This window comes from Xenopus tropicalis, chromosome 4 (genome assembly GCF_000004195.4).
Source record: "Xenopus tropicalis strain Nigerian chromosome 4, UCB_Xtro_10.0, whole genome shotgun sequence".
Lineage (NCBI taxonomy): Eukaryota > Metazoa > Chordata > Amphibia > Anura > Pipidae > Xenopus > Xenopus tropicalis.
This window is the reverse complement of record NC_030680.2, coordinates 98,061,239-98,205,417: the sequence shown is the minus strand read 5'-3', so window position 1 is coordinate 98,205,417 and position 144,179 is coordinate 98,061,239. Positions and strand designations below refer to the sequence as shown.

General features: G+C 39.8%; 5 protein-coding genes, 1 long non-coding RNA gene and 9 other non-coding genes across 19 annotated transcripts; 2 read left to right on the top strand and 13 right to left on the bottom strand.

Annotated features, from left to right (window-relative positions):
• Window positions 1-9,675: 9,675 nt before the first annotated feature.
• Window positions 9,676-42,524, bottom strand: tnn (tenascin N). Its single transcript, XM_018093591.2, has 17 exons — window positions 42,454-42,524; window positions 36,811-37,172; window positions 33,465-34,025; window positions 30,841-31,215; window positions 30,199-30,462; window positions 28,440-28,625; window positions 27,882-27,971; window positions 25,357-25,620; window positions 24,153-24,280; window positions 22,551-22,683; window positions 20,004-20,134; window positions 15,952-16,084; window positions 14,610-14,761; window positions 14,118-14,214; window positions 13,369-13,536; window positions 11,462-11,625; window positions 9,676-10,282 (listed from the first exon to the last, which is right to left on the bottom strand). Exons 1-17 carry the CDS (start codon window positions 42,489-42,491, stop codon window positions 10,199-10,201), a joined length of 3,330 nt encoding a protein of 1,109 aa, XP_017949080.2. The 5' UTR covers window positions 42,492-42,524; the 3' UTR covers window positions 9,676-10,198.
• A 33,641-nt stretch (window positions 42,525-76,165) lies between these two features.
• On the top strand, window positions 76,166-79,413 carry mrps14 (mitochondrial ribosomal protein S14). The gene is made up of 3 exons (XM_002931438.5): window positions 76,166-76,585; window positions 77,947-78,114; window positions 79,012-79,413. Exons 1-3 carry the CDS (start codon window positions 76,541-76,543, stop codon window positions 79,192-79,194), a joined length of 396 nt encoding a protein of 131 aa, XP_002931484.1. The 5' UTR covers window positions 76,166-76,540; the 3' UTR covers window positions 79,195-79,413.
• Window positions 79,414-80,395: 982 nt separating this feature from the next.
• Window positions 80,396-97,165, bottom strand: cacybp (calcyclin binding protein). Its single transcript, NM_001011170.1, has 6 exons — window positions 97,056-97,165; window positions 94,947-95,157; window positions 88,109-88,205; window positions 85,015-85,114; window positions 83,399-83,493; window positions 80,396-81,021 (listed from the first exon to the last, which is right to left on the bottom strand). Exons 1-6 carry the CDS (start codon window positions 97,074-97,076, stop codon window positions 80,865-80,867), a joined length of 681 nt encoding a protein of 226 aa, NP_001011170.1. The 5' UTR covers window positions 97,077-97,165; the 3' UTR covers window positions 80,396-80,864.
• A 4,215-nt stretch (window positions 97,166-101,380) lies between these two features.
• Window positions 101,381-109,428, bottom strand: LOC116410428. Of its 2 annotated transcripts, none has more exons than XR_004222394.1 (15): window positions 109,354-109,428; window positions 108,476-108,511; window positions 107,683-107,727; window positions 107,146-107,193; window positions 106,703-106,761; window positions 105,968-105,994; window positions 105,495-105,520; window positions 104,429-104,466; window positions 104,188-104,212; window positions 103,944-104,003; window positions 103,660-103,681; window positions 103,168-103,215; window positions 102,685-102,707; window positions 101,724-101,748; window positions 101,381-101,551 (listed from the first exon to the last, which is right to left on the bottom strand). It is a non-coding gene; the product is annotated as an uncharacterized LOC116410428 (long non-coding RNA). The 2 variants fall into 2 exon arrangements; XR_004222395.1 differs by having other exon boundaries at window positions 103,944-103,997.
• On the bottom strand, window positions 102,011-102,093 carry LOC116410645. The gene has a single exon (XR_004222559.1). It is a non-coding gene; the product is annotated as a small nucleolar RNA SNORD47 (small nucleolar RNA).
• Window positions 103,537-103,612, bottom strand: LOC116410648. Its single transcript, XR_004222562.1, has one exon. It is a non-coding gene; the product is annotated as a small nucleolar RNA snR60/Z15/Z230/Z193/J17 (small nucleolar RNA).
• Window positions 103,821-103,895, bottom strand: LOC116410650. Its single transcript, XR_004222564.1, has one exon. It is a non-coding gene; the product is annotated as a small nucleolar RNA snR60/Z15/Z230/Z193/J17 (small nucleolar RNA).
• LOC116410666 lies at window positions 104,320-104,383 on the bottom strand. Its single transcript, XR_004222579.1, has one exon. It is a non-coding gene; the product is annotated as a small nucleolar RNA SNORD75 (small nucleolar RNA).
• On the bottom strand, window positions 104,745-104,815 carry LOC116410646. The gene has a single exon (XR_004222560.1). It is a non-coding gene; the product is annotated as a small nucleolar RNA SNORD47 (small nucleolar RNA).
• Window positions 105,605-105,668, bottom strand: LOC116410664. Its single transcript, XR_004222577.1, has one exon. It is a non-coding gene; the product is annotated as a small nucleolar RNA SNORD78 (small nucleolar RNA).
• LOC116410649 lies at window positions 106,868-106,944 on the bottom strand. The gene has a single exon (XR_004222563.1). It is a non-coding gene; the product is annotated as a small nucleolar RNA snR60/Z15/Z230/Z193/J17 (small nucleolar RNA).
• Window positions 107,259-107,337, bottom strand: LOC116410634. Its single transcript, XR_004222549.1, has one exon. It is a non-coding gene; the product is annotated as a small nucleolar RNA SNORD79 (small nucleolar RNA).
• Window positions 108,882-108,962, bottom strand: LOC116410647. Its single transcript, XR_004222561.1, has one exon. It is a non-coding gene; the product is annotated as a small nucleolar RNA SNORD74 (small nucleolar RNA).
• A 4,026-nt stretch (window positions 109,429-113,454) lies between the features above and the next one.
• Window positions 113,455-126,225, top strand: zbtb37 (zinc finger and BTB domain containing 37). 4 transcript variants are annotated; one of them, XM_004914025.4, is made up of 4 exons: window positions 113,455-113,715; window positions 118,436-119,390; window positions 120,014-120,113; window positions 121,377-126,225. In XM_004914025.4, exons 1-4 carry the CDS (start codon window positions 113,547-113,549, stop codon window positions 121,902-121,904), a joined length of 1,752 nt encoding a protein of 583 aa, XP_004914082.1. In that variant the 5' UTR covers window positions 113,455-113,546; the 3' UTR covers window positions 121,905-126,225. The 4 variants fall into 4 exon arrangements, with proteins under 4 accessions (XP_004914082.1, XP_002931482.1, XP_031756823.1 ...); XM_002931436.5 differs by lacking the exon at window positions 113,455-113,715 and adding an exon at window positions 113,723-113,812; XM_031900963.1 differs by lacking the exon at window positions 113,455-113,715 and adding an exon at window positions 113,959-114,301.
• A 2,732-nt stretch (window positions 126,226-128,957) lies between these two features.
• On the bottom strand, window positions 128,958-142,058 carry serpinc1 (serpin peptidase inhibitor, clade C (antithrombin), member 1). Its single transcript, NM_001008152.1, is given in 7 exon segments — window positions 128,958-129,386; window positions 130,929-130,993; window positions 131,632-132,025; window positions 135,753-135,890; window positions 136,271-136,486; window positions 137,600-137,982; window positions 141,951-142,058. Coding segments are annotated over 6 exon segments (1,371 nt in total). The 5' UTR covers window positions 137,981-137,982; window positions 141,951-142,058; the 3' UTR covers window positions 128,958-129,209.
• Between the last annotated feature and the right edge of the window lie 2,121 nt (window positions 142,059-144,179).

Genomic DNA, 144,179 nt, shown 5'->3' with positions numbered 1-144,179 from the left:
ATGAAACCTCTCTAAGGCAGAAGTGGTTCTCTTTAACCCATTCAACACCCACATTGTTCCTGAGGTATCTATCACAGTTAATAATTCTACTATCGTCCCATCTTCCTGGCCAAGTGCCTTGGGGTTATCCTTGATTCTGCCCTGTCCTTCACTCCTCATATCCAATCATTTATCAAATCATGTCACTTTCACCTAAGAAATATCTCCAAAATACGATCAGTTATCACCCAAGATGCTGCCAAAAACGCATTTATTTAGAGAAGCTTACCCTCATTTTGTTTACCATAACCTCAGTAGGCTGCTAAAAGCAATAACCTGTGCCACACCTCTCACATTGCTTAATTCTTGCCCATTCCAACACCTTGTATCTCAACCCTTTCTCCTTGTAGATTATAAGCTCTTTTAGGCAGGGCCTTAGTAACATAGTAACATAGTAAGTTAGGTTGAAAAAAGACATACAGTACATCCCGTTTAACCTTCTTCACCTCGGTTATTGGTTGCATTATATGTTACTCTGTATGTCCAATGTATGAAACCCACTTATTGTACAAAGCTGCGGAATATGTTGCCGCTTGATAAATACATGTTAATAATAATAAATAGTTTTAAGTGCAAGCTTGAAAGAAGATCTAAACCTTAAATACAAAAACAGGTATAAATGATATATTTTATATATTGAACTTACTGCGCCAACCTAAAGTTTCAGCATCTTTATAATAGTAAAGATTCTGTGCACAGAGGGTTACCATTTTGGATTTTGTTAGGAGTATGAGTGATACACACATGCTCATGGTCTGGGCAGCTGCTGAGAAGCTAAGTTTAGGGGTCGTTGCAAATTAACAAACAGAAAATGAGGTTGGCCTGTCATATAAGCTGATGCTACAGGGCTGATTGTTATGTTGGGTTCAAAAACTGTTCTTTGACTTCATCTTATTCTTCCAATTTTTCTTAATCTTAATATTTTGGGTGGAGCCAGCCACCACCAGCCAATCAGATTTAATCTATTGAATTTTTTTGGTTTGAATTAAAAATGCTGCCATTTACTATCTTTTTACTATTTATGCCAGGGCCCCTAAATTTTGCAGAGCTGGTCCTTAATTTTAAACATTTTTTAAATTCAGCTTTTCTAGTGCAGAGGGCACAGGTGAGAGCGGGCAGCTTTGGAACTGCTGCCTCAGGCCGCAGCAGACCCATAAACAAATTCACACAAAGGGATTTATTATAAGTTAATGTAAGGTATTCAGGTGCTCCTATAGGGCTTATGCACATGAATACTTGCCAAAAATTGAGGGAACACTCACTGGGTTACATGTGTTATTGAAACGCTGCTTAACTGAGAACATTTGTAGAAGACCCATAAAAAGTGGTTGTCAGTAAAGATCAATACACCCATCACTCACACATAATTTAATGCACTCAGAACTTTTTTAAGGTTAAATACTACGGTTATGGCTACTACATTGAGGTATAAATATATAGTCATGATGGCAACCTTTACTTCATGGGTACAGCCTATTTATATATGGTTGTGATGTATATGCTGACCTCTACTGTTGTTGCATTTTCAATATGAAACCCCAAAAGCAGAATATGGCTTTTATGAGCCAACTATATAATAGGGTATCTCCAGTCAAAGAAATAAATCACAGGGAGGAAAGTGATAAAATAGAAATTTGGCTCATATAAAAAAATACATGAACTGAAAGCACATGGCAGCAAGCAAAGACAAATACTTTGACAGCACACCATATCCATATGTTATATCACCTATTCTTTATCCACACATTCCCTGAGCCAACACAGTTGCTAAAATTTCACTTTAGCATTATTTGAAAACATTCCAGTTCTTGTGTATATTATTTTACTTAATGCACTGTCGTGATCACAGCTAAGTTTGTATATTTACCGTGTACTTCATATGTCTGCATTGTATAAGTGCTCCTACTATAGATACTAGCAAAATGGCTAAGACAATTATCATACCACATACTAGACTCTACACCTGATTTCCATTTGTAGGAGATTTTAAAACATCAGACACCTGTAAGTCTTTGTTTTGAGGTAGATGTTTTTAATATATTATCCAGATAGTGTTATTGCTTTTAAACATATGCATGACTGAGGCCATCTTGTGGACTCTGTATGTAGTGCAGCTTTTCAGCTCACATACACAATTTATTTTACTATTGGAATGCAGCACTTTTAATTCTCCACTGCAATGTTGTTTTTTTTACATGAAATGAAACAATTAGAAGTCCATCTTACATTGGCTATAATTAGAAAAGGGGTTTTGTGATAGGTGATAATGCAACTGGGGACAAAGAGAAGCCCTATGAATTTATAAAGAAAAGACACTGCGGGATGAGTGCTTTTAGACTTGTTTTGGGAACTCTAAGGTGACTTTTAATATGCTCATATTTTAGTACAGGGGCTACATAATTATTTTTTAATGCAATGAGTCATGTAACAAAAGATCAAATTTACTAAGCGCTATTGACAAGGATGTTTTTTCATAGTTTATATGTATTATATAGGGATAAAATAATAAAACTGTTAAGCAGTTATGAATTCATTCTGAGTAAGTTTGCTACTTTGATGCACTTCAGTTGTTTCCATCAGTGCTGAAATTGCCTATTTATAAGGAGTAAAGATTTTTCCATCAAAGTTGGAGGGATATTGAAATTGATGCCGATGCTGGAATGAAAGTTTAAAATGCTATAAAATGTTACTGAAATTTCATTCTTTCAATGAAAAAGGAAATATCTATGGCTTCTCTCTATGCACTTTCACTTTACCAAACAGAAGTTTTTCATCTTCCCATAGGAAATAATGTGGCTATGAGATGGCAAAGTTATTTTAGTGCTATTTTGGTAAGAGTTGTCATTCCATCTGAATATTGCAAACTGAGAAAAAATGGCATAAAGTCTAAGTTGCATTAAAGTCATATCAAAGTAAACAAACTTCCACCAAAGTTGAAATAGTCCCCTAAATTATTTTATTTTACTCCATTTTTGGCATGTCCCTCTCACAGTCAATGATGTTATATGCACTCATGCCAAAATAAAGGTAATGTAATAAGTTTTTATTAGGCCATGGGAGCCAAAAATAGGACCAAGATAAAATAAATGTATTACAATTATAGAAATAGAGAGGGAGTCAAAATGGGAGATGAAATGTTCTGAGGAATTGAATTATCAGAAAAAACACAATGTTCCGAGGCATGAAATGTTCAAAAGAAGGAAATGTTGAGTTGATAAAATGCTCAGAGAAATGTAGGCTTCTGCAAAATATAATATAGAGAGAATTAAATGATTCAAGGGAAAATAAAATGTTCTTGTAATAAGATTTAAGGAGGTGGAATCACCCAGGGCTATTATAGCTGAAAATGATATTACAAAAAGTCACGTGATTAAGTTCCTCCCAGCTATGAAAACATAGTAAAAGTGTATATGCTCATGACTTCATGCTTCTGGTAAGGTCCACTAGTAACTGGATTCAGTTACTTTTTGCCCATAACCTGAATAAAAGTCCTAACAAATGAAGGGACCTTGAGCCTATACTTACCATGGTTAACTGACTTGGTTAAACATTCTGTTGCTTCAGGCACAGAAAGATGCAGAAATAATGCACTTACCAAGTTCCTTTGAGTACATATGTCCGCCCCATGCAGCCAGGATGGCCCTGCATGCTATATAAATGAAAGAAGGAGATTCACTTTGTGTAGAAAAAGCCTGTGTGCACAGAGTATTTAGAAATGGAAATAAAAGAATTGCAAAGCTAACCTTACAATGCAAATAAGAAAAAAGCTGTAAAATCAATTTTTATTATGTGCACATACATTAGCTTAGCTCTGTGTTCCTTTAACTAACGGCGGGTCCTGCAATTTCTATCTTTATTATGTTAACAAGGTTTTATTTTTATGTTCCTAATCCTCTTCAATGAATCTCCCTTTCAGATGTAGCATTGCTGTAAAAACAATGTTGGCTGCTGGACTCAGCAATTTGCTTTTAATTGTGTTCTATGCAGGAGATTATATTAAGGTAGTTACAGTAACATCAATAAATGTCAGTAGCAGTGTGCATGTTGTTTCTTCGCTAAGCCTGCTAAACAAAAAATCTTATTAGTTTTATTAATAGAGGCTTGCACCTTCTGCAGCTCCATGCCTCATAATAACTACAGGCATTTCCACAGTTGCACTAAATTGCTTAACTGAATAGATCAAGAATTAAATGTAAGCTTTCAGGGCAACTTAAGTCTTTTTAAGGCATGGTATCATACAGAAACAAAATGCTATCAATGTATCTAGATTTCAGTTGTCAAGGACAACTTAGTAAAATATTCCATACATATAATTAGGGTTTGAAATAATTTTTTCTATATTAAAAACGTATACTTAAAAATAACTGTTTATTATTCACATTCCTGCCCCAGTGGAGTTTGGGTTCCTACCATCAGAAGCCAGTTAATCTTCCTGTGTGTTTTTGGATTGTGGTAGGAAACTGATACTTATATTCATAGAACATACAAACTCCTTGCTGATGGTGCTTTGGTCAGAACCAGGGTACAGAGAAGAAGTTACCAAACTTTTTTAATTCAAGCCCCCTTCCATTGGTTGATGAACTTATCTCAAAACACAGTATGTGAAAACCCTGCTGTATCATATATTTAGGCATAGTTCGAACAGTATACAGAAGTCCCATTTTATTTAACCTTCTAAGCTTTCAGGCGAATCTACTAAAGCAAATAGTAATCAGTGGTCTAACTACAATACAGCAGACCACACAGCCAAGGGGGGTGGGGGGGGGCTGGAGGGCAGGAGGGTCTGGACTGTGGGGTCTGCTGTACTGTAGTCCCCCTAAGCATTGCCATAAAATGCAGTGAGTGGACGGCAGAATATGGTTTCTTAATATGCTTGGTTTTAACAGCAGTATTTCTTTTTATCAGTAAAAACTGGTGATGGTTGGAATCCTAGAACAATCTATTAAAATTAACAAATTAACAAAATCCTTTATGTTTCTACAAACTCTTGAGCCAACAGGTAACCAGACCAAACAAGCATGAGAGAACTAAATTAATCTGGTCTCCTGATTTGAGACATTATAACAATTTATCTCTAAGGTCAAAAGAATGTTGCAACACACAGCCCAGGACTAATTAATAGGAGCAATTTGTGCTTTTCTGTGAGTACCATATGACTGGTCATTGTAGCTGTTACCTTTATTGGAACAGATTGGCTTTGGTTGTTTTTGTGGCAAATGGTTCAGAGTGGGGACAGGCGCTGATGTCCTTTTAATGAGTCAAGAGGAACCTTCACATTGAATATTGTATAAAATACCATTGTGAATATAGGGTTCTGTTTTTGCCATTATAAACATTCAGATTTCTCTGCACTGGTCAGCTACAGATTAATACAAATTAATAAATAAAAGCTAGTTATTTAATGGTCTGTGCCTAATCTGTTAATAGTGAAGTAAGAATGTTTCCATGAAAAATGCCAAAGAAAGCACTATGGAAGTTTCCAGGCTATATGTTTTAACTGTCTGTTACAGACAATACTCTGTGAATACGATTAACACCTCATGCCAATACAGGAAAGATTAAAACAGCTTTAAGCTCCTTTTCCCCTGCATTCATCATAGCAAGCTGTACGTATATTACAGAGGCAATATTGTACTGCGGAATTAAAGAACAGAGTCAGCATCTGCTTTATAAAAATATTTTACTTTATGCAGTTGTGTATATATATCTTTTATTTCCAGCCCCTGGTAAATTCATGGTCTATTTACTAACAAATAACAAAAGACTCTAGAGAATTTCAACACTGGACCTTGTGTTATCTCAAGGCCAAAATCAATATAACTGAAAAGAAGGAACCATCACGGGCTTATTATTTTACTTCTAAGTACACTAAAATAATTGAACAAAACATTGGTACCTAACAAATCAAGTGCACGCCTATAAGTGTCTTATTTAATTCCTGTGAGTGCTCATTATGTACTGTAAATCCATTTGACAAATGTGAGCAAGAAATTTGGAGCAAGAACTTTTAGCTGAAGGTTAAACTGAAAGACCAATAACAGCCTACAAACAATAAAGTATGGGTTTAGTGAATGCAATATGAAACTGTGAAGCCTTGAAGGCAAACAAGTGACAAAGACAGCAATGGGTTTATTGATACCCTGATGCCTATTCTCTTCCTGATTCCTGGGAAAATTACCATGAAATTCTATTTCCAGTCACACACAATACTACAGAGAGCTGTCTACATGACAGCAACTGCTCACAGAATTTCTTCTTTTCGCCTCTGTTACACAAGAGAATGGGAAAAGCTTCTGTTGTGACAGGTAATTGCAATTGCAGGAAGTGTGTAGATTGTAGCTATAACCATAGGACTGTCAACACTGTAAATGCCTTCCTGTGACAGAGAATTCTTTTCCAAGCTGGTTTGGCCTTCAACAACACTTAAGACTTTCAGAAAATTTTCTATTTGATAATAACAGAAATCTTTTGTAGTTTTGAACAGGGCTGGATGTCACTTTGCTCGGAATATCTTTTTTGCATATGTAAAGCAATCAAGTGCAATTATCTAGGTGTCTGGTGGTGGCAGTAAAATTGCAGATCATAATTTGGATGCAAATTAGTATTTTGCAGCTACAGGCTAATGGGCAGGTCTGAGAGCTAAAAAATATGTGAGTCCTATTTTTGTATGCATTTTGTTGATAGGAGTGCTCATACAAGCTAATACAGAACACTGGAAAATGAGGTTTGGAACAAAAAAGTGAATGTTACCTCAAGTATAAATGGTATCACTTATTAAATCAGTATAATGTTACTTTATAGCAAGGGAGCAAGGGATTGCTGCTATTTCCTTTAGCTATAGCCTGTCAGTTTGTGTACAAATACAACTGCTAATATTGATGAGACTGACAACACTTCTATCACAAGTTATTTTTACCACAGAAGAGTGCAAATTACAGCATGCGTATATACATGGATAGTGCTTTTTTTATTCCTGCTTATTCCGTCTTCTTTTATGCATGGTTGCCTCATAAAGGGGATATAATCCTCAAAAAAATTAATCAGTTTAAACCTATTTAGAGTGGATTTTGAGATATTAGCATAGTTTTGCATAGTGTTATACAGTTAGCAGACTTCAGCTCAACAGATTTTTGAAGACCCAGAGTGTCCAGGCCTGGATTTGTGGAGAGGCCACAAAGGCCCAGGCTTAGGGCGGCAAAAATGTAGGGGCGGAATGCCACTCCGCCGCAACGATATTTTTTTAAAATTTTGCTTCCATACGGAGCAATGGGGACCTCTCCCCACTCCTCCGTATGGGACTTTAAATGTATACACATGCGAGTTTGGGGGGGGGGGGGGCGATGGGGCGATCAACGGGGGCGGCCTAAGGGCGCCCGGAAGATAAATCCCTAACTGTCTATGCAATGTCTATGCACTCAATTTAGTTAAAGGTAATAACCTCTGAACATTGCAGGTCTCTGTATAATTATATTGCATAAAACAGCCCATATGTAAACACTACCTCATATAAATAAACCTTTTTCTTCAAAATATACTTTTCTATAAGTATGTACTATTGGATAATCTTAAATAGAAAATTGCCATTTAGGTACTAAGCTCTGTTCTTTACTCTTTACACCAGAGGTTCTCAAACTCTCAACATCATTTATCCAGCCCCCACTGCGTCCTCAATTCATTTCCACAAATGTCTGACATTTACTTAAAAGTCTGAATTAAAAAAAAGTCTGTGCAGGAAAAAGTCACAGAAAAATCACAAAACTTGTTGCACAAAAAAAACAGTATCAAAAATCTGAAACCTCTAAAGTTCAACACAAAAGAAGCACCCTTTGTGGAAGGGGAGGGATATATGCCTTTGACTTCTACATTATTTCGGCAGGTTTTAGCTGGTGAATTATTGGATTTGGATTTTCAGCTTCTTTTTTTTTCTGTGACTTGAAAAATTGAAGAAAAAAAAAATCCAATCACTTGTAAATGGCCCCTTTAGAATTTGAATTGTTAGCAGCTTGCTAATAGTTAATTACCCTAGCAACCACAAAATTCTGAAATCAAAATAGAAGATGAGTAGTAGAGAGCCTGGAAAAAAGCTAAGCAATAAAAAATAGGAAAAACAATAAAAGTGAAGGCATGCAGTCAATCTGTTCTTTGGTTGCCAGGATTGGTGACCCCTATCAGTTGGTCTGGAAATATCCAGGCTAATAAATAAAAAAAAATAATGAGAACCAAATGGAAAGTTGTTTAGAACAGGTTCACCTACATCATACTAAAAGTTAATGTAAAGGTGAACTTGTGGCTTTATTCATGTAGTTTAATAATTTTTGATAAGTTTACCAACCACCCCACAGTATTCTATATACTGGCAAGAGTTGTTCCTATAGGTTTATTGTAGGGATTTCTTCTGCTTATCAGGGTGCTTAAATGGGTGGGACTGATTGCTGTTACTTTGAAATTTTAACTCTAACTGGATTACTGGCAGGAGCTTAGCAGCAGTGGTTGCACAGACCCCTCACTAGAGAAGAAAGGCACTGTAGTATGGGGTTGTTTCACAGTGCTATGTATAGGGGTTGGCATATGGGTAAATAGGAAATTTAATTTTTAGGGGGGTTATGGGTGTTTAGGTACAGTATAGTGGGACATTACATAAAAAATTGCAATTGGGTGCATGGACATTAAGCTATGCCCCTAGCTACTGGGAAACTTGATATGCACAGGTACGCATCCCCCCATACCACTTGTTCCCTGTCAGGTTTTAGTAGATCAGCTGGGGAGGCGGGATTTATATACAATATGACCCCCACAGTCTAGGCCCTCACTAGGCGGAGTCTGCTTCTTCTATATTTACAACACTGACATTTATTGAATACATTTATATAGATTGTAAGCTCTACGGGGCAGGGACCTCCTTCCTCTTGTGTCCTCGACTCTTAACTTATTGCTGCTGTATTTATCTGTATTTATTATTATACTTTGTATTTATCTATTATCTTATTAACACCCTGTTTGTATTAATGTATTCTACTGTACAGCGCTGCATACATAAGTAGCACTTTATAAATAAAGATATACATACATACATACTCCTCATTAGCTGACTTTGGTTAAATACTGACAAGGTATTTTTACCAGAAACCCAGCGTGAGTTTCCTTTATGATTCCTCAAGCCAAATCTGCCCCTTAGTATGATGTAGACAGTTACGCTCTTTCCTCAGACAATCTGCTGTAGGTCATTTTTTATTTTTTGGTGGTTTTGTGGTAGCAGTTAGGAGAGGCCTGAATAGTAAGATGAATAATACAAAGCAATAACAATGAAATTCTAGCTTCACAGAGCAATAGATATTAGACTGCCAAGGATCATTGACTTTCATTTGAAAGCTGGAAATGGGCCGAAGATGAAGACAAATAACACAAAAACTCTAAAAAATAAAAAGTTAAGACCAGTTGAAAAGTTACAATAGAATATTTTATAACATATACAAAGGTAAACAACCCCTGTAAGGCAATCAAAAGGAAAGCCCTAAGCAGCAATTTCCTTCCAGCCTTTCCCAGCAGGTATCTTCTCCACCAGCTAATATAGTAATTCATTTTGTAACCAATGTTTGCTCATGTTCAGATCTTTTAGAATCTAAGTAAACTACAATATTTAATATCCATGTTTGATTTCTTTATTTTTAACACAGTTGATGCAGGCTTAAAAGAACTTGGAATATTTGGCATCACAAAGGTTTCTTTGCCACTAACTAAAGCACTTTATTTAATAAAAAAAAAATACTATTTACAAATGTTACACATAAAGAACTTGCTCATGGGAAACCCGTAGCTAAAGTTGCTGTAGAAGAAAGCAGTACCAGAATTCTGTTTCTATTGTCACATATACATGGAAGAATTAGTATTTGCTTCACTTAACAAATACATTTTATCTATGTGCATAATAAAAGCATCCAGGTGATTGCTTTTGTACAGCCGCACATTGGTATCTGGTACTAGCGATGAATGGCAGCATTTGGAACAATATAACGCTGGATGATATGCTTCAGGCCTACTACATATAAAGCTGATGAAGGTAAGTGTTTGAGAGAACAAAACTGGATATCACTCCTCATGTGTATGTTACATGTACAGTAAATGTCTGACGCTACTTCCATCACATTCTTTTATACTTTATCTAGGACTTTAGATTGGGACGCATCTTCATTTCAACAAAGGGGACAGAAAACTCATGTCCTTTCCATGGCTCCCAATTTACACCCTAAAAGTGTAAGAAGACACAAAAAACACAGTTTGTTAACAGAAAGAATATAACAAAACAGTAAATTACACATTATTGTTGTATATGTGCCTCCTGCATTTTCAGATGGGAATGTGCTGCTTAAGGCAGAGTGATTGCGAAAAAATTTTTTTTTTGCTTTTAGTATGTTCTAGAAAGGAAAGTAGTAATTCCACTTAAAGGAAAACTATATATAAAATAGCACATATGTAAAACCCTGCTTCATCTAAATAAACCATTTTCATAAAAATACATTTTTTAACTATTATGTGCCATTTGGTAATCCTAAATGGAAAATTGCCATTTTAAGTACTAAGGGCCGCCCCCTGGGATCATATGATTCACTGTGCACACAAACAAACCAAGGCACACATACATGTTAGGTCACATCAGCCAATGAATGGACAAAGTTCTGTCTTTTACTCCCACACGTCTTCCTGTTAAAGAGAGTCCACACGACAGCACCACACTCCAAAGATTGCTACCATGTAGCTGCCCCTGTGCACGGAATACCATATAGATACCGAACCAAACACAACCAGCACCAAGGGTCTTGTGGTTCAAATAAATATCAGTGTATTATAATTGCAATTATAATACACTAATATTTATTTGAACCACAAGACCCTTTGTGCTGGTTGTGTTTGATTTAGTATATATATATATATATGTATTCTAGTATAGTAAGATTCTTTAATAGTCCACTTAATATGATATAACTTATCTGCTGGTTAAGTATTTATTGAGGGTATAGTTTTCCTTTAATGCATGCTATGAACAGACCAATATTTAATACACAGGAAACCCAATGGTAATAATCAGAACTCTATGTCACAGCACTAGATTCATGACTTTTTATAGAAAATAAATTGCTTACATTACTCTTATAAACAAACAGCATTTGTTATCCACTCTGGATTCTCTAAAGTCAGCACACCATAATGGATAATCAGCACTTCACTTTCTCCAGCAGGCTTATATTTCATTGTTGCCCAACCGTTTATAATCTTTTATAAACATTTTTACAATCTGAGCCCTTTAATCCATCCTTTTCATTCTGCAAACCCTTGTTTGTTATTTAATGTCTACGGTTTTGTTATAGTACTATGGTAAATTACTGTTTACTTTGCCACTATATAAATAAGTTCTCTTTTTCCATACCTGGCTGTGACCAGTTTCTCCATACTGCCCATTCAGGTTGGCAAGGTGACAGTTTTTATACCAAAAGGCTCCACGATGTGAGAGGGCACAGTTAGTAAGTGCAATGTCATTATCTTTGTCCCATGTACTGAACTTCCAGCCGTTGTGATATGTAAGTCCATCACCTGCCACAAATAGCCATATAAAATGCATTTAGATCTTGCAGAAATACCAAATAACAGACACTATAATTAGCAATTTATTTTTTCCATTTGGGTAAGTATTTGTAGAAGTTACTTCCTGTGCCGAATTTGTACTAAGTGGATATTTTTTGTTTATTAGGGCAATCACCTAGTATCTTTGGCTCTATTTTTCCCTGTGTTTTGGAATCTTTTTAGACAAGTAGTGATGAGGGAATCTGCTGGGAAAATTAGCAAAATGGAAAAACATTCACGAAATGCAGGTACCGTGCAACTTGTTTGACTTTTTTTTACGTGTACGAACTTTTTTGACACGGCCACGCCTTTTTTTTTATGCCACCCGGCTTTTTTTTTATGCGACCACAAATTTTTCACTGGCAAAATGCGGAATTTCGCTGTGAATCCATGCCTGTCAAAAAAATTCCCTCATCAATATAGACAAGTAGTTGGAGAAGAGCATGGTTGTGTGACTGGATGCCCACATGCATCTCCCTGTGTCTACTGTAGGACATAACTGTTTAAATATGATCTTTCCAAAAAACATGTGGACAAAGAGAGGTGAGTTCACTGGGGTGGGTGAGCCAATATATTAGATGGTCCCCAAGTGAATTCAATTTTTCCATTGGGACAGTGCTACTATCTTACTTATCTATCCCAATGCAAAAGACTTATCTATCTCAAGGCAAAAGACCCTTCCAATATGCATGAGTGCGCAATGTGCCCACCATAACTGGAAAACTAGAGGAAGCTCCCAGTGTTGCGCCTTAGGCATGTGCCTCTTCTGCCTAATCCTTTTTCCAATTTTATGTTCTAGCTTGTTCTGATAATGTTCCCCCTATTTTTTTCTCAGCCATGTGCACAAGTAATTTCTTTTGTGCACTCATTTTAAACTTGTGTGTAAGTTTTAATTTTTTTTTTGTGTGTGTGCTGGCCTCAAACTTTGTGGGCACATCCATGAGTGCACAGCTTAGGGGGAACATTGCTGATGGAAGAATACAGAAGAGAGCAGATTGATTGATGCACATTACCTGCTTCCCTGTTTCATTCACAATTTAGTATCTGTTCAAGTTGCTATATTTCAAAAAACAGGGGATTTTAGTAGCAAGCTTATGTTCATACATTGTCAATACAATATTAAGACAAACCTTGGTGCTTATTATTTATCTGTCATATTTTTCACAGGCTAGAATCTTCCCATAACACAATCCGCCTATTATGTGCAACTCATGATGTTAGGCACCACCCAGTGAAATAGATAGCTAAGCTATTTTCTTGGGTCTGTACTCCTGCAGACTGCACCAACTAATGGAAAAACTACCGCTGCACCGGCATCTCCTTACCTTACAATTTTGTTCCTTTAGTGCTTGGTCATGTGCATTACAGTAGATTGTGTGGGTTTACCCTACTGCACATACATGAAAAGAGACTGTCACAAGGGACACCTGGGACTCTAGTAGGAAGGTGAGTAAAATGCCGGTGCAACACTTAGGGAGGATGTCCCACAGGTCAGTGCCCAGGAGAACTAGCCTGGGAAAAAATGTAGCAAGCTATTTCACAATTTACATGTCCTTTAAGATTCTACCATATGGTGGCATAATATCAATAACTGAAGCACATTTTTGCTACCTAGATAAAACTATAAATATACATAGGAATACACACATATATTAATTTCCATACAACCAGAATGGTCAATAGTCTTACTACTAACAAATATCACAGCCATACCTGCAGTGCCAGAGTAGTCACTGATGGACAGTTTATACCTGTCTTTTGAAGAGCCCACCCGGAAATTGCGGTAAAAAGCATAGACCGACTCATCCCCAGCACGCAGATCTACACGTATTTCATAGTTATTGCCTGGAGAAGAAGTCAGCTTATGTATCCACTCAAGACCTGCAAAAAATGGCAGATTGTGAGGTGCTATATATATACTGGGACAATTCGCTACAGTGCAGAAAAGATTTGTCCGAAACCTCAAGCCAAGTTTATAACTGGAAAATAAGCATATGGAGGAGTGTTACAGATCAGTACTGAGAGTCTAGAAAGTGTTTACAAATGTGCTAAAATGTGAGCTCCTATCATGTCAGTCTTAAATATTTAACATCATGTAGAACCTTAGTAACGGCAAAGCTATAAATGAATTTATTTGTAGACTAGGGGGCACATTTACTAATACACGAACGTCCAAAAAGCGTCCGAATGCGTTTTTTTCATAATGATCGGTATTTTGCGACTTTTTCAAGCGCTCAATACGAAAAACTTGCGACAATTCGCGAAAGTCGTAATGGCTATGAAAAAGTTGCGACAATTCACGAAAGTCATAATGGCTATGAAAAAGTCGAAACAATTCGACTTTTTTTCCCATTCAGATTTAGATTCGTGGATTAGTAAATCAGCCCCTAGGACTTGAGACCAAATTGCTGTATCTCATTGGAGCACTTGCCATCTTAATTTTTACTGTAGTTATAACCTACCAAGCCAGAATTCATCACTTGGATCACCAAATCCCTCCACATAAGTTCTCCATCGCTGGTAAAAGTCAAGCTTTCCACTGTTTCTTCTCTGAAAGACCTGTAGTATACACAGTGTACAACATATTGGGCACCGGGTTACTAGATACAGGAAGAAGCATTTGATATACCACCATGTTTGCTTATAATATAATATATTGTAAGACACTGGACGATATGGTGGGATAAGTTTAGTGGAAACTGATTTCTTTGGCAGACCACTATTAAATAAATCATCTGTCCTTTACCCTTAAAACAGGATCCAGTTAGATGTGATATAGAGTTCACCTAAAAGTTTCCATCTTTTTGGTGAGCTCTACATTATGTCATCTTGTATCCTGTTTTAAAGGTGTATAAGGCATTGGAAGGCTGCTGTAGGAATTTAAGCAAGGGTTGCACCATTTTCATTATGGGCTTCCTAAGATGAAATTGAAAAAAAGACTGTGTAAAACTTACAATCCATCCTCCACCATCAGTCTCTTGATCACAATAAACTCTGACTCCTTTTGCCGTATCACCACCTGGGTAGATAGTGTATACACCACTTTGTCTGTTTCCACTTAGTTGGATTTGAATGCAGTCAGATGGGTGGGTGATAATAAAGGCAACTAGAAAAATAATGAATAAGTCAAAAAGAGAAATATAATTCACCACAGTTCTATTTTAACATTTTGAAATCATATAAACATTCATTAGTAGTGAGACGTTTGACCTTCCACTACAATATGTTGAGCCAACACAGTGTGTAACTAATTACACCACAGGGCCTGCATCCCTGGAGAAAATAAAAGCACATGGTATAACAAACACCCAAGAACATGGCGAACTGATCTATCCAGCATTCAATGGAAAATTATATAGCAGATTATAATAAGATTTTAATACATATTTATAAAATTGAAACTAAGCAAGTACTCCTACTTAAAAGTATGTATCAGTGTATACAACAGGCAAAAAATTAAAAACCAAGAAAATGGCCATCATGCAAACTAAACTTTCTAAACTTTTTTTTTTTTGTCTAACTTTCAATAGACAATAGCATCAGTACACAATCAATAGTCTATTTTGGTCATCCCAGGGAACTGCGTCCTTGATTCCCTGGGATGACACCCTTTTGATGATTTGTATCCTAGCGTCCAGATATTTTAGGGCTCATTTAACAAGTGGAAGACATGGTGCAAAGTGCAGGGAGTGACAGGGCACAGAGTGTGGCTCAAGCTTAACATTTTTACCCTGACAAGTGATTCTACACACTATAGTGGGAAATTCAAGTTACCTGCTCTATTTCTCTGGCAGTTGCTCAGCAGGTAGGAGACATTTGTTCCACCAGCAAGGGACTACATGTGAGATAACTGCACAGAATATTCTTTGGGGGGATTTCTGATGCAACAAACAGAAGAACCTTGTGCCTACACCAATATACTCCACACATTACAATACACAATTTATTAGGGGTATGGCCTGACAAATTTAACCTGACAGACAACGTGAATGACACCCCCTTAGATTGTTCATAGCCTCTATAGAGAAATCATTTGTACCAAGTACCAAGGAGATTAATGGTTTAAAGCAACAATACGGACATCTTCACCAGGTGGTAAAATGTAAAAGCAAGTCACTTTTCAACTCATTCTATTACAATACCATTTGTCTGATTAATGTCGGAGAATATATTCTTGATAACTTATTAACTCATCTACTGAGATAAGGCAGTTTTCCACAAATCAGTCAAATTTTTGAGCAATTCTTGTTCATTTTAAAATATTTTATTGCTTTAACATAGGATAGACAGCCCCACCTGTACTGAATATGGTACTGGCCTGGCTGCTCCTACTGTCTCCTTTGAAAGCTGTCAAGTAAACTGTGTACTTTAATCCTTTCTTCAAGTTTTTCATGGCAAAACTTTTACTTGAAGAATCCAGCTGAATCTCCTATCAGAAGCAAATAAACATAAATAAAAATGGAGCACACCAAGTACATTTGCTCTTATATAGGCATTTCAGCATTAAGTGATAAATTAATCAACATCATTATCAGTTAGATACTAAGTGGTGAATTTACAAACATTCAAATTTTTTTCTGTGATTTCTTTGGCAGACCAATATAAAATAAATTATCTGTCCTTCACCTTCACTTTTAAAATAGGATCATGGATGATATAATATACAGTAGAGTTCAAAACTGCAAATTTTTCACCATTTATTATGAGACAAAACCACAAAAACAAGCATGTAAAAAAGATGTTGAGGTCCTGCAGAAGTCAATGCAAGTTGTCCTAGGCTAATTGTAACAATCTTTATTTAAAGGAACAGTAACACCAAAAAATGAAAGTGTATAAAAGTAATAACAATATAATATACTGTTGCCCTGCATTGCTACAACTGGTGTGTTTGCCACAGAAACAATACTATAGTTTATATAAGTAAGCTGCTGTGTAGCCATGGGGGCAGCCATTCAAAGGAGAAAAGGCACAGGTTACTTAGCAGATAACAGATAAACCCCCATTATATGGGGCTTATCTACTAGTATCTGCTATGTAACCTGTGCCTTTTCTCCTTTTTTCCAGCTTGAATGGCTGCCCCCATGGCTACACAGCAGCTTATTTATATAGTAGCTTTTCTGTAGCAAAAACACCAGTTTTTTGCAGAGCAACAGCACATTATATTTTAATTACTTTAAAACACTTTAATTTTTTGATGTTACTGTTCCTTTAATTTGTGATTTTAGAGGTTTCCCTTTGTAAGCACATGAAAATTCTTACAAACATGAAAAATTTGAGATGTTCATGTTTTTTTCGCATCTGTGTTTTTTAATACAGTTTCTAATAACTGAGTATAGATGCATGCTTTATTTGAGTTTAGTTATTGTAGAAAAAAACACAAAAATTACACAAACATGAAATTTAATAAATCTGACCCTAAATTTTGGCAAAGCCAATTTCAATTTGTCAAGAACAACACACAAAAAACACAGACTGTTTGAACGGATGTTGTTATTATAGGAATGGGTAGGTCATCTGGATACCCAGTATCAAGAAAACTCTGAATTATGGAAAGGACATTTCCCATAGACTCTATTTTTATAAAGTAATTGAAAGTTTTAAAAAGAATTTGCTTTTTCTCTGTAATAATAAAACGGTACCTGTACCTGATCCCAACTAAGATATAATTAATCCTTATTAGAGGCAAAACAATCCTATTGGGTTTAATTAATGTTTAAATGATTTTTTAGCTGACTTAAGCTACAAAGATCCAAATTATGGAAAGATCCCTGATCCGAAAACCCCTGAGCATTCCTGTACTAATTACAATAAATGCTGATTACCAAAAGAACAAATTCCAACCTAAAAGAAATACTTGCGTATACAAAGGCTACAGCTGAAAACACTGAAGGTGCTTAAAAATGTCAGTATATATAACAAAGCAATGTCTGAGAAATTGCTCTGTATACTGTACGTGTAGAAGTTTAATCACAAATATATTTCTTTGGTTGACACTAGACCCCAGAAATAAATCTGATTTAACCAAAGCTCTTGGGACACATGGAATACAACCAGTTCTCGGTTTTAGCTAGGCTTTCTTTTTTAATTTAGACTTTGTCTGGTAAGGTGGATTAGGGTAAGATCTACTTCTGTTGTCAGCTCTGAAATGATAAACTTGCAAATTTCATATCTACATAATGAAGATATTGAAGGAAGGTTGTTGAGGGCTATTGTTAAGAATATGCTCTATAATATATATTTAATATATAGATTTCTAAAAGCTGTATTCAGTAAGGGTAAAAATCAATGTAAAACACAAATTTACTAGCAGTCAATAATTAAACTTGTGTATATAAAAAGGTACGGAGACTAGTATAGAGTTGAGTATACAGCAGTTTTCATGAGTATAGAGTGATTTTCATTTAAACCCTCAATCAAATAAATAGAGAAAGCAATTTTGAGTATTGTTGACCCATGTATCATTGGTATGGTAACATGTTTGTATCTATTTTATAACAAAAACAAAAAATTGTTCTCTTGTGTTCCTGGTGTCAGTTAAGCAATAGAATATTTAGGCATTTGACAGGCTACTTGAATAAGGAAGAGAGTGTGGAGATGCACTGTGTTTTAATATGAGTTTGTTACAGTTGTGGGAATCTTCTGGATGGTTTATATGTTGCTTCTCTGCAAGTCCTCAAAAAGGGACAAGGAAAATAGGGATAGACAAGATATAAGACAAAGGTGTCTCAGTATCTCATAATTTCCTGTTTGTTTATGTTTACTTCATTTGTTTATGTTTTTAAATGATGATCTGTGCCCACTAAAGATGCCAACATTATTCCCCTGACTTCTTTTTTGCCAGTTCACACGCTCTGAACTGCTGTCACCTGGGACCAACTCCCAATATACAGTACAAGTAAAATTACACAAATACAAATTTTGATAAATAAGCCTCAATGTATATAAAGTGTATAGAAGGTCTAAGATATGAAGAAGCACAGATTGATGACACAGGAGGAAAAGTGTTTCATTGGATATGATACTGTAACTATTAGTGGACCATTCAATAAACTCTGTGATGCTTTGTTCGTCATTTTCAAAAAGGTGGGTTTCTATAGGTTTCAAAAAACTCATAGTACAGACTAATGCACAAACTTCCTGCCCTTTAGAGGGCAGATTTATCAAACTGTGAAATTAGAACTCATCACAGTAAAATTCTACTGCTCTCTGTTCTTCTCTATGGGATTTTTAGATGCTTAGAAAAAATAACAAAAAATCTTATAGAAATGATTAGAGACCTGTATAATTTCACTGTAGTGAGCTCAAATTTAACACTTTAATAAATGTGCCCCTAGTAGTCAGTAAATATTTCCCCAACTAAGTTAAATTAGATACAATTTCAGGGGGGTTTTTTTGGTTTTTTTTAACCTTTCTCTAGAACAAAAAGCAGTAAGTCAGGTTTCAGCTGGACATAATGGCTGAACTTGATAGATATTTGTCTTTATTTAACATAGGCTAATATGTGATGAACTAACAAGATTGGAGAGTGAGGTGCCTCTGTGGGCAACTTTGAATGTCTGCTCAACCTCCGGACTGGTATAGCAATTTTAGTCTATGGAAACCAGCATGTTTAGCAACATACATTTGTGGGCTTTAGTTCTCCTTTAATATTCAGTCTCCTCTAAACTATATTATATATTCAGTTTAATGAGACATACCCTTAGGGGCTGATTTACTAAGACACGAATTTGAATCCGAATTGGAAAAATTCCGATTGGAAAACGAACATTTTGCGACTTTTTCGTATTTTTTGAGATTTTTTCGGCGCCTGTACAACTTTTCGGAAATTGTCACGACTTTTTCGTTACCAATACGATTTGCGCGAAAAAACTCGAGTTTTTCGTAGCCATTACGATTCGCTCGTATCTTGTCGCAACTTTTTCGTATTGAGCGCTCGTAAGCGGCGGGCGAAACTTTCAGACTTAGCATGATTTTGGAAGCCGTCCCTTAGGACTCAATGGCACCCTGCAGCTCCAACCTGGCCCAAGAAAAGTCACCATACTGAAGCTTGAATGAATCTGAACGCTACGAAAAAATCGCAACATTTTGCGCAACTTTCGGAATGGCTACGAAAAAGGCGCGACTTTTCACGCAAGTTTTAACGCTATGAAAAAATCGCCAGATTTTGCGCAACATTCGGAATGGCAACGAAAAAGTCGCGATAATTTTCCGAAAAATCGCCAAATACCGATCATTACGAAAAAAACGCAATCGGACGCATTCGGCCCATTCATGGGTTAGTAAATGTGCCCCTTAGTGATACTGTCACTAGATATAAGCTGAACTAGAAAGTATTACTGTTACTGTACCTCTGTGCTGCCATCTGCATCCGTATAAGTGAGTATGTAGCCATCTATCTTTGCCCTTGGTGGAGTCCACGTGAGGGAGGCTTCAGTCTGCGTAACATCAAAAGATTGCAGGTTTGTTGGGGGGTCAATATCTAGAAAGAACAAATTTAAAATTCAGGAATCTGTTATTTTCAAAAACAAATCACATGTGAATCCTTTACAGACAAACATAAATAACACAAAGAACCTAATGATGAACTCATTTTCAGCCTTGCAGATGGCAACACAAGAACTCTCAAGCTATAAAAAATACTTTTGTATTTAGGGCTGTCTTGTCTCATTCCAGAAAGTGCTGTGTTTAATTGTAAACATAACTTGGCAATTAGCATCAGAATTTAACAAACAGACCTGTAGTATCAGCTTCTATTACAGACAAACCTCATTTTCTGCTTCATGATTTGCGACAACCCCTAAGCTTCGGTTCGCAGCTGCTGCCCAGATAACACTGAGCATGTGCGTGTCACTGACACTTCTAACATTATCCAAGATGGGAAGCTCCTGTGCACAACTTTGAAGACTGGGATCATTACTGTTATAGAGATGCTAAACCTTTAGACTGGTGCAATAAGTTCAGTATATAAAATATGGTATTTCTAGCCATATTCATTTTGTTGGTTTAGTTCTTTAAGGAAATCGTTATCAAACCACAATCCAGGAACTGAGTTCAGTTTTAAAACAACTTGTACTTTCATGGAACACAAAATTTTTATTTACAGGAAGATGCAATATAAAATATACTAACCCTTTAACTGATTCATTCTAGATAAACCTTAAGGAACATATTTTTTTCTTCAACTCTAGCTTATAGGGTGAATACACTGAGGTAATTGCCAATGTTGCTTTGTTATCTGAAGGGCTACTTTATTCCTATGTTTGCTAATAAACCCTCTAAATATTGTAACCTAAGATGGAAAACATATGGTACAATACTAAAAAGCTCAATAAACACAATTCAGTTAATAAACACAGTATACTTAAAAGCCTCGTAAAGGAAACCTTTTTGATGGTAAATTAAGTCATAAACTAAACTTATCTCAAGCCATAGTCCTAGATACTATGCTTTACAGGAAGCAATTGGAGACATATGGGGAACACACATGAAGCTACTAGGGACACTGGGACACTACTCAAAAAACAGTTGTAAAGCTATGGTTGGAGATTTCTGTCCTGAATAAATTAGGCCTGCACACTAGGAACACATTACAACATGGTTTGAACTTCTAGACATCCAACGCTAACAACTGTTCTTTACCATTATTTCCAGTGATAGCCCAGGGTTTAATCATTAAACAGTAAGGTAGAACCTCTGTATTTGCTATTCTATTTTTGCAATCGTTTACAGCAAGAAGCAGAATAACTTTGTCAAACTCTAGCACACAGAATGGGTTTCACTATATGACACATTTATGAGAGGTCAGGCATGCTTTCCTCTCAGCAATAAAGGCTCCAGGAACTCTATATAAACCCCATACAAATTTGCTTAATTAGGAAAATACTTAGTAACATAACTAACCTTCAGTGGGCCCAGATGCAGATGCTCGCACAGTGGAAAACTCCTCCATTTTGCTGCTCTGGCAGGCCCTTAGGGGGCATGGGCATGGTAGTTACTCCACAGACTTTACTAATTTTGTTATGAGGGCATCGTGATCAGCATACTTTAGGACAATGCCATTATGGGAAATTATAGGTGATTTAGTGACAAGTTTTTGAGCTACAATCTCCCAAACTTCCCAGTGTGCCATTAATTAAGGTTCTTTTGGCAGCATAGCTACAGGGTTTACCAAGGTCCACTGGGACATGAGGATACACATTATAAAATCTACAGTATGAAGTGGCACACAACCACAGGCAGAGATCTAGTGCATAATGGACTAATTATTGCTAATTAGAAACATTGATTTGGGGGAAGCAAAGAAAAAGGTCAAAATCTGCAACAGGTTATAATATATAATGACAATAATATTTTGTCAGTTAAAGAGATGTACCACATTTGTAATTTATCTAAATAAAGGAAACCAATTGCAAATTTCTCAAAATACCACTGTCTACGTCATACTAAAAGTTAATTAAAATGTGAATTGCCCACTTGGTTTCGATTCAACAAAACACTAAGGGGCACATTTACTAATCCACGAAATCGAATTCCGAATGGGCAAAAATCGGATTGGAAACGAAAATATTTTGCGCAACTTTTTCGTCGCCGTCACGACTTTATCGTATTTTGCGCAACGAAAAAAGTCGCAGAAAATATACGATAAAGTCGTAACGGCGATGAAAAAGTTGCGCAAAATATGAAAAATCGCGTCGGCAACGAAAAAGTTGCAAAAATACCGATCATTACGAAAAACACGCATTCGGATGCTTTCGGTCCGTTTGTGGATTAGTAAATGTGCCCCTAAGGATTTGGTCAAATGCTACAAAAAGTATATATTCTGATCTGACAACATTTTTCAGTTGTAGAATATTCTTGTGATTTTGTACACACTCGCGGAGTTTGAAAATGCCCACCTGTATAAAAGCTGGTGGTGACTTGTCTGCTCCGACGGTCTCCTCTATAAGCTAGCAGGTAGACTGTGTACTTTAGCCCTTTATTCAGGTCTTGTAGTTCAAAATTATTTACTGTAGAATCCAGCTGAATCTCCTGTTACAAAGAGACAAGCCTGATAAATTACTGATGAACACCATGTTCGCAGGTCTAGAATTACTAGAAGGTCACCATAACCTGTGCCTGTAGCAGTACATATTTATGCTCATATAAATAAAAGCTTTTATCCACAGTGGCATCTGTGTTTGGGGGGTTTCGGTTACATTTTCTAAACTGATGGGTAAAGGTAGAGTTGGGCCCATGGAGCCAAGTCTTTTTATTCCTTGAGTCAGGTACACAACCACTGATAATGCTGTAATAATGCAATCAATTGTTTGTAGGTGGTTCCTTTTAAGTAAACCACAATATATGTGAATGTAGATTGACAGGTCATGTGTACTCTTTCATTGTGTTGGGCACTTTCTTCTTTAGATAATTATTTGGTAACACATTTTCCTATACTGGTTATCAAACTCTTAAAGATATATTAGACTAGGGGGCACATTTACTAACCCACAAACGGGCCGAATGCGTCCGATTGCATTTTTTTCGTAATGATCGGTAATTTTGCGATTTTTTTAGGCGTCTTTACGATTTTTGCGTAAAAACGCGAGTTTTTCGGCATCTTTACGATTTTTGCGTAAAAACGTGAGTTTTTCGCAGCCATTCCAAAAGTTGCGCAAAGTCGCGATTTTTTCGTAGCGTTAAAACTTGCGCGAAACGTCGTGCCTTTTAAGTTTTAACGCTACGAAAAAGGCGCGACTTTGCGCGCAAGTGTTAACGCTACGAAAAAATCGCGACTTTGCGCAACTTTCGTAATGGCTACGAAAAACTCGCGTTTTTATGCAAAAATCGTAAAGATGCCGAAAAACTCCCGTTTTTACACAAAAATCGTAAAGACGCCAAAAAAAACGCAAAAAATACGAAAAAGTCGCAAAATGTTTGTTTCCAATCGGAATTTTTCCAATTCGGATTCGAAATTGTGTCTTAGTAAATCAGCCCCTAAGTATTATTATACTTGCTTTGTTATGTCACTTTTGAAATCCTCTTGCTGTGATCAACTGCAGTTTAAAGGTCTTAATCTTGATCATTGGAGGAGATGGAGTACAATAAAAATGGCCACTGTGCTGGTGTTAGGGCCAGATTAAGCACCTGGTTCTTAAAACATGAATGGGTCTAATAATGAGATTACAGCTCATTTGTTAAACATGTGTTAAAACAAATTAGGTACCATAAAGACATTTGCACCCTCAAGGAAGTTGCACTTTAAGAGAAATATGCAAATATTATGCTTATTACTTTTTATATTTTTACATTAAAGAGGTAATAAGATTCTAAAGAGGTAATATATATATGATTTGCATATTTTTTTAAAGCACACTTTCGTAATATACAATATTGTGAGGAATCAAATGTATTCATGGTACTTAATGCATTTTAACACATGCACATCACAAACACTTTAATCTGTTCCCTGTCGATTATACAGAACTATTATATTTTACTTAACATTATAGTTGTTATACCTGCTGGCCTCCATCAGAGTCTTCCAAGACTAAAACATAGCCATCAATTTGTGCAATAGGTTGATTCCAGGTAAGAGAGGCTTGCGGTTGTGATTTAGAATATTGCAGATTCTTTGGTGGGTCGATCTCTGAAGGAATATATAAAGCAATTTGTTATTTTTTTTTATAAAGCAAAAATTGGAATATGGTGTATAGATGGTGTAAGACTGGTTGGGATGCAGCAATTCACAGTTCTTGGATTTGGGCAAATACTATATATTCCACAAAATGCTTTATTCTATATTGTGCATTCAGTAAATCCAGAACTTGTATGTAACACGACAGATTTTGTTGAGCTGAACACTTGGGGGTTTATGGGGGATTATGAGAAAAAAGACTTGAATAATTGTGTTTTTTCCTTGATTCTCTTTTTTTACAATTGTTTTTTACCACATTTTTTTTATTATGGGCCAGATTCAATTTGATGATAAAGCATCTCTTAATTCAATTCCAGATTTTTCCAGATGCAATTAATTGAGAAAAACTCTACTGAAGTCTATGGGAAAAAAACAGACCAGAATTATGTGGCCCTTTATGAGGAAAATCTCAAATGGTTTATTCTCAATTGTAGAAACAACAACAAAAAACATAAAAAAAAATATAAATTTCTTTGAAAGCTAAAGATCCCTTTTCAATTGATTCTAATGGCAAGTTTGCAGGCAAGATCTTATATTTTTTACTAATTTGATTTGAAAATTCAAGGTAACATGAAAAAAATCAAGCGAATAATTAAAAAAAAACACGAACATGGTTTTCAATAATAGCTAATTTTTCACAACCATGTTTTTTGCACTCAGATATGTACTAATATATCTGCCCCAAGAATTCAGCCTAATGCGAATCCTTCAAATGTTGCTAGGATTTGCTGAATCCCTAGTGATTAGGCACATTGGTTTTTTTGAGGCAGCAGGGAGGGGATCAGAAGATAAACATTTTACAAAAGGTCATGATAAATAATGACAATAATATTGTGTCATGTTAAAGTGATGCACCAAATTCAAACCAAAAAATATGAACTCTATGGAGTATGGAACAACTCTATTTACTCAGTAAATCTTACATTCACACTTTCTTAACCCATAGTGTCAACCTTCCTTAAAGCACAATGTCTATAGAAACTATCTGACGCTATCCTTCTACAGAAATGTTATAATCCCCTTCTCACCAGTCACTGCTGTGACACTGGTTCTCTTGCTTTGTTGGGTGCCTTTTTCTGCCCACAGATGAAACATGTATTCTGTGCCAGGCGTTAGGTTACTCAGAGATGTTGAAATCTTCTCTTTGCCCAAGGATATCTCTTCAGCGATCCCATCATGTGCCGAATATCTCAGCATATATTTATCTATGTCTGCTTGGGATCCTTTCCAGGACAGGCTGGCTGTATCCTCACCCACCTCTGTGGTCACTAAATTTTTAGGACCATCAATCCCTGCAAGCACAGTATGAATAGGTTATTAAAATATGAAGGACAATATGAAAATAGTTGATTATTTTTATATTCAATATATATATTTTAAAATAAAACCAACCATATGTATTTGGAGCATTCATAAAGGTAAAATGCCAAGCGTTATTAAGTGGCTTATATATTAACTAGCAATATAGTACAGATGCAAAGGGGCTAGAATAAGTTCAGCTGAACTACTGGATTGTTGTTTATGTTCACTTTCATGTGTACCACTGAGCTACATAGGTTCCTCTGGAGAAGGAGAAAAGCAAGGTTTCTTAGTGCGCAATGCTGGGGGCACAAGCCACGTACCGCTTCTGTCTGTCAGATGGGCTTTTTGCAAATTGCACCCACACCCCCATCACTCTATTGCTGGCACTAGTGTGCAGGGGGGGGGGGCAGTTCTTGATCGCCAGCTTGTCTTGGGCACAACCTCTACCAAGCTCAGCACTGCAAGGTTCCAGAATTCAGTGACATACTGGCAAGGAATGCTGTTGCCCTGATCAACCTGCAGTAGGGAAGAGGCGGTACCTTACACTACACTAATGCAATTTAACACCTATATTAGTGAATTAACCCCAAAACAATATTATTGAATTGAATTCTAATTTTAGTCAGTAGGATAGAACTTCATTAGGTGTAAATCATCCTGTGTTCCTTCTACATTGATACCTTATACTAAATAATAACAGCATGGAATAATGGGCTGGATGAGATGGCATGGCAGACAGGCTGGAAACTTTAATACGGCAACGTAGCATCAAAAAGGATTATGATTAAAAGCTTTGATCATCATGAGAAAAATGGTGGTTTAGTCTTGAATGTTATTTATATATTCTTTGTGTGTTGAACTAGACCATATGCTGGCATAACAGCTAAATATTTCTGAAATATGCAAGGTGCAGGGACACCGATTATAGGATTATAAGATGTCAAATGCCCAGTTGTATGATAGCTAATATATTACTGATACAGAAGACCTCATATTATTAATGTGTGACACATAAGAGTAAGGTACAATTAACCAAATAGTGTACCTTCTATTGTGGATTTTGTATTATTTTAAAGGAACAGTAACACCAAAAAATAAAAGTGTATAAAAGTAATAACAATATAATGTACTGTTGCCCTGCACTGGTACAACTGGTGTGTTTGCCTCAGAAAGACTGCTATAGTTTATATAAGTAAGCTGCTGTGTAGCCATGGGGGCAGCCATTCAAAGGAGAAAAGGCACAGGTTACTTAGCAGGTAACGGACAAACCCCCATTATATGGGGCTTATCTACTAGTTATCTGCTATGTAACCTGTGCCTTTTCTCTTATTTATATAGTAGCTTTTCTGTAGCAAAAACACCAGTTTTTTGCAGAGCAACAGCACATTATATTTTAATTACTTTAAAACACTTTCATTTTTTGATGTTACTGTTCCTTTAATATGTAAATATGTACAGTGTGTTTTAGGATATTTACAGGGGAGCAGTACTTCCTGAGCAGCCACTAAGTAGCCATTATTCTTTGATCTAAGAATGCAACTTCAGTCTGAAGCTCTTCAATGCAAAAAAGAAGCAAAGAAAAATCAGCAGTGTATACGAGGCTTTGTATATGTGAATTGGGAATGAGTTTGTGAATCAAGGAGAATGGAAGGGAGATTAGTGTTTGGTTTATAACATTGCACCATTATCTGACAGTGAATTATGCAACTGACATATTTAGGGCTGCAGTTAAGGCTCTCTTTATTTGTGATTTATGAAAATTGAAGAAACAAGTAAAATACAAATAATGTGCAAGAAAGCACACGGAAATGTAAAATACAGGAGATTTACATTTAGATAAAGGCAGAGATTTAGAGTGTAATCTTGCAGTTTGTTTCTAATCATTCTCAGACAGATTTAATTAAGAGATGGCTGTGTAAATAGTGCTGTTTAATGGAAAATCCTAAAACAAGAAAACAACACTCTAAAGATATTTCAGCAGCCAATATGATCTGAAAACCACAGGGGAAAATACATTTGTATATTACACGCTGAAGGAAGAAACAGGTGGAGGATGCAGCAGGAAGGCCAAGACATATCCTTCTGCTGCAATACATGCAAAATGGATGCATTTATTTAGTTGGTGAGGTATGACCGCATGATTGTGTCTGTGACATTGGTCTTTTAATCACTTCAGTACTTACATTAATTGAGGAATAGAGTTATAAGCTATTACAATAATAGCTAAAGGAATAATTCTTTGATACTATACCTGTAACCCCAACTGCAGTAGATGGCTTTCCCTCTAGACCACTTCTGACAGTCTGGACACTTATCTGATAGGATGTGCTAGGCTGCAGACCTGAACATAAAATCAAAGATTTAATCATGTATGTTTTTTGTATGTTATGAGTTAATGGTTATCTGTCTATAGTTTATCCCAACAGGGAAGGAATACGTTCAGAAATCTGAGATATAATGATGACCCCCCCTGCATTATGATTTAATTGGCAGACCATTTACTGAACCAGGGCAACCTAAATTTAGCAAAGGTTTTACTAAAGGAAATTTATATCGTTTTCACCTTTCTGCTAGCAAATTATTTTTTTCACATTTTTCAAAGTAAAACTGTTCAGCAGCTTAAACCTGTCTATCGCCATTATTTTCTAGGGACCAAAACCTTGCAGATTCTTTAGCAAGTTTTCATAAATGTTTCACTGCTGACATCCGTACACTATTCTGCTAAATGTTTCTCTTCTGTTTAGATGGGAAAGGCTCTAGTAACAAGCTTGACTCTTGTTCAAAAAAGATAAAAGCATTACAAACTTACCTGTGATGGTGTACCTGCTCTTAGGGTCTTGGCTTTGTGACACTATAACTTCTCTCTCAGCCCCATTCAGCTGCTGAGCATACTTCAGTTTGTAATGATCCACATTTACAATGGGATTTTCCCATTCTACTTCCAAAGAGTCTTCTGTCTCTTCTGCAACCCACAGAGTCCCCAGTGAAATACTATCTAAAAAGCAAAGAGTCATTCATTCTCTAACCATTCCAAGGAACCATTAATATCACTGCATGCCAACACTGTAAAAGGCTTTTTGCATGAGGGGAGTATAAAAAAAACCCTCAAACACCGCTGTCCTTGAGGTGAGTGTAACAGGGCTGGATTAAATGGACTCTTTCTCTCCTGTACCTGTACCCACTGGGCAAGAATGTAGTTGTCCAAGGAAAGTAACTAGCAACCCCTAACACTTATCTCATGGGCAGTAAGGGTATGAATAAATACTTTGGAGAGAAATAACATTTACTTCTAATACTCCCAAACCTACTGATCTTCTCAATAACTATAATAATTCTTCATATCTCAATTCACGTGGATGCCATAATATATAAAATTAATCTGCAGAACATCACTGTCTTTTGTGGCTTTTGTGAACTTTATTTTTTAGGCAGGGAGAGGTGGGGGAGATAAATATTCATTTTTCTCAACCCAGCTAATTTTTTTCCATACTAGGAAAAAGAAATTTGTGATGGAAAAACCCTCAAGCACGTGAACTTCATTATAATATGGCAAGAAGCGAAGACATGGTCTGTGCTTACTTAAGTAGATATGATTACCAGGTGTGCTGCACTGCACCAATAGCAATGGGAGAAGATAAATAAGAAAATTTTGATTCAACAAGAAAAAAGCAAATAAATTAAAATAACCATTCTGTAGAGCTCTTCTACAGAATTAAAATACGGTGTTTGCCATATCTGCAGGAGGCTTCTGTCAAAAGTTATAGCAGATAAAATATCTGCTAGTGAGCCCCCTGTCCTTGTTGGCCCTGGCAAATACCCCTTTTGGTCATTTATAAAAAGGGCCATGCCTATGGTTAGAATTTATACTAAGCACTATATGTTAAGGACAAATATTTATATTACAACTATTCATATCATGATAAGTACCCTATTAAAGAATCTAAACCAATATATAACCAATATACAGTATTAGCATATGAGTATCAGTAAATATTGCCCTTTTACATCTCTCACCTTAAGACAAAATTTTGTGATGTTCCGTGTTTTATGCACTGATTAACTGACAGCTCTGTCCAATCACTGGCTGATATAGCCTAGCATGTACGCTTGCCCTTGGCTTGTGTTTGAGCACAGTGCCCCCAAGTCAGATGGAGGACTTTAGTAAATAGGATCATACAATGGCACGTACAACCAAAAAAGAATATTTTTACATGTGGGCTGCTTCATATGATATATTTTTGAAGAGAAATGTAATATGCAGCAGTATAGTTTCCCTTTTAATTGCCAATGAAAATAAATAACATTTTAAAAATGAAAAAGACTAGAGTTACTTAAATGGATGTTCTTGGAAATGTTTTTATTGTTATCTGTTGTTTTTGTTGTAATAAATACTGCCTTTTTGTTTTGTCCTACTTATGCAGAAAGATAAACTGAAGTGTAAAATGTCAGTTTTCCACAATGAATATATTAGAGAAACTATCCAAAACTGGATTATGATGTTTATTAAGCAAATATTTCCCTTTGGCTATGACCCCACTCCACACTGCCTTTTATCTCCCTGTTCTTACCTGTTTTGGCAAGCAGTTCTGCTGGCTGGCTGGTCACTCCATTCTTTGCATTGTACATGAGCACCTTATATTTGGTACCAGGATTCAAACCCATGATTTGGTATGTATCCTTGTCTACAGATACTTGTATTTCCTTTTTTAAGCCTTCATTGTCCAAGGGGTAATATACAAGCAAGTAATAATCCACTTCAAGCAACATATCCCAAGCGATGCTCAGTGAATCCTCTGTAGCACTGATCAAATGTAAATTCTGCACTGTAATCACTGAAGAGGAAAAGGATATGCACTAGTAATTAACTAATTAATAGTAATAGCAATAAATAAATGAATCTAAACTCTGAACAGCAAATATGTACTTTCTACCCATATATGGAATACTTTCGTTTTATAGTGCCCAACCCTTATTTTCTTTCTGCTCATTTTCCATATGCTTTTTTATAACTATGGAATGTGACGAGAATGGCTTGTAAAACACAGAACATTATATATAATAGGTCTCAAAAGTATTTAAATGAAGGATCTTAAGAAGTAATTCTGTTTCTAGTTCCTTTTTTTCTTTGATCTGGTCAGACTGGCATTCATACATAAATTTGGCAAACCTGAATCCAACACAAAAAACTATTGAAACCTATGGATTCTTACCTTCAGAACAATCTTCCCCAATAAATCCCTCCTCGCAGAAGCACTGGCCACCATCGCAGCGCCCATTTTCACCACAATTCACAAGGCAGTCTTCTTCTCTGCAAGTCAGCCCGGTGTATCCAACTGAGCACTTGCAAGCTCCATCAACACAACTGCCATGCTCTCCACAATCAAATGGACACTCCCTCTCACTGCAGTCTAGGCCAGTGTAACCACTGAAGCACTGGCATACTCCATCAACACATACCCCATTATTGTCACAATTATTTGGACAACTTCTCTGTGAACAGTCAGTTCCCTCCCAGCCATCATCACACTGACAACCACCAGTGTCCATTAGGTACTTGCCGTGTCCACTGCAGAGACTAGCGATTTCTAATAGAATTTAAAAAAAAATAGAAACAGGTATCAGTTAACAATCTGTATACACATTATTTTATTTCAGTACAGGGAAATCTATATTCCATTTCTAATAGGATTGGGTGAGAGGAGCTCAAAACTGCTCTACTATTATATGCCTTCCTTTCCAATGGTTCTAATACCTTTCCAAGGTTATCTCATATAAGCAAGCAGATTTTTAAAGTGGTAGAGGTATTGTTAAGAGTAATATTATAGATATATTATATATATATATATATATATATATATATATATATATATATATGTATATTATATATTATTATATATTATTATATATTAATATATTATAGATTAAATAGTTTCCAATTGGGTTAGCACTCCAATCACAATCATCAACTATTAAAATTCACCCCAAATTTTCAGCTTCACATAAAATGTTACATAAAGTTCTTAGAATAGGGTAATTGTTTTTCACATTCATTTATCCATTAAGATTTTACATTTTCATTTCTGTTGTGCTTGAGCAGAGCTGCTGGTTTGAAACACATAGATAAGGAAACAAAATAAAATATAAAAATAAATGGTTGCATTAGATTATAAACCCCAGTACATTAACAGATAAAACCAAAAAATAACACTTATTTTGAATTCGACATTTTTTTTTAACGTTTACTCACCTAATTAGAAAAAAAAGTCAATAGTAAATTGTTATATTTGTTAGTGTCTGTGTTGCTCAAAACATTTTTTACTCCTAGAAGTAAAACATAGATGGAAGACAGCAACTGCATGCATATTCTCATATTCCTCAGCTTTCTCATACATATTTTACTCTCTAAGGAGAGTAGGTGAATCATAGAATATTAAATATATCTGTTATCATTTAAAAATAAATTATAAATAGAACCCCGTTCTTTAAAGGAATACTATCATGGGAAAACATTTTTTTTTTCAAAATGCATTGTTAATAGAGCTTCTCCAGCAGAATCCTGCAAACACAAACAGATTTTTTTTTATTCAATTTAAAATGTAAAAAATTTCACTGTGCTCTGATAAAATTTAGTCATTCTTTACTGCTGCGCTACGACTTGGAGTGATAATACCCCCTTCTCTTTTCCACCCAGCAGCTGATCAGCAGAACAATGGGAAGGTAGCAAGATAGCAGCTCCCAGTAGATATCAGAATAGCATTTAATAGTAAGAAATCCAAGTCCCGCTTGGGACTCCTCCAGTTACATGGGAGTAGGAGAAACAATAGGTTATATGAAAGCAGTTCTAATGTGTAGCGCTGGCTCCTTCTGAAAGCTCAGACTCAGGCACAATGCACTGAGATGACTGCTAAAAAATACATTTGTTTACATATACAATTTTAAATGCCTCTAGAAAGCATTTCTTGCTAGCCAGTCCTTTCAGCTGTGTGTGCTCTTCCATTTTACTCATGTGAAGGGTGCAATTTTTCATCTATCAGTTTATTTACATTTAAATGCCAGTTAATGATGTTAATGCAGTACAATAATATGAATTATGTTAAAGGAATGTGATATTGGCTTTTGCGAATGGTAATTTTCCCACCATAATTTTACATTCTTCTAATGATCTGGAACAACATTATCAAATATTGATCATACTGATCTTTTCATACTATCGCATTATTCTACAATACTAAGTTTTTGGATTTGATAGAGTTAACACAACTGTTTATGTGCCTATAATATTCTGCTCTCGGGGTTTCTTCCCAATAAATTATATTTACCCACACAGTTCCCTAAGATGTATTATACTTGAAGTACTTTTGAGATTTAATGTTCTTATGCTGCTAGAAGCCCCTGAGAAATCAATGTTTTCATCCAGTACTGAAAAAAGTAAACTTGCCACCTTGCCATTGGATGACCCAGTGGAGGTGCTTAGATGAGATCGAGCACTGCTATTTCCTTGCAGAACTTTATGTGACTGCAACTGTGAATGCAGACACAGGAAGAACCAGAGGCAATTTTCTCAACTACATCATGCAATTTGCATCTGTTTGAAAAATTCAACAGAAAACATTAAAGAAAAACCCACACTTGCTACACTCCCCCTGTAGTCTTATTATGGAATAATAATAATAATAATAATAATAATAATAATAATAAAAAATGAGTTTCAGTTCAGTTTAGACTAAAGACCGTTGAAGAGCTTTCTGAAACAGTAGCTGCAATATGTAGCAATGGACTGTCCAACAATTTGAAGTTTTGGAAATTAATTTTTGAAGAATTAAGCAAATCTCACCTATTGAACAACTGCTTCCCATGAAACCATCGTTGCAAACACATTGTCCATCAACACATCGTCCATTGGGGCCACAGTCAACAGCACACTTCTTTTCTTTGCAGTCCACGCCCTTGTATCCCTCTGAACATTTGCAAGATCCATCAATACACTTTCCATGTTCACCACAGTCTAAAGGACACTTCTTTTTTCTGCATGCTGGCCCAGTGTACCCCTCTGAGCACTGGCAGGTACCATCAACACAAGTCCCAAATTCACCACAGTCGAAGGGACATTTTTTCTTTCTACATGCTGGGCCAGTGTACCCTTCTGCACATTTACAGGAGCCATCTTCACATGTTCCATACTTACCACAATCAAAGGGACACACCTTCTCACTGCAGTCTGGACCACTATAGCCTGGTGCGCACTGGCAAACACCATCAATACATTTCCCATTCCCTGCACAGTTGTTAGGGCAACTCTTTGTAGAACAGTCATCCCCCTCCCAGCCTTCATCACACTGGCAATGACCCAATTGTGGAAGAAACCTTCCATGTCCATTGCAGTTATGGCAGGCCCCTGAAAAAGACAAAATGTAGATATTAGAAAAATTCTTTGCTCAAAATAAAATTGTACACAGGGCAAATGTCTAATTTTCCTGCTAAATATTATGTAACAATAGAAAAGAAGCTTACTAGAAAGAGTTATCATTATTCATTATATTCTGGCCAAATCTGGGCATGGTCTGCTCTTGGGCAGCTACTGCATGACTTTTTGACGCACTTGACTTTTTTTTCCCTGTGCACAACTTTTTTTAACACAACTTATTTGACACAACTGTGACTTTTTTGCCACTGCCATGACTTATCTGAAGCAATTGTGACTTTTTTGATGCGACCATGACTTTTTTTACACAACCACAACTTTTTTGCAGCAGTTCTGTGAAACAATTTTCCAGTGGCGAAATGCAGAAATTTGCAGCCTGGTGAAAAAATTCACTCATGCAGAGCAACAACAGAGCAACAGAGCATGCAAAGAAACAACAGAAAATACAGTCCATTTATTAAAACTATAATAATATTTTTTTTTACTACTAAATAGCAATAAAAAAAATTTTCTCACTGAATTGATTGAGGCTAAATATCTGGAAAGGTTGAGGACTGAGAGGATAGGAGTTGCAGAGAGCCCTTCTCTCACCTATATCCCCAAAACTTATAAAGTTGATGATCTTTTGCATTTAACCATAAAGACATGTTATCTTGTATTCCAAAATGTTTCTAGAAAGGGGCTGTACCAGTTATAAATGTGTTAAATAATGGAGAAAAGGCTGTTGAAAGTCTATAAAGAAATATAATTCTAGATCCCTGGACCTGTCCATTCTGTTCTTTCTATGGCCTCCCAGTAGTGATAAGCGAATTTTTTCAACAAACGTATTCCCTACAATATTGCGCATTTTGGCATTGGCAATTTTTTTTCTCGAAACTGGCGCAATAATTTGCCACAACAAAAATTTGCAGAGTGAGGAACAAGTTGCAACTGTGTCAAAAAGTTGCATTCGCTTCAAATAAGTAGCAGTTGCATCAAGACCATTGCTGTCCATCAAAAAAGTACCGCACAGCAAAAAGTAGTGCAGTAGTCACATTTCTTAAATTTTCAACTGCCCTCAGCAATATCCAAAATACTGATTTTAGTCTCCTTTTTGATTTCACTTTTCTATTCTCCCATTTGCTCTCCTTATCTCACCCATAAACCACTAGATACTCCCAAATTAGCAACTGTAATTGTGTTGCATTGGTGTATTTTTTCCAACATAGCTGGCAGTGATTTTAACATTGCTTTTCCAACACAGCCCATGGCCAATGTGACAGAATGTGCTGTTATTGATAGATAAATCTTATAAAGAATTACAGAATGGCTGCTTTGCAAGAGAAATGAAAGTACATTAATCTGAATACCTATCCACATGTACACATTATTCTGAGGCAGGCCAGAAAAAAAAGCTAAGCAGTACTCCCATAAGCCTTGTACTCCCACAAGGTAACACAAAGTAAAGCAAATGATACATCAGCACTTTTGAACAGGGCCTCAGAACACACCAAGATTGGCATAGACATCTTTTCGACAACAGAAACATTAGCATAAGAACAGTGTAAAAATTCATGGCACTGCATAAATCTAATTCATCCTCACTGGTAATACAATCCATAGGTATGAAGCAAATGCTCATTCAAGAGTGTAATAAACACAGAACGGATACATCATGTTAATATAGATGTTAGAATATCTATATAGATAGAATATACAGGGTACTATATATATATATATATATATATATATATATATATAAAAAGCAGATGCAATCTAGATATCAAACCTATTTCTAAACCAGAACTTTGGGATTCTGTTTGGAGTATTCCTTTTGCACTTATAGGTAAAAACCCAATGTAGGTTTCTGTAGCGTCAGCTTATTTCACAGGCAAACTACTTGATGATTTGTAAAACCCCTAAGCTTAGCTTCTCAACAGTTTCCCAGAGCACACCAAGCATGTGAGTGGCACTGACACTTCTAAATTCAAGATAAGGAGCTCCTGACGGCCTGGGTCATTACTACTATAAAGATACTGAACTTTTAGGCTGGTGCAATAAGACTCAATATATAAATATGGACAATATATAAAATATGAAATATATTAATTTTTATTTGTTTGATTCTTCTTTAAGGATAGGAGAAGTGAAAAAACAAGCCCAAGCTGGGTCTCTAAAACCCTTTCTTATGGTCATGCTGTTGATTCTCCACTTCCCTTAACCCATGTCAAGTTCTAGACCACATTCTTCTAGCAGAGATAATTATGCCCTTTTCTCCTATCCCTGCTTTATGTGTGTTTGGGTAGGCATGATGATAAAATAATGATCTAGGCATGCCCTGTGCAAGAAAGTTGTGACTCTCAGAGGGGATCATCTAATCTTCTTTAAAATTCCTCCTAATTTCTATGCAGAACAAAACACAGAATATGTATACAAGGTGAATACTTTTCCTTAACCTCTCACACCCTCCACCCACCTGCCTGTGTCCCCACTCTTGGGCCGCTTGCACTAAGTAGGTAAGAGAGCAGCAAAGGAGGGAGGACTTATTAGACCTATAGAGGAAGTAGACCTCCCCCTATAGTTACGGCACTGATTTTGAGTCCATACAGAAAATGCTCAGGACACTAGGATGTAGTATTAAATGGGAATAATGCCAGGCAAACTGGGGCCTTACCAGTAATGTAAACCTGCAACCTTGTTCCTCTAAATAGCAATAGCACTCCCTTTTGTTTAAAACAGTCCATGCATAATGTTATGTATAATCTAAAAATATTTGTACCTGATCCTCCACAGCACCCATCACACTTCTCCTTTAATTCTTTCATCTCCACTTCTAAAGCTTGTAGTCTGGACAGCAGGTCATTAAGTAGCTTGTTTTTCTCACAGTCTGCTGCAGGGTTTTGGAGATGGATATAATGCCTAAAGACAAGATTCTGCTCATCTGAATGCACTGTTTGAAGCTTCTCATTCTCCTCGCCAGGGCTGCTATACACATGGGTAAATGTGAGGCCTTTCTCACTGCTACAATTATCAATTTGGGTAGTTTTTATAGCAGCAGCAGAAGTCAGCAGATAAGGGGGGGCACACAAGAGAAACACCAAAACCGCCCAGAAAGACATAATAATGTCCATTCCTGAATTCCTTAATTAAACAAGGAAAAAAACAGTAGTATTAATGAAACATACAATATCATCTTAAATATGAATGACAAGAAATTGCATCTATAAGACATTGAGAGTGAGAATGTATCAAGAACTCTGCATTTCATTCATTTATTCCCTAAATATATTTGGGTACCTATTTTTTACATTTTACTTTAATCTTTCTAATTAGAATTGTGCTTCAGTGTGATATACTTATGTTTGTGGTATAACCTACAATCTACATAAAGGCACATTTATTTTTTTAAATAACAAAATGGCATATAAACTAGCATGTACTAAAACATCACAGTATTTTCATTAAATGTGCAGTAGTAGGAGAAATATACTTTATTTATTTCTTATCACAATTGAGATGGTGAATGCTAGCTAGAATAAAGGTAGCCATAAAACCGCTGACTCAGGCCCCACCAGACCAATTTAGCAGCTTATGAACCCATGTATGGTGCCCTCCTGACAGCTTGCCTGACACATATCAGGTAGGCTAGAAAGTACTATTGTACAAGGACTGCAGAGAACATTAATACAATCCTCTTCCGACAGGTTACAATAGGCCCAAAGTATGATCCAATTTTTGGTCCATGGGCCAGATGATGAGATCTTTGGGCATAGAAATAATCAGATCTTTAAGTCTTTGTCCAGCTTTAGAGATGAATCCAATCTCCCAAAATTCAGTTTTGCCAAAACATGACAATATCACATTTGTTTTGACAATTATATGATCAACACCTTGTAACAAAAAACCAGAGGACCAGGGAATGTGCATTGATCCCATTTTGTATTTATGCCAAAACACTGGACCTGGCGGTTTCACTGAGAGAGTAATCTGAAATGCCAGGACTGTTTTATTTCTAAAAACATCCATTGTGGTGCTGGAAATGCTACTCAGCTCAAGTTGTTTATTCTTACCCTTGTTTCAAATATAGTGGCGTAACATTTGGGATCCCGGCCCGCATGTGTGCAGCTGGTGGGTACTTGGACATGGGAAAATGGTTGGAGCTAGAACCATACAGCAGACCCAGCAATCACCTAAGCCCCACTATCTCCTGCATTTGTGCTGTCTACTGATTGGTAGTTACGCCACTGGATCCTCATAACTTAAAATATTTAGAAACACTAAAACTGGCAAACATGGCACAATGCCAAATTGTATTAAATCATATCACTCACCTGTATCTAAGTCGAACGCTAAGCACTAATTTAAAACTTCAATACCACTAAGCCCACTTACCTGGAGACGTGGCCTCTCATGTTCCAGAGGGGCCACATATTGTGCAGGTAGTGCCTGAGTGTGAACCACACTGATCCACCTGCTATATCCTCTTATAGTGTATGGGTCGGGTTGTGGAAAGGACTCAAAACTGGTTTATATTATATTATTATCATTTAGACCTTTCTTTCATTTTACAAAATAATGTAAGTTCACACAATTAAAAAAGCCCATAGTACACAACTGTATACCCTCAAACATGGTACTCCATTCCCCTTGTACACCAGATATTGCGCCTGCAACTCATAAACATATATAATAGTAAAATATATATAACTTTATCCATACCAAACACCTGCAGTGCAGCTAGACAATAAAATATGTTTACAACATTCCACTTTTCATACTTAAGATAAATATATAACAAACTATAGTCCACCTGTTGTAATGTTGTATGTTATTTAAAGTCACAAAGAAGTACTGTAAGAGTAGTTTTGTGCATGTTATGTTTGAAAGCCGTCATTTACAACATCCCCAAACAGAAGTGCAAGAGCACTAAAGGGTGTATGAATGCAATCCTCGGTGGTAATGAAGAAAGCACTTCTGTCAAGGGTCTGGCTGCACTCTGGATCTTGTTCCAGATACATTGTTAAAAAAAATAGGGCAGGTGGTAAGTACAGGGCCCCCTGGCCACCAATACTTAATCTACATATCTAAATAACATACAAGTCAGGGGACAGGAGTAGAAACACCTATATGACTTGTCCATCCCTCATGAATATAGAACTGCTAAATGCAGGCAGCACTGTATTCATGGGGGTAGCCACATATCTCTGTACTACAAAACAGAGCACAGAAACCCATAGAGATTCATCCAGCATGGATGGCAGGGTGCAAAGTACAAAAACATGGGGATCATTTATAAACACTGGACAAATTTGCACCTGGGCAGTAACTCATAGCAACCATTAATTTTTATCTGGCTGCAAGTAGAACAATGAAGGCAAACATCTGATGGTTGCCATGTGTTATTGCTCAGGTGTAAATTTGCCCAGTGTCTGGTTGAGATGTTAATACAGAGAAATTACATACTGCAAACAAGGTATAAGTAGGGTACTTTGGGTTAATTCTTTGTGAGAATGACTGTTGTGTGTCACTGCTTGGTAAATATCTGCTACATCTGAGCTGGCTTTCATTTACACCTCTTGGTACCCTAGGAATTCTATTGCATTATTTGTATTTATCCCTGTCGGATATATTATTGCATTATTACTGTGAACACAGTTAGCACTATATAAATAAAAATATACAGTACATACATTCATTCCCCTGTCCTTCAGATGGTAAAGATTAAATTGTAAGTTCTCCAGGCACAGACCTCCACCTGTGTTCATTTAATTTTATTGGAGATATCAGATTTATTGTGACAGAGAGGCACATATTTGCACCAGAGCCAACCAAAGTCGGCCCGTGCTACTGAAAAAACCCAAGCTATGTGGGCAGATTTATTACTCTCAAAAAAGACAAGCAACATGTTCAACCTGTAATCCAGTTATAATAACAAAAGTATGGTGATGAGAAGAACAATATAATGCGACCTGACAATCAGGATGAGGCATTGTGCAACATTTACACAAGCAATGGGTCCAATAAAACACAGGAGGGAAACAGATTTTAGCAAAGAAGCTATGGAAAAATAAGCTCACGCACTAAATCAATCATGACAAAATTGGCTGCAATGTATAGAAAAAGCATTGGGCAGAAAGTGGAAAAGTTCCATGAATCAGACTTAAATCAGATTTACAGAGGAAATGTTAACAGGGGTCAGAAAAATGACCACAGGATGATCAAAAATACCATTATTTGGTCATTTGCATGAATTACATATATAAAGAGACAACATCAAGGTAAAAATAGTTGTACAGTAAGCAATAAACAACTGTTATACAGGTATGGGATCCCTTATCCGGAAACCCGTTATCCAGAAAGTTCTGAATTACGGAAAGGCCAACTCCCATAGACTCCATTATAAGCAAATAATTCTAATTTTTAAAAATGAATTCCTTTTTCTCTGTAATAATAAAACAGTACCTGTACTTTATCCCAACTAAGATATAATTAATCCTTATTGAAGGTAAAACAAGTCTATTGGGTTTATTCAATATTTGAATGATTTTTATCAGACTTAAGTTATGGAGATCCAAATTACAGAAAGATCCCTTATCTGGAAAACCCTAGGCCCTGAGCATTCTGGAAAACAGGTCCCATATCTGTACATGTATAGGACATATTATCTGGAATGCTTGGAACCTGGGGTTTTCTAAATAAGGGGTCTGCTCCATGGATCACCTTGAAATTGAAAGGAAATATATTCTAAGCTATTTTCAAATATTTGTTAGTTATGAAGTTATGTACAGGTACAGGCTCCATTTTCTGGAAACTCTTAATACATAAATCTCCAAACTACAGAAAGGCCATCTCCCATTTTATGCAAAAAAAAATAATAAAACAGTCCCAACTGAGATATAATTAATCCTTATTGGAGGCAAAACAATCCTCTTGTTTTTATTTCATGTTTAAATTATTTTTAATAGACTTAAGGTATGGAGATCTAAATTACTGAAAAATTCTGTATCCAGAAAACTCCAGGTCCTGAGCATTCTGGATAATAGATCTGATACCTGTATTTGGAAATGTAATTGCTGCTGAAAGCAGTGTTTGTTTACCCTATTCTCTCATCTGGGTCTGACTTAAAATAATGTGACAGGAATCGGTTCTCCTCTAGATCTTTAATTCAGCCCATTTGCAGCATTGTTTCAGGAGTCAAAACCAGTAGTGCAGAGAATATAAACAGTCAGACATATATTGCTTTTAATTTTAATGTATTTTGGAAAGTTGCTTAGAACTATATTTTCTTTCACTGTGCAAAAAAACAAGATGCAGTGATCTCTAAACATGGCCATATACATTACAATTAAGAAAGAACGCTCATATCCTCCACTAACGTTCAGAGAACGTTAGAGATTCTACCCCTTTGTGATGATTCAGCCCTAAATGCTTGTCTTTGCTTGGAGGCCTTCAACTGTGCCCAATCAACATTTTCTGTCCGGTCCGATTGACGAGACAACTGATATCCAAAGCTTTTGGGATATCGGTCACCTCATCAATCCACCATACATGCACCAAATATCGAACAAAACCTCATTTTGTACAATAACATTGGTGCATATATGGCCAGATTAAAGCAAAGAAGCCTTGTACCTAACACCTGCCTTCACCAGGAAGCAAGGACAGGGCTCTTTGATGCTGCACCACATTAATCATGTACAAGTGAATCATGAGTAAGTGCACATTTATATCCTATCTGTCAGAAAGCTCTTAATTATGGTGGGTAAAATAATCTACTAAACTGCACCACTTTGCACTCCTTTAATAAATGAGCCCCTTAGTTCCCAATATAGTACAGGTCTGTTATCTGGAAAACCTAATATCCAGAAAGTTCTGAATTAGGGAAAAGCCATCTCCCATAAGCTCCATTTTAATCAAATAATTCGAAATTTTCAAAATGATTTCCTTTTTCTCTATAATAATAAAACGGTATCTTGTAATTGAACCCATCTAAGATACAATTAGTGGAGCAAAACAGTTGTGTTTAATTTATATTTAAATGATGTTTTAGTAGACTTTAGGTATTGAGATCCAAATTACAGAAGGCCCCCTTATCCAGAAACCCCATGTTTCAAGCATTCTGGATAACAGGTCTCATACCTGTAACTCTATAATGCAGTAAACACTGTCACCAACTGAATTAGTCTAATATAAAAGAAAAGCTCGTTATCCAGGCTTAAATTTAAACATTAGCATTTTCAATATTTTAAACGACACAATATAAAACAAGTAACTGAATATTAACTTTGAGGCAAAACTTTTTATGAAAGTAACGTTTGATACTAAACCGGAATAACAAAATTCTACAATTTGTGCCAATATGTATTCTCTACCATACTGTACATATGAGCAGTGCATTGGGCACTGTGGGTGTTATACTTACCTCAGTCTGATGGCTTTAGTTCTGCTGGTTCCCTTCATCTGACAGAGGTTTAAGTGCCCCAGTCCCAGCACAGTAAACCAATCATCATTGTAGGGGGTGTTCCCTTTTTTCTATCTGTGGAAGTGTCACAAGGTTATTGTAACCCCTGTAAACTCTCCTTCCCCACCCCTCTCTGATCTTATTCTTCCCCATTCTCCTTCCTATCAGATACACATTTCTCCAGTATCACCTTCTGTGAATTATGGAGCAGAAATCTGATGTTAGAAATATTTAATAAGCAAGGTATTACAACTTTATCCCTCCAGCCTTGTTTAACTACAAGGCTCAGCATCCTGAAACTGCCTTTGTAGTTTAACAGTTGCTAGCCCTATAAGTTGCATGTTCCTGTAAAAAGACATATAAATGCACTTACTTGCAAAGAAAATTTCATTTTATCCCCTGATCATTTTAAAGCCTTGAAGGCATACTCTATAAAGGAGTGTGTAAAAAAAGAACATTTCCTTTGTGCTTGTGTATTTCTGTGCAAGTTATAGTTGTGGTGGCTATATATGTTTTTACTAGCCCGTTCTGTGTACTGCTTGTCTCTCAGTCCAATTTATCTAAGAACAGTCTTCCCTCTGCAGTCATCTGTTTCCTATTAGCACATAATGGGCATTATTCTGTTTATTGGATACACTCCTGTGCTGGTGTGTAAGGTCATTTGCTTGATGGTGACACAAATGGCCATTTACTGCATACTAATACATTCTGCTGCAAACTACTACATCCCAGCAGTAGTGCACACTACACAACACAATATATTTGCATTTCCTAATATGAAGCCAAATGGAGAGCTGCGCCAGTTGTGCCATCAGTTGCATTAAAACCAAGTATAATGCCAAACTGAGCCTTCTGTAGGCTGTCAGTCCAAATAGGGGCTATAAAGTAGTCAATTATAGCTCTTATTGGCACCCTAGGAACCTTTTTCATACTTGTGTTGCTCCCCAACACCTTTTTCATTTAATTGTGGCTCACTTGTATAAAAGGTTGGGGATCCCTGACAAATAGTGATGATAGATCCAGTGGCTTTGGGGTGGCCTAGAAATGGAAAAAGCTAGCAGGGTCCTATATTTCTGTATAGGTTGTAAAATAAGTCATCATAAGTCATGTAGATCATAAGTTATTGTAGTAACTTATGTCATTCCTCTGCCTTTCTTAAAGGAGAAGGAAAGGCAAAATCACTTGGGGGTGCCAAAATGTTAGGCACCCCCAAGTGATTTAATCGCTTACCTTGTACCCCAGGCTGGTGCCCCTGTTAGGAGAGAACAGCACCAGAACCTGTAGCGAGCGCTTCCTCCTTCCTGCTTCCTTTTCCGGCAAATGCCAGTGGTCGGTGCATGCACAGTAGAGTAAAAAGACGACTTTTCCGTTAAAGTTTGGCTTTTCACTCTACTGCGCATGCGCACGTGAGCGAAGCAGGAAGGAGGAAGTCCTGCAGCTACCCCGGGCTGGTGCTGTTCTCTCCGGGCTGGTGCTGTTCTAACATTTTGGCACCCCCAAGTGACTTTGCCTTTCCTTCTCCTTTAAAGGAAAACTAGTTAACCATTAGTTGGCAGAGAGAAATAAAGAGCTCTGAATATCAGTTAACTGCATCTACTTTATGTTACTAAACTGCTAACAAAATGCCCTCTGTTTAAACATATTTGCTCTTTCAAATAACAAATTGGAAAACCTGTAATGTTCTTTGGTCAATCTCCCCCATTTCTGTATGTAGGGGGCTGGGGCAGTAGGATGAGAGGGTTGTGGGTTCATCATCATTTTGCTTGTATCATGGGTAATGAGTGAGTCTGTGGAGGTGGGGGGAGCTCTGACATTTTTTTTGTGGGCCCCCTTATTTAAGCCCCTGAATACACAAAATTCCATTATACTTTACTTTTGTACTATTATCATCCTTGGAGTACTCCCACAACCCCCTTCTATTAATTAACTGTGGGCGTGTGGCAATTAGTAGGTGCAATAAAGAACATATGGAGACATTTAGTCACCAGGGTATCCAGCAAATCTGTAGCTAAAGACTGCCCTAAAAAGTTTTTCCAAGGGATAACACAGCAGTTGGACACTTAAGATAAAAGGCAGGTAATACATTACAGGGAGAGGAATTGGAGATGTTTTGGAAGTGTTAAACAGTGTGAAATTAGCTTGCCTGAAATGCAGTGTTTGTAATCTGTGCTTGGGTTTGGTGGTCAGCGCATCCTCCTATCAGATACAGCACTCGGCCTATGCTACAGAGTAAGTTCTCGTATTGACGAGCATTTTTATCTGAGCTTGCTTACAGATAAGGAAGAAGCACACTCCATTCTTCCATATGTGGCTGTAGTTACGCAGGTGATTGTAACCGCCAAATGCATGTGGAAAGCATCATGCTATGTTCCACCTGCATTCAGCATTTACATGCACCTGTATGACTACAGCCCCATGAGAAAGAATGGTATATGTGTTTCTTCCTGTGCTCCCCTGTGGTGGAACACAAGAGACCGCCACCACAGGGGAGCGTAGATAAAAACACTTATCAGTACGAGCCCTAGAGGTCGCCTGACAATTGGCAGCTTATTGACCCATGTATGGGGCCCTCCAATGGGCCTACCTGACCGATTTCTGGCTCATAATTGCCAGATGTCCATCAGTCAAGGACCACATTGGCTTGTTGATGCTGCCCTCACCCCAGTAGCCTGTATCCCTGTCATTGTGATCCAATTGGTTGGCCAATATTGGGGACACTTGGCCACACAAGCCTATGTTTTAGTGTATGGCCTCCTTAAGTCATACCATAACAACACAATACAGAATACATGCTGAAGTTTGAGAGAAAAACATTCCCAAAGATAACTAAAGGGCAGATTTATCAGTTTGCATTCACAAAAAAATATAGCGAAAAATGCGAACATGAATGTACCCAATAATAATTTGCACAACCTCAAATAATCATGTTTTACCAAAGAAAAAAACCTTGGCATGAGAAGTCAATGGGAATTGCCCCTAATAACTTTGTTTCCCAGTTTATTAAAACATTCAAGATTTTCAGCCTCAGTGAAAATAAATGGAGCAATGTTATTTTTATGTTGGTTTGAAAAACCCAAAATACTGTTCTTCTCCAGCTTATTCTTCTGATTCTTCTTTTTCTTCTTCTTAGCGCCCCCCATTTTCTAAACGTTACTCCTCCTACAGTTATAGGGGTACAGCACCCAGACTCTACACACTTCTCCGTTCTATAGTGGAGAAGGTTGCTTGTGCTTTTCTAAGTCGCTGGGTGACAATAATTCAAGGTTTTAAAAAAAGTGGGTGGAGCCACGGACAGCCATATCAGATTTATTTCATTGATTTTAATGGGTTAATATAAAGTGCTGCCATTCTCACACGTTTAACGCCAGTGCCGCCAAACTTGTCTTTTTTAACTAAGGTTAAAGGTTAGAAAAAGATGGTAGAACCACCAACAGCCAATCAGATTTCACCAATTGAATTTCATAGTTTTATATTTACGCTGCTGCCTTTCTCACACTATTTACACCAGGGTTCCCAAACTTTGCACAGTCAGTCACTGGGTATTTGCAGTCCAAAGTTACAGTCCACCAACAGCTAATCACATTTCACCTAATTACTTTCAATGGTAAAATGTAAAATACTGTCAATCCCACAATTTTTACTCTTGAGCCCCCAAACTTTGTAGAGTTGGTCACTGGGGGACTGCAGTTGAAAAAATAGGAAAAGTGGGTTGGGCCCCTTACAGCCAATCAGATTTCATCCATTGAATTTTATTGGTTTAAAATTAAAATGCTGTGATCCTCACACTATTTATGCCAGGGTGCCCACAGTTTGTCACTGGGTGACCTCGACTCAAGGTTAGAAAAAGGGGGCAGGGTCACCAACCAAAAATCACAATTCACAGCCAATCAGATTTCATTCAGTGACTTCATGTTTTTCAAATCAACATAAAGTATCAAATTTCCCTTTCTAGTTACTTTTCTTCTTCAACCACAAAAATATGAAAATTCACCTTCCTCTGTACAGTAGTTTCACAAGTATCTATAGCTCTCATCAATTTTACAGTATCAGATTCACTTAACCTTAATTGTTATTGACTAGCATTTAATCCAGTATTTGATTCTGCCAAAATTTGAATGCTCAGCTGAACTAAATCCTAAAAATCATGTGATGTTATAGTACTGCTCAAATGAACACTGCAATTTGACTATTGATCACAACATGGACATGTAATTTTCTTACAGTGCTGTCTGAATGTCTCCACAGAATAACCGTTCATGCCTGTTGTCATTTGGTATGTACACTGAACTCCAGCCAGGAATTCCCAGTTGCATAAAGCAAATCCATAAACTTTTTGTTTTGTTGCTGTGTTTACATTTTAATTACATCGTCAATTTCTTCTAAGGAGGGGACTTCTTAGGTAGCAACCCCCAACAGTTTATCTAGCTCCTCTATTTAGGACTCTTGCATGCTGCTGACTTTGCTGTGAATGAACATTTGAGACAGCCCAAGTCAATAAGCCAATGTGGCAAGGGTCCCTGCTCTGCCAGGATTTTATCTGAAAGGCTCATTAGCACTCATGAGCACCCACAACCAAACGAAAAGTTTATTCTAAAAGTGGATTTTATAGCCAGAGATGTTCCTTGCCAATTGATTCTGAGCTCACAAAAAATGCAATGGGCAGAAAAAAACCTTACAATTTCTATGTGTGCTATAGGTCACATACAGTTGGGCAACCATAATTTCTGACAAGCCAAGCTCATTTTACGACTTCAGTGAAAAGTGCTCTCTAGTGGCCATTAGAAAATAGTGGAATACTCTGCAACAGTGCTGTCCAACTTCTGTGGTACAAAGGGCCAGAATTTTTCTAGCCTATATGGTGGAGGGCCAATTATAGAAGCCAGTTATGACCATTCCTCTTTTTAAAACTGTACCCAATTCAAACCACACCCATGTTATCACAAGACCATACCTACATTAAAGATGGTAGTGCAACAAAAAAACAAATATTTGGTGTTCACTGCAGGGATATCACCCTTCATTCATATGTGAAAGAAGTTTATTATGTCATATTAAGATATACCCTTAAATCCATATGCCTCCCCTGTGGATAGCACAGCAACCCCCCGCATGTAATTACACACTTTATTACACCATATAATGACTATTTCCAAATGCTGACAAACTCCCAGAACAAACCCTGCCAGGTTTTCCTCCCACAGGCAACATAGGGCAGGCAGAGTATGGCACACTCAGGAAACTTAAGGCAGGCAAAATATGCCACGCAGAGGCAGCATAGGGCAGGCAGTGTATGGTACACACAGGCAGCATAGGGCAGACAGAGTATGGCACACACAGGCAGCATAGGGCAGGCAGAATATGGCACACACAGGGAGCATAGGGCAGGCACAGTATGGTACACACAAGAAGCATAGGGCTGGCAGCATCTGGCACACAAAGGCAGCATAGGGCAGGCAGAGTATTGCACACACAGGCAGTATAGGGCAGGCAGAGTATGGCACACAAAGGCAGGATAGGGCAGGCAGAGTATGGCACACACAGGCAGCACAGGCAGGCAGAGTATGGCACACACAGGCAGATTAGGGCAGGCAGAGTATGGCACACACAAGCAGCATATGGCAGGCAGGGTATGGCACACACAAGGAGCATAGGGAAGGCAGTACATACAGTGAAACAATGCCAGTGTAGCATGGGGCAGGCAGAGTATCACATACACAGGCAGTATAGGGCAGGCAGAGTATGGCACACACAGGGGACATAGGGCAGGCAGAGTATGGAACACACAGGCAGCTTAGGGTAGGCAGAGTATTGCACACACAGGGGACATAGGGCAGGCAGAGTATGGCACATGCAGGGAGCACAGTGCATACAGAGTATGGCACACACAGGCAGCACAGGCAGGCAGAGTATGGCACACACAGGCAGATTAGGGCAGGCAGAGTATGGCACACACAAGTAGCATAGGGCAGGCAGAGTATAGCACACACAACAGCATAGGGCAGGCAGTATATACAGTGAAACAATGCCAGTGATGCTCCTACAGAGGTGTGAACAGGTGAACAATGTGGGTGCTTATTTAAAGCTTACACAAAAGTAAACAGTCACAGCAGCCAGACAGGTGGGAGGGGGGCCTGCGGGCCGCCAGTTGAACAGTACTGCTCTACAACATTCCAATTTATTAAATGTAGTGGGACAATTGTTTCTCATACTGTTTGCGAGTGGCCCCAGCCCCCTTAGGTATGCGACTGCAAATAAATGCATACACATTTTGTATTGTTTTCCCAAAATTTATAAATAATTGCCCAGATTCAATTCAGTGCGAAAAAGTTATCTCATGATTTATCGCATGAAAATTTATGGATATTCAAGATATTCAAGATCAAGATTTTTATCCAGGAGAAAAACTTTTCTCCAAATTCAGTTCCATTTTTTTTTAGACTTCAACAGACTTTTGTGCTCCCATAAGTACTTTTACCACTGAATAAAAGTTACGCTTTTTTTCCTTCCTAATTTTCCTTCCATTGTGTGTATTTCTCTCTAATAGGTATCTTTATCGCCTCAGCCCAGTGAAATTTTTCTCCTCTCCATTCCCTGAATATGTTATTCACTCTTCTTCTACTGCATCCTGTCCTCTACCTTACCTCCATTTATTCCTACCTTGGCATCCCTAATGTTTTCCCTTAATCTTTTTCTATCTTTATCATTGCTAGGTTCCATTATCCTCCATCTTACTACTAAAGGGAAAATGGATGTTTACCCAACTTATAAATAGGTTTAATTAGTGATGCAAAACTAGCAAAACAAATGAACTTCTACATTGGCTTGTTCCAGAGATTGGGCAAACAAAGGATTAAAAAAAAGTACAGAGCAACAATATCTCTGCCGTTCTTTACCTAGCTTATATTCAGGTACACGTACCCTTTAAAGCATTGTGATTTGAAATGTCTAAATCAATGAGGTTTGAAAAAGACCCTAAAGGTAAACAGAAAGGAAAGCTGAAGCAGTTGATGGAAAGAGCATTAGAGGAAAAAGGAGAAAAGCTTTTAGAACAAAAGGATTGCTATAATAGACAGGAAAGGGAATAGAACATACCATCACTTTGAGACATGTGATGTCTATAAACCAAGTCGTTTATGAGGAACAGCTCTAAATAACACAAATACCACTTTTTATGAGAGTCTCTTTTCCCCAGAAGTAGAATTACCTCTTTTCATTAAAATAAATCATAGCAAATGCTTAGAAATATTGGTGGTTATGTACTTTACTTAGGGCTAAAGATTTATTTTGTTTCCAGCTTATGGTTGTGGTTATGTAATTTAGAGAGTCCATGCACGTTGTGTATCATTTAGAAATATTCTGTGTTTCTCTGCATAAAATAAGGGAATTTTGAGCCATCCATAGCACGTCCTACTGGATTATTCTAAAAATATCTGCATAAAAACACAATTATAGTTTTGACGATGGATTAACAATGAATCTTGTCATACCTTTACTAATATAACATAACCTAGTTGCGATATACTCTTTTAAAGAACTAGAATCTGAGGCATCCCCATTTACAAAGATAGAAAAAATTTTTATCTACTTATATACTGATGCACAACATAAGAGCCACTTTCTCCTTGAAGCTAAGTACTGGTTCTGATCCTATTTAACAAGCTTCTTGTATTCACAAACATTTATGGTAAATATGTTTCACATTCAGATTTCTGAATGACTTTCCTGGAACATCTATTGGCAGATTTTTTAAGCAAAGAATAGACCTCTGGGTGTGTTGTTTTTTTTATTATCTTAGCCATTGAGATACATCATTCAGCTTCTCAGAGCATATAATGTTAAAATGTTGTTATAAAATATTACTACAAGACTATTAGCTTTAGGAAAGATAATGAAAGTTAATGAATTTAAATTATGTCGAGTCTGTTGGTATGTGCAAGGTTTTCACAAATGTTGCGCTATATTATTTGTGTGTTACATGCTGTATAGGTTGCAATGAAGCACTGCATTCATCATCCTTTTGTTGTAATGGCAGATGATAAACATGCTTGTTTGTTCTATTTTATTGAGGGAAGTAGCACTGGCATGAGAATGACATTTTAAATGCAACTTTACTGCCCATATCTTACCACATCCTGAAAAGCCAGCACCTTTGCAATGTGATGCTGACCATTTGGAACTAAATCTAAACCGATTTAAAAGTGGATATATTGTTGTCTACCCAGACTGTGTAGCTGCCAAAAGAAGGTTTTTGTCAATGTTAGAAAGACCCAGATACTATAATGTCCTCTTTCCATTTCTGGTGATTACTCATGTCTCTAGTAGGAACAAATGAAGAATAATGCACTATACAGCTTTGTTAGCTCTATAGCACTCCAAGTCTTTGTACCCTATCAGATGTAATGCCTCTATAATTGTATTGATTTTTGTACTTTGCCTCCATAATCTTTATGGGAAGAATGTATGAAATCATGTTAACAGTGTGTTTTTAACTGGGGAAGTGGGAAGGATGGAGTTGCCCTAAGGTAGACAAAGAAGCTGTGTTTAGGTGATGAAAATGTTATAAGCAGAATAACAGTATCATTAGCTTAATAACATAAATGTAATAAAAGAGCCACAAAAACATTTGAGATTATATTGCACTTCATCTAAGCACCTGGGGATGTGGATCCTCAGGCAAAGAGAAAATATTGTCTGTCTTGTCTGTAGAACGGATCATAATATTCTTGTTATTCCTTCTCTTCTTTCAGTGCTGTCTTATATAACGGGATAAAAGGTTTCCAGATAACAGATCCCATACCTGTATCATCTAGCAAATAGATAAGTTTCCTAATATACAAGTTCCAGTTATCAGAAATTGCAAGGATTCCCCATATTTATTAGAGCAATCACAGTCAGCATTGTATTGTATTTCATTGTCATCATCTGTGCCATCATTTATGCAGATGTTTCCAGGCGCGCAGAAGACTTTCCTGGTGAAAGACCAAAATGCTAACCAAAACTCTATGCACAGAGATTCCCAGCCTTTGCCACTTGCCCCAGAACCAGAATATACTAAAGCCACCTGGATAGGCAATAGCACTACCAAAGAAACCCTGATTTCCAGAATCAAGTCTGACCACTCCATGCAGCCCACAAGCAAATAGAATGGGATTAGAGGTATAAAGTAGAAAGATATACATAGGAATATAGGAATAGGATATATTTACAATGGCAACTGTGTATTTATTGCCATATTTATTGGGTGTTTGTGGCCAAAAATGTTTCTTGCACTTCCTCATAGTTGCATTAAGCAAAATTGCATCTGCCCTGCCTCTTCTGATGAATCATACACAAACATGTCTATTGATGCAAGGGGAACAATGGAGCTCCCATCACCCTGAATGGTTGAAATAATCTGAAGGTTGCCATAGCAGGTAGCACCAACAGGCACTACTTAATTGCACCAATCAAATAGAACAGTATGTATGCTCTGGGGCCTGAAATAAAACCAGAATAAGCTCAAGAATAAAATTATACCAGAACAAGAATTCACAGAAAGGGCACAAGTAAATGAAGAGATCCACAATAATACCAATTACATTTAAAAGGTAAACCAATTTAACCAATTACCGAATTTATCTCTCATGACAGAGGACATAAGGTCCTACTGGAAGGTCAGGAGTCAAAAAAAAGGAGCAGTCTAATCTTAGGGGCTGATTTACTAAGACACGAATTCGAATCCGAATTGGAAAAATTCCGATTGGAAAACTAACATTTTGCGTCTTTTTCGTATTTTTTGCGAATTTTTTTCGGCGCCTTTACGACTTTCCGGAAATTGTCGCGACTTTTTCGTTACCAATACGAGTTTTTCGTAGCCATTACGATTCGCTCGTATCTTGTCGCAACTTTTTCGTATTGAGCGCTCGTAAGCGGCAGCCGAAACTTTCAGACTTAGCATAATTTTGGAAGCCTCCCATAGGACTCAATGGCACCCTGCAGCTCCAACCTGGCCCAAGAAAAGTCACCATACTGAAGCTTGAACGAATCCGAACACTACGAAAAAATCGCAACATTTTGCACAACTTTCGGAATGGCTACGAAAAAGGCGCGACTTTTCGCGCAAGTTTTAACGCTACGAAAAAATCACCAGATTTTGCGCAACATTCGGATGGCAACAAAAAAGTCGCGATAATTTTCCAAAAAAATCGCCAAATACCGATCATTACGAAAAAAACGCAATCGGACGCATTCAGCCGGTTCATGAGTAAGTAAATGGGCCCCTATGTGTCAGCACATAGAATAGGCTTGTCCTCCCTAAGAAGCCTATTGCCCCTATTTAAATTGTAATAATAGTGCTTTAGAAACACTGGAGAATTATATATGCATGATTGTTTTCTTCTTTTTACATCGGTGAAACTAGCTATTAGGTTTATGGAAAAGACCCCCTTGCTTTGGACCCAACCTTACAACATCTTTTTATCCTCAGAAGTTACATACATGATATACCTCAATGTAGCAATTAGCTTGTAAAGCCATATCTATTACTTTTTGACTATTTTACAAGAAGCAAAGGCATTTTTAAAGGTTTTAAGTAGATGACCGTATATACATATACAAGAATTTGTGGAAATAATACAATTGTTCACAGACTTACCATGCAAGCATTAAATGCACAATACACCTACTTTGTAATTGACAGAAAAAGCAATAAATCCTATGAGCATCTTGAGCATCTTGTGTAATTAGCCAAATATTGCATAGTAGTTATTGAGGAAGCATTTCTCATCCTGCTTTGATGTTCTGGACTTTGATATTTACCTACTACTATAAAACTGTCTTTCAACAACACTAACTAGTACACATGTTCTGTAGACCAAGTAGTTTATTGATCATGTGTACATAACAACATAATGACATACTGTGTGGATCACTAAAAAACACCAGCCATCTATTCCGCATTGCTTTTAACTACAGGCATATAAAGAAAAGAATATTTCAGAAGGGTGTAAGAATAAACATTCAGGGGAGAATATAATACAAACAATTTACTGTATATACTCAAGTATAAGCCGATCCGAATATAAGCCGAGGTACCTAATTTTACCTAAGAAAACTGGAAAAACTTATTGACTCGAGTATAAGCCTAGGCATCCATTTCTTTTAACACACCTGCACACTAGCTTGTGATGGGGTTGAACCCTTATTATTCAGTTAAAAGAAACTGCCGGATTACTTATCTAACCGGCCCATCCATAGTAATCCAACCAGCCCATCCTCTGCATGTAGTAAAGGCAGCACCAGATTACCTATCCAACCGGCTAGGGTCATCTAAAAGAGTTTAAAAGCTTGGCAGATGGCATGCTTGGAATTAACATCTTTGTTGGTAGAAGACTGTGGTCAACATTTACTGACTTGACAGGCTTTTACATGACAAAGGTGCGATCCACTTTTAGTAGGTACCTTATAGAGCACCATCCAAAAAGTAATACACACAATAATCACAGAAATAGCAGTAGTTATAATGAAAGTGAATTCTTACCCCAATAGGAGTGCGTCCAGGTGCTCATGCCCCAGACCTTCAGCTTAGTGAGCCATATAGAAGTTAACAAGAAAAGAGACAGCAGGCAGGCACTCAGGTATCCACAAATCATAAAAAGTTAGAAGAAGCAGCTTGTAGTATTCATAAAAAGTTTACATTTTATTTTAATCCATACATAAAATGACAGACATAAGCCTAGGCTTAAGCCTAAGGGCATCTGTCTGGTGCACGCCCGATGGCTGGAGAGGTAATATGGCGCTGCCTTTGCTACTTGCCTCGAGTATAAGCCGAGGGTTCCTTTTTTAGCACATTTTGAGTGCTGGAAAACTCGGCTTATACTCGAGTATATACAGTAGTTAAAATACAAATAGCCACTCAATGATCAACAGATTGTGCATTATATGACATTTGCACCAGCGCACAGTTTATGTAGTAAAACGTATTACTGGAAAAGAATTTATTTTGTGCTAGAAAATGGTGCCACCTTTAAACATTAAGGAAATGCAATTTACTGATAAAGGTTATTCCATTGGGAAGCAAATTTTTTTTATTGTTATTTTTTGAAGTATTTCTTTTACTTCTTTTACTAAACACCATGCCATAGGTGTGCTTAGCATCCTGTGCCCTCAGTCTCATGGGTGGTAGGGAAATGGCTCATTTGCCAAAAGGACTCAGAATGCAAAGCTTATAAACAACCATATCCATTATGCCTTTTGTAGGCCACTTACTAAATCTGGACTCACAAAGTTAAGTGCTTTGGCACAGGGTTAAAAAGACTCACTGTCTTTGCATCAGGCCCTTCTTGGTGATGAACAACTACACTGTACGGCCAAACAAACATAGGTGAGCAGAAACCTAGACCTTGGGGTTTCAATGGAAATGATCTGCTTAGATTTTTCTAAAGCATTTGATACAGTACCGCACAGAAGGTTACTCATTCATCACCCTGTATTACTCTTGAATGTATTTGTGTTAGGACAGAGAATAGACTGAAAGGTAGATAACAAAGAAAACATTGAATATTTTCTAGTTGGACCAGTATTATTGGCTGAGTGTATCTTGATTTTTTCCTTGACCCTTTGCGTTTTATTGTATGTGTTTGTTGCAATAGTTTTTATGCAGTATGTTTTTACTCTAGGGAGCAATAGATCCCTGGTAAGACCTTGCATTGCCCTTCTGTGCATCTGGTAAGACAAATAGAGGGTGGTGTTATTCACACATAAAGAAGAAAGCACAAGTGATCATGCACATTTAGACTTGAGGAATTTTTACCTAAAGCAACACAAACGGTTCTTCATCATAAAGGTGGTGGGGATGTGCAACACTCTGCTGGGTGAGACCAAGGCTACAGTTAGTTTTTAGGAATTATGTGAATGTTTAGAATGTCTTTGTATTTATAAAAAGATTCATACATATGGAAATGGTATTTCCTAATGCAGGTTATGGTTCCTTGAGGTCCAACATAAGGTACAATGATCTTCTTGCTCATCTCTCTGATAGGTATATTACTTTGCTTCTTAAACTACAGACCAAATAACCTGCTCTACTTTAGTGCTCATAAAATGTTCAAAAACATTTTTAAAAATAAACCTTTATTAAACATCTGTAAATGTATAGCATACCAGAAATAATGTGTATGGACCTTTCTGTTTTAAAATAAAGTTCTGACTTTACCGGTATGCTGGATCCCACAAAAAACGGAGAATCTAAAATTGCTGTAAGGTCGAGGGCTCTGTGAGCTAGAGGGACGTAGCATTTCTGTCTTGGCTCCAGGATGGTGCACACTCAAGTATAATAGCCTTTTACTATGTTATCTGTCATTGTAACATTATCTACTGAAATTTGCAATTATTAAAGCCAGATGTATATAGCAGGGTTGTGGCCCTAAATCTGTTCTTAATCTGCCAATCCCAGCATCCTCAGCCAGTTAGATCATGTTTTGATCTTTATGCAAGTATTTGTGTCTCTAATCACATTGTTGGTTTTAACATTTGGATCTGTATTTCATTCAAGCTCTTTCATTTTACACTGTTCTATAAAATGAAGAAAGCTTGTCGTTAAGGTCTCCAAACAAAAATTCACTTAACAACAATAAGACAAGTGATAATTAGATATCATAATATAAGTGTAAGGTAGTGACCAATAAATTGAACTATATCCATGCTCCCCAATACTCACTGCTTTTCATTATCACAGGATTGGCGGCTACCCAGCTATGGGCATGTATACCAAATCAAATTGTTAGTGCCCGGACAGTTGGAGCTTGTCGCTCAATTTCAATGAGAAAACAGAGGCTCTGTAGCAGTTTGAACTCTTGGCTGTGCAGCAGGCTGAGGCAGTTTTCTTTTACTGACTCTTTGACAGGAGGTGGGAGATTTTCAACTTTGAAATGTCTGATTTGTACAGTTTTTCCTCCTCTTGTCAAATTTATGTGCTGTTCAGTGCATCCAATATTAAGCACTTATGGTAAGCATTAGTACTAGCAGGGAGCCAGGATTTTAGGCAGCAGAAGGAGCCTGTATTGAGGAATAATTGCACAGTAAGTAAAAAATGCCTCAGTTTGCCCCAAAGCTGCTAAGTCTGAAATTTGAGCAACCTATGCCACTGTCTAAACCTGATGAATTCATTAGTGACTGGTAGGTGGAGGCTCATAGAAAGCAGAAAAGGGGCCAGAAAGAAGTTGAGAAATGAAAAATGGGGTTGAGAAAGAGAAAAGGTTGATTGGAAGAACAGAAGATAAATTAAAGTGTAAAAATTGCATGACAAATAGCAGACAGATTAGCAAAGCAGATTGTAAAGAAAAGAAAATGAAGAAAGCAAAAGGAAATAGGTAGGAAATAATAGGTGTAGAGATAATGTGAATATAAAAAATTAGAGTAAAGGTGAGAAGGCAGCATGGTAAAGGGTAGGAGAAAAACACTGGGAAAGTGTAAATGCAAGGGGTGAAGTAAAGTTATTATAAGGAAGAAGAAACAGGAGAGAAGGGGAGAAGAAAAAGGAATGGCTGCAAAAAAACTTAAGAACAGAAGGAGTAGAACAGAAGATGAGAATGGAAGTGGAAGGATTCGGGGGGGGGGAAGAGGGGATAACAGTAGTTTAAAATTGGATAGAAAAAGTGATGGGCAGAAAGATCTGTAACAGGTATAGATAAGAGGGAATAGGCTAGCAGAGTCAAGTGTGCAAGAGTGAGAAAAGGGCAGACCAGAAGAGATAGTAGAAAAGAATGTAAAGATGAAAGGGGGAATGAGTAAAAGAGGCACATAAATGGAGAACATGGTAGAAGAAAACAATGATATAGGGTTAGGAAGAACACAAAACTTATGGAAAAGGGACAGGAAAAAAAAGAAAAGAAAAAACAAAAGATAACAGGAGTAAAGTAGAGAACATAGAACAATATATAGGGGCCAATTCACAAAAGGTAAAAAGAACGAGTTATTTTTAGCATGTGTTAAAAATATCACTTCTTATATTTTAAGAAATAACAATTGATTTACAAAAAGACCACTTGTCTGAATTAAGAAGTTATTTTATTGGCGTTATTTATCTTGAGATGACATATTTTTAAGCAATATTTTAAAGCATGCAATATGTTTATGCGTTATTTTATAGTACGTATTAGCGCACGCTATTACGCGCATAAACATTACGTTCTGAAAACTAGCATTCTGAAAATTACAGGTTCCCAAAAAACTCAAGGATGCATCACTCTAGGGCGATCACATACTTGATTCTCTTCTTCACAATCCAACAAAAATCCGACTGCAAACTCCATCTTGTCTTCACAAGAACCGCAATGTGTTTTTTAGTAATGCCCACTCCTAGGAGGTGTTAAGTTTCACAGTAATTATCGCAACATTTTATGCTTTTAACGCTTAAAATATGTCTGTCAATTATGCGTTAGTATTATTTCTATTAGATAATTATTGAAATGCGATAAATGAGATTTTTGTATTTGCGATATGAGTAGTAACGCATGTGAAATTATCTTAATTTAAGATCACTTTTTAATGCATAAAACTAAGTGTTAAGTGTTAATGACCTTTTGTGACTCAGCCCCATAGTGAATAATGTACCCTCTATTGTAAAATATATGGTTATCACCTTGTATATGTCGCTGAGGAGTTTCATGACCCTAATAAGGCATTAGGACAAAGGCAAAGTCTTTTATACAGTTCATGGAACTCCATGGTAACTTCTGATATCCTCAGGGGGTATAAGGGCTCTTGTGTATTATAGAACTGTATATGATCACGAACCTCTGCCCCTGGTCACTTATATTCCTAACAATGCCACAGACTAGATGAATTATGGAAATGAATGCTATTAATACAAGCTATACCAGCAATAACCTTTTCCATGTAGTAAGCTAGTTAACCAACATAGCAAAGGTTCACAGCAGGATTATAACAATATGATGATGCTGACGAGTCCTGTTCCAATGCTGCATGCATGATATTATTATGTAATAAGGCTCTCCATTTGTAACAGTAATCAGTGCTTATGCTGTCATTTAGACAGAAAATCAAATAGTGGTCTACTTCTTTAATTGGTTTTGAGGTCAATTTATTCTTTAAAATTGTCTTTTATTAATTGTTATTTTAAGGGTGCACACAGAACTCAGACTATGCAACAATATGAGTTCAGATAAGTCTGCATCAAACCTAGCAGAGAACAAGTTTAATTCCCAATATGGATAGGAAAAAGCTGCTCTAGTAACCAATTCATCCTCTCTATACTACAGTTTTATTAATATGGGGGACCCACCCTAATAAGTACAGGGACCTGTTTTTGGATCCTGGGACAAAGGGTAAGTATCACTGCTTTACTCCTCAGAAGATTAATTCACATTTGCAAGGTGTCTGTGTATTTGTTTTGGCACTGAAATACACATAGGTAGCAGCCTTGAAAACACAAACTTTTTCTTACATATCTCAAGAAGACTGCAGCTCTTCCTCCAGCTGTGCCCTCTAACTCCCACTGTGTGGTTAGAAGCCTTGATCTTATGCCAACTCTAGCCTTTCTCCCCCAGTGGTTGAAAGGGTTGGAGATTGAAATCTCTCCTCATGCTGAACTGATTTAGAGTCAAAAGGAGCAAGTTATTGTCTATTCGCTTTCCTCTCTGCATTATTACCCGCAGGGCAGATAATAGGCCACTTTGAAAGACCTTGTCGGTGGTTCTAAGCACTGCAATTTTATGCCTGTCACAGATGGAGCTTTATAGAAGAAGTTCCTGAGCGTGCTATGTACCACTCTGGCAGCAAATAGATTAGGTTTGTAATTGTTCTGTTTTGCATCAAACACAGCAAACTGCAATGGGAAACTAAAATGGTTAACATGGGCAGATTTCAATTCTATTTTCATATATGAATGCTTTACTTGTCATTTTGCATTTCTTCCCCTAGTGCTCCTTAGCTCAAACAAACAAACATAAGAAGGTTTAAAATGTAAAAATGTTTATGTATCACAGAAACAATAAGATGCACCCTGTAAGACCTGTATGTTTATGTACCATAGAGATTCCTTCCATCAGCCATTAATATTTGCACACAATGTGCAGCACCAGACATATGTTTACAGTGTATAGACTTAATTTATTTAAATTCTCCCTCAATTGAGGCATACAGTATACTATAAGAATTATATAGTGTGTACAGTATGTTTTTACCAAATTGCCTTAATTCATACCAGTACATTCTGCCATATTGCTTATCTGTAGCTATCTATAGCATTAGCCGCAGGCAGCTGAAAAAACAACATCATCTTTTCATGATTCTGAAGCATTCCTTGGTAAATGCAACATTCAAAGTTGCAAGCAATATAGAAAGTCACAAGAGTGACTATTAGCATAGTAATCAACAGACTAAATTTACATAGTGTGGGCCCCTAGGCCCCTGTCAACACTCGTCATATCTGTCACCCTCCCCTTCACACATGCACGCGCTAGATGTGACTGGGTGTCATGCCGCCCTGGGTCCAGGCCTTTGTGGCCTTCCCACAAATCCGATCCTGGTAATGAAACAATAAAAACTCGATAACATTAATTTAAAGTTTGCCAGGGCTGTAATCACCCACATTGTTGTGTTCACACCTCAGACGCAGAACAGTGCCAGCATTGTGTCACTGTATGTACTGTGTTTGGCAAACACAGTCAGCTAAGGGTAGGCAGAGTATGGCACACACAGGTGGGGTAGGGCAGGCAGAGTATGGCACACACTGGCAGCTAAGGGCAGGCAGAGTATGGCACACACAGGTGGGGTAGGGCAGGCAGAGTATGGCACATACAGGCAGCATAGAACAGGCAGAGTATGGCACACACAGGCAGAGTAGGGCAGGCAGATTATGACACACACAGGCAGGGTAGGGCAGGTAGATTATGGCACACACAAGCAGCATAGGACAGGCAGAGTATGGCACACACAGGAAGCATAGGGCAGGCTGAGTACTGCATGTGTGTGCCATACTTTGCCTGCCCTATGCTGCCTGTGTGTGCCATACTCTGCCTGCCCTATGCTGCCTGTGTGTGCCATACTCTGCCTGTCCTATGCTGCCTGTGTGTGCCATATTCTGCCTGGGTAGGTGAACCTTGCAGGGGTTTGTTCTGGGAGTTTGTTAGCAGGGTAGGAGGAGGCATAAGGATTTAAGGGTGTCACTGACTCTTAGCACTGGTGCCCCCCAGGGATGTGTGCTCAGCCCCCTGCTGTACACCCTGTGGTGAGATCAGCACAGCACATCACCAGGACTGAACTGCTGGCCATGGAGGACCTCTACAGACAGTCTATTCACGCTCTTACCATCAGGCAGGCGGTACAGGAGCATCCAGACCCGCACCAGCAGATTCAGAGACAGTTTCTACCCACAAGCCATCAGGCTTCTGAACTGCTGATATTCTGCACACACCAACACACACTCACCACAACTACTGGACTCTTCACAATGTCACTTTAAGCAAAGCCACTTAAAATCCTCACTGCACAATTTCAAATACTTCATTGCATTTTTTTTATTGTAAATACTTGTACCTTTTTGCACACTTTTATTATATTTAATATTTGTATTTATTTTTTTGTCTATGTAAAGTTTGGAGGAACACACAAATTTCATTACGGTAATGATGCCTCATTGTTATTTGTATATGACAATAAAACTTGAAACTTGTGTGTCTTAATATGACATAATATAATTCTTTCACATATGAATGAAGGTTGATATCCCCGTAGTGAGCACCAAGCATTTGGGTTTATGCTGCACTATTACCATTAATATGGGCATCGTCTTAAAAGCTCTTGTGATAACATGGGTGTGGTTTGAAGTGGGTGCGGTCAAAATGGCTTCCATTAGCGGCCCTCCACTACATATGCTAGAGAAATTCCGGCCCTCGTCATTCAGCCCCATAAAGTTTTAGGCCCCTTATATCATGAAAGCAGGGGTGGGGGAAGTTATGTTCTTGCTCTTGAATCATTTTCATGGAGGGGTATAATTGTGTGCCTAATTGTGAGCCTAGCAAAAAATGAACCCCAGTATTTTGTGACATTTGAATTAAACTTTAGTTGTGTGTTGGCACACATTTGGGTGATTTTGCACCACCATGAACATGCATATCATATTAAGCAACACCCCATCCTTCAGTGTACATGATGAAACCACAGTTGAGACCTGGGTTCTACCAAACATCAGATATATTTATTAGATGTTTATTATATCAGTTCTGAGAGTACAATATGTTATAAAAGTCACCATCCAATTGAGAAAATGTATAATCAGAACAGACAACAAAAACTGGAAGTTAGTTGTAAATGATAGAACCGAAAACTATTTTTCTCCTTTATTATATGTTCCTCAAGCATTGCTTTCCCTCTGTGCGCTGAGGTGCTGTCAGATACTGAAGAGGAAGATGCATTGCTGATGTTTCATTGTATTTGTTTTGTTCATGAAAGTCAGCTTTGTAGTTTTTCAGGCATGAACTATGGCTTGTTACTTTTGCCAGATTAGAAAATATATTTTATGTATATATCTATATATTTCTAACATATAAATAAAGATTAAGAGCAATGAAGCAAGCTTGGTACCCTACCAACCTAAATAAAAGGTCTGTTCAGCCTGTGCCCCTCCAACTCCACAACTGTTGCTAAACTACAGCTGCCAGTACAGTTGTCAGAGGTATTGGAAGTTGTGTCTATCATAAAACTTGCATTAAATTAATTTTAAATAGCAGTAACCAAAATCTGAGACTCCATATAAGTTACGCATTTTAGCATGACGCAGGAGTTCTCCGTCACAGTGCTCAGAATTCAAGGATGTCTTCTCTGGATCTCTCATCAGCACAGATTAATTAGAAAAATGATATTTTAAAGAAGGGAATGAATAGGCAAGGACACTGTGATCAGCTGAGTGGCTAGAGAGTGAGTTTCCGTGTGTACACCTTGGCCTGCAGACAGGGTTTGGGTTTTCAGGCTAGTTTTGCAAAACACGATCAATACCATTTTCCACCTCTTTCTTATTATCCATGAAAGATATTGTCAGTCTCAAAGTAGAGATACAGGTTGTTTTTCTAGCTACTTTGGTTAGTATATAATGCACGGGAACGCTAGCCATGATGAAACAGTCTCCATGATGCATGGGTGATTAGCATAATTAAAAAACAAAAAACTGCCATTACCAATGTTACTTGGAAAATTAAAAACTATTTCCCAATGCTAACACTGAATTGTTTCACATTAAATTCAATGGCAGGAAGCAATTCAGAAAAATCTGTGTGTTGTCCTGTACTTCTAATATACAGGTTTCTGATGGACAAGGCACCCTACTCCCTATGTGCAAATGATGGTAACTTATTATTAGCAAGGGAAAGAGGAGGGGCTTGGGATTTAAGTGATATCCGCATAGGTTCAAAAACCTTTGAAGCTAAAAAGTCTGTTAGTACTGATATCCAGCTGTCCACACTTTTTAACTGAATGCAGGCACTTTCGAAGAGAACCCTCATAAATACATTATACAAAATTTTACTGGATCTCAGAGTTGCCTGCAACTACATATGTCAAAATAATTGTACTAGCAGCTGGTGCCTATACTTGAAACTGATTGGATGCATTTGCCTCCTTTGAGATCTAACTCTGCATTGACATAATTTGTTAAACTGTTGGTAATTGGATGTAGATCATGCTAAAGAGAAAATACATATATGCCAACAATCTATCCTCTTATCTTCCAGCTTTTCTGACTGCATCATTTTTCTTGCTTTGGGTCTTTCTTTTGGCTAATGTAAATAGGAACCAAACCTTGAATCGATATTTCTGAAACAATTCTTCACCCCCTTCAATTGAATCATTATGCCGTGCACTAATTTCTTAAATTAGTCACTACAGTCCATTCGTTAAAGTACTCGTAAATAAGAGAAGAGTTTGTCTAAGATTTGTTTAGCATGGACATGCTCTGAAAATGTACATACCTGTCCAGGTAGAGGCCTTTTGCTAGCATGTAGCCCTCCAAATGGACCTCTGTCCTGACCTCTGGGAGGGGTAAGCAAAAGAAGCCATTGCAACAAGGGGAGCCTGTTGGTTTAGGAAGTGGTGGGAGTTGCTAAGGGTCAGAGGTGGGTGGCTTAGGGGAGAGGGAAGGGAAAGGTCACAGGAGCCACAGAGCTGTGGCCATTTTCACTATGCAGCTGACCTGAAAGGATCTCCCTCTCTCCCTAAGGTAGGTTACAGTGCAGAGAAGGATAAAAGTTGGGGGTCGAGTTTGAGGTTGGGGGGTTGGCAGAGCAAATGAGTTGGCAGTGACTCATAAGAACAGTTGATAATAATGGGCAAGGTTTTCCACAGTTTGGGAACTCCAACAGGTATTGGTGCATCCATCCATGGCAGTGGTCTCGGGTGGGGCAGGGATGAGAGAAAGGTTGGCAGGGGCGCTTCTTAAGTCGGTGTGGTGGCCTTTGGCCTGGTGCTTCCAATGGGTGATCCGCCAAGTGGGGAAATAAGGAGTTGTTAGTTAGGAAGCTCTCTGTTAGTTAACAGAGTTTTTAGCTGTTAATATATGAACACATAACTTAAAATAAACGTGTGACCTTTTATAATCCAAGTCAAGTGTTGTGTCTTTTACTACATGAAAGTAGTACAGTGGTAAGTATCAATGGGTTATGTCAGCAAAAGGGCAAGTATCAACACTCTTTTTGCAATGACCAAAGTCTCCATAAACATCTTTGCAAGGCATTATAAATATAATCAATACCATCCACCCCATGAATATGAGGATTACTAAATTGCTGAACCTCTACATGAAAAAGGTTGGACTGCACTGATGAAGGGAGTGGGGGCTTACAGTGTGGACTGTTCCTTTAGCCTTTAAGTCTTTATAAGCATTCCTGTGAAAGCTACAGATATATTTTCAAGTGCAATACCTCACATATTTTTCTGTTTTAAAGAACACACAAAACAATAGAAAATGGTATCAGTACTGACCATGGTGTTGAACCAACTTTGATTTCTCTCAGTTTATAAACATTTCTAGATTTGAAGGTTTAAACCCAGGACATTGAAAAAGAGAGTCTGCAGGAACTCCCAGCTCTCAGTAATTGAGTCTGCTATGAATACACTTGCCAGAGCCATCCACCCTCTAATACTACAGTGCAATCACTCCTCAGTTGTTATTTAACTTGGACAGCCCACACATTCCCAACCCAGCACAATCTCATTTGAGATAGATGTATTGATAGAGGGATTTGTGCATTATTTTACCATCTGACATGCCATAATTCAGCGCATGACATAAGCAGTGTGCATTATTTGATCCATAAAAAAGTCAGTGTGTATTACTTAAGATTGTATGAAAGGTAGTAAACAGAAGAAGAGATGGGGTTTCGGTATCGTATTATCCCAGACAGATTAACATACAGTACATAAAATACATACTTGAACATTGCACAACTTAAGTCTGAATCCCGTTTTCCTTTGAGACCGTATGATCTTTTGAGAGGCAGAATTCAATAAATTAAACTGGTGTACGATATAACCTACCAAATAAATAAGCGCGTACTTGAGATGGATTCCTTACTTGATATACCTAAAGCAGGCACTGTAAGTGATAGTTCCTCCTGAAGTAGAATACAATAATGCCCTGAAGTGAGATATATTGAGCACATAAAGTGAGTTGTATACATATTATATTATCGATGAGATGAGATCAAAGTGAGTCACACCATAGTACAGTTGGTCTTAAAATGAACATGCCGCCTAAAAACAAATATATCTGTACACAGTATAAAAAATATGGCTGTGCATTGTTACGGAACTTATTTTGACCTTTTCATGCTGTACCCTAAGGCTGGCAATCCAAGCAGTAAAAATATCAGCCAGAAGATCAGTATAATAATTCTTAGTATAAATACTCTTGTGTATAACTAAAGGCATAGGATGCCTAATTCCAGATTGTGCTATGGGTATCTCTAATGTCTAGTTATGTCTGGATTAATATTGCATAATATTTTGTTTTAAGTGAATCATTTGGTTTCCAGGGTAAGTTTTTAATGGTACTGCATTCCAGGCTGTATCCTGCATATGTTGTTTTTATGAAGCCCATTTTTACTTTATCTGCACAGTGGAAACTTATGGTATGCAGTGATGTGCTACTGAAATGGTTTCAGGATCTCCTGTGGATTAGAGCATCTCCAGTTTCACACTGGATATATCTACTTTTTGTGTAACAGTAGTGCATGGAAATACTGGATTCTTAGTATGGAATCTAATGATTCCAATGGGAATACTTTATGATTTTGGCAAGTTACCATTATTCATCTATTGCTACAAAATTTATTAACACGCGTACACACATATGGAAAACAAACTTAGCCATTTTTATCCTGTTATTTTATCTTAAATAGATAACAGAATATAGGGGCATAGTTGAGCATGTGATTAAAACATTACAGGGCTCAGCGCTAGGTGAAAACACTGGCACAGAATTGCACCAGTCATAATGCCATTCAGTAACATACTCCTAGCTGTCTATACTATGCTGATTGTGCCTGCTAAACAGAATCGGGTCAGAGGCATTTCGCACTAAGTATGAGAAAGGGCCTGTCCTACACATAACTACACAATTAAGCACTTGTAACTGTGACTCTGTGTGTGTTGTTGATTTACACATTTTGGAGCAGTTTGTCTCCCTCAGTAGCAGAGATCTATTACAGGCAACAAACTCGCTCCATGGGACATAAACCTTAGGAAAGATTTCGAGAGAACATGGGGGAGATTTATCAACATTCATGTTTGATTTTTTAAAGGATCCAAGTATTTTGGCGCTAAAAAAACTTGACTTCGAACTATGGTTCAAAATAGAGAAATTTGAGATTTTCAAGTTTTTTTTCCAGTGTGTAAACTCAAAAATTCAAGGTATTCCAGTTTTTTTTTTTATCCTCAATAATTTTCCTTATTAATAAATGTGAGCATTCAATATAAGAGTTTATTCAATTTAGAAAAACAAACTCAAACTCACAAACTCAAAAATTGATAAATAAGCCAATTTGTGTCATTTGCTGTCTCAGAGGCTTGTGCTTCTATTATATGTTGTCTGTCATAACACTCTTCATACAAATAATAATACTGTTAATGGGATTGCATTCAGTTTTGCATGCTGAAATCTAAAAACATTTAGAACATAAACACATGACAAAGGTTTTTGCAAAAAACTTCAGACCATTTGATAAATTGGAATCCATTCCCAGCAGTTATTTTTATTTTAATTGCTAGATGCCCTGGTATACATATATCTTACTACAAATAAAATGTTAATATATAGTATTAAGAGGACACTGCGCACTTAAGGCTAATAATATGAACGTGACCAGCTAAATACAGTATATAGAGGACCAATGTACCTAGTTTTACACCCATTCTATACCTTGGTACAGAGAGGGGCAAACTGTTTTGCCCTTACGGTGGCTCAAAAAATTATAAGAGATTTAAGGGAGGGCCCTGTCACACCCCTCAAACTATGATAATTGGTATCAATAATAAATGGTTGCCAATTCAGAGACAGAAAGTAATTTTTACCTGAAAGCATTTTGGAAACTTCAGAAAGGAATGAGTTCAGATGTGGGTACATCGCAAGATCAGAAAAGATATACAGATCAGTTTTAGGAAAATCTAGTATCATGTTAATTTCAAAATAAATAGCAGAAAAATGTTACTTTATTATTATGTTTGTGACAAACAATTGTAATTCAGAATTGAAACTAATGGAATAACATGTGAGGACAAAAAAGAAGAAAGTACAGTAAGTAAAAAAAAAAATCATGCCATGTTTCCTGTCTTTGAGCCAAGGATATTATATCTCCCATGCTGTTAGATATACTGATTCTGTCCTAAATTTTGATGCCTAAAACGTGACACAACAGCACCCTCTAGTGTGATCATAAGTATAATAATACTAATAAATCTAAAGTGTATAGGGGACTCAGTGTGTAAGGTGTAAAACCTTTTCCACAATTAAAATAAGTAATGTAATTAACGTAATTTCAGAGTAAACATATTACATTTATTTGCATGGTTTAGTGAATAAGATATTCTTATTACCTTTTCCTTGCTGATTGGTGTCAGGGATTCATAACAAAGTGTTTGCTAAATGTGTGAATTCTTTAAAACATTCCTGAGAAATAAAAAATCTAACTTCTGGTAGTGCTTCTGGATTCCCCAGTCTAAACAAGGAAAGGCCTATTCACCAAAGCGTGCCAAAATGTTAGGCACCACCCCAGCGGATAGAATGGTTAGGTTTGTTCCTGTGACCAGTGCTCCTGCTAGAAAAAGCTGCACTTGCCCAGGAGGTTTGAATTGCAGCGCTGCTGCACCATCCTATCTTGCATGCCTGCATCTCAAGCAGACTTGAGACTGAGTGGTCTATTTATGGTCAGGCCCGGATTTGTTGAAAGGCCACAAAGGCCCGGGCCTAGGGCGGCACAAATTTGGGGGAGAGGGGGGCTTGGGGTGCCAGGATTACAAATCCGGCACTGTTTATGGTCTACTAAGAAATCATTTAAACTTTATATAAATAATAAATTAGGATTGTTTTGCCATTAGTAAGGATTAATAATGTTCTAGTTGGGATCATATACAAGCGGCTGTTTTATTAGTACTGAAAAAAAGGAAATCAATTTTAAAAACTTGAATTAGTTAATTAAAACAGAGTCTATGGGAGGTGACCTTTCTTTAATTTAGAGTGTTTAAAATAAAGGGTTTCCAGATAATAGATCCGATAATTGTACACGCTGTAAGCACTGTGCGTACGTGTGCCTGCAGGCATTTTTTTTTAAATGCTCCACAAATTCTTTCTCTGTAGAACATTTGTGCCTAGCACAAGTCTTCATTTTTCTTTGCTCTGTGTGTAATATTGTCCACATGTGCATACAGGATGGAGTGGAATATGGACCTGCACTTTATTATGTGTTTTATCTGATGTGTATATCCACATCCATCTTTCAGTTCTTCGGCTTTTTGACAATTACACAGTTCCTCGAACCAGGCATAGCCAAGTTGTAGCTTCCTTTTCAGACATTCTTTTCTATTACTGTTTTGAATACATATTATTTAGATCTGCTTCCAACTAGCAGATGAGGGCAATAAGGAATCAAATGTCCCTAAAACCATACATTTGCTAGCAGCACTTAGTGAGCAGTACTTGCAGTTCTGGAGATACAGTATATGCCACAAGCATGTAACTAAGCTAAGCTAAAAAAAATGCACTGAAGAGATGAATAAAAATGGATTAAGGAAAACTACATAACTTCAGAAATATATTGGGAATCCACTGGTATTTAGCACAATCCCCAAACTGAATCAGGTAAATGGGGCACTAACTGCAAAGCTCATAAATTCCCTGAAGCCTGCTTTTTTTAATCCAACAAATCAAGTTGTCACTCAGAAAACTGGTATTAACACCACCTAGCAATCAGGTAAAAAGCAGTCAGACAGTGATGCCAGCATGGAAAGTGCAGACCCCTTTGACATGGATACAATATATCGCTATGCTGCAAAATGTGACCAAAATTAAGCACAGTTTACATTTATGTTTCAACATTTTTATTCACCTTGATGTCAAAGAAATGAAAATGAACTAGGGCACAAAAGCATCAAGCAGCACATAACATTCCTAAAAACGGGCAAATGGCAAAAGGGAAGTTCTCTCTCAGAAAATGTATTGTTTTAAAATAGTAAAACCCCAAATAATGACTTTATTCAATTCTCTCTCTCTTTTTTTAGACTGTTTTGTCTAAGGTGTCTGGGCCTGGTCTCCAACATAGGGCAGGCAACATAGAAAAGGGCAAACAGAGTAGAGAAGGAGAACAGTTTATACTACATGTACAGTGAAAAAATGCCAGAACTGTTCCTACTTTCTGAGGTGTGAACAGCTGAATTTAAGAATTAGTTATATTAAAATAAGATGCAGCCATCCATTCAGCATAGGCAATTCAGGTTCATGTGAATCCTTTGGCAGAGTATGGCACACAGGGGAGCATTGGGCAGGCAGAGTATGACACACACAGGCAGCATAGGGCAGGCAGAGTATGGACACTAAATCATTTAGTCCACAGCAACCAATTTAAGGATTAGTTATATTAAAATAAGATGCAGGCATCCGTTCAGCATAGGCAATTCAGGTTCATGTGAATCCTTAGGCAGAGAATGGTACACAAGGGCAGCATTGGGCAGGTAGACTGCACTGTGCTTTCTGTGGCACACACAGAAAGCACAGTGCATACAGAGTATGGAACACACAGGTAGCGCAGTCAGGCAGAGTATGGCACACAGGGGAGCATTGGGCAGGCAGGGTATGGCACCCACAGGCGGAATAGGGCAGGCAGAGTATGGACACTAAATCATTTAGTCCACAGCAACCAATTTAAGGATTAGTTATATTAAAATAAGGCATCCGTTCAGCATAGGCAATTCAGGTTCATGTGCAGAATATGACACAAACGCAGCATAGACCAGGCAGAGTATGGCACACACAGGCAGGCAGAGTATGGCACACACAGGCAGGTAGAGTATGGCACAGATGGGCAGCATAGGGCAGGCAGAGTATGGCACACAAGGGTAGCATAGGGAAGGCCAGAGTATGGCACACACAGGCAGCTCAGGCAGGCAGAGTATGGCACACACACGGAGCATAGGGCCGGCAGAATATGACACACACACAGCATATACCAGGCAGAGTATGGCACAAACATGGAGCATAGGGCAGGCAGAGTATGGAATAGATGGGCAGCATAGGGCAGGCAGAGTATGGCAAACAATGGTAGCATACGGCAGGCCAGAGTATGGCACACACAGGCAGTGTAAGGCAATACATGTGCTTACAGGTGTCACCAAATACAGGGGCTTACAGGCTAAATCTTAGCTGTGAACAGCGCAGGGACCAGTTAATTTCAATACTGATACCATTTAAAGCTTACACAGAGTCAAGCACTCACAGCAGACAAGATAAGGGGCCACACAAGGGGGAGACCATAGGCCCACTCTCCAAACTATTAGATTGAATCGCATAAGTAAGTGTAGGACTGACCAGACCAGGAATGACTTTGACGTAGTTGGCTAGCTTGAAGTATATTGCAATCTATGGACAAACAATCCCTGTTTTGCTTAACGGGGAGGGCATTTCTTGGTAGTTTAACGCACAGAATGTCTTAATGTCCTATATATATATATATATATTGATAATAGGTTAGTGCAGAGGATCTCTCATTGTTGTCAATACTGGGCAGTTTGGCAAATGAAATAAATTGGCATATGGTGTGTAAGGATTTTTGTGGACTGAATTAAACGTTCTCATATTCATACTGTATAAACTTCCTATGTGATTTTTTTTTTATGTCAAGTCTTTGCATAACCCAGCAACAGTTTTTTTGTGTTTACATCACATGCTGTGGCTCATAGATATGAAGTCACACTGGTGTAACGGCTGCAATGTTGGCTTTGCTTTAAATCTTTTAGACCAAAATCATAATTGATGACCTGGGGGATGCAAGTGCAAGAGCCCGCCCATTTGTGCTCATTTCCTAGGACAGGCAGTAAGGACAGTGCAGGCTGCTTATCCTGCCGCTCCATACCTTATGCCTTTGAATGACACACAAGCTAAGGGGCAGGAAGGGAGGTGCCTATGTGCCTCCCCCCACCTGCCTTTATTGAACAGGCAGCATTCCATTCAGGGTGCAGTCCACAGTCACCAGACCTGCCTAAATTACTTTTTGAAACAAATGAATTGGTGTTTTTGATAAATGTTTTGATTAAAATATCAGGAAATTAAAAAAAAAATAATATTGATGTGTTCAGATAACTTTAGCAACCTTAAAAAATAAGAGTGAAACAGCCATCTCGACTTTTTCTCCTTCTGCTGTCACACGACATAAACCAAACTTCATAACTTTCCAGTACACTTCATTTCATGCACAACAGCCCTATCTACAAACTTGGAATTTGCTGCCACCTTCTACACATCCATTTCACGCTACATCAGCTAACTATAATTTTCCTATCCCATTATAACTATTCCATAAGCCATAATATTTCCGTGACAGTTTCTGAACATGAATGCATGCTTAACAAAAAGCGCCAGAAATTGTGCACTGCCTGTGGATACAGCCAGTCTATTACTCATTTGCATCAACACATGTAACTTTGACATTGTAGATAGATAGGGTTTCCAAACTTTTTTTCAGGGAAAAAAATAGCAGCCTTCTTGTATTTTTTTTTTTTCCTGTTAATAACATTGGCATCAAGCAACACTTTTACTGGCCAGGTGGTAACCCTATCAATAGGTAGGACTATTATTCAGTAATCTTCAATCTGCTGTGCATTGTAGACAGATTTCACAGATGGAGCCAGCTGTTACGGCTTTGGATTTTTTATAAAAATCAGGACACAGTATGCCTTTTAAATATAATAGTGCCATAACTCCGGATTTACATTTAAGACTATTATACTTTATATCGTGCCTCATACGAGCCAGAGGGTGGAGTTGTACTTCAAATGGAAGTTTGGAATACTATTTGGAATTATACAGTGGCACATACTACTAAAAAAGTATATTTTTCAGGAAAAACTTCACTTTTAGATATGGACTTTTTAGGTGATTTATTTACCTTTGGTAACATTGTAGACCAGAGGCATGGTAACTGCCCCAGCCCAGAATGACAAATCTGACTTTTCGTGGCCTGCATAGCTTAACTGGTCAGAATGTCATATCCAGCTATAATACTTGGCTAAAGGGCAATTTGTGAAAAAACACATTGATTGGAACAAGTCAGCAACACTTTAACGCAGTATTCCAGGATAACTGATAGAGGTGTGGATCATAAATATATATTGCTATATTGTTTATCAAAATTTAACTGGGTGTGTAAATAACAATCATCATTTTTGACTGAAAAGACCTATTGAGTGCTGTAATCCGTGGGATTATATATATAGGCACCCGAGGGCCTATATGCCCCAACCACCACAGAAGACTTCCATAAGAAATCCATCGATGGAGATGGGGGGATGAGGGGTAGGGGGGTCAGGTCACACTGTGGAAGTGATGTCAAGTGCAAGCTGTGACGTCACTTTCATGATGTAGGGGCATGTGACATCATGCGCACACTGTGTGTGACATCACATAAGTGCCGTAGGGGGCAAATTTAGGTCAGGGAGGAGCAAGGAGTAGAAGACTGCCCACTGACCAAAACTCATTTTTTAAAGGCATAAGAGTAGACCACCATTTAAAGGATGGTGTGGGGTGCTACAACCACATGGAAGTTTGGCCATTCTTCCTGCAGAGTTACTCTGTTAAAGTACATAAATACAAAAAAATGGGGGTTATGGGAGCACTCCAAGGCTAAGTAAGATATACAATTACACTGGAAGTACAACTGAATTGGCCATATTAGCTACAAGCTTACAAAAGAGAGGGGAGGAATGATCAATGCGCATTCCCTGGTCCCCTGTTTCATAAGTAATTTAGTGTCTATGCAAGTGCATGCATTTTAAGAAAACAGGGTAAACAGGTAAGCCAAGCAATAAGAAATGTTGTGTTTAAATTCTGAGCCAATAAATGGTTGTATATTTCACTGAACAATGTGTTAAATTAAACAGGTAAGCCACCATACCATGACAAGGTAAACCCCATATGGTGGTCCATATGTATATGCAGGGAGGTTCAGGAAGGTAAACAGTTAGGACAACCTTGACGTGGTATGATGGCTTGCCAATTTTATGATCATACTGAGTAGCTCATACTGTTCCCTCCATCCCCTGTTGTGTCCAGAAACAGGGCCGGTCTTATAAACTGTGAGGCCCAATTGGCAGAGCCCCGCACCAGTGGGAATAAGCACATAAAAGCTGTCCTGTGCCAGCTGGCAACACCATTTGTAGGGGGCCCTGCCAAATTGTCCCAATTAAGGCCCAATTGGGCCCAATAGATCCAAATGGCCTAAGGCCGGCCCTGCATTCAGAAAGTTTGCACCGGATCTACTAACTTATAGCAAAAAAGCAGAATTTGCTGCTCACCTGTTTGAACACAAACAATCTAACTGCTTATAGGTTGCTATTGGTTATTATACCTGGGGCGAGTGCTGCCGCTATTATTACATTCCCCCCACTGAGTTATCAGGCACACATTTAGGGAAGTTGGTAATACAAGGGAGATATGCTGTTTGCAGGAGCACACTATTTGCCTGGAATTCTGGGAAGACATGCTGCACCTCTTTTAGCCCTGTACTTTTGGGTTCAGGAACACAATTATGTTCATTCATGACCGCAAGTGTCTGGTGAAAAAGTGTAATTTCGGATGCAATTTGACATTTTTTCACACAGAATGCAGAGAAGAGTTTTTTCCCTAAAATTCTAGCATAATTGCGGCCACAAAGGGGTGTCATGAACAGTGGAATACATGCACTTGTGTCAGATACAACTACCATTAGTTAATGACACCAATTCAAGCAACAATTGTGTCCATTTCTCCATGGCCGCATCTGTGGTTGCAGTTGTAAATGAGCCCTATTGTCTCTCTTTGTATATAATGTGAACAGGGTGCCACTGCTTCACACTATATAATGTGCCTGATCTGTCAGTACCCACTGCTTAATACACTCGAGGTGCCAGTGCTGTATCTTAATGTAAATAATATGGCTAACGTGTTAGAACGCAAGGTTTCTCAAAGTGTAATGTGTTTAGGGTGCCAGAACCTCTTACTTTACAATGTTTTTGTTTCTGACTACTGTATAGTCTTCTTGCTGGGGATAGCACCAGTTCCTTCTCTAACTGTTTATTCGCTGCTGTGTTAGCTTTATTGTACCATAACCAAACAGAAACAAAGTTTTGGGGGCTAAACAGGTCTCTTGGCATACCTCCCAACATTTGAAAACCAGAAAGAGAGACAAAAATATCTGGCGTGCGTAGCACGGCAAAAAACAAATAGGCCACGCCCACATTATGGTCACGCCCCCCCAAGCAGGCCCAGTTTACAAAACCACACCTGAAAAGCGCACCAGAAGACAGACACGGTAGCCCCAATAATTTTTTTTATATATTGTGGACCTAAGGATTTCATTATGCCCTGTGGCACCTGTATATCATGACTCATGACAGACATAGGTAGCCAGGGCCCCCTAAAACATTGGTTATCAGGACCCCCCTAAAACATTGGTTGTCAGGGCCCCCCTAAAACATTGGTAGCCAGGTGTTATGTTTTGCATTGGTGCCAGAGCAGGGACCCCCTAAAATATTGCCAGCCAAGCCAGCCCAGGGCCCCCTAAAACATTGCTGGTCCTCCCCCAGTATCCCCATACTATGGGCCACTCCCCACTGCAGCATCCTCCCCAACATCCTCCAGTTCCCCCCAGCATCCTCCCAACATCCTTCAGCTCCCCCCAGCATCCTCCCAACATCCTCTAGACCCCCAGCATCCACCCAACATCCTCCAGCTCCCCCCAGCATCCTCCCCAACATCCTCCAGCTCCCCCCAGTGTCCTCCCCAACATCCTTCAGCTCCCCCCAGCATCCACCCAACATCCTCCAGCTCCCCCCAGCATCCTCCTGCTCCCCACAGCATCCACCCAACATTCTCCAGCTCCCCCCAGTATCCACCCAACATTCTCCAGCACCCCCCAGTGTCCTCCCCAACATCCTCCAGCTCCCCCCAGCGTCCTCCCCAACATCCTTCAGCTCCCCCCAGCATGCACCCAACATCCTCCAGCTCCCCCCAGCATCCTCCTGCTCACCACAGCATCCACCCAACATCCTCCAGCTCCCCCCAGCATCCTCCTGCTCCCCACAGCATCCACCCAACATTCTCCAGCTCCCCCCAGTATCCACCCAACATTCTCCAGCTCCCCCCAGTGTCCTCCCCAACACCCTCCAGCTCCCCCCTGCGTCCTCCCCAGCATCCTTCAGCTCCCCCCAGCATCCACCCAACATCCTCCAGCTCCCCCCTAGCATCCTCCTGCTCACCACAGCATCCACCCAACATCCTCCAGCTCCCCCCAGCATCCTCCCCAAAATCCTTCAGCTGCCCCTTACCTTTCTCCAGCTCCTCCCAGCGTCCCCCCCACCATCCTTCAGCTCCCCCAAAACGTCCTCCCCAGCATCCCCCAGCTGCCCCTTACCTTCCTCCAGCTGCCTCCTAGCGTCCTCCAGCTGCCCCTTACCTTCCTCCAGTGTCCTCCCCAGCGTCCCCCTGCTTTCTGTGGCTCCCCCTGCTCCTACCACCCCCGCCCGCTTGCTCCAGCTGCGCCACCCGGCTCTTCTTCTCCTCCCCGTGACGTCACACGCATGTCTCTCGGGAGCACCACAGCTTCTGCGCAGTGAATCTCTAAATGTTAGAACTGAACTGAGCGGCGCAGAAGCTGCGGTGCTAATGAAAGACGTGATGTGACGTCACGGGAGCAGAGAACTTTAAAACCGGGACAAATCTGCGGCAATCAGGGACTGCGGGACAGAGTGGCAAAATCGGGACAGTTGGGAGGTATGCTCTTGGGGTAACTGAGACTTACAGCTTAAAGGGAAATTTCACCTTTTTCATCAAAACTATAATAACACATAAAACAGGACCCCAAAACTCACCAGAAATGTGTTCAAACTTTAAATAACCTGCCAAATTTAGTCAAATGGGAGTGGTATTTAGGGGGTGTGGTCACAGAAATGGACATGGTCAAAAAATCGCACCACAGGCTGCAGCATTTATTTTTGTCCCTCTTTCCATTTGCAAAATGCTACACAATTGTTTTAACTGTGCATTTTGCACTTACTAGAATAAATATAATAACATTCAGACTGTGCCAGCCTTATAATCTACGAGGCCCAAATTGGGTCAAAATGCTTCAAGCTCCAACTTCTAACGCCTCATATATAAATTCGAATGCGGATGACCTTCAGCGGATTTTTTTACAATCTTAAAGCTTGCTGCCATCTACTGGCGCAATGGCATAGTTCACACCATTGTAAGTCTATACAAGCCACGCCGCTTGTAAGTAACAAAGTTGCTTGATTTTGAATAGCGTCTAAAAACAAGATGGCGGCTTCCATGCTGGGGAGTGTGTTTCGAAGCGCTCGGCAGGTAAATGGGACGATGACATTGACAACAGGCTGGTGGGCATAAAGGGCTGCGGGGAGGAAGACAATGAGTAAATCAGTAGAGCTAAATAAAGGGTGTAGTGATACCAGCGGCACTCACACGCAATAGGGTCCCTGCCCTTGGAAGTCCGGCAGCGGAAGAATCTCAGGGATAACTGAAGAAAATAAGAGTCCTCTAGTATTGTTTATTTGAATTATGGAAGGTAGTGCTACTCTCCGTGCAGCCTAGCATTGGGGTATTTCACCAATGTTATATATTCACAAGTTATATGGAGCCTTTTGTTTTTGCCAAATAAACACTTTGAATGGGGGGCAGCTAAATACTTATAATTAAAAAAAATGTATTTCCTATAATCAAGTGAATAAAAGTCCCATGTCTGGGAACCTATGCCAGATACTAAGCGCCCCAATAAGGCCTGTTTACATGTAAAATAGGAGTAGCGGGGCCTCTCAAATAGCATCAGTGATGACATGTGGCTTATATTTTCTTCACTGGAGGTTTATACGCCTTTATCTTGCTAATTAACATTACAACTTTTTCAAGAGCGTGGCCAGGTACTATATTATAAATATATAGAAGAGTAGTAATATGTTTGGTTTGGCCAACATGTGCGTTTGATCATTTTTAAATGGTACATATGCAGCAGCCATTTATGTTTAGGGTATTGGAAAACTTTGAAATAAATGCATTTTTGGGGAGGAATGTTTGTTCCAAATGCTGTAGACTTTGTTTTATTATTAATTACATCCCTCACCACCCACGCTAGGGACTCATTACAGTAGCTTATAGGGATGAACATTTTTTCCTTTCCAAGAGAAAACACGCGTAAAGGTACCAGTAGCAGGCCCAGAGTGACAATCTGGAATTGGCTTACACTTCAGTGGCCAAAATGCAGAAGTATCCATTTTTTTTTGTTATCAGAATGGCCAAACAAGTAGATTATGATATGTATGGCCCCAGAAATACTTTACAATATTAATCGATAATTCTAACCCCTTATCCGGAAACCCGTTACCCAGAAAGTTCCGAATTACGGAGAGGCCATCTTCCATAGTCTCCATTATAAGCAAATAATTCTAATTTTTAAAAATGATTTCCTTTTTCTCTATGATTCCTGTAATTATAAAACAGAACCTTGTACTTGGTCCTAACTATAATTAATCCTTACTGGAGACAAAACAACCCTATTGGGTTTAGTCAATATTTAAATGATTTTAAGCAGATTCAAGTTATGGAGATCCAAATTACAGAAAGATCCCTTATCCGGAATACCCTGGGTCACAAGCATTCTGGATAACAGGTTCCATACCTGTACTGTTAAAAAAAATCTTTTTTTTTTTCAGTTGTTTCCTTGGCCTTCTGCAACTTGTACAAATCAAGTCCGAAATTACTACGTTGACTGGAGGATGTTTCGGGATGTTAAAAGGAGGAAAATGGCATATGAATACGCTGATGAGAGATTGAGAGTCAATGCTTTGCGGAAAAACATTATTCTCCCTAAAGAACTGCGGGTATTTTATTTAAGCAATTCAGTACATCGGAGCAAATGCCCCATATTTACTATAGATACTATAGTTGGTAGTTTGATTTTGAAAAATACGGTTACCAAGATGCTACAAACCACCTGTTCTAACCATCTGAAGGTTGTTCCTCTCCTCTGGTTTGGACTACTGGGTGATCACAAACAACAACTTTATATCCTACTCCTTAAAATGATTATAGTGATCACACACATGCTTTAGAGGTTGCATATGCCAATTAATTGAAGGGGTTATGCAGTAAAATGCACTAAGTTTACCTAGGAGCAGTAACCCATAGCGATAAATCAGCAGGTAGAATTTTCTGGTTACCTGTATAAAAGGAAACATCTTATTGGTTACTGCTCCTGGGCAAACTTAGTGCCTTTAATTACATGTGGGGGTTAATGCTCTCAAGCTGTTACAATAACAATCCCACAACATTATGCACACAATAATTCAATGCTAAGTACGCATTAATCTATCTGCTCTCACTCCCTGTAACTTTTTTTTATATGGTGTACATTTGTCGTTCTTATGCTTTTGTAAGGCAAGAAATTGTAATTATTAACATGTTCTTAAGTTTGGGTGCATGTTTATAACTTATTCTGTTTCAAAGCACAGCCAAGATAGTAAATGAAGAAGCTGGTCATTATACAAGTTGATAAATAAAGCTTAATGTGATACTACAGCAGCCAATTGTCTCACCAAGGATCAGTCTAAAAGTGGCCACACATGGATCTGATTGGGCAGGTTTGATCAAGAACCCCTTGGGCTCATTGGCCAAAAATTACACATAGTATATGGCCAGCTTACCTCTGATGTTTGTGTCTTTTTGAACATTTATTAAACTGGGGAAAAATAAATCATCTGTTTCTCTTTTTTTCACAGGAAGTGGCAGATAAAGAAATTGCTGCATTTCCAGTAGATAGCTGCCCTGTAAGAATCCGTAATCGCTGTGTCCTGACTTCTCGACCACGGGGTGTAAAAAGACGTTGGCGGCTAAGTCGAATTGTGTTCCGTCATCTAGCCGATAACAACCAAATGTCTGGCATTCAGAGAGCCATGTGGTAGGAACAGGATTTGAGGGCCAACTGTCGAAGCTACTGGGCTACCATTTACTAAGGACATTTTTTTAATTAAAGTATCATAAGAGCATTCTTTGTTGACAATTCTTGACAAAACCTGGCTTATTTATATGTATTTAAAAAAAATCTGTATTAAAAGCAACAATTACATTGCAGAGAATCCTTTTGAATGGAAATTTATGCTATAAAGACCTTTTTTTTTTTTTTTTTTAGTAGTTTATATTTCTCCATTTTGAATTTGCTTCAGTGAAACAGTATGGGATCAGTTATCTGGAAACCTGTTATCCAGAAAGCTCCAAATTAAGGCAAGGCCATCTTCCATAGAATCCATAACTTTAGAGTTGCTAAAACTATTGCTAATTAAATTCATTAACACTGAAACTGCCAGAACACAAGAAGAGTGTTGAGACATCTGGGGGAGGTGAAAATACGGGAGAATCTATGCTGAAAGACAAAACAAGACTAAATACCATTTTCTTTTATTGCAAACATAAGAAACTTTGTACTTTTTATTTTAGTACTTGTACCAAACATCTCCAAAATTATTGAAGGGTTACATATCCACTACCAATGAGTAAAAAGTGTCAAAACAATCTTCCATTTTTCACATCCCCTGATCCACATGAGGGAGAGAAAGAAAAGTTAGGATTCTTATAGAGAATTGCAGATAATTGAGGTAGAATTTTTAACATTTTAATATTGTAATTTGTTGAATTTATCACAAGTCATTCTCCCTTAAGATTGGTGAATGGCACATAAAGATGGAAACTAAACAGTGGCAGTGGGAAAGTATGGGGCAGAATTGTATGGTCTATCCTCCCTAGAGGGGATCTAAAGCCAAAAAATGAATTGATGTAAACTTTGCTTCTTTGAGCACTTCTGAAACTTACAAATCATTTAAGTGGTGAGAGTTCTGCCTCTTAAACTTATATAGTTATATCTAGTTTTTTTTTTTTAATGTTTTTAAGTTTAACCTTATTTGTCCTTTCACGATTTCTAATGTTTTAAAGCTCAACACTTTTGGGGATGTAGGGGTAGGGATTCCCATAAACATTCTTGATGCTTTCTTTCATTCTTAATGGTATGTACTAGTGCACCACTAATTTTCTTTGTCTGATCTAGAAAAGCTATACAGTGTACAAGTAAGGTACATTAGTTTGTAAAACAAAGACCCGCACACCTGTTTGAAATGGGTCTCTTTAATAAACAATTTGTAACCTGATATTTTAACAGATTTTCACATTTAACCTTTCAATGACAGCAGGCTGAGGCCAAATTTACTCTGCATATAAGTTCATGCAAAGTGAGCGGCGTCCCTGGTGCATAAATACACCTGTAGCTGTAAGCAGCCTCTTATGAGAGATGTATACATATTCCCTACGCATATGCCTGTTAAGTGTTAAAGACAGAAGGACAGACATTCAAAACTTTTACTAGGAAAGGAAGATAGAGGTATACAAATGAATGTTTCAGGCATATGAACCATGCAGTTTCTAATCTTAATTGGCATGAAATGCAACAGCAGCGAATTCCATGTCAGGAAAGCGAATTGTAAACAATAGACTTGTAAGAAGAGATAATTTCTCCAGGCATTAAAACGAGGACTGTTCCTGGACGTAGGCATCATTTAAGGCGTAAGCACTGAGAAGTCTATGTTCAGAATTCAGGATCGCCTTTCATTTGTTTTTCTCGTGATTCTACCCAAGCTTTATTAAGTGTTCTCTTCATGTCATCATCTCCATCATCATATATCTTCTTTAAGACATTCATTAATCCTGCACTTGGGTCTCCATCTGTGTCTAGTGCTGGTTTCCTAAAAAAAAAAAAAAAAGATTTAAATTATGTTACACTGAACTTAAAATACAAAAACATGACAATGAACACCAAATATAAAAAATAAGTGATCAAAATAATCTTCAAAATAACTTAGATCCATTGTACAATAAAAATCAGAGCTGTGGAGTTGGAAGCAAATTTGGGTAACTGGTTTTGGAGTCAGAAAAAAAATTGTAATGGAAAAAAATACAGTATGTTACAATATCCTATTTCACAGATAAGTCATAATACAGTACGTCTGTGCATAGTTGTTTCACTAGTGTGAAGTCCAGCTGAGCTATTATAACATTACTGTTTTAATTTTTTGTGTTTTGTTTAAACTTTAGGTTTAAGGAATGTTTGTAGTTTCTTTAATAAATAAAATAAAAAGCTACATTCAGATTTTAGTCTTCTACTGCCGAATGATATTGATCATACGCTTAAATGCAACTATCAAAAACTAATATTCAGTATGAAATTGTAGGATAAAGTCCTAAAAATAACAAATCGGAGGATGTTCTGCACATGAAATAGTTGGCAGACACAAATCGTGCAAAAGTGACTTCCTGCAAATGCACATAATACATGCGCAGATATTATCTGCCTGAAATTTTCTAACCTGTCCAACCACACACAGTCCAAAAATTGTATGAAACTATAGGGTTGATTTACTAAAGTGCGATAACGCTTATTGGATGGTTTTTTGCGTTAAAATTGACGGTCAAAAAAACGCGCATTATCGCATGCGTTAAGTTGCATATCGCGTGCGTTAAATAGTGCACAACCAAACGCGTTAATTTTACCGCATTGCATTAATTAGCGCGCAGAAATAATACTAATGCATGATTCACAAACACTTAGGGGCTGATTTACTTACCCACGAACGGGTCGAATGGAGTCCGATTGCGTTTTTTTCGTAATGATCGGTATTTTGCGATTTTTTTGTATGTTTTGCGATTTTTTCGGATTCTTTACGAATTTTTCGTTACCAATACGATTTTTGCGTAAAAACGCGAGTTTTCCTATCCATTACGAAAGTTGCGTAAAAAGTTGCGCATTTTTCGTAGCGTTAAAACTTACGCGAAAAGTTGCGCATTTTTCGTAGCGTTAAGTTTTAACGCTACGAAAAATGCGCAACTTTCCACGTAAGTTTTAACGCTACGAAAAATGCGCAACTTTTTACGCAACTTTCGTAATGGATACGAAAAACTCGCGTTTTTACGCAAAAATCGTATTGGTAACGAAAAATTCGTACAGAATCCGAAAAAATCGCAAAACATACGAAAAAGTCGCAAAATGTTCGTTTTCAAGTCGGAACTTTTCCAATTCGGGTCGGATTCGTGGGTTAGTAAATCAGCCCCTTAGGGGCAGATTTACTAATCCACAAATTCGAATCCCGAATGGGAAAAATTTGGATTGGAAATGAAAATTTAGTCACGATAATATCGTATTGGCGATCCGAAAGTCACAAAATTTACGCACCGAACCATTGTAAACAGCGGTAAAGCCTGTTTATTTCGCGCAAGCGTACGAAAAAGTTGTGCGGACGCCCGAAAAATTCGGCAAAAATATGCTCGGAGCGTTTGAATGAACGCTCCGAGCGTTCATGCTTTTGTAAATGTGCCCCTTAGACGCGCTAAATATCGCATTAGTCTATGGGAAAATTAACACCTACTTGGGGCAGGCGGTAATTATGTGTTGGCCCTAGAGTGATGCAGCCTCCAGTTTGCAGGGAAATGGTCATTTTCTAAAAAGTAGTTTTACGAAAGTAATGGCGTGTATGGCTAGCGTTTTTTCGCACGATGACAATTTGTGCGTGTTGCGTCAAATACCGCACAAAAATAGTCTTCGTGACTTAACGCAAACAGCATCACGTCTAAATTAACGCAAGTATCCTTTTAGTGAATCATGCGTTAAGACGCGACAAAATTTTTAACGCATGCTATAAATAGCGCTCGTTTTAACGCACCTTAGTCAGCCCTTATGTTTCTTAAAATTATTTTGGTGCATGTATAGCCAGCTTTATAGATTTATACCTAAACTTGAACAGCAACCTCAATTATGTTGGCAGTGACAAGCTTGGATGGCCAATAGGATAGTGAGGCAGCTTCCTAGCCAGTAGTTCTTTGGTTTGTTCCCAAAAGCAGACACCATTTTCATATAGCTTTAATTGCTGACCTTTCACAGAGATGAAAATGCCTTATATGTTATGTATTTTCCATGCTGATTGAAAGAACATGAGTATATTAAAAACAGAGTCGTCGGAGGTACCATCATTTGAGGAGTGCTAGTTGAAGGAAATTAGCTTCCAGCATGAACACGTGATAAAAACTGAATTTATCTGTAAACGATCCAAGAATCGTAAAGATACTTACTCTCTTTCCTTTGTTTGTTTCTCGACTTGTGTTAGGAATTCCCATTTATTCTCAGATTTCTTTCTGCACATTATCAGCACTGTGTCTGTCTTCACCTATATGAGAAGAATATTAAACAGTAGGAATTTTTTGAATGTATTCAGAACATATTTTGCATCCAATGAGATTACTGCACTGCAAGGCATTATGTAGGGACTCATTTTGCAGCTTCTGTATGCCCACAAGATGTGTTTGGGATTAAAACTGATTACAGGAGACTACAACACACACTTTCATATGAGCCACAAACTTGTATATACTTGGTGATATGCTTCAATGCACCAGATCAGATGTTGGCCTGATGGGTCTACAAAAGTGCTCAGGCCATACCAATGAAAATCCACAAAGGGGCTATTTTAAAAGCTTTTTTTTGAAAATGTACCTTTTTAGTTAGTGATAAGCCTAGTTTCTGGATGACAAATCTATTCTGTCATTAATTAGGTCTCCTCTCAATACCTAACCTTGAAACAGCCAATATAAATAATAGGGCACCCATACTTAAGCAGATAATGAGGGCATTAACCATCCCATGTGTGGGTGTGAAATAGTAAAAAATAGATAGGGGTCAAAACCAACTTCTACACCATAGCCTAGCCTATGGCCACAGCCCACTGATGAAGTGGAGGTAGTAACATTCTCCATTACCTACCCAAGAGCACCATCCTTTTTACTTTTAATGGGAAAGGCACTGTTTACAAACAAGTGTTAATATAACTAATTAATTAATTCATGGAGACCTATTTATTTTAACATATGATGTTATAAGGCAGTGCTGTCCAAGGTCTGTGGTACAGATAATGGAAGCCAGTTTTGACCACTCCCCCTTTTTAAACCACACCCATGTTATCAAGACCATACCCACATTAATGGTAGTAGCACAGCAAAAACCCAAATGGTTGGTGCTCACTGTAGGGATATTACCCTTTATTCATATGTGAAATAATTATGTAATGTTATATTAAGTAACACACTTAAATCCATATGCCTCCTCCTCCCGTGTGGATAGCACAGCACCCCCCGGCATATAATTATTATCAAACGCTAATAAACTTTCAGAACAAACCCCTGCCAGGTTCACCACTCACAGGCAGCATGGGGCAGGCAGAGTATGGCATGCACATTCAGCATAGGGCAGGCAGAGTATGGCACATGCATGCAGCATAGGGCAGGCAGAGTACTGCCTGTGTGCCATATTCTGCCTGCCCTATGCTGCCTGTGTGTGTGGCGCACACACAGCATAAATTAGACAGAGTATGGGACACACAGGCAACATACAGTGACACAATGCTGGCACTGCTCCTACAGGTGTGAACAGGTGAACAATGCGGGTGATTACAGTCTGAGCCTGAGGTGTGAAGAATGCAGGGATTAAAAAGTGAACAGTACAGATGGTGCAAAGTGCTAAAAACACTGTACATTGCACCCTGCCTTCCTTCTTGTAAATAAGCCCTCTTATTTCAAGGCATCATGGAATTTGTAATTTTGTTTCTGGCATTTATAATTGTCTCAAAATTTCATATACGCATGCATTTAAGAGCATAATATTTACAGTGCAAGTACAGCTGTGAAAGACTTACTTTCTTTGTGCTACCCTCTGGAGAAATTGGCTTTAGTAAATTGTTCACAGTCATGGTGTGATTTTTTCCATCAAGATCCTTCACTAACAATTCAAATGACCTGCAAAATAAGAGATTGGCATCAGTTAACTCTGCTTTGGGAGCAGAGCTGTATCTACCATATACAGGTCCTTTTCAAAAAATTAGCATATTGTGATAAAGTTCATTATTTTCTGTAATGTACTGATAAACATTAGACTTTCATATATTTTAGATTCATTACACACAACTGAAGTAGTTCAAGCCTTTTCTTGTTTTAATATTGATGATTGTGGCATACAGCTCATGAAAACCCAAAATTCCTATCTCAAAAAATTAGCATATTTCATCCGCCCAATAAAAAAAAAGTGTTTTTAATACAAAAAAAGTCAACCTTCAAATAATTATGTTCAGTTATGCACTCAATACTTGGTCGGGAATCCTTTTGCAGAAATGACTGCTTCAATGTGGCGTGGCATGGAGGCAATCAGCCTGTGGCACTGCTCAGGTGTTATGGAGGCCCAGGATGCTTCAATAGCGGCCTTAAGCTCATCCAGAGTGTTGGCTCTTGTGTCTCTCAACTTTCTCTTCACAATATCCCACAGATTCTCTATGGGGTTCAGGTCAGGAGAGTTGGCAGGCCAATTGAGCACAGTAATACCATGGTCAGTAAACCATTTACCAGTGGTTTTGGCACTGTGAGCAGGTGCCAGGTCATGCTGAAAAATGAAATCTTCATCTCCATAAAGCTTTTCAGCAGATGGAAGCATGAAGTGCTCCAAAATCTCCTGATAGCTAGCTGCATTGACCCTGCCCTTGATAAAACACAGTGGACCAACACCAGCAGCTGACATGGCACCCCAGACCATCACTGACTGTGGGTACTTGACACCGGACTTCAGGCATTTTGGCATTTCCCTCTCCCCAGTCTTCCTCCAGACTCTGGCACCTTGATTTCCGAATGACATACTTTGGACCACTGAGCAACAGTCCAGTGCTGCTTCTCTGTAGCCCAGGTCAGGCGCTTCTGCCGCTGTTTCTGGTTCAAAAGTGGCTTGACCTGGGGAATGCGGCACCTGTAGCCCATTTCCTGCACGCGCCTGTACACGGTGGCTCTGGATGTTTCTACTCCAGACTCAGTCCACTGCTTCCGCAGGTCCCCCAAGGTCAGGAATCGGTCCTTCTCCACAATCTTCCTCAGGGCCCAGTCACCTCTTCTCGTTGTGCAGCATTTTCTGCCACACTTTTTCCTTCCCACAGACTTCCCACTGAGGTGCCTTGATACAGCACTCTGGGAACAGCCTATTTGTTCAGAAATTTCTTTCTGTGTCTTACCCTCTTGCTTGAGGGTGTCAATGATGGCCTTCTGGACAGCAGTCAGGTCGGCAGTCTTACCCATGATTGCGGTTTTGAGTAATGAACCAGGCTGGGAGTTTTTAAAAGCCTCAGGAATCTTTTGCAGGTTTTTAGAGTTAATTAGTTGATTCAGATGATTAGGTTAATAGCTCATTTAGAGAACCTTTTCATGATATGCTAATTTTTTGAGATAGGAATTTGGGGTTTTCATGAGCTGTATGCCACAATCATCAATATTAAAACAAGAAAAGGCTTGAACTACTTCAGTTGTGTGTAATGAATCTAAAATATATGAAAGTCTAATGTTTATCAGTACATTACAGAAAATAATGAACTTTATCACAATATGCTAATTTTTTGAAAAGGACCTGTATTCTTTTTCTTTCCAATCCTGTGGAGAAAAAATGCACTCTGCATGAACATGGCCCTTCTTCCTCCAGTTTCCATTTGCATTTATAGATAAGACGGATTTCATGAAACAGGGATATGACACATACATGCTCACTAAAAATGGAGGGGGCACTAGGCCCACACAAACTTTGTGACTAAAACCCAAATATGTAACTGTTTTGGTCTCAGAATCTAATACAGACAGGTATTTCTATTTCATGGCACTTTTTATGGGCCTCGCTTTTGCTTCAATCTGGCCATACATGCACCAATTTTTGTATGATATTTGGTACGTGTATGGTGGATTGAAGAGGCGACCAATATTGCAAAAGTTCTTATCGATCAGGTGGGACAACAGATTTTGATCAGGTGCCCTAGCAAAAGCGGAGTTTAGGGTTGAATTGTTAGGGGTAGAATTCCTTTGCTTCTATCTCCACATCTGATGATTCAGCCCTGTGGAGGGTATAAATGGTACGAATGAACCAATGGTCGCAGGAAAGATCATAGTTGCTTCATGTATGGCCACCTTAATCCAGAACTGAACAGATAAAAAGCCCTGTACTTACTACTAGGTGCAAGTCCCTTTGTGTATGGGGCTCTAACAGCCATAAGAATAGCTCTCTTGCACATTGCAGAACCTGAAGTTTGATGGTTCCTCGTTTCATGGAGAAAGCTGCTGCCTGGGGTCAGTGAAATGGACTGGCTTGAACTAAATGATACATTTGCTTACTAGAGGAACATGCTTATTTATAAGGGGGGTACTGTCTAATCTATAAACAAAAGTCTAAAAATTTCTAATTGTAGTGCTCTAGAACATTCAACTTTATACAATCTCTAAGGGGCCGTGTTCATTAAAACACAAGTTCGAATCCCGAATAGGAAAAATTCAGATTGGATACAATAATTTCTGAAGATCGCAAATATCATGAAAATGCTTACGAAAAAAACGTATAAGTCACGATAATATCGTATTGGCAATCCGAAAGTCACTAAATTTTTGTACCAAGCGATTGTAAACAGCGGCAGAACCTTCCCGAATTTTTCGCGCAATCGTACGAAAAAGTTATCCGGGCGTACGAAAAAGTCGCGCATGCGCAAAAAAAATCGGTGGAAATACGCTCAGAATGTTCGTGTCTTAATAAATCTCCCCCCTTGTGTGGACATGGCTCATACTTTTCTCCTTGCAACCCTATAACCAAGTGATTAGCACAGTCAAATTTAATCAATTACAATACTACTCTGCACACAAATCAAAGTTAACCTACAATCAATTAAAGGTACATGTTATAAACCAGGGAGTTTCAGCTATAACACAAGCATATCTGCCTACCTTTCTGAGAAATGAACTTGCACATTAGCAGCAGGAATATTCTGCACTCCATTTAGAGTAATATAGATTTTAACAAACTTTTCAGATTGATCCCACCCTGCAGAAAGAAAAGGTAAGACACAATAATTAACAATTTTGTGTTTAGTAACACCAACCTCATATAGTGTGTTGTCACAGTATAACAGATATTGGGCAGATTCTTGAGGGCAAATTTTTATTTAACTTATGATCACATGATCCATTCAACTATAGAACACTGAACAGGCTAAGGGCTACATTTTTTCTGTTACCAAAATTGACTTGTTGGTTTCAAGATAGACAGATGGCTCACTGGGCACAGGCAATTGAAAAGGAGATTTTGTGATAACTCACCGTTAAATCCTTTTCTCTTAGGACGTCTGTGGGACACAGGGACCATGGGTATAGTATCTACCAGCAGGAGGCAGGACACTAGAGAGGAAGAAGAGGAAGAAGCCCCTCCTCCCTGGTACTATACCCCCCTTCACTTCCTTAGCAAGCCAGTTTTGTCAAACATATAACAGATTAACAGATAACAGAATAACTTCAAACTTAGTCATAAGGTAAGCAGAAAAACCTTTCCAGAAGGACCGCTTCCGGGGGGGAAGCCCTGTGTCCCACAGACGTCCTAAGAGAAAAGGATTTAACGGTGAGTTATCACAAAATCTCCTTTTCTCTTACAGGTGTCTGTGGGACACAGGGACCATGGGGACATACCAAAGCTGTCCCATTAAAGAAGGGTGGGAGAAGCGAGTTCAGGCAACTGCGGCTTGCAGTACCTTTCTCCCGAAATGAGCGTCAGATGCCGCAAAGACCTCAAATCTGTAAGATTTGGTAAAGGAATGGATAGAGGCCCATGTAGCGGCCTTGCAGACTTGTTCGGCTGAGGCCCTGTTCCTAAAGGCCTAGGAGGTGCTGATTCCCCGAGTGGAGTGAGCTCTAATGTGGAGAGGTGGAGGTCTACCCTTGGCGATGTATGCTCTGCGAATGGCCTCTTTGATCCAACAACAGGGTGGCCTTGGAGGCCGGAGAACCCTTCTGTGAGCCGGTTGGCAAGATAAAGAGGGATGAGGACTGGCGAATGTCCTGAGTTCGGTGGAGGTAGAATTTGAGTGCCCGGACCGGATCTAGCGCGTGCAAGGCCACTTCCCTGGGGGAGGATGGCTGAGGGCAGAAGGACGGAATGGTGATGTCCTGGTTGATGTGAAAGGAGGTACCAACCTTAGGCACGAAGGAAGGCACGGTTCTAAGGACTGCTCGGTCCGAGTGGAAAACGAGGTAAGGCTGAAGGTGAGGTAAGGCTGAAGGTGAGATAAGGCCGAGATCTCAGACACTCTGCGTGCCGAGGAGATGGCCAGCAGAAAAACCGTCTTCCAGGTAAGCCACATCAGGGGAATGCTGCCCAGGGGCTCAAAGGGAGGGCCCTGCAGGACAGTAAGGACCAGGTTGAGGTCCCAGGGGGGAACGGGATCACGGAAGGGAGGGTGGAGCCTCGAGACCCCCTGTAGGAAGGTGGCTATGTCCGGAATGGTAGCCAGACGACGCTGGAAGAGGACCGATAGAGCCGATATCTGAGACTTGAGGGATCCCAGGGAGAGACCCTTGGAAAGTCCCGACTGGAGAAAGGACAAAAGTCGGGGGAGGGAGAAGGCCCGAAAGGGGTGACCAGCATTGTCACACCAATCTTTGAAAGTCTTCCAAACGCGGTGGTAGGTCTTGGAGGAGATTGGCCTCCGGGCAGCCATCATGGTGCGGATGACCAAGGAGAACCCCTTGCGCTGGAGAATTAGGGTTTCAATAGCCAGGCCGTCAAACTGAGGAAGGCTGGGTCCGGGTGGCGGATTGGGCCTTGCGTCAGAAGGTCGGAGTCCAGGGGGAGGCGCCAGGGATCTGCTCTGCTGAGATGGACCAGATCGGAGAACCAGGCCCTTTTGGGCCAGAAGGGGGCCACTAGGATCACTGGGCCGGACCCGGCCTTGATTTTCCGGATGACTCTGGGCAGGAGGGGGAGGGGAGGGAAGATGTACGCCAGGGGAAAGTCCCAGCTGGCCGTGGGAGCGTCTGCTGCTAAGGCTAGGGGGTCTCTGCACCTGGCCATGAATAGGGGAACCTGTCGGTTCAGGCGAGAGGCCATGAGGTCCACGGTTGGGAGACCCCATCGTGCAACGATGTCCTGGAAAATCCTTGGGCTGAGGGCCCACTCTCCTGGATCGAGTTGTTGACGACTTAGGTAGTCGGCCTGCCAATTGTCGAGTCCGGGGATGTAGACAGCTGTCAATCGGGACTCCTGGGTTTCTGCCCAGGTCAGGATAAGACTGACCTCCTTGAGAGCCTGGCGACTTCGGGTTCCGCCCTGGTGATTCAGATAGGCGACAGTGGTTGCGTTGTCGGACTGCACCTTGATGGCTTGGCCCCTGAGGAGGTGCTGCCAGTGTAGAAGCGCAAGGCGGACTGCCCTGATCTCCAGAATGTTGATGGGGAGAAGGGCTTCGGTCTTCGACCAGGTCCCCTGGGCTGAAAGGTGGCCCAGAACTGCTCCCCAGCCCTTGAGACTGGCGTCCGTGGTCAGGAGGCGCCAGAGTGGTTCCTGCAGAGAACGTCCTTTGGCCAGGTGGGAAGAGTTGAGCCACCATGCCAGGGAGGCCTGAGTCTTGGGAAGAATACGGAATCGTTGGGACAGGCTGGTGCGGGTCCACTGATCCAGAATGTTCCACTGGAGGTCGCGCAGGTGGAACTGAGCGAAGGGCACCGCCTCTATGGAGGACACCATGGATCCTAGCACCTGCATCGCAAACCGGATGGACGGGGATGGAGATTGGATCAGACGGCTGATCAGGTTCTGGATTTTGGCGGTCTTTTCCGGAGGAAGGAACACTCTCTGTTGAGCCGTGTCGAATATCATGCCCAGGAAGGGCATCCGACGGGAAGGAGTGAGTCGTGACTTTTCCAGGTTGATCTTCCAACCCAGAGAAGTTAGGGTTGAGGTGACCAGTTCTAGCTGGGATGTCGCTGTGGAGGGAGATGGCGCCTTGAGGAGAAGGTCGTCCAGATAAGGGGTAATAGAAACCCCCTGTGACCTGAGGGAGGCCGCCGCCGCCGCCATGATCTTGGTGAAGATGCGTGGCGCTGAAGTGAGCCCGAAAGGGAGGGCTGTGAACTGAAAGTGGAGGTTTTGGACGGCAAATCTTAAGTATTTCCAGTGGGGAGGGAAAATGGGGACATGGAGGTAGGCGTCCTTTATGTCCAAGGCCACGAGGTACTCGTTGTGGCCCATGGCTGCAATCACCGACCTGAGCGATTCCATTTTGAAGCGAGAGAAACGAAGGTGGGTGTTGAGTTTCTTGAGGTCTAGAATGGGCCGAAAGGAACCGTCTCGCTTTGGAACGAGAAAGAGGTTGGAGTAGAATCCCCGGAACCTCTCCCCCGGAGGGACCGGAGTGATAACTCTCTCGTCCAAGAGGTCTTGGACGATGGAGAGGAAGGCGGACTGTCTGAGAGGATCTTGAGACAGTCGGGACAGAAAGAACCTGCTTGGCGGGTTGGAGAGAAACTCGAGGCGATAGCCTGAAGAGACGACCCTGTGTACCCATGGGTCGGAGGTGAGACGGAGCCAGGCCTCGTGGAAAAAACGAAGTCTGCCTCCTACTGGAGGGGGACTTCCTGCCTGGGGGTAGTCATGCGGAGGGTTTGTCAGCAGGCTTGGCTTGAGGGCGTCTGCCCTGCCAGGAGTACCTGGAACGGGTCTGAAACTTGGGCTTTCCTGAAGGATTGTGGAACCTATCTCCCGAGGATGTGGAATCCCTGTGGGAGGAGAACTTGGACCCCTTGGAGCGAAAGAAGCGACCCCTGCGAAAGGAAGGACGGTTCCTGGGCTGTGGGAGGAAGGTGCTCTTTCCTCCAGTAGCCTGGCTGATTATCTTGTCGAGTTCTGGCCCGAAAAGAAGTTTGCCCTTAAAGGGAAGAGTGGTGAGAGATTTTTTGGAGGACATGTCGGCGGACCAAAGTTTGAGCCACAACGAGCGGCGCGCCGCTACGGCAAGCGCAGAGGTGCGGCTGATGGCCTGTGCAGAGTCCAGAGAAGCTTCACAGAGAAATTCGTTAGCGTCGCGGATCTTGGATGCTAGGAGGGCTAGTTCCTGTCTGGAAGAGCCCGAGGAGATGCCTTCAAGGAGAGAACTGGACCAGGTTTGGATCGCCCGGGAAACCCAGGCGGATGCCAGAGCCGGGCGCAGGCTCTCCCCGGCGGAAGAGAACGTGGCTCTAAGGAACCCCTCCATCTTTTTGTCCATAGGATCCTTAAAGGAGGAGGAATCCGGAACAGGGAGAGCCGTGTTTTTGGACAGACGGGATACCGGAGCGTCCATGGAGGGAGGAGTAGTCCATTTTTCCAAAGTCTCCTGTGGGAATGGATAACAGCGTTGAAAACGCCGAGAGGTCTGAAAACGCCTTTCAGGGTGGTCCCACTCTGACTGGATGAGAGAATCCAGCTGATCGTGGGAAGGAAAAACGGTGGAGGTCCTCTTCTGACGCTTGAAAAGAGAGGAGGAGGAGGAGGCCTCAGCAGACTCTGTAGTCTTGAGGTCAAGACAAGAAATGACTGACGCGATAAGATCATCAATGGCCTCGGACGAGGACTTGGTTGTATCGTCCGGATCATCCGGCCCGTCAGATGAAATTTCTCCTTCACTTAGGGAATTATCATCCCAATTGGCTGAGGCGTGTAGTGACTCGGAATCACTGTAATCTTCCAGCCGAAGTAGCGCTTGTCGCTTAAGAGACCTGGTGGGCTGCGGATCCTCCCTATCTAGTCTGTCTAGTAGTTTGTCAAGACAGGCAGCTAACTTGGGAATACCTGAGGAAAGTTGGGCCGCCCACGGAGGCGGTTCCTGGTTGGAGGAAGAGGCCTGCGCTTGAGCATCCAAAGCCGGTACGGGAGTAGGGTCCTCCCCTGCTATATCTGTAGAGGGGGGAAGAGGCACAACCGGGGCCTGGGATGGAGTCTCAGCCGGAAGCTTGGAGCATGAGGAACAAAGAGGTTCCTTTCTGCCAGATGGGAGACGTTTGCAGCACCTAGCGCATGCTAAATATTTCACTTTTGATGAACTGGAAGCCCCCCTGGAAAAGGGGCCCTCTGGAATGCCCTCTGCCATGACAGAAACAACAACAGCAATACAGTGCAGTTCTTATCAAAACAGTCAGCAGGAATTAAGCAAAAAAGATAGGAAGACTTTAATGCAATAGGCAATGAATGCAGAGAAAAAGGGGTTGAAAGTTCACCCTTTTTTTTTTTTTTTTTTTTTGACAGAGAATAATGATAATAATAATTATTAATATATCTCTATAAACCTTCCCAGCCGGAAAGGTAATCTCACAGTGCCCAGCAGTTACGCAGACAAAAAAAACAGCCCAGAAGGGGTTAAGCCCTTCAGAAAAACCCCCCGCTGCCGTACCAGCCCTGCCCTGCCTTTCCTGAGTTCTCCCCAGAAGTGCCCCCCCTCCTGCCAGCAATACCGTCCTTGTCTGGAAGAGGTCCCTTGGAGCAGCGTGAGAGAGCAGCCGATCAGGATGGAGAGCTGGAGAGAATGGCGCGAAGCCGGAGCGCGCGAAGTAAAGGCGCACACAAAATGGCGCCGTGACGTCACTGGAACGCATGAAGAAGGTGGAACGCATGGAGGTGGAACGCATGGCGCTGGAACGCATGGCGCTGGAACGCATGGCGCTGGGAGGCGAGGGAGCCGGAGAGCACCTGGAGAAAAAGAAGAAGTGCTGCTGGCAGACAGGGCAGGCTGGAGAGGCAGGCTAGGAGCTGATAGACTGACCTGGGACTGGAACGCTGGGGCACTGGAGCAACAGGACCGGACAGCTTCTGCACTAAGGTTAGGCAGGGATGTCTGTGTGGCTCGCTCCGTAGGAGTCTTACTAGCCCCGGTACCTGGATCCCACGTAGGGGGAAGCCTGTGGAGGGAACTCTAGAAAGTCCCTATAGGACAACCCCTGGTGCCAGATTCTGGCCGTAGAAATCAGAATGGAGCTGTGAAGATCCTGTCTCCTGAGGACACTAGAAAAAACTGGCTTGCTAAGGAAGTGAAGGGGGGTATAGTACCAGGGAGGAGGGGCTTCTTCCTCTTCTTCCTCTCTAGTGTCCTGCCTCCTGCTGGTAGATACTATACCCATGGTCCCTGTGTCCCACAGACACCTGTAAGAGAAAATATTATATATCAATGACATAAGAGAAAATAGTCTTGTGTGTTATGATACTGGATGGGGGTGGCAACTGTGTTAGAAGAGCCCAAACCTGTGCATATGCAGTACAGAACTTTTCCCAATTTCTGTACTGCACATGTAAGCTCTACGGGGCAAGGACCTCCTTCCTACTGTGTCTCATACCACACAGCACTTATTCCCTGTGGATTACAACCTGGGTGCAAATCAGATAAACAATGTAAATGTGTAAAAAATGCTGATGCACACCAGGAAAATTTAATCAAAAAAAGATACTTCATACCCTTGTGGCGCTTTATAAATAAAGTTATACATACATACATACATACATACATACATGAGCCTAGCTTCAATATTACAAGGGATGCCTGAAACACAAAAAACAAGACGGTGGCATAGGTGTCTAGCAACTACAATAACTGGGGGGGGCATCCCAAACAACCTGACAGCCCCAGTGATTTTTTTTTTTTAAATGCCAGATTGTAAGTAAAAGAAGTAGTATTGGGGAAATGTTTTTCTTAAAGGCCTTAAACAGTGTCACATATCTATTAGCCCTACAAAAAATGTGTTATTTCTTTCAGATCAGCTCTTTTCTCACCATAGTTGTTTATTTTGACTGTGTACGTGCTTGTCATTGGAGGAACAATTGCTGATGGTTTTTGGGTTTCCATAGATTCCCCTGCTTGTTGCTGCTGTTTGGTAGATATTTCTGTCTCCAGCTTACGCTGCTCAACAAATAACACATCCCGCACACGTTTCCTTGTGGCTTTCTCAAGCAGCTGTTTCACCTCTTCCAAGTCTTTCTGAAGCTGAATAATAAATTGCTTTGGTTAATACATAGCGTTATAAATAGACAGCATACAGTCTTATTACTTAATTAAGAATATTGGGAAAACATCAAAATGCCAGTAATCAACAAGAGCCAACATGCTCTGGGAAAATAAAACAGTCATACCTATATCAGTCTTGGGGATATGGCACGTACACTTAGATTGTAAGCTCTACAGGACAGGGACCCCCTTCTGCTTGCACTTAATCTTTAATAAACCTTTACTATGTATTTATAAATGACACATTTGTTCTATTTATGTATTGTTCTGCTGTACAATGCTGCATGCAAAAGTAGTGCTATATAAATAAAAATATCCCATAGTGTTGGTGACATGGACTCCTTAAATGAGCTTAATTTCAGATACATTTGCTTAAATGGTTGCTGTAGGTAAGAGAAAAGTTTACAACAGTTTCCATTAAGGTGGCCATACACGCACCGATATTATCGTACGAAACCTCGTTTCGTACGATAATCGGTGCGTGTATGGCATGTCGGCGAGTCGACCGATATCGCCATAGAAGGCGCCTGACCAAAATTCTCCCTTCAGAGCTGAATCGGCAGAAGGAGGTAGAAATCCTATTGTTTCTACCTCCTTACCTGCCGATTCAGCCCTGAATGGTGTGTGGCGGATCTTACGATGTTTCGTGCGACCGATGGTCGTACGAAACATCGTCAGATCGCCACGTGTATGGCCACCTTTAGTTTTGCTTTCACTTTTATATCCGTAAGACTGCAAAGCAGAGGGAAGACAGGAAAGGCACAGATACATTTATATTTGCCAGACTTAAGATCTTTCCTACATCGTCAATACACTACAAACTGCAATAAAATTCAGCCAAAGAAGGCATTAAAACTAATCTGTTCTATGTGATAAGGTGGCACAGCAGCATATATACAAACAAATACAGGCTTGTGCAGCCCTAATCATTTTTTCAAGCCCCACAACATGAACAAATTGAGCAGCAGCTTGGCACATTTCATGCAATTTTCATGTGAGCAATTCACAAAACAAAAAGTGTTAAAGGTACAGTATACCCCCTTTATCAACATTGCTGCAATAAATAGGACTTGTGCAAAACATTTTGCCTTTCAGTTAGGCAAAACTTTTAAAATTACAATAAAGCCACATTTTACTTTCTGATTCTAAGAATCAATTCCAAACAAACCAGCAGTCCACCGAGGAGCCTTTGTATAATGAGCTGCTTTTTATCCAAAAAAATAACAGGCTGTTTCTGGGGGACAGGAGGGGTTTGTTTATACAGAATCTTCTCAGTGGGCTGCTGGTTATTTGATTTGATCCTTGGGATCGGAGAGTAGAATGTGGCTTCAGTTTCATTTTCTAATTTTTCTGTTTTAAGAGCAAGAAATAACAAAATCTATATATATATATTATCTAATGAAAAGGACAAGACAAATGTTCAGTACAAAACCTATTTATTTAACCAATGTGGAAAAAGAGGGGTATTCTATCCCAATAGTGCAGAGTTTAGATGGGGGGGGGAGAAAGAAGTTAACAAACTGCGCCCACCCCAAGGGTTTGTCATAAGAATCAATAACTGTGTGCCCAGAGACCCTACTGATTTTTTTGCAACTAATAACCTAATGGGAAAAATAAGCATAACTGTAACTGGTGCCCCCTATTATTTATTCCTTATTTTATAGGAACAGGAAATCTGGGGGCCCTGCTGGTACTATGAAACGTATTACCCATGATTAACCCAATCGCTGCCCCAAGAGAACACTATACATAAACACAGCGTTTTAGCCAAGCAGAACTTAGTGACATCCACAGAGCCACGCAGAACAATGCTCTCATTAACATGTTGCGGACAGTAAGTCAGTTGCTCATTAGGTGCGACCATCGAGCCCTCTCACCTCCTGTAGAACGGATTCCATTTCTGGACCAGACGCACAGATACTACGATGCACACACCTTGCTCCCAGGCACTACTAGGCACACACCTTACTCACAGCATGGATTCTCTGGAACCTTCCGCAGCGACTCGTGACGTTAGCAACACGCCCCTTTCCCGGCCCCAGCCTTCCCCCTAGCCAATGCCCAGCCTTCCCCCTAGCCAATGCTCAGCCTTTCCTCTAGCCAATGCCCAGCCTTCCCCCTAGCCAATGCTCAGCCTTTCCCCCAGCCAATGCCCAGCCTTTCCCCTAGCCAATGCCCAGCCCACCTATATTGCGTAAGACAAAGCTCTATGCCTACGAGCGACAACCGTCTGTTCTTGCGTAGTTGGCCCGTTCAGCAGAGAGAAAGCAATGCTGGCATATATCTGTGACCTGTCATAGTCATGACTCCGGCATCTAGCTTTATAAATTCTTTTTATAAGGAGGTAACTTAAGATAAATTGAGGATTTCTGCAGTAAATAGAAGCTTTGTGGAAGTCTGGTGTTATTATTATTGCAAGTGTCCGACTGAGATGCCAGGGGCCCACCAGAAAACCTTGGACTATAGGCCCCCTTTTTTTTAAAGATTACTGCTCCTCTGCTGGCTTAACCTATTTATTATACAAGTTTCTTTGCTGTAGCCTTCCATCTCTTTTTCCCATACAGAAATAGGGAATGACCATGCAATTGGCTAAATAGAAGCAAGAAGGCCCACTGACACCTGGACCCACTGGGAGTTTTCCTAGTATCCTTGTGGACCAGTCCAACACTGATTATTGCAGCCAGACATTTTTGAGTAATCTGTTTTGTAGCAAGAACTCCTGTCAGAATGGCTTGAAATGTCTTTGTGGGTACCTAGAGTATATAGGTTGCAGTGCTGAGAATGATGGGATGAAACTAATGGCAGCAGACCCTGTGGTTGCAAGGGGGCCAGAACCACAGGGTCTGCAGTACTATAGTCTCCCCAGCCCATCTCCTACCTTAAAATATTGTGGGAGTGGGGCAATGTGAGAGGGTCAGGAGGTGGTGGAGGGACTGGTCTCCCTGGGCCCCTTTAGAAGATTTTTTTTTGCAGGGGGGCCTGGAGCAGCCAAGTTATGCCACTGGATGGAACTAGAAATGATTTGTATAGGTTAATCTGAAACCCTAATTCAACCAACAGGGAAATACTGTAATATCACCTTTTATTTTGATGAGAAACTACCTGTCTTGGTGTACAACAAACAGTATCTCTAGAATATGCCCTTGAGACAGGAGTGACTCATGATGTCAAGATTTTTTTCTGAGAACCTCCAGCAAAACACAGTACAGAAACCTTAAAGGAACAGTAACATCAAAAAATTAAAGTGTTTTAAAGTAATTCAAATATAATGTGCTGTTGCTCTGCAAAAAACTGGTGTTTTTGCTACAGAAAAGCTACAATATAAATAAGCTGCTGTGTAGCCATGGGGGCAGCCATTTAAGCTGGAAAAAGGAGAAAAGGCACAGGTTACATAGCAGATAACTAGTAGATAAGCCCCATATAATGGGGGGTTCTGTTATCTGCTAAGTAACCTGTGCCTTTTCTCCTTTGAATGGCTGCCCCCATGGCTACACAGCAGCTAACTTATATAAACTATAGTAGTCTTTCTGAGGCAAACACACCAGTTGTAGCAATGCAGGGCAACAGTACATTATATTGTAATTACTTTTATACACTTTCATTTTTTGGTGTTACTGTTCCTTTAAGAGAACATGTCAGTTTTTAGTTGACAATAGGAATGTCATTAGAGTGTAGCAGTAGCTAAGGCCATAGAGCTGGCCAGTTTTACTCAGCCTCAGCAAGCAATGCTCCATATGTGCATATGCCTGTTTGGCCACCTTACAGCTCCATTCCCCGAGCGGATGGTGGGACTGCAGCTGCCTGGGGGGTAGGTAACTGTTTAAGCACTACCAGCATTTTACCAAACATCCCTTGCATAAATTTGTTCACAGATGCACAGCATATTAAGCCTGGCAAGACATTCTACTGTGCATGAGTGCATCCCAAATAAGGTAAGGCAATGTCAGCAGTGTTAGTTTTCCCATGGCCACTGCATGCTATTTTCTGCTAATAGCATATAGTATTAATTTTCCTTTATGCTGCCCACATTTAACCTCATTGGCTTGCACTTATAGCTGCACATGGAAACCCATGGTAAGTTCCAAGCCTGAGAGAAAAGCTGCCCACACAGATTAGTTTGGGAGTGAAGCCATCAGCAAACCCAATAACTGGGGCACAATGCAGTAAAACCACTAAGGTAGTGTAACCTTTATTAACAGGATGTCTTGAAGGCAGAAATCCAGTTACAAAACAGTTTCCTGCATCATTTGAAACCCTGGCAGGGGAGAAGGGACTAAAACCCTGATGTTAAACTTCACCACAACTTAGAATGCATAAACTACATAACCCACAACACATTGTACTGTGATGTTCCTTTCCTTATTGACATCATGTCAGAATGATGCAGGCTGAGGACAGTTTGACTGCTGGGTTTTGTTTTCAGCAGAACAGGGGCCAGGCTTCGGTAACTGTTCCAAAACCATATTACTACATGAATCATGAAAAGGCTGCATATTTTAGTTGATGAATATTGCAAAGATGCTTGAAATTATGTTCTTATAAAACATTAAGTTGAGTTTGGGTGGAATTCCCCTTTTAAATGTCATAAGATAATCTCTTGTAAGCAGCCTCTATTAATGGAAGTAAGGTGCACTTATCCCTTTACAAATTTATCATGTCAGTCCTTTCCAAAGTGAAGCTAATCTAAGGTGCCCATCACATTTGCACACAGGACAATTTAGTTGAGCAAAGTGACCTTGCCTGTATTTCCCCCAACTGTGAAAGCAGAGGCAAGTAATCTTTGACCTTGGTGGAATCCTTTGGTCTCACAATCTGAAAGGATAGTCTGGTAGTCCTCCTAGTGTCTCCTTGCCCACACTTTATATTGGCTCCCATTAAACCCTACATTTTCCTACACCATGTATAGAGGTTGGGCACAACTCTCCCCACCACCATTTGTACTGCATATATCCCTTCACCAGCACATTTTCCAAAAAACAGCAGCTTTCACCTGGCAGCTATTTCCCCTCACATGCCTTAATTCAGTGTTTTTCAACCTTTTTTGGGCAAAGGCACACTTGTTTCATGAAAAAAATCACTAGGCACACACCATTAGAAAATGTTAAAAAATTTAACTCTGCCCAGCAGCAGTGCCCCCCTAGTACACTGGTGCCCAGCAGCAGTGCCCCCCTAGTACACTGGTGCCAAGAGCAGTGCCCCCCTAGTACATTGGTGCCAAGAGCAGTGCCCCCCTAGTACATTGGTGCCCAGCAGCAGTGCCCCCCTAGTACATTGGTGCCAAGAGCCAGCCCCCCTAGTACATTGGTGCCCAGCAGCAGTGCCCCCATAAGTCAGTGCGCCCCATGGCCCCCCCTAATACATTGGTGCCCAGCAGCATTTTACTTCTGCTCTTCGGCGGCTTCAGCAGCATCTTCCCCCCGCCTCTGCACTTCTGCCTACACGCGACCGCACACAGGCCCTTTTATAACATTGCGCCCCATGCGTACTGACGTCACCTGTACACGCGGGGCGCAACCAATGACAGGGCCAGGATTTTATTAAAGGGGGCCCGAGCTACTAAGAAAAACTGTAGCATCGCCGGGCCCCCTTTGAAAGTAAAAATTGCGGCCCTGCCTACGGCACACCAGGCAACATCTCGCGTCACGGTTGAAAAACGCTGCCTTAATTGATATTTACATCTCCAAAGAGTGCATGTGCTCTGTAAAGTTCAATGAAGAATGCAGTATTACACAGGCAGAACTTACTTTGATAAAAAGCCCTTGGATTGAGCACTGTAATGGTTAAGCTGTGCTCAGAACAGGTAAGGAGGAGAAAAAAAAAATGCACGCTTCTCTAGCAGTGTACTGCCATCTCTTTATTGGCTGCTAGACTGGAGGGCATGTTTGGTAACCAGAGTTAAGAACCGAGCATGTTCACTAGCAAACATCCAATGTAAATTCCCGAGGGTGAGAGTCAAGTGGATTAGAGAAGGCATCCTACAGTGATTAAGGGGATGCTGTAGCCCAACTATTAAAGAATTCAAGAGGCTGTTTAGATTTTTTTGGGGGGGTTCCCTTAACCCCAATGTCATTTGCAAATGTAATAAGGGGACAGGAGACCAGGTACCACTGCAGCAAGTAATAACCAATACAGATGTAATTAAAGTGTAGTAAAGAATCCCAAGTCAGACAGCCAAGGGTTTTTGAATAAGACAATCTAGGAGTAAATTAAAAGCTCAAAAATTTTTTTTTTACTTGTTAAAAATGCTCTGCAAGATGGATGCTTTATTTGCAAACTCATGGGTTTTAAAGCAGTGCTATAGCTAGTTTTTAGCAGTACAGTCCCCAAGTTGCTCGATAGTGGTGCAGGATCATCAAGTGCAGAACTGCAAAGCCTGTAAGAAGGAAAGGTCTATAAATATTGGAAATTTACTAGTTATGTCCAGCATTTAGACTATGGAATCAGTGCTTTGTCTGTCATCTCAAGTTTCAGTGAGAGAGTTCAAAGTGATTGTCATCATTTACCAAAAATCAAAATCCCACTGCAAAAACAAAACAATGACTTACCCATTAAATAGTGGTTTTGCCTCACCTGGAGAGAGAAAATATGAATTAAAACACCAAAGTAAACCACCAATATGTGAAAAAGCCTGCAACTCAAGATACTTTATGAACTCCACTTAAAGGTTTGGATCAAACTGCTAGATGGTATGCTTTTACACCTACAAGTTAAAATTGAGCCAAGGAAACTACTCAGAAACAGGTTCCTGCCACAATAACTGTATAGGAATCTGAGTGACCTGAAATTGCCCACCTATATCTGTTAATGCAGGCTAAAAAGCTAAAAGTAGTATAACCTCAGAAAATGTGGAACGGTAAAATAAGTGTAATCAGTGTTTCAGTGTTTCATATGGCAGAATCATTTTCATCATTGGTTACAGCATTCACGGTTTTGAACTAGTATGGCTCATTGCAGAGCTACCTGCCGCATATGCAGTCAATAAGGGCCTCTAATACAAGGGTTAACTTCTTGAACATTCCCAATCCTCACACTGTAAGCCCTATAGGGCCAGGTACCTCCTTCCTCTTATCTCTAAGACTTGGCACTTTAAAGGTGGCCATACATAGGCAGGTTTAAAGTTGGCAGTTTGGGTCCTCTAGACAGATTCTGCAGCTTATCTGCCCGTGTATGGGGCCCTCCAACATGTCTCCCTGACCAATATCAGGGAAAAACTGCAATGCAATAATTTGGCCCTAGTGAAAAACTATTGCATTACCATGATAATGCCACCCAAGGCAAGCTCCAACTGCTAAGGAAATGCCACCCCCCAAAAAAAATTGGACCCGTCAATCAAAAAAACACATCTGACTGTACAGAAGTACAGAATTTGATCGTATTGAAGTTCAGTGTGACGCTTATTTAACATTTTTGAAATTGTACCCCTTTAAGCAATCATGGGGCACCAACTCAATTTGTACACTTGGTTTCCTTGGTGTATAAAAAAAAAAAAATTATAAAGTCACTTACTTTCCATATCCTCCAGAAGATGCCTGTTAAAATAGATTTATAGAATTAGTGGTCTCTCCAAAACATCAAGGTAACATTACATTTCTACCGTCTGTATCAGTGTGGGGTCAGGTTATCCTCAGAGGAGTCAGAGACCTGATTCAATAAATCATCCTTTACAGAACAGTTTTGCTATTACATCATTTAGGAACTAAGCATATAACAATTGATACAAGTTCTCAAAGTATCCCAATCTGACTTATCCTAGACATAGAAAACAGGCATTCAGACAGCATGTCACAGTTGTCAGGATCTAGCATAATTTATAAATGCAGAGGCCAGGCAGCTACTACTAGGCATGGTATGACGGCCCAACCAAGTGATCCGATGGGCAGAAGCAATAAAAGATTCAAATGACTGCCTGACATGCATTCCTTTAAATTTACAATAATTTGTAAATTTTAAACACAAACAGAAGACTACCAAGTTTGTCAAGAATTTTACCTCTAATAGTTGCCAGATATATGCCAAATACTCTGAAGACACCAATGCCTAAAAAAAAAAAAAAAAAAAAAAAAAAAAGGTATAAGATACTGCCATGTGCCAGAGTGTTTAGTACAACCGGTAACAGGTTAAAAGGAACAGTAACAATGGAAAAAAGTGCCATTTAGCCCTGTTTAGTTGAAGAGCTTCCCCCCCCCCCCACATGTCTACCAAAGCAGCTTTGTTCATATAAACTACAACATTGTGAGGCAAACATGTTTTTAAACAGTGCAGGCAAAAGTACGTATTGTAATTACTTTAATAGACTGGTGTTAATGTTCCTTCCTATTCACCGTCAAGGTAGCACTTAATGGCTATACAGGAGCAATGAAGATACATCAGATAGGAGCGAAAGACTGATCTTCACAAAAGGTCAGCTGAACTATGTTTTCATCACATGCATCTTGCTTTAGAGGCGTCCAGAGCATATTATGGAATTAGCATGCCACTTACCAGTGTCTTAGCTGCACCGCACCTATAAAAAAAAATAAAAAATCATTTGTAACTTACCACAGTTTATAAGTCAAGCAAAAGGCTGGTAGAGATTACTTTTCACCGGTTTCCTTCAAGTCTTAAGTCATACTTTGACTATCTGAATATGGAAGGCTAGCCATTTGATATATCAGATAGGAGCGAAAGATTGTTCACCATTGCTAGTCTGATGAACTATGCAGTCATCATTGTATTCAAAGTTCTAGCCTTCTAATTTCCACAAAAACCTATGTTTATAGGCTTACCTTTTTGCCAAGGCGTAATGTTCTGAACCAGAAGTCCACATCATAGTACATTCTCTGTAACTAAACAAAAAGGATGTCAAGATGAAATTACAAGCCAGCTTCATCGTTTACTTTTTCAGAGGAGACATGCATTGTATCAGTTTTAGCTTTTCTATCATGGGGTTCAGAGAGATTCCCATTGCAAAAACAAAAAATCATCACATACTGCAATGAAGGTATTCATGTTCTATAAAGTGTTACTTACATAGCAAGTGATTCCTTTATGCAATCTGGAGGAGAAAAAAAAAAAAAGGTAGTTTATAGAAAGATACTTTGTGCATATTTGCATTACATAGCATTCTTTGTCAGGAACTGCACCAAATTAAGAGTACATTTAAGCCTCAGTTTTACAAGCTGTCAGAAATCACACCTGTCCACTACTCTTTGAAGCATCACTGGCTTAAGTACTTTTACAAAGCAAGCTCAGTACATGTCTTGATACTTACTTAATAGGCTGTGACTGAAGCTGAACTGTAGCCACTCACTAAAGGAAAAAAATGCAGCATTAGGACATACAAGTGAGAAGGAAAACCTGGGTCAGAAGAAGTCTCAAGAGGCAGGTTTAAGCAGAGGTTCATGACTAAAGGTGCACTGCCAACCTTGACCCATTTTATTGAGCAGTAGTCAAAGATACCCATGCACTACAAAGAGCACAGCCTAATGTGTTGTGCCAGAAACCCAATGTTGCCCATTAGTAATTAGTTTTACCAGCCACATCATGGAGCTAGGAAACTACTAGAGACAGACAAATTTTTAGCTGGCTACCTCAGAAATGGAACGGTTAAGGATAATATCATCCTAATCATATGGCAGAATCATTTTCATCACAGGTCACCAACAGTCTTGTCTTTGTTTAAGAAAATGCCTAGGCTGCAATAGTAATTTGATCTTAAAGGAAAAGTAACACTAAAAAAAATTTAAGTATAAAAACCTATTCTACCCTGCACCAACTGCCCTATCCTGCAAACCACTTAGTATTTTAAATGCTTTAGTAGAAAAACCTACTAAAACTTGGCTTCCTGTCAATTGAACTACAGCGATACGGCAAAGGAAGGAGCAGCATCCACTATGCAATGATCAATTGATTGAGCCTAGCCCTACTCTTTCCTATACAGAAAGAAGGCTAGGCTTGATCAATCGATCGTCACAGTGGATGCTGCTACTTCCTTTGCCGTAGTTCAATTGACAGGAAGCAAAGTTTTAGCAGGTATTTTCTATTAAAGCATTTAAAATACTAAGTGGTTTGCAGGATAGGGCAGTTATTGGTGCAGGATAGAATAGCTTTTTTACTTAAAAAATGTTTTGTTACTTCTCCTTTAAGATGCAGGTTGCTTCTGTTCAGGCCACTGCAGATATTGACATGCATTTTCAGAAAGCAAAATTGGCATTGCTTTAGTAAGACAGATGGCTTTGCTTACAACACAAAAGCTTTACAAAAAGGTGCCAAGTTACTGCTTTGTTCAGATTAGTATTTACTATATTTGCATATTGCTGTTCTTAAAATACACTCACCAATATATCTAGGATAATGTATGGCCCTAGAATACAAAAAAAAAAAAAAGTCATAAGTTAGACTTCAACAGTGCAGATGTCCACTGCAATTTCAAATCTATTCACAGGGTCGAGTCAGTGTTTATACTCTGTCCACACATTGACTTCAGGTCAGACATTTGAGACATCATACAAACCCTGATCAGACCATTAGAGTTACAGGAAAACCAAACTCACTACAAATTCCATTACCCATAATTAGCTACTTCCTATTCACTATAGCAGGAAATTTGCCAATGCACTTAGGTCGCTAGGTAAATATCCCTTAGGAAAGCAAGCTACAATTACTGGAGATAACATAAGCATACTGTATATAAAACTTATGCAGTTGAGTAAAAATTAAAGCTGCTTGTTTTGATCAGCACAGGTTCATAAGAACCATCAAAACATCTTTTGCCATAGGACTTAAGATCTTAAGCCTTGAAAGTCATTACCTCTTCCAGTCCAACACTGCAGTGCTTCTGAGAAAAAAAAAAAAAAAAAAAGTCACATAACAATTCTCTGCCAGCAAGTTATAATATTTATAAAAACCCCAGCATCAGATAGAGCTAATTACAGACCTCCATGGAAATGTCAAGCCTGTTTATTTCATCATATTAAGAGGTTAGAACACTGATCTTTAGTAAATATTGCAAACATTTATTTGCACAAATTTGTCAAAAACTTGGCAGAAACAGGGGCCATAAGTGGGTATTTAGAAAAGATTCCATTTATGAATTTGTTTGCTGCTTTAAAGTTTGTTACACAAAGCAGTGTTGAATGCATCCATAATCACTTTAGTTTTATATTCATAGGAAGAATACAAATTTTTATCTTTGGATAGAAACCCCACAAATACCTGATGTGAAATAAGATTACTTATATTCTTGAATTTTCTTTAATGACTGGAAGTTGCCTAAAAACTAGTATTCTGTCAGCATGATAATGGTTAATGGTAATGCGGACTCAAGTCTTCAGCCATCTCAGTGTGGCTTGCAAGATCCGCTGCCACACTGTTGCTGACCAATGAAGATAAACCTATAGGTTAATTCTAAGTACTTACTACCTCCCAACAGCAGAAAAGTCCAGATGCCCAGTTAGTTATATTGTCAGTAGGCACCTGCCAATGACTGGCAATCAGTGTTTTCACCGTTTGTAACCATATGCTGCTTGGTGTTAAAGTTACTTACAAGGAAGCTTAACTTGTTCAAGCCTTCACATCTTTTCCACAGCTTTCTCCATGCACTGGCTGTAAAAAAAAAAAAAAAAAAAAAATTATATATATATATATATATATATATCTCATCTATTATCTAGATATATTAAGATTATTTCTGAGATACCCTTGAGAAAATCTGACACATCAGATAGGAGCGAAAGACAAGTTCATCAGGGTTCATCTGCTGAACTATGTGTTCATCATTTGTGTCAAACAATACCACAACTGGATAAAATATGCAAACTTCTCATATCCCTACAGTTATAAACTCTTGTTTAAGCCCCCCCAAGTAGGTCACGGTCACATAGGTTTATGAGGCACAATATGGACACTGCATTTAATAGGTTTCTTATTAAAATGTGGCAAAATGCTGAACTTTATTTTTTGTAACTAGAATTGCAGATTAAGACAAACCTGTTCACTGGGCTGCTGGTCTGCTTGTGTAGTATATCCCAATGCATTCTAAGAAAAGGAGAGAAGTGTTAGAACCAAGAACTCTAAGACAAACGGTTATATATTCTCAGCTGTACTGATTCAGTGTAAAGAGTTCCCTCATTATTGTTCAGAGAGATTCCCATTGATATTTCCAAATCATCATACACAGCACAGGAAGAAAACAAGCACAACTGCAAGTACCAGCACTAATCACAAAAATCCGAGATAGTGGCTTCAATAACTAAACAAAACACTGCAATATTTAGCATCTATCCTAACATCAGCCCTATAACCATTTTACCTGCAGAGACTATCCTAGGCCCGCAAAATTATATTTTAGAAACTAAGATTTTATCAAGGGCCCTCTATTGATTGTATTTTTGCATGTACATAATCTATGTTCAGTGATTACACCCACTTACTTTACAGCACTGCAAAATATGTTGCAGCTTTATAAATGTTAGTAGCCCAAATCCAATCTGAACTGACAAAGTAACCCTGCAATCAGTTACATACCTTAGAGTCGTCTCATGACACCGCAGTTACTAAGCATGTCAGCACCTGAGGGAAAGAAGTAATGTTTAAGACAATGCTACAGTAACCAAAATTAACACTATAATAAATAGACTACTAATGCCTCAGATACATAAAAGGTGGTTTGCACTCTCATCACTCCTGCAGTCAAGAGTAGCAAATAAGAATCATCATTGTGGCATGTACTTGTGCTGTAGTGATTAGTGGTATCTAAGGGGCCTATCATTTTCAGGTATGGTGCAAATTCCCACCTAGATTGCTTAGCCAAATGTATTGCTTAATAAGCACACACTTCTCCATACAGTTGCATGAACTGTGATTTTTCACATTTAGTGTACATTTGTTAATCACACTATTAAGCTACCCAGCCACAAATATTAATGATATTTTACTCTGTTATACAGTTGGGACATTTAATCAGTTTCTTCCTGCATAAGAACAAAACCCATTGTGCCAGTTTTCAAACAAGTCTTGTACATCTAATTGAGAAGAATCCCACTATTATTTTACCATTAAATGAAGAAAGGTCAGCAATCTAAAGGCATAACACTTTGATGTTTGGGTGGTCAACTTTATAAGCTACATAAAAAGCTCTTAGCACTTAAGATTTAGTTCCACACACACAGGCTATACACCACCACTTCATGAACAGAAAAACAATGTGTTTTCATCCTCTCATCCCAGTGGTATGGGCAGTGGAAGATAATAATTACTGGCTGAGAATATACCCGCCATGTGTATGAGCTACAAATCTCAAATTTCCAGGAGAACTTACATTTTCTGACAGGCATTCTGTTGTGGCCCGACAAGCCTAGAAATCAAAGAGAGAAGAGTTATACCACATAAATATATTCAGCGACAGGGTGCAAAGTAAATAGTTAAAAGCAAGATGGAGTTGTTGGTATGGGCATGAAGAGTGCAGCAAAATATAGAGCAAAGCACTAAAAAGGGACGGGATTTAAAGAAATACAAGGAATGCACCCAACCCAGGGTTCTGCCTTTCAGCAGGATTTGGCTGCAATTAATCAGAAGCATTACAATCGTGCGACTTTTCAACATATTAAGATACAGAAATTTATTTATTTATTTTTTATCAGCGCACTACAGGTGCGTTTCTCTTTGCGCCTTCAATGAGCAGGGAAAGCCGCCAGTAACCCAGGGCACAAGGCTCTGCCAGAGGACATGGCCTGATCAGAGACGTTGGTAATCATCACTGCTCTCAGATGTCCCTACCAACATAATTTTCATCATTCTCAGGCATGCCGACACGCTGGAGCATGTTGCAAAAATACACCCTGCTGCTGGGATTCACGTCAGGGAAAGACGGAAAGCCACACACCCAAATGGAGCCCCCAGGCACACTTTAAAGCAATAGCGCATAGATATAATACAGTTATAGAGCCTAAAGCTTTCCGTAATGGAAGCCGCAGCACGTTATCGTAGGCCAAGTAGACAGTACAAGGCTCCATACAAGCGTATGAGAGCGCAGGCTTAGAAAGGCACGTCTGCACAATCCTGCTCCATCCGCTACCTAGCACGGCCGCACAAGCACAAACACATAAAACATCGAAACACTACTGCTTTATGTCTGTAAGCAGCTAAATATGGAGCAGAACATGAGATGCGAAAGGCCTAAACCAAATACTAACTCACCGTACTCCCATGGAACCCCATCTGCGACGGCGCACAAAGAGAAGCAAGAAGGCGACAGTCCGAACATTATATACCCTAATCACCGGAAATCGCTTTGCAACTATGGCTCGCCCACAGGAAACTATTCTCTTGCAACGCACTCATCCTCACGCATGCGCATGTTTAGCTATGGGAAGCCAGTGCTGTAGTAGCGCAAGTATTAGGTGTCATGGAAGGCGATAGCTGCTGTTCCCTGACTTAACGAAGTGCTGTTACTCATAACAAAAATATACAAGCGAGAGGCGCTTCTGCATAAACGCAGTTTATTGGCATTATTTCAGATTTTTGGAATAAAAAAAATAAAAAATCGCATTATACAAGGGGGGTTTGTGAAATGCTTCTATTAGAGCTGAGGTATTATCAGTATCATTCGCCATAGCGTTTCTGTAGAATTATAGGACGTGTTTTAAGTGTAGGTACTCTCCCCAAAAATCGCACCATAGCTGGTGTTTAGGCTGGCCCCCTAAGGAGGTTTGCAAACTACTGGGTTAAATAAAAATCTGTGTTTGGCTTTATACATAGAGGGTTCTGCCCCTCTGCTGTAATGTAAAGCTCAAATAAATAAAGCTGGCCATACATGTTCTGATAAAATCAGAGGAAACCTAGTTTTGTCCGATTTTCAGACCGTGTGCGGGCTCCGAATTATAGTCCAGATAGACGAGGTAGGTGGGCGGGCGGCCTCGGGCGCCCTATTCTGAAATCCGGCCCTCTGTGGCCTCACAGAGCGATAGTTATTTGGCTGCTGGGGTTAGTGACAGCCACTCGAAAACTGCACATAGTTAGAAAAGGAAGGCAAATAATTCAAAAACTGTAAAAAAAAAAAAAAAAAAAGACCAATTGAAAAGTTGCTATGAATAGGCCATTCTATACCATACTAAAAGTTAACCTGAAAGGAAAAGGAAAGGTACAATCACTGTGGGGTGCCAAAAATTGTTTTCAAACAAATTGTATCCTCATTGATAATATAGTCTTTTTATTTTAGTTTATTCAGGTCCCTCAGGGTTGGACTGGCCTCCTGGACACCGGGAAAAATCCCAGTGGGCCCCGGCGGCCCAGACCCGACCCTTGGCAGCGCTCCCCCTGCCCGACCGTTCCTCCCCGGAAGGGGTAAACTTATGTGCGCTCAGGGGGGTGGGGAGGTGACGGGTGGGGGACCCTGTGGGGGGATGTAGGGGATGCAGCCGATGGGGATACCTGCAGAGCCCCAGTGGGCCCTGCACCCCCCAGTTCGACCCTGAGGGTCCCACATTCACATTAAATCCTGGTTACTAGGGTAATTTGGACCAATTGGCTGATTGCTTCTGAACTGCCAAACTAGAGAGCTGCTGAACAAAAAGCTAAAAAAAGAAGACAAATTGCAAATTGTCTAGGAATATCTCTCTACCAGTGGCGTAGAGAGGGGGGTGCCGAGGGGGCCGTGGCCCCGGGCGGCGTATCAGAAGGGGCGGCGGCGGCTCCTTCTCTCTTACAGGCAACAGGCGCTTTTATAAGGTTGCGCCCGTGCGTATGACGTCACACGTCAGCGACGAGGCGCAACCTTATAGAAGCGCCTGTTGCCTGTAAGAGAGAAGGAGCCGCCGCCGATGGTCTGTTGGGGGTATGTACTATGGGGGAAATTGGGGGCACTGTGTGGGGGCTAATGTCTATGGGGAAATTGGGGCACTTTCCATGGGGGGGGCCAGGTCTTTGTGGGGTATTGTGTATGGGGGCACTTCCTATTGGGGGCACTGTGTATGGGGCAATTGGGGCTCTGTGTATGAGGGCACTTTCTATTGGGGGGCAAGGTCTTTGGGGGGTATTGTCTATGGGGACACTGTGTATGGGGCATTTGGGGCACTGTGTATGGGGGCACTTCCTATTGGGGGCACTTTGTATGGGGCAATTGGGGGCACTGTTTATGGGGGCACTGTGTATGGGGGAACTTTCTATTGGGGGAACTGTGTATGGGGCAATTGGGGCACTGTGTATGGGAGCACTTTCTGTGGGGGGGCAAGGTCTTTGGGGGGTACTGTCTATGGGGGAACTGTGTATGGGGAAATTGGGGCACTGTGTATGGGGGCACTTCCTATTGGGGGCACTGTCTAAGGGCAATTGGGGGCACTGTGTGGAGGGGGCTGTCTATGGGGACACTGTGTATGGGGAAATTGGGGCACTGTGTATGGGGGCACTTCCTATTGGGGGCACTGTCTAAGGGCAATTGGGGGCACTGTGTGGAGGGGGCTGTCTATGGGGACACTGTGTATGGGGAAATTGGGGCACTGTGTATGGGGGCACTTCCTATTGGGGGCACTGTCTAAGGGCAATTGGGGGCACTGTGTGGAGGGGGCTGTCTATGGGGACACTGTGTATGGGGAAATTGGGGCACTGTGTATGGGGGCACTTCCTATTGGGGGCACTGTGTGGAGGGGGCTGTCTATGGGGACACTGTGTATGGGGCAATTGGAGGCACTGTCTATGGGGAAATTGGGGCACTTTCTATGGGCAATTGGAGGCAATGTGTGTGGGGGGCACTGTGTATGGGGCAATTGGGGGCACTGTGTATGGGGGTACTGTCTATGGGGCAGTTGTATGGGGGGACCGTGGCCAGAATAGCGTTAGGGGGGCCTGGCCAGCATAGTGTTAGGGGGCACTGTGGTAGGGTGACCCTAATACTTTTTATGTCTGTGTGTCCTGTACTGATGGGAGGGGCCCCGTGATTTCTGATGGCGGCCCTGCCACCATGGGCAGCCACGGACGCACAGCTGAATCCACTTTTGACAATTATGACATGCGCACCGCATTTCAAATTCAATCAAAAAAAATTTAATGCTGCTTTTTTTATTTTGTCTATTTTTTTTAAGAATAACTAAATAGAGGGGCGGCAAATTTCCGGTCGGCCCCAGGCGACGAAAGCCCACGCTACGCCACTGCTCTCTACATCAGGGGTCCCCAACCTTTCTTACTCGTGAGCCACAAATTGTAAGCTCTACGGGACAGGGACCTCCTTCCTACTGTGTCTCATACCACATGGCACTTATATATATATATTTATTGTATTTATTTATTATACCACTTGTCCTCCCTGTGTGTAATTTTGTATTCTGTAAGATTGTACAGTGTTGCGTACCCTTGTGGCGCTTTATAAATAAAGTTCTACATACATACATACATACACAGTCAAATGTCAAAAGACTTGGAGGGCAACACAAGCATCATAACAGTTCATAGAGGTGCCGAATAAGGGCTAAGATTGGCTGTTAGGCAGCCTCTATGCACACTATCAGCTTACAGGATGGTAGTAAGTATTGTTTTTATTCAAACAAAACTTGCCACCAAGTCAGGAATTCAATAACTACCTGGTTTGGGGCACTGGTTGGGGATCATTGCTCTACATCAGAGGTGGGCAAACTATGGCCCATTGGTCTTTTTAATCCGGCCCGCTGACTCCTGATTGGTTGCGCCCCGTGCGTGCGCATGACGTCAGTACGCACGGGGCACCACCATATAAAACTGTTCTGATGCAGCGGGGGGCCGGGGGACAGACGGAAAAAGCAGGAGGTCACTGGAGGATGGAGCTGGGGGGAGCCGCAGGAAGCTGTAGGTCGCTGGGGGGAGCCACAGGAAGCTGTAGGTCGCTGGGGGGGAGCTGGTGGTAGGATGCTGGGAGGAGCTGGAGGATTCTGAGGGGGAGAGCTGGAGGATGTTGGGTAGGATGCTGGGTGGGAGCTGAGAGGCCCTGTGATTTCTGATGGTGGCCCTGGGCATAACGCTGGCCCGGCCCGTCTGTAAGTCAATGTTGCCCATGAGTCAGAAAGTTTGCCCACCCCTACTCTACATCACTCTAAAATTCAAACTGAACAAACTCTCTCCAACTCCCACGGTTTTCGGAGCTGTGTGCCGCAAATAGTAGCGCATATAATTATCATGAATAGAGGGAAGCATATGAGACACAGAACTAGCTGGCAAGCACCAAGCTGGAGAATCAAACGGAGCAGCTTTAGGCAAAGAATATGGCCAGCTCATGCTCCAACACTTGACTAAACTTCGGTGGATATTAGAAATTGCAGTGTTTTATTAAATGAAACCACTGTACAAAATACAAAAGGGCCTCACATCTAACACACCAGCCCATCCTAGCTAGCCTAACAGCCATACCAGGAGGTCTGGTATGAAAAATGAAGATAAGCATCCCAAGCCTCGATCTAGTGTCAGTCATAGGAAATACGCTACGTGTGGCGCTGATTTGTACGATTCCCCATCTAAGATGGCGACCAAACATTCTACTGTACATTACTACCAGGGGGCGCAACGAGAGGTGGGGAGAGGACCCTCGTTCGTTTCCGGGTAAGTAGAAAGGCCGAGTGAAGGTATGTTGACATATCACTTCCGGAGCGTAGTGTTCCGGCGGTGGCCCCGTCCCGGCCAGCCTGCAGCCCCGGAGGTAGGTAGCAGTATCAAGGGGGGAGGAGAAAATGCGGAGGGGGGGGGGGGATGGATGTCAGGGCGCGGTTTGGTCACTCACACCCTTTCTCCCGTAAGAGGGTGGGGCTACTCTTATTCCTTCCCGCCCCCTGACAGTCACTATAGATTTGGCTTTCATATCGATGTTATCCCGTGTAAAGATGGCTTGCTGCAATTGGAAAACGTGCTTCTGTCCGCTCTTTGCAGCAACATTTCTAATGGAAGAGCTTAATGGTTCCTTCAGGCACTATCATTTATGATGACATTTTATTTGGTCATATTCGTTTCAATCTCTGTTTTGCCAAAGAGGGCAGCTTAATGCACGAATATGCTTTGAACTTAATAACGTTTTCTGTGCAGGAATGAGCTGTTTTGGAGATTATGTAGTTGGTTTTTTAAAGATAATTTAAACCCAAAAATACAGTTTTGCCTATTGAAGAAATTACTGTTCTAAGCAGCTTTTTATTATGTATGTATGTATATCTTTATTTATAAAGCGCTACTTATGTACGCAGCGCTGTACAGTAGAATAGATTAATACAAACGGGGTTATTAAGATAATAGATAAATACAAAGTATAACCATTAATACAAGATATAGTCGCAATAAGTTAGGAGTCAAACACACAAGAGGATGGAGGTCCCAGCCCCGTAGAGCTTACAATCTAGATGGGAGGGTAATTTACAGACACAAACAGGCAAAGATAAGTACTGTAGGTCAGATCAGGTGCTGTGCGAGAGCTCCAAGAGGTAGTCTTTAAGTTTAGTTTTAAAGAGCCTGAGGGAGGATTCTCTCTGGAGGAATATCTTAATAAAATCTTATTTTCCATAATCTTAGGGGCACATTTATCAATGTACGATTGAGTCCGAATACTAAAAATTTGTATTTTTTCTAAGTTTTAGAACTGTGTATTTTCTGCAATTTTTTTGTTCATTTGCACGATTTTGTGCGTACTTTGCGACAATTTGTGCAACGAGTCGCAACGAGTAAGAAAGTTTCGGATTCATTCAAGCTTCGTTATCGTGACTTTCCTTGGGCCAGGTTGGAGCTACAGAGTGCCATTGAGTCCTATGGGAGACTTTCCTTGGGCCAGGTTGGAGCTGCAGAGTGCCATTGAGCCCTATGGGAGACTTTCCTTGGGCCAGGTTGGAGCTGCAGAGTGCCATTGAGCCCTATGGGAGACTTTCCTTGGGCCGGGTTGGAGCTGCAGAGTGCCATTGAGCCCTATGGGAGACTTTCCTTGGGCCAGGTTGGAGCTGCAGAGTGCCATTGAGTCCTATGGGAGACTTTCCTTGGGCCAGGTTGGAGCTGCAGAGTGCCAGTGAGCCCTATGGGAGACTTTCCTTGGGCCAGGTTGGAGCTGCAGAGTGCCATTGAGTCCTATGGGGGAGGCTTCCAAAATCATGCACAGAAGGATCAAAGTCAGAAAGGTTTTTGTGCCTTTTACGATCGTTTGGATACAAACATTTCGTAACTTTCGGATAGTACCACGATATTTTCTTATCGTAACGTTTGTAATATTTCCGCACATCAGAAATTATCATTAAGTATACAAATTTTTGCAAATCGTACTTTAACGCAAGTGAAATTCCTACATTGATAAATGTGCCCCCTTGAGTTAATTGCAGTATTTTCTGACCCTTTCTGCACAACAGGTTCTGAAACAATGTAGCACAACTCAGCCTGCAGCGTTACATAGAATTATAATTTCCATAACTGTATACATTTATTTTTCATTATTGTAGTGCTTGTTGCCTCTGGCTGTACAGGTACTAAAATTGTACTGTAAAGTTGTGCTATATTTAAATATATTCATACATAGTTGAGTAACTGGTTTTTTTTTATATACTTTATGCCAATAATATTATTATTAATAGAGGGTTCTCTGGCTCCTTTAAATCTGTCTCATCCTAACCAGTAAGGTTCTTCTGTTTCACTACTTACCAAGTCCCACCCCCACAAAAGCCATGTTCCAATATGTTGCACTGATGAGACCTAACAAGGTCAAAACAGGCCATCTACAAGTTTACTCTCAGTTGTTAGGCTGTCTCTATGCTGTTAAACCAGCTGGTCTGGATGCATAGTTTGCCACAGGGATATTAAGTCATTTGCATGTCCCCACCCATAATTAAATAAGCGATGGTTAAAGCCACTAATTTTTGGTTTTAAGATAGTGTTATTTGTGTAGCACGAGGCATATCAACACATTCCGATTTAAGAAGACTCTTGATGCATGTCTTGCATTTAAAAAAGGTTTTTTGGCTCCTTTGAGTCCTTCATACCCTAAAATAAATGTTTGTAAGGTGTGGCAACAGTTTAAGGTCTGCAGGACCGAAGTCTTGGTTTTTATGTAGTGACTGCTAATTAATGTTTCCAGTACAGTACAATCAGTATTGTGTATGCGGGTTAAAATTTCCATGAATTGTAAAAGTTATAGTCAGTGTTCCCTCTAGTTGTTCCAATTCTCCAAATATATCATTTGTGCTCAGTCATTAATAAATAGAGCAGTAGGTGAATAAAAGCAAATGTTGGGTTATGTGTGACTATGGAAGGGTTAATCTTGCTGATGTCTGTTCTTTGCATTCATATTTAAATCCTGAACATGGAAAGTGACCCAGTATTATGTTTTCCTTTTTAGGCAAGTGACTGTGAAGTAGCTCTGACTTTTTTTTGCTTGAACACCTTGTCCTTGTAGCCAGGGTTGCTACGTTGCCAACCTGTTTAACAGTGGCAGGACAGTGAAGGGCAGCCTGATATTGCTGAAACTTACTGCACAGAGAGACTCGCTTATAATAAATTCATAGGCAACTGTGTTATTAATAGGTCCCTCCCCCTTATTCCCCACACTTCCTCCTTTTTTATCACTATATAATACCCTTTTGTAAGAGCCACACTTAGGCTGAAACACAAGCAATCAATATGTGTGTTACAGTGGACTTTGCATCTACTATACGGATTAACCTGTAGCAGGTGGATTATACACTGTTTAAGCACCAAGCACCTACAAAGGTTTTTTTCCAGGTTGAACGTTCTTGAGTTATATTGCAAAGCGACAGGCCAGTGAAACAAAGGGGCATGGTAATGTGTGAAGAGGTGAAGAGGGACAGATCGGCCACCAATCCAGAAGAAATTGGGTGAATAGGGTGGACAGGAAGGCAAAGGGGAGAAGGCCCACCTACAAGCAGGGATCAGGGGCAGAAAACAGGTCATTACAAATTTACTGGGAACTACATTGTTAATATATTTATAATATTAGCCTAGGCGATGGCTGGTATTTTACCAGCTAGGCCAGTGAAATATTGGCCAGGTGGCAAGCCAACGTGTAGCAGAGAGGCACTTTTTTTTCTACACTATAATCATATTTTCTATGCTGTAATGAATAACCTGTGAAAGACTCATGGAGTTTTGATCATCATGGCCCTCTCAGAATAACGGAGGTTATAATATCCATCTTTTTTGGCAGCCCCTTTCGATCGACTGAGTTAGGAAAATGCATTATTGGGTGACTCAAGTTACTTTCCCATTCCTAAGCAAAACTCAAATTGGTTTACAGGCCCAGACTTACAATCTGTGGATTTGGGCAAATGCCAGAGGGGCTGATGTAAGATGCCATGGGCAGTCACTATATAGTGGGCTAGTGTACAGAGTCTGTGGATTTGAAATGCAGAGGACTATTTTGTATCCCAGTTCAGACCTGTTGGTATAGCTGCAGATAAATCACATGCACCATGTAGAAAAACACATTAATTCCATACAGGGGACTGAAAAACATAACTAATTGGAACAAGTGACAGAAATTGCATTAAAAAACAGTCTACATAGTAGTCCATCAAGTTCAACCCTTCCAAGTAAACCCAGCACACACAAACCTATACTGACCCATCTATACCACTCACATACATAAACCATACATCAATACTAACTGTTGATTTTAGTATCACAATAGCCTTGGATACTATGCTTGTTTAAGAACTCATCCAAGCCCCTCATCACATCACTAGGAAGGGCATTCCACAACATCACTACCCTCACCATAAAAAAATCACATACGCTGTTTCAAATGAAAGCTCCGTTCCTCTGGTGCGCTGACCGTTTTTATGGGAAGTAAAGAACATACCCTATCTGCCTATAATCCCCTCTAATGTACTTGTAAAGAGTAATCATGTCCCCTCGCACCTTTTTTCCAGACAAAACAACCCCAACCTCGACAGTCTAACCTAAAAGTTTAACCCTTCCATCCCCTTAACCAGTTTAGTTGCACGTCTCTCCACTCTCTCCAGCTCATTAATATCCTTCTTAAGGACTGGAACCCAAAACTGCACTGCATACTCAAGGTGAGGCCTTACCAGGGACCTATAAAGAAGCAAAATTATGTTTTCATCTTGAGTCAATGCCCTTTTTTTTATACAAGGCAGCAACTTTATTTGCTTTAGTAGCCACAGAATGCTTGGAATTAGACAACTTGTTATCTACAAAAATCCCCAGATCCTTCTCAATTAAGGATATCCCCAACACTACCATTTAGTATATAACTCACTTGTCAACACTGAACCTCATTTTCCATTTTGCTGCTGTTATTCTTATCCAGTTTTTCTTTCTGCAGGGTTGAGTACCAGAAGGAGGGCAGCCATGGAGAAGGGAGGTAATATACAGCTAGAAATCCCAGAGTACAGCAACTCTGTCCTGAGCCACCTAAACCAGCTGCGAATGCAAGGCAGACTGTGTGACATTGTTGTCAATGTACAGGGACAGTCATTCCGAGCCCACAAAGTTGTGCTAGCTGCTAGCTCCCCCTATTTCCGTGACCACATGTCCCTCAATGAGATGAGCGCAGTCTCACTTTCGGTAATCAAGAATCCTGGTGTGTTCGAGCAGTTGCTTTCATTTTGTTATACAGGACGGATCTGTTTGCAGATTGCTGATATTATTAGTTATTTGACAGCTGCCAGCTTCTTGCAGATGCAACACATCATAGACAAGTGCACTCAAATTCTGGAGGGCATCCACTTGAAAATTAGTTCACCGGAATCTGAGGAAGAATTAAGCCAGAGTCGACCGAAACATGCAGAGAGGGTACAAGATGCTCACCGTGTTAGCCAGAGCCTGAGCCGTTCTTTAAGTCCTAGACACAGCACTCCTCGTAGTTCAGGGAGTAGAAGGGGTCAGGTAAGCACTGTGTTGGACATTCGGGAGTTGAGCCCAGCTGAAGAATCCACAAGCCCTCAGATGGTCGAGCAGGGATCTGATGTGGAAAGCAGAGAGCCTATCCTGAGAATCAACCGAGCGGGTCAGTGGTATGTGGAGACAGGGTCAGCAGACCGTGGAGAACGCAGTGATGATGAAGTCAGGGTGATGGGGGCAATGCGAATTAAGACTGAGAACCTTGAGGAGTGGTTGGGGCCAGAGAACCAGCCCTCTTGTGAAGACGGAAGCAGTGCAGAAGAAGTGACTGCCATGGTGATCGATACCACAGGACATAGTGCTACTACACAGGAAAGCTACAGTTTGGGGTCATCTGGAACTAAAGTATCCAGACCAACAAGCAGTGAAATAGACAGGTAAGTTGTTATCCTGCCTTCTCTCCATTTCATGACCTTCTGATGCACTGTGGATATGCCAGTATTATTACATTTTTATATAAAGCGCCAACATATTTCACAGCAGTGTACACAACAGGCACATATCCAGTAACTTGCAGGCAAACTGTAGGCTTTCAGTCTCGCTTACAATCTATGGGGTTGGGATAAGTGAGACACAATGTATGCAAATATGTAACTGTATGGTGAAGATTATATTGGAGAAATGTTAATGTCAGTGCTATAACTGTTAGTTATATGGAGAATATGGATCGGCAGGATGTGGTGTCTGAAGGCTGAGGTACCATAATCAAAGCATGTATGGCCAGCTTGACACTCCTGGTGTGCACATTTGTAATAACATGCAAGCTAGGGAAATGCCCATATGTATACCCCATGTAGGCAGAGCTGCAAACCCTGAGTAAAACCTAACTTTTTGGATTCTTTTTAAAGAGCAATAAAAGTAAATTTCATGCAGGCATTTCATAACTGTATTTAATATGAATTTGAGGTTAGCTGACCAATGAAAAAAATGTTTAAAATAAAAAAATGCAAAAATCACTATTTCTATGTCTAACCTGTACACTTTCTTTTATCTAAACAAGGTTCAGCCCCTCTGGCAGTGTAGTTACTATGACAGAGAGACACAGAGCAAAGAGTGAGTCTCCAAGGAGGATGGAGGAACCAAAGCAGAACAGCTCACAGGTCTGTTAAGTAAATATCTAAACCAGCAGTAACAAACTAACTACCTATATTCATTAATACAAACAAGATGTAGCTCCTGCTGTAAGCTAATATAAGTTGCAGAGAGATTTGAGGTTTTATTATATACCATTTGACACTTACTAATTAGACAATTTTTAAAGTGAGTACTAGGAGAATGTTTATTTTCTGTGTGTAGATATATATAGCAGTGATTGATGCACACATTTTGGCACCCTGCCCCAGTGAAATAGGCTTTCCTTGACCTTATGCTTGTTAGGTCCATGATTACTGTATAGAGAGAAAGCAGCCTCAAACCAAGACCAACAGCCAGTCCTGTTTTGCTTGCAGTGAAAGCCTGCAGATCATCTCTGGCCCAGATTTAGTGAATATATATTTGTATTGATTGTCAGCAGATAATTATCATTTATTATTATTATTATTTAACTAATGCTGACTTATTCCAGAGTGTTTTACAGAGTTTATACATCATTTATATCAGTCCCAGTCTCAATGAAATTCCAATCTAAATTGAATTCACACACACTACAGTCAGATTTCACAGGAGCCAATTAACCTGCCTGTCTGGGAAGGAATTAGGAGGAAATCCATGGGAGCACAGAGAGAAAATACAATCATTTTTGCAGATAGTTCTTTGGCTAGAATCAAGGCATAAGTAAACAGCAGGAAAACAGTAATGGTCATCAGTATTTAAATATGATGAGAGCACGGCTTCCTGCTATGCATGCATGATGTTGTGGTTGAAGGGGAGCTGCTTTAGGTCCCTGGAGAATATGCAATGAAAAACAGAGTCTTGGTGTGCTTACAGTAAATTTCATTTGAAAGGCTTAAGCATAGTGTTACTGTAACCTTTGGCAAAGTATTGCACAAACCTTGTCTCTATTAATAGTCCATTAATAGTGCACCCATACACATGTATAAACAAGTAGAGAAATTAAGAAGAAAAGAGGGGTTTTTTACTGCTGAATGTTAAATGATTGTCATTTAATCAGAATCTAAAAACCGTTGCCTATTCCTAGTGTAAAATGTAGATGATTCAGCTGCATGAAAGGTTTTTAACCAATATAGCTCTTCTTTTAGGCAGCACCACTTGTATCTAAAGGTATTGTTATTCTTTCATTCACTTTAATTTTAAATGTCAAGTACATTCAATGTAAGGTCTTGTCTATCGCTCATGAGGAAATCTTTTGTTTGGTAAGGTGTAACATACCTTGTTTCTCTAAGTCTTTTCTGTTTCCTGCGCAGGGAGATGATGCAGGCGTTATTGGAGTGAGTGGATATGTAGAATATCTCCGTGAGCAAGAGGTGTCAGAACGGTGGTTCCGCTACAACCCACGGCTGACGTGCATCTACTGTGCAAAGTCTTTTAACCAAAAGGGCAGTTTAGATCGTCATATGAGATTGCACATGGGCATCACTCCATTTGTTTGTCGGATGTGCGGGAAGAAGTATACACGAAAAGATCAGCTGGAGTATCATATCCGAAAGCATACTGGAAATAAGCCTTTTCACTGTCATGTGTGCGGAAAAAGCTTCCCTTTTCAGGCCATACTTAATCAGCACTTTCGCAAAAACCATCCTGGCTGTGTTCCATTTGAAGGGCCACATAGCATTTCCCCTGAAACCACCACTGTTGTCACTTCCAGGGGTCCAACAGGAGAAGAATCCCCCTGTCATGAGGAAGCTGTGGGCGTGGCCCCATCAGCAACAGTTGAGGTTGCATATGGAGGAGAGTCAGCTCACGGCTCTGTTTCTACAACAGGACCAGATTGAAAAACAGCATTTTATATTTAAGGTTGACCTTTAAAAACAAATTTCCTCCCTTTTACCTCAGCAGCCCCAAACATCACTTATTTTCTACTGTTCATTCATACTCCACATATGAGGCGTCATGAGTTGGCAGCAGAAGAATGTCAAAATACTGAAAATTGTATTGCCAAAATCAAACACAAGGAAAAATCTTTATCAGCATCCGCTGGGCTCTCATCCATGTTTCCAAGAGCAACCGCATTTTTGTTGAAAAGACGGCTGTAGGAGGAGAAGTATCTTTTTAGTGACTAATCACTGCATTTTTACATTTACAGGTTTCAGCTAATAGATATGGGAGTGTAAATGGTGATACTAAGAGTTTTTATATAACATTAACTAGTGATGCATCTATTCCTGGAAATGACAGGGTAGAAGCAGCACATATTTATTGCAAAGGCTTCCTTTTAAACAAGGTGTAAAGCTAGTGTCCCATGCAAACGTTAAGGGAAAGAAGTTAATATTAAGGTGCTTTTAACTGCTGAGTAGCAGATTTGTGGATTTTATAACACACACACACACACACACATACATATTAAGATGGAAGTAGATATATTCTAGCTGGTTCTTTAGGGATTTACATGTAGAAATTTGCTCAACACACAAGCCAGCACACTCTCACTAGATGCACATAAAGAGCCCAGTCACAACATGTTGTCTGCTAGTTTGTGTTTCCTTTTCTTCCATCAACCCTTTGTAGCTCTTACTGTAAAATTCAAACACATACTGTACACATTATGTTCACCACTATAAAACAAGACTCCTTAATAAATTATAGTTAAAGGTAACAGTTTGTACTAAGCATAAGAATGAGGTGCATGATGTATACATCTTCAGTTTATTTCAACAACCGCTCATAGATTTTCCTCTTCTGGTTCCAGTGATGTTTAGAGATTCACCAATAACCCTGAAGTTGGATCTCCTTTAAAACGTTCCATATGTATGTGAGGTGGAATTTTTGGTTTTCAAAAGCGACAGAGATTCCTTTCATGATACAAGTTGGAACTGAAAATGAATGGCACTTATTGATTTAATTAAACACTGCGATGGAGACAAAAGACTTTGCTACCCTGGGGTGGGTGCCTGCCTTCCCCAACATTTTGACTGTGTGATTCTCTTTATGAAACAATCTGCAGAAACACTGCTTTTTACACAACCTAGTTTATTTAATATGCATTTCATTAACCCCAAACCACCGAAAATGTATTGTGCTGTATGCCTCTCAGGAATGGGATAACAGCAGTATTTCAGATAATATGGCGTGGCTTATTTCTTACCAGACACAAACAGCATGTGTGATTATTAATACTTATTCTTTTCTTTTGAAGCTTCTCTCTATAATATGGCACAGCATTAATTCTGCTTGCTTCTTTCAGTTGTACATTACTTTGATTTAATTTTTCTGGTGTCTCATTTTGATTACTCTGTGGAGCTTGTGTAGACTAAAGAACAGACCCAGTTCTCTTTACAACTCAGGGTATTTAACTCATACTATACAATGTACCTCTTGAGCTTAGAATTTAGTATTGTGCAATGGGGAGAAGTGTTACAGAAGTTGAAATTTTCTTCCATCTGATACCTGCATGCAACATTCTGACTAGCTGGGAATTAGCATCCCACTCTTTAAAAAAAAAAAATGAACTTTTAAGAAAGTTATTAAATCATCAGAATTTTAGAAAATTGTTGGGAAAAGGGACTTAATGGGCAATCATTAGTTTCATGTTATGAAACTAATGGTTAATATTGTCATAGTGAAAGCTAATACTGTATTCATGACACTGGGCAGAGTACTTTAACCACTTGCCCTTTGATGGAAAAAGCATCTTTGCTTACAATGTTTTAAACCATATTCTTACAGGAGTGAAGAAACAGGAGGTTTTATAACTGTAAAATAGCACTTTAAATACAAGCTAGCCTGTTCAATTAAGGCAATAAACTCACCTCATTGAATTAGGTTGATACATTCGGTGCTACCATTTTAGCACTGCAATAATATACATGTGTTTGGGGAGTAGAATTACTGTAATAGTCCTGAAACATTTCAGTATTTTATACAAGGAGAACGTAAAATCATACATTTCATTTGAATTTGGCAGATGACTGCCCTTTCAACCATAGTGGTTGTTATAATTGAGATGTATGGACCAGGTAATTTAATTATGGTCTAGGTCAATGCTGTTTACTTCTTCTGTTAGTAGCCAAAATAACCAAACTACCAATCTTTTAGAGGCTAAACAATAACATCAAAAAGAGAAACATATGGCAGGCCCTTGAGCCTCCAAACAGGTTTAGAGTCTACCAAATGGACAAACAGAATACAGTAAAATTCAACTGTTCTGTAGCATAGTATGCAGACTTTGTTCCCTGTTGTACATTCATGTTATCACTCGTGACAAAAGGGCCAACTGTATGATTACTGGTTTGTATATTACAAATTTTAACAGCCTACAATGCCTAGAAATGTTATTTTCTTCTGCCCAAGAGTCGCCAATCCATTGCAAATAAAGGACACATTCATTGTAGTTTCCAGTATTTTGTAACTGGAAATGCAGCCCATGTTAGACTTGAGCTCTTTTCAGTGGAAAGGGTTCAGGTTAAACTAGCCAATACAAACACCATAGACTGTGCAATCTTCAAAGCATTCACTGCAACATCAAAATAGTGTCCTTCAACCAAGTGGGATATACAAAGTCATTTGTTTTACTTATCGGACAAGATATGTCTTGTACTACATGATACCTCCTCCAGTCATTAAACATTAACCAAAATTGTACACTATTCCTCATTTTTTGAAGGGGGGAACCACAAAACTAAGCGAGCTTTGTGGTTCCCCCATCACAAAATGAAGAATATAATTGGTGGCTCACCTGCTGTAGCTGTTACAAACAGATGGAGACATTTGGAAGGCAAACACATTTCCTTACTCTTGAGTGTGCAACCCACTAATTCTTAACTCGTTCGTATAATTGCTATACAATATGACTAAATGCATGGTAGCATACTTACAACCTACAACTCCTCTCTATGATATGGTGCCATCTATCTATGCAGTATGTTTGTGACAAAGCGAATAAGTAATCCACACTCAGAAGTGAAACTAAAGTAACCTCTGTGTATATTATGAGTATTTACCTTTCTAAATGCCCTGTGCATTAAAGGGAATATAACCCCCTTTAGAGACAAAATATAATGTACTTATTTAAATACACTGATGCACTTGAGCCCATTCCAGCTCTGTGTGACCAGTTGTCCAGAGTATAAAAATTGCTTCAAAGTTTGCATTTAGTGGCTGATACATGTGGCTTATTGGTCAGAAGCTGCTGTGCACAGGGCATAAAGAAAGCATTGCTGTGTTTATACGTTATATTTTGCTATGTGCATACTGTGTTGGTCACCTGACTGACCCAGTACTTTTTATAAGATACACACAGAACAGCCCTTTAACATTCAGAATATTTTTCTTCTGGTAGCAAGAAACACCCACAGAGTGGAGGATATTTTCCTGTAGCATATTTTTATGTTGTCTACAATATACTGCTGATGGGTGAGCATTGTTTTGATCAAGTATTTCTGGTGCTTTTATTATATGATGGCTCTCTATTGAGAATGCATCTTTCAAGCTGAGTATGGCAATTGGTCTTTCTCTGCTGTCAAGTTTCTACTGTGAATGATAATGGAGTGCAAGATGACCTACACAAGCAAAGCAGTAAGTGAAAATGTTGCCCAAAATCTCAAAAAAAAGGAGTACTGTTTGCTTGAACTATAGGTGCCACAGTCATGCACTCTAGTGATTATATATGCTCAGGATGTAGGGCTTATTGAGTACTGAATAACACTCAGATGCTTAAAGTAACATTGTCCCACCTCCCTCAAATGGGCTAAAATGTAATATCAAGTGAACGTGATGTGCAATCAACTAACCCAAGATTATTTACTGTTTGTTACTTTCCTGGTATCTGATGTTTCTGTTCTAGAAAGGGTGAGAGATCCACCATCTATAATGGTTGAGATTTTTATTTTGGAACATTCATTCTTTTGCTCCATCAGCTTCTTTTCAAGCATATTTTGCATTGAGACAGGGAGTACTCGGAGCCAAACCTCACCTCAAGATACACTAGCTAAATGTGAATGACAAACCAGACTGTTTCAAAGAGCAAAGTAAATTTGTTGTTCTTCAAAGAAAGTTTCAGCCGCTTCCGTTTATTCTTTTACATGTGGTGCATTGGACTGCTGTATGTTTACTATTCAATAGGCCGCTGTCTTCTGGAATAAAGGATGCTTATGGGCACACTGCTTGGGATTAAAGGTCAAAATATATGTTAAGATAAGTCTACAACAACTTGTTTTCAGAAACAGTACAGCATTTGTAATAATTTACAATTAGAAAGTTTCCATGAGATGATATTTATATATATTTTTTTTTTTGTTACAGTTCCCCTTTAACTAGTTTAAAGTTTACTTCTGCTTTTGTTTCCCTTGAGATAGAATGCCCTGTATGCATGTTTCATTCAGCAGGTGCTAGCCCCCTGCTGTTCTGGCTCCAACCATATCTTCGTTTTTTTACTCATATTCACTCGATAATTTTTATTTATAGTTTAAAATTTGTATTTAGTCAATAGGGAGCTAAATAAGGAGCAAACCACAAAAGTCTGTTATTCTGCACAGAATTTCTACCTACATATTAGTCTACTATTAATGAGTATTGCAGATATGGAAGAGATAATTCACTTCATTGATTGTGTGCTATCTGTAGACAAATTATTATAAAAAGCTGAATTTTGAAGAAGCGACACACTCACTAAATTCAGACAGGACAGTGTGTTGTTTTATTAGGGGAGAAAAAAGGGCTCATCTATGTGTGCAAGTATACATGCGGCCTCTGAAATTTTCCAGAAGTCAGTTGAAGGTATTTGCATCAAAATGCTCTTGCCTTGCATCTTCATATAGTCACACTCAGCACCACTCAGACCTTCCTGCTTACCATTCCGAATTGTGCGCTGCTGCACCTATTACCACAGAGGAACCCTAGAGATACTGCCATCTTCTCTCCAGAATCTCTTTCATACACGCTGAGCATCAAGAGTCGTGTGCAGACATCACTTGCACGCTGAACACCGGGAATGCCTAACAATTGCACTTTATTTGCATCAAAATGTGCACACAGTTGTGGTAATTTTGCTGGATTGGATGGGCACAGAACAGTTGGATTGGATTGGATGGGCACAGAACAGTTGCATTGCCCCTTTGCAATCATAGTAATACTGGACTTCTGGGAAATATGTTGCATTCTGGAAAAACAACATGGTGATCGCGCTTACTTTGCACTTGCAGATATACATGTGCCCTCATTATCAATTATCTCCTTTTAAAAAAATTGCATATACTTGTTACACAAGCTTTAAAAGTGCGCTCTTATCTCTTTCTCGGCCTGTGTAAAAATGCAGGCTGAGAAACAGCCAATCTACTGTGCTCAAGCCTCTCCTATGTCTGCACTAATAGTATAGTCTGTACCAAATCATGATATTGTAAGCTAAGTGCTTTTATCCAGGCCATGGAAAGCCACAGTGACTTTTTTTTTTATTTAGTAGAGTATATTATCTTATATATCTTATTTCAAAGAGTGTTACCCAATGGCCAATTATAATGGATGACATCACTTTATTTAAAGAGATACTGACACCAGAAATTAAACCTTTTATAAATCATAACATTACATTTGCATGATATTTATAATTTTGCCTTAAAAGTATTTGCCCGATGCTTTTACATTACCCATCTGAACCCCCATGTTCCTCTATGAGGGGGCGGCCATATTTGTGTAGCTGGAGTCCGTTAGCATTAGAAGCTATAACTGACATGCTGAGAAGGGAGAGTCAGGTTGGCAATAGCAGACCTATCAGCGAAAAATGATTACCATGACCTATAGGTAACTTTTAATGTACATTCATATTTTGAAGAGTCATTTTTTTAGTGTCAGTATCACTTAATGATATATTTGCAGGTTATTCTTGGCTTTTTTGTAACATTAGTATTTAAAGCATAGGCAGGGGCATTTAGTGCACAAGGTTTCTCTTAATTTTATCAGCAATTAAACAGTTCTTTGTACCTTATCTTAGTCTGCTTACCCCCAAACTCCTGAAGCTTAGCTGTCCAGCTGTTGTGAACTACATCTTCCAGTAATCCCTAACCCTGGGTAATGCTGGATTTGTAGTTCACAACAGCAAGAGAGAAGCAAGTTTGACACCAACTCAATTTCTGTATTAGTCACCTGGTCAATCCAGTCCAATTACCCTATCATACTGTTTCACCTACTTATATTTGCCCTCCAGAAGAGAATATATATAGGATATTTTAATGGCCAAGAAAGGTAAGTATTCTAATGTCATGCCTTTAAACCATTCTTTGTGCTCATAAATCCTGCCCATGACCATTCTTGATAACCCAGTAAATTAATAAATCATTGGGAAACCTTAGGTTTACACTCTTGAGTCTTTAAGAAAAAATGCCCTTTTTGGAATATCTTGCCACAGATCAAACATTGTTTAAGTTGTCTGTGCTACGATGTACCAATAAAGGCATTACTGAATATATCATAGAGTATTGTCCACTTTTGGTTGAAATTATTCAGATGTAGAAGAGTTGGCTCGAGTCCTGTGTAGCTAAAGACCACATACATGCCTAGGATAGGGATATCAGTTGAACTGATTTTAGCCAATTATCTCTAATGTGACTGAGGTGGAATTTTATTAACCAGATAAGGAGGGGCTTTTACACAATGTTGGACTAACCCATAAGGATACCAAGACAATTGGAATGGATGGAATGATAGAGTATAGTGCGTAAGGAGATGTAATTAAGAGGAAAAAGAAAGTGAAGAGGAAGTTTGGAGACCGTCTAAGGTTTCCCAGTGGGACCCTGGCACTCCAGTCCAACACTGCCAATATACATAAATATTACACAACTCAGTTGAAAATTGCCATTAAAAAAAAAAACTGACCAGCTCTACCATTCAAAAAGTGAATTCCACAAAGCTATGTGTCAGGTTTATTTTTTTCTGCAGTGCTGCCTACGCTAACACCATTATGTGTATGGTTGGCACAGGCATTACAACCTCCCAAGATAAGCAGCTACAATCATCATTATCAGAAAGTGTACAAAAATACTTGTTATAGTCAGTATTAGATGGAGATAGGATGGGAACAAATTAAAAACAAACACAAATAGTTTAAGAAGTGTGTTTGACTACTGTAGGTTTATATGCCAAAGATGGTGCTACTCAGTGCAGGGATTAGCAACTCTTCCCATGAATAAAACAGAATTTATAGCAACTTCTCTGATAAACACCAGGAAGGGTCTATTGGCTCTGAATGTGATTCGGTTGAGGTTCAAGGAACGTCCTGTCAGAATCACAGCTGTAGATGCCGCTGCCTCGCTACCTTCCTCGTTGACCTGTATAAGAAGAAACAAAGCTTTCTCTCCAATTTATAATAACAAGAACAATAAAAACTTTTACTTGCATTCTACATGAAAGTCACACTAGCCTCATACATTTTCTTTACTGTCCATGGGATTATTTTCATAGCAGTGGCATCACTATACATAAGGCAGACCCCATAGTTGCGGGGGGGGGGGGCTGAAACATGGGGTCTGCTTCCTCTATAGTTGTAGAAACTATAGCATCTGGCTGCCCACCCCACTCGCATCTCCTACCCCCCCCCCCCAGTCACTTTTCTATCTAAAAGAAAGCTGGCAGTGCAAGCTGGTTGGGATCAGGGACACGGCCAGGTACGAGGGGCAGGATGCTAATGCTGCGCTTTCTGGGCCCCTCTGCAGGTGGCCTGGTGTGGGGTAGTGATGCCACTGTTTCTATCATTATTTGCCATTAGCACAATTAGAAGGCTCTTACCTGTCTGCTTTTTTGCCAAACACAAGTGACCATGCCTCAGTAACACTAGGCGAAGCCCTACCAATAATCATATTGGTGAGGATTTTAACTCACATATTAGGGACAGCTTTGTTTTGGAGGGCAAATATGGAGGTTGATGAGAAACTTTGAGACCCAGCAAAAATGGGGAGCATGAACTTCTCCGTTGTTCTAATTTAACAGCCAACCCTTTTAGTATTCTCGTAAAATCTCACTTCTTCTAATGCTTTCAATATTTCTATTTCCTTTTAAACCTGTCCCTTCCCATTGCCTATGCAAACAGCAAAATAGAAACTGCGCACACAGCTTGCCTTATAATGGTGTAGTACCCCGTTTTTATTTGGCCATGGAGAGTGCAACAGAAGGATAATGTTTCAGATTGTCAAGCCACCTTTGTCAGAATTGATTCCTATTGGTTCCCATTTTATTATTTGCATGACCACTATAATTCCACTCAAGGTATCTAGGGAACATCAGCACCACCACACCAACCCCTACACTTAGCATGTGGGACGCCAACACAACACTAAAGTACCTTTTTATTGCCCCATATATTGGCTACCTATAGGAGCCTGGAGATGCCTGTTGGTAGTCTCTTCTCCTCCACATCATGTGTAAGGTAGCATCTTAGTGAGCATCAAGTGTTATAGGCCCACCATAATTCTAAACTCCAGATCCCCCCTCCCCAATGCTTTTTCACAGAGGCCTTGTTGTACACAGCAATGAAGCCTTCTTTCTAGCAAGTCACTGGGGGTTGTTCATCAACACTGGGCAAATTTGACCCTGGGCTGTAAACCCTGATAGTCAATCAAATGTTTGTTTCCATTGTTCTACCTGAAGCTGGTTAAGAAGTTAATCACTGATTGGTTGCTTTGAGTTTCTGTCCAGGTACAAATATGCCTATAGTGTTCATAAATGAGCCCTAGTAATAAATTCTACAGGAATTACTCTACATGAAAGAAACATGCACATTACATGATATTACTTGACATAAAGGACCACACATTTGAAACCAGTTATACGGTATTACTTGTTTTTGCTATTCTATTACAGTTTAAATATATTACCTCTAGGAATGCCTTATGGAATGCATCTGACACATACAAGTCTGTCCTTCCTCCTGCAACGATTCCTGGGGGAATTGAAAGACATAAGAAAACAAAGTGTTACAATGTCACATTTAAAGATGATCAGGCATAGGTCCTTAACCTCTGTTGGCAAATTTGGAGGATGCCCTTCTCAGCCACGCAAAACACTTCATTCCCATTATTTGGGAGTATTAAAGAATTAATTTGTTTTGTCAAGGTCAAAGTACAATTGCAAGCCCTGTACCTACCCCCATGCACATCTCATATAATACACATAATTAATTATTAAGGTGTAGACTTATCAAATTCATATTAGTGTAATTCTAGTGTTTTTTTCTAACCTCGACTAAACTTACAATTTCAAAAAGCATGTATGTTTCAATGTTTAAACCTCAAATCGTGACATGAACTTTCCATCACTCTAATAGCTCAAATAGCTTTCCAAAACAATACTAAAAAATCAAATATCTGCAAGCGAAAGGACTGCAAAAAATCACAGCTCCCATTGACTTCTATGTGCCCTTGCAAATTTTTAGATGGTGTATTTTTACATTTTTATCACAATTATAAACAGGAAAAAAATACAAACTGCAGGGAAAAAAATATTACCATTGATAAATCTGCCCTTTATATTGCTATACATAATTTTTCTCCCACTGACAAGTGTTTTTCTACCACATACCTGGAAGCTTTGCCGAGTTGGGATCAAACAGGTCTACCAATCCCATTTGCTGCAATTTCTCCTTGACGCTGAAGGAATCCTCCACTCGGAATCGAGGGAGATAAACAGATAACTGTAATTCTCGAGACTTTTGGAGCCAATTCCCTAGTTTTTCCAGTGTCAGGTTCTGCTCCACTTTCATTAGTGGAGTCTCTGGAGAAGGTAATACCAGCACCATTGTTATGTCATCACCTTTATAAGGCAGTTCAAGGACCTGAACTCCATCATCTTTAAAGGAACTGTAGCGGAATATGCCCTCTTGATACATGGTTGCAGCCAAGCAGTGGTTACTTTCATCTGGGTAGAATTGTTCCATTTTAGTATTTTCTGAATTAAACTTGGATTTCCATAGTCCCTAGAATAATACAGCAATAACATACAGTATATATTGTGATATTTAGATTAATCAATACCGTAAAGGCTAATTTCTGTGAATGATGAACAATCTCTACTAACCAAAGTCTTAGGTCGATAGAAATAAAACATAAACCTAGGCGGCAATGACAATTCCTGTGAGAAAATTGTTTGCCCTGCACACAGGCCCCGACCCTAATAGGTTACTACTAGGTGGCCACGCTGTGCTTGGACCCTTGTGCCTGAAACCTAAAATAGACGTCACTCAACTTTATAAAATAATGGCTTTGAAACTATAGCACTATGATTAGCAATCTATATTGTAGTTCCAGATGCTGCAGAACTCAAGAGTTTCATTATAAATTATAGATTGGGTGGAATTACACTCCTGTTCACCAAAGAAAAAATAAACACATGTGAACACACATCTGACCACTTTTGGCGATGCCTGAAAAATACAGGCCCTCAATTACATAACTTTTGGGATTGCCCTTAAATCTGTCCCTACTTGCCCCCATATGTAAAAAAAGGCAAGTTTGTCCAGTAGTAGTACTAACCCATAGCAACCAATAAGGTGTTTGCTTTTAAACAGGTGACCAGTAAATTCTACCTGCTGATTGTTTGCTATAGGTTACTGCTCCTGGGCAAACTTGCTCCAGTTACTACCTGCTACAATGTTTATGGAAGCCCTTTGTTGTGCCTTACTCTAATTTCACTGTATGTTATATTGATTATTAAAACCATGAAAAATTCAAAATGTAAACAAAAAAATAAAACATATATAATATTTAGCGAATTTCAAACTGGGAAGTGACAACGGATTTCCAGTAGTTAAATATTTTCCCCATTTTAAAAAAAGATTCATTTTTCTAACAGTTAAAAAAAGCTTTCCTTTTTCCATCAGATATGCAATGTTTCACATTACCTTAAACATCAATGGATGAATTCAGTCAGAACAGTTGTTTAGCTGATACAATTGTTACAGAGATGAAACTTTAGGCAGTAAGTTCTGCATATAAAATATGGTGTTTCTGCCCCACTGGTCCACAGATGCAAACTTAAAGGAACAGTAACACCAAAAAATGAAAGTGTATAAAAGTAACTAAAATATAATGTACTGTTGCCCTGCACTGGTAAAAGTTGTGTGTTTACTTCAGAAAGTCTACTATAATTTATATAAATAAGCTGCTGTGTAGTATGCGGGCAGCCATTCAAAGGAGAAAAAAGGCACAGGCACATAGCAGGTAATGGATAAAACACTATTGTATTCTACAGAGCTTATCTGTTATCTGCTATGTAACCTGTGCCTTTTCTCCTTTTTTCCAGCTTGAATGGCTGCCCCCGTGGCTTCACAGCAGCTTATTATATAAATTATAGTAGTGTTACTGTAGCAAACACACCAGTTTACCAGTGCAGGGCAACAGTGCATTATATTTTAATTACTTTAAAGCTCTTTTATTTTTTGGTGTTACTGTTCCTTTAAGGAGACAACCCAGGCTCCAGAGTAATAGTGTCCCTAGACTCAGAAAAAGCATTCGACTCAATTGAATGGCCATATCTATGGGGAGTCCTAGAACACTTTGGCCTAGGTAAAAATTTCATAAAGTGGATCCAACTCCTATACAAAACCCCTACAGCCCCAAGTCCAAGCAAACAATTTTACATCACAAACCTTCCCCCTGACCAGAGGTACGAGACAAGGGTGCCCTCTCTCACCCTTACTATTTGCCCTTGCCATAGAACCCCTTGCAATACAAATTCGCCAATCTAAACAACTGACAGGACTGAAGTATGTTCTCATAGAGGAGAGGGTCTCACTATAAGCTAACGATGTCTTACTATATCTAGCAGATCCAAGTCCCTCATTGACAGGAATACTGAGACTATTCGCCAAGTTCTCTGTATTCTCTGGACTCGAATAAATGAATAAACTGGACGAAATCGGTAATTTTCCCCCCAGAACCCACACTCACACCACAATAGGCAGGGGGTCAACACTTTCAAATATTTGGGAATAAACATACATCTCAACCCCGAGTAGTACATCCCCATGAATATCACTCCCATCAACCAACAACTACAACCTCCATAACCCACTGGACCTCCCTCCCCCTTACTCTATGGGGAAGGATAAATATAATTAAAATGATATTTTTACCTAAGTATCTGTATGCCTCCCATAATGCACCAACAATAAACCCCCAAACAGTTCTGTGACTTCATTCAGGCTCAAATGCGTCCCTTCCTCTGGAATAACAAGCCACCAAGGGTTTCATTTACCACCCTGACGGCCCTGTACAATAAAGGGGGTCTGGAACTCGCAAACCTATATTATTACTACTTAGCAGGTCAAACTACCTATATTAACTGGTGGTTTACTCAAAAACTAGAGAACCAAAATATGATACTCCAAGCCAATATACTAGGGTCATTTGAGGCGCTTAAAAATTACCTCTTTAGAAAGCCTAGAGATCATCTACCTCTCCCACCCTATATGAAGGCCCCAGCGGCCACCTGGCAAACAGTGCTAAATCTAACAAAAACAAAACCCCCGATACTCACTTCTGCCTTACCATTATAGAAAAACTCTAACTTACCAGAATTTTGCCGATCAGAAGCTATATGGTTCTGGGCACCTAAACAAATCAAGTACCTGGGTGACCTAGTTACTAACTATAAATTCATAGATATGGTGGAACTTAGGGACAAAATCAATATGCCACACTTGCCCATGTACAGATATCTACAGTTGCGATATATGTTTAGAGCACAGTTTGGGGCTACTGAACAGAGCATGCCATTCTTCCGTTACTTAGGAGAGAGGACTCTCCTAAACTGATCTCCAATTTATATGCACAAGTAATATCCACCACCTCAGCCCCATTCCAGGTAGCATACAAAAGATGGGCTAGGGAACGATCAATGGGAAGAAGCGACTGGGAACCTATATCAGTTTCTGATCAGTTCTAGAGACAGGTTAATACAACATAAATTCATCCTCAGAACGTACTATACCCCAAACAGACTGGTCCGCATGGGTCTAATCACATCCCCCATATGTAAAAGGTGTGGAGAGGTAGACGGATCCTATTGGCACATGGTCTGGACTTGCCCCATTATCAGCAGATACTGGGTTAAAGTCACAAGATACATGACAATGACCTTAGCCCTCCCTCCACTATGTCAACCTGAAATATGCCTCCTAGGGCTTATAGATGACCTTATCCCTACCAATTATGCCAGAATTATGGTAAGATCATTAATGTACTATGCTAAGAAAATGTCAATCAAAAAAAACTGGGTGGATAGCCCTGGGTAATAAAATGCTTCCATTAATCAAACTCACATACGAAGCCAGAGGCCAACCGAATAAGTTTGACAAAGTTTGGGGTGGTTGGTTAGAAACTCATCTGATAAGATTACCATGAATAAGGATTCACACTCAGTATATATGTATGGTAATTGTAAATAACAAACATGCAATGTAAAACTGAGCTATGGCTGTAACCTTTATCCCCCTCCCCTCCCCCCCTCTTCTTTCTGTATCCCCATCCCTATTTATATGCAAAATCAATAAAAAATAAAATGGTGTTTCTACACATATTTATCAATAGGGTTAAGTTTTTCTTTAAAAAGGACTAATTGAAGCTGAAGTGACGTTTGACATTCACACCACATTTCACACAGTAGCGTATCTCAAAAGATTAATCGTCCAGCAGTACTCTTACCTTAAAGTAGATGGCATTTATCAGCACCAATACTGTGTCAGGGGTGATGACACCCACAGGGATCACATCAGTTATTCGTTTCTCTGTTTTATCGGATACCCAATTATTAATTATTTCACGGGATAGTTCAGGCTTCTCCTACAGGGGTTAACCAAGAAAGCATATTCATACATAGAGAAACATAAAACAGTGAAAAGGCCACCCCTTAGTCCTTTAGTGGCAGACAAGCTTAAAGGACCAGTAGCACTATAAAGTAAAATTAACTTTTTTTTCTCTCAGTTTATTAATCACTTACAAATAACCTATTTCTTGATAGCAAATGTTCTGCATTCTACATAGTATATCTCTTATCTGCCCTTAATCCTGGCAGTACATTGACAGATACACTTATTTGATGAGGTCGCCAAGCTAGCGACTCTTATCCCCGATATGCCCACCTTCGGGTGGGAGAGATGCATACAGGAAAAAGAGATAGACAGTTGCATAGCTACAGAGGATAGATACATTGACAGACTCACCTTAAAGTTTAAGGGCAACAATTTAGCCCCATACACCAACTCACTGATATCTTGATAGGTTTCATTAAAGGTAAGAGACTTCTCGCCGAAGAGGCGGTTGACGGATACGAGTTCTGATGATTTGTTTGCTTTTCTGAACAGCCGGCAGTTGAGCTTTGCAAAGAAGTAGTGTATTTGATCAGAAGCCCTCTCTGAAATGGTGTCAAAGTAGAATACCTTCAGTGGAGGCAGAACAGTGACAAAGTTACAGAACTGCAAGTGCTTTATAACATATATAATGAATAAGCTTTGCAGATAAACCCATGAGGAACATGTACCCCTTGCCTTGGTCTATCAGAGAGTACCCTTGTTCAGGCTCTGCTCAAGGAGACACAAACTATGAGATTACTTATGGACTTCCAGTTGTTTAAGTAAAAGGATTGTATAGAGTATAATGCAGTGCATTCTTATCCTCAAGACCCTAATATGGTCTTCTCACTACCTGATCTCACTTCTCTTTGCAGCTAACTTCATACTAAACATCAGGCTGCCTACAGATCCTCAATTATACCATCTTTGCAGAAACTTAATGATAGCTCTAAATTACCTCACCAATGGCTTGACAAGGTCCACCTTTGTTCCTATCCACAATGGTAACATTATACACTATCTGTAGGTTCTGTAGGCAGGATTGTATTAAACCAAGTAGGGCAACATAGAATCTTCACCTATGTTAGTGCTATTTAATTTTTAACATGTAGAGCCAGGGCTGGAATTAGGGGTAGGTAGAGGAGGCACCTGCCTAGGACACAACGCTGGGGGGGGCACCAGACAGGTACCTTCCTGCCTACTCCTAGTCCACGCTCCCATTACCCCCACCACCTGTCTGTGAGCAGCATCTTTTTCCCTCCCAGGTCAGGTCCAGGGGGGTGCAGGGGTGAGGTTGCTGGCCAGGCTGCCTAGGGCTTGGCCCACCCCTGTGTAGGGCACGTTATTTCTTATATCGCATGTTCAAAATGATTACATCATACAAAGACATTTATGGAGCCCTTGAGCAAACTGGGAGCCATAAAAATCCCTTGGGGGGGGGGGTCACATCTGGCTCCTGGGCCACCAGTTGGGCAGCCCTATTTGAGGATATCAATAATCTCTTCTTGGTCATTACACTATACAATAAAATCTATTGATCACAGTAGTAAAATATCCATGTACCCTGTGTCAAATAAAAAAATATCCATAGCAATTTCACCATAAGACAGAAATATTACAACAGGTTATCCAGGAGACATAATACAGAAGAGATGGTTTGTAATTTTTTTTTTTTTTTTTTTTGTCCTCTTCACAACCCACCTCCATAAGTTCCTTCAGTGTGTTATTGCAAGCACCCAGTTTTGCCATTGTAAAGGCTTGAGAGATGCTCAGGGGTGACATAAAGATATTTTCTGTGTTTTGCTTGGAGTCAGCCAGATTTTTATAGAAAGCAATGGCAAATTTAGCATTGGCCTGTGAGAGCTCATATACACGAGGGTTAGTCGACTCTGGAACCTTCTGTTCTTGTTGTGCGGGTTCTTTCTCCTTTTCCTCTGCTTCAACAGCCTCCAGAGTTTTCCGGTAGACACACATGGGAGTCAGAGGGATATCTTTAGGTTTTGCCAGGCATATGTCAGCATTCTGTGACTGGAGGTACCCTGAGCCCAGGAGGCTGAGAAGCAACAACGAAAGCAAATACATCCCTATAGCCAAAAAAAAGCAGGAAAATAAATGCAATTTAATGTATGCAATGTATCCATCTATATACCAAACAATATTTCCATTTTTCAAAAAGAGCACAAGCTGAAAATAACCCCGAATGACAATGTATATTCAGTCATAAAGTCAGCTAAAGGAAAGTTTTAACTACATTAACTAAAAACATTATGAAATGTTGCTCTAGATCAGGGGTAGGGAACCTATGGCTCGGGAGCCAGATGTGGCTCTTTTGATGGCTGCATCTGGCTCGCTGCCAAATCTTTAATAAAAAAATAACGGGGGCGTGGCTTGCGCTCGGCGGATAGAAGACTTGTTCTAAGCCTTACAACACATCTTCTATCCGCCGAGCACAGGCCACCCCTCCTCTGCATCGCATCCGGCATCCTTGGGACCCACCCTACCTTGCCCCTGCACTCGGCGGATAGAAGACATGTTCTAAGCCTTAGAACACATCTTATATCTGCCGAGCGCAGGCCACGCCCTCCTCTGCATGGCATCCGGCATCCTTGGGACCCTCCCTACCTTGCCCCGCAGCATCCAAGGCCAAACATATTGTATGGCTCTCACGGAATTAGATTTTAAAATATGTGGTGTTTATGGCTCTCTCAGGCAAAAAGGTTCCCGACCCCTGCTCTAGATTGTAATCTCTTGCAAGAAAAGCCCACTTTCCTGGTTATTTAATATCCTTTTTTTTTTTTACTGTGTTAAAGGAACAGTAACACCAAAAAATGAAATAGCTTTAAAGTAATAAAAATATAATGCACTGTTGCCCTGCACTGGTAAAACTGGTGTGTTTGCTACAGTAACACTACTATAATTTATATAATAAGCTGCTGTGTAGCCATGGGGGCAGCCATTCAAGCTGGAAAAAAGGAGAAAAGGCACAGGTTACATAGCAGATAACAGATAAGTTCTGTAGAATACAATAGTGTTTTATCTGTTATCTGCTATGTGCCTGTGCCTTTTCTCCTTTGAATGGCTGCCTCCATGGCTACATAGCAGCTTATTATATAAACTATAGTAGACTTTCTGAAGTAAACACACAACTTTTACCAGTGCAGGGCAGCAGCACATTATATTTTAGTTACTTTTATACACTTTCATTTTTTTGGTGTTACTGTTCCTTTAAACAATTTTGAAGCAGTGATGTAAGAATGACTGACCCTGTTTTGAGTTTCCTGTCCTTGTAAAAAATTAACTCAGGCAAGCCTCCCTGCCTCTGAAAGTTGCCCCCCCCCCCCCCCAGCCAATCACTGCTGTTGCAAAACAGGAGGAAGGAGTAATCATGTGTCACCTGACCCCCTTCCCTCCTCCCAAGTCTCAAACTTTCCACGTCAGCTTCTCCTCTTCTTGCTGAAGGAAGGAATTTGTATAAATTGATTGTTTATTATCCTATCCCATGATTTCACCTTGAGAATATGGTAGAGAAATAGTTCTCATACATTGTTTTTTTATTGTATTTGCAGTATATTAATTGCTTTATATCCAGTGCTTCTTAGCTTCCAGCCAAAACTTCAGAAGCAGACAAATGTTATTGGCTGACCTCAGTTGTACAAATCAGAAGAAAATTAGCTTTTTCCATGAAGGGCACATAAAATACTCTTATCCATCCCGCATTATGTGTTTTTCACCTCTATGCACTTTTTTTTTTTTTTTTTTAATAGACCAAAAAGGTTTAGGGTTACTCTTGTCCTCATACTAAACTATTCTGAGTTAAAGTGGCCAAACATCGGCCAATAAAAGCTGTTGACGGTCAGCAGTTTATTGACCTGTGTATGGGACACTTAGATGGGCCTACCCGTCCAATATCTGGCTGAAAATGGAGCACATGTTGATCAGGCAGGTTTAAAAATCCCAGAGTGCATTGGTGTGTTGATGCAGTCCTTGTTACGATGGCCTGTACCCCATCAATGTGATCCAATCGTTTGGCCCTTGGGCTGTTCAGTCATATCAATCCAAACTGACTTAGCATTTGCCTAGTCACATCATATGCATGCTTAGAGATGAAGGGGGAATCTCAGTACCAATCAGCATGTTACATGGCAATAAACGCAAGCTGAGAATCTTCCCCTACAATCTTAAAAGTTTATTGAGGTGCCTGCACCCACAGCCGTTGAGTTGGCCCGGAGGCAGGCACACAAAGAGTATTTCAGTGTATTTATCCACAGGCTGAGAATCCACCCCATGTAGCAGGAGCTTTAGAGTTAACAATCCGGTAAATCATTGCTAGGGAAACAAATACAGCCTTTATCAAGTTAGCCCACCTATTCCTTTCACTGATGTAAAACCTTCTGTTTTTCTGGATATGCCTGACTAACAGTGAAATTACAGGCCTTTCTAAATTATTTAGCAAAAGACGAACATTTAGATATATAAAAAAAAAAAAAAGCGAATACTACTGTGCTTGATAAAGAATGATGTCATTGACATTTGTATCAATAAAAGAAACAAAGATAAATAATGAAATTAAATAAGGACACACAGGACAATGTATATTTACTCTTTTGTGGTGTCCATCCAGGCACTCTCTCTAATAAGCGAGTGCAGCTATTTTTTTGCGCATATAGATATAGATATATATATAGAGAGAGAGAGAGAGAGAGAGAGAGAGAGAGAGAGAGAGAGAGAGAGAGAGAGAGAGAGAGAGAGAGAGAGAGAGAGAGAGAGAAATAAAAAGTATAAAAAAAAAGTCCAGCAACTCCGGGATTTGAATATATGTTTTGATTTTTCACAAGAAATCCCAGAGTTGCTGGTCTTTTTTATACTATATATATATATATATATATATACAAAAAGGAAGGAATGCCGCACTCACAGGTCTTAGTGAAAAAATAAAGAAAATTTATTTAGGCAGACTAACGTTTCGGCTGGTTCCCCAGCCTTTCCTTTTTGTATTCACTCATCTATATACTGCACCCAGGCAACATTGACTCTTACATGACGTGAGTGCCGGCTTTTCTTTACATATTATATATATATATACAAAAGTATTTTTCCACAACTATTGTTACACTGCTGTAGCGCTGCAAGCTTTCCCCCAAGACAGCGAATAAGTATTGGGATAGTTCAGCACACTAGCATGCCCTACACTTTACCCTGACAGAGAAAATATTTATGTAGATAGTGCTACAAAAATTGGGGTACTTTAAACTTTACCCTAAGAAAGGAAATATTCTCTTCTGTTAAACATTTATTGATTGCATGGGACTGGATGATTTTTTTGGGACTCCTGGACCCAAATGCATCTGAAAGGTTTACTACATTTTCTCGAGTCCCTTTACTGAAAACCTCCCACTTATTTTTACTGATTAACTTGCGTGCGTGTTAGTTTCTCATATGTACATAAACTGGGGGGTAGAGCCCCCAACTTCAGTCTGTGTAGCCCCCCCCCCCCCCCCATTTTTGATTAACTTAATTATTTAGTGGCTACAATAAAATGAATACAGCACTGACTTTATGATAAATAGTGCACTTATGAAAACATGAAAAAGGTAACAAAAGAGTAGAAACATAGCTGATATTACACACAATAACACTGTTTGGCAAAATCTAAATTAAATTTAAAAAAGTGAAAAAAATAAATATTTACATCAGTAACTTATCTCTACTGTAAGACTGATAAACAATGCAATACAATATACAAAATAATCATAATACCACTTTTAAAAAAAAGCACTTGAGACGAAAATGTAAGCCCTTAAGGCAGTGGCTGTTTGACTTTTTCAAATCAATCCCCCACTGGACGCCCAATCAAACTGGACCACCCCTTCCAATGCTCCAGGCCTGCTCCAGATGAAGCTGCACAGTTTGGAAACCACAGCCTCAAATTAAAGCTTCTAAATGAAATATTTAATATTGGTCTGTAAACTTCTAAATACTGAGACCCTGTAATCTAAGGCAGATTGGCAGTCTGGAACACTGCTTTCCTAAAAACCTGGTCATTTATTCTCACCTGCTCCTGAGCCTGTGCTTCAATGTTCTTTGCCAAACCCGGAGAGAGAAGAAAGTTGTTTCTGTAAATGAGCAGTTCTGCTACTGAGCGTGTTTCTTGTCAACTGGTCAGGAAACACAAGGACAGAGGGGAAAGGTGGATGACCAGCCTGTTGAAAGGTTAAACAGTTGTGCCTTATCACTTTGATCTGATTCCCTGGAGTGGTTTTCTGTTAACCAATGCGCTGCCAGGGGTTCCTTCAAAACTGATTAATTCTATAGGAATGCAATGGTTACACTGCAGGACAGTGCAAGTGTTAAATGATTTGTGTCCTGTAGGTACAGACCCACAGTAACAGATGCCAATGCTGAACCCAAAAAGCACAATGAAATCAACACTTGTGCGCATATGCTGCACAACAAATACATGATAGTCACAAATATTAATTTTGATAGAACTTGATAAATTATAATATAGATTTAGGCCAATCTCACAGATGACAAGAATTGAATGTAACAAGTGGATCTGACTGTTTTTGCCACCCAGAGAATAGGACAAACTATCTAGAGAGCTATCAGTTCCTATTATGGTATTGACTATGCCAATTTATCAAATGAAGATGCCTGCCTGATAGCAAATCTCTGGCCATGGTTGGGCAGACTGTAGTTGTTCCATTACTTGAGATTCCATTTAAGTAGTCAATCACAATGAATACACCTGCAACTTTTATAGCAATGTTAAAGAAGCACAAAAGGGGAGGGGGTATACCAAATTGTTGGTAACTGCCAGTTATAATTGCTTAACTCAGGTAAGAAATGTTACCTCGTGTGACATTAGTAAAACATGATTAATCTTAGCAGAGTAGGCAAATTAAACCTAATTTCTACCACCAAGGTCAGAATAACAACACATTTCAAAGAAATGCCTGGCATGCCCTAGCAGATTATTCAGTTAGTGAAACCAAAATAAATCATATCACATTGTTTATCTACACATTTTCCTATGGCCGTGCTTTCATTATACAATGTTTTCAATATATTAAGCAGAAATAATATATAGTTACAGACATATGTTATGTACTACAAGAACGATAATATAGATCAGTGCTGTCCAACTTCTACAGTGCCGAGGGCCGGAATTTCTCTAGCATACATGGTGGAGGGCCGCTAATTGAAGCCAGTTTTGACCACTCCCCTTTTTGAAACCACACCCACTTCAAACCACACCTATTTTATCACAATGGTGGTAGCACAGCAAAATCCCAAATGCTTGGTCCTTACTGTGGGGATATCAACCATCATTCATATGTGAAAGAATTATGTCATATTAAGATATACCCTTAAATTCCATATGCCTCCTCCTCCTCCCCTGTGGATAGCAGAGCACCCCCCAGTACATAATTACACACCTTAGGGACCATTTAATGGCTATTTCCAACTGCTAACAAACCCCTGCTCCCACAAGCAGCATAGGGCAAGCAGAGTATGGCACACACAGGCAGCACTCTGCCTGTCCTATGCTGTCTGTGTGTGCCATACTCTGCCTGCCCTACCCTTCCTGTGTGTGCCATACTCTGCCTGTCCTACCCTGACTGTGTGTGCCATACTCTGCCTGCCCTTCCCTGACTGTGTGTGCTATACTCTGCCTGCCCTACCCTGCCTGTGTGTGCCATACTCTGCCTTCCCTACCCTGCCAGCGTGCCATACTCTGCCTGCCCTACCCTTCCTGTGTGTGCCATACTCTGCCTGTCCTACCCTGACTGTGTGTGCCATACTCTGCCTGCCCTTCCCTTCCTGTGTGTGCCATACTCTGCCTGCCCTATGCTGCCTGTGTGTGCCATACTCTGCCTGCCCTACCCTGACTGTGTGTGCCATACTCTGCCTGCCATACTCTGCCTGCCCTACCCTTCCTGTGTGTGCCATACCCTCCCTGACCTATGCTGACTGTGTGTGCCATACTCTACCTGCCCTATGCTGGCTGTATGTGCCATACTCTGCCTACAGTACCTATGTCTGAGGTGTGAAGAAGTGAACAATGGGAGTGATTACAGCCTGAGCCTGAGGTGTGAACACTGCAGGGGGATGAACAATGCAGAGATTAAAAGGTGTGAAAAACACAGGGGATTACATATTTAAACAATACAGAGGGATTACAGCCTGAATCTGAGGTGAGAACCATGCAGGGGGGCAGTTAATCTCAGTACTGATACCATTTAATGCTTACTCAAAGGTAAGCCATCAAAGCAGCCAG

What these genes read in the sequence shown, in the direction of transcription:
- tnn (XM_018093591.2), bottom strand. Translation starts at nt 42,491, where the DNA reads ATGAAGGGAACCAGCAGAACTAAAGCCATCAGACTGAG. An exon ending in CAGTGTCACAGCAGTGACTG is followed by an intron (nt 24,281 to 25,356) that starts GTGAGAAGGGGA and finishes ATATTCCTTCAG; the next exon opens with AGATCGACCCACCAAAGAAT. An exon ending in AAGTGATGAATTCTGGCTTG is followed by an intron (nt 13,537 to 14,117) that starts GTAGGTTATAAC and finishes CATTTTTTGCAG; the next exon opens with GTCTTGAGTGGATACATAAG.
- zbtb37 (XM_004914025.4), top strand. Translation starts at nt 113,547, where the DNA reads ATGAAGATAAGCATCCCAAGCCTCGATCTAGTGTCAGTCATAGGAAAT. An exon ending in GGACCCTCGTTCGTTTCCGG is followed by an intron (nt 113,716 to 118,435) that starts GTAAGTAGAAAG and finishes TTCTTTCTGCAG; the next exon opens with GGTTGAGTACCAGAAGGAGG. An exon ending in ACAAGCAGTGAAATAGACAG is followed by an intron (nt 119,391 to 120,013) that starts GTAAGTTGTTAT and finishes TATCTAAACAAG; the next exon opens with GTTCAGCCCCTCTGGCAGTG.
- cacybp (NM_001011170.1), bottom strand. Translation starts at nt 97,076, where the DNA reads ATGGAATCCGTTCTACAGGAG. An exon ending in AGTCAAAATAAACAACTATG is followed by an intron (nt 88,206 to 94,946) that starts GTGAGAAAAGAG and finishes TTCTTTCTGCAG; the next exon opens with GGTGGGATCAATCTGAAAAG. An exon ending in CAAGTTCATTTCTCAGAAAG is followed by an intron (nt 85,115 to 88,108) that starts GTAGGCAGATAT and finishes CTTATTTTGCAG; the next exon opens with GTCATTTGAATTGTTAGTGA.
- mrps14 (XM_002931438.5), top strand. Translation starts at nt 76,541, where the DNA reads ATGGCGGCTTCCATGCTGGGGAGTGTGTTTCGAAGCGCTCGGCAG. An exon ending in TGTTTCGAAGCGCTCGGCAG is followed by an intron (nt 76,586 to 77,946) that starts GTAAATGGGACG and finishes TTTTTTTTTCAG; the next exon opens with TTGTTTCCTTGGCCTTCTGC. An exon ending in TTCTCCCTAAAGAACTGCGG is followed by an intron (nt 78,115 to 79,011) that starts GTATTTTATTTA and finishes TTTTTTTCACAG; the next exon opens with GAAGTGGCAGATAAAGAAAT.